Source organism: Emys orbicularis, chromosome 15 (genome assembly GCF_028017835.1).
Source record: "Emys orbicularis isolate rEmyOrb1 chromosome 15, rEmyOrb1.hap1, whole genome shotgun sequence".
Lineage (NCBI taxonomy): Eukaryota > Metazoa > Chordata > Testudines > Emydidae > Emys > Emys orbicularis.
In genome coordinates this window covers 9,698,438-9,842,616 of record NC_088697.1, presented here as the reverse complement: position 1 = coordinate 9,842,616, position 144,179 = coordinate 9,698,438, and the positions used below count along the sequence as shown (strand labels likewise).

At 49.3% G+C, this 144,179-nt stretch overlaps 3 non-coding genes and 1 pseudogene across 3 annotated transcripts; 2 read left to right on the top strand and 2 right to left on the bottom strand.

The window, feature by feature from the left end:
- Positions 1 to 7,589: 7,589 nt before the first annotated feature.
- Positions 7,590 to 7,661, bottom strand: TRNAC-GCA (transfer RNA cysteine (anticodon GCA)). Its single transcript has one exon. It is a non-coding gene; the product is annotated as a tRNA-Cys (tRNA).
- Positions 7,662 to 10,914: 3,253 nt separating this feature from the next.
- Positions 10,915 to 10,988, bottom strand: TRNAT-UGU (transfer RNA threonine (anticodon UGU)). Its single transcript has one exon. It is a non-coding gene; the product is annotated as a tRNA-Thr (tRNA).
- A 37,564-nt stretch (positions 10,989 to 48,552) lies between these two features.
- Positions 48,553 to 48,625, top strand: TRNAK-UUU (transfer RNA lysine (anticodon UUU)). The gene has a single exon. It is a non-coding gene; the product is annotated as a tRNA-Lys (tRNA).
- A 27,366-nt stretch (positions 48,626 to 75,991) lies between these two features.
- Positions 75,992 to 119,019, top strand: LOC135889548 (gastrula zinc finger protein XlCGF57.1-like; annotated as a pseudogene).
- Positions 119,020 to 144,179: the final 25,160 nt, after the last annotated feature.

The window sequence follows — 144,179 nt, the reverse complement described above, 5'->3', positions numbered from 1 at the left end:
ATGTAGTTGGTGGGTAGGTGGTCTGGTGCCAGAACTGGAATATGTGTGCCATCTATCCCACTCTGCAGTTAGGGAAGCCCATTTATGCAAAGCCATCGACAATGTTACACACGTTGCCCAGAGTCACGGCCTTTTGGAGAAGGATGCAATTAATGGCCCTGCACACTTTTGTCAACACGTGTCCAATGGTCGACTTTCCCACTCCAAACTAGTTAGTGACCAATTGGTAGCAGTCTGGAGTAGCCAGCTTCCACAGTGCAATTTCCATGTGCTTCTCCAATGGCAGGGCAGCTCTCATTGTCATGTCCTTCCACTGCATGGCTGGGGTGAGCTTATTACACTGTCCCATGAATGTGGCTTTCCTCCTCTGAAAGCTCTGCAGCCACTGCTCGTCATCCCAGATGTGCATCACGATGTGATCCCACCACTCGGTGGTTGTTTCCCAAGCCCAAAAGCGGTGTTCCACTGTGGTCAGCACCACCATGAATGCCACAAGCAATCTCGTGTTGTAGCTACTACGCGTGGTGAGATCAATGTCAAACTCCTCTTGCCTTTGTAGTTTAAGGAATAACTCCACTGCCACTCGTGATGTGTTAATAAGAGCAAGCAGCATATTGGTCAAGAGTGCGGGATCCAATCCTGCAGCCCGAAGAGGCAGAATGCGCAGTACACAAACCATTGAAAGATGGGTTTGTTAGTCTCTAAGGTGCCACAAGTACTCCTGTTATCATTGAAAGATGGCGCCAAATGCGGACGGAAGCACGGGAATTGCTTGGATGTGAAGCAATGCATCACAGGGCATTGGAACAGGACCCAGGATGCCCCGCGACCCCCTCCACCTTCCCACAACTCTTAGCGTCAGAAGAGGAAGAGATGCTCAGTGGGATACTGAGTGCACCGTTCCAAATACCACTGCAAGTGCTGCAAGTGTGAACACGCTATTGCGCAGGCAGCTGACAGTGTGAACACACAATAGCAGTTTCCCTTCAGTGCTCTCTGAGCCGCACTGTAACTCCTGGTGCAGTAACTCTGCCAGTGTAGACATAGCCTCAGAGAGACTGACTGCCAGGATCCCAGGACTGATCCCCTCTGGGGAATGAAGCACAACGGCGACAGGCTATGCAGCCTTCACTAGTCTCCCTGTATCTGAAAAGCCTGCTATCCCAAAGTGCTGGACCATCTATGCAATTACCTGGTTCCTAAACTGCAGCTACAGTTCCTATTCCAGGTGAATCCAAAGACCAAAAGGTGCAGAGATCCAACCCCTTATAATCTTAGAAACATTTTGTTCGTTTTTCTATTTTTTGTCTGTTTCTTTTTATGAAGTTGGAGACCTCCCGGCCCTTCTATTAGATTGGGGTGTAACCGTGTGGCTCAGTGGGTGTGAGTGTGTGAACGCCTCTGAAATCTACAAAGGGAAGATGCTAGGAAGAATAGTTCCCCAAATCTTAATAGCCTTAAAAACTCTGCCCTATGAAATGACTGAATGCATGCTCCTCACCTATGGAAGCATTGCAAGGAATTGAGCTGTCAGATACATATTGTTCAGCGAGAGCTGTTTGAACTTCTTTTACTAATGTCTCTATAAGTTCTCTGTGTGTTTTGGGGTGAGAGGGCAAAGAGAAGTATTAGCTACACAAGAGTGAAATCTAAGGAGAAGATTGTAATGAGCTTTGAGGTTGTAGGCTCAATGTAAGCAATAATTTGGTTTCGGTATTGAAATATTCAGCTGGCTAAATCTGGGTTGCACTGCCTGGGTAAAAAACTGTGATTGGGGTTTTGGCATCACTAAATATGCACCTGCCTTCTTGGGTTGCTCTTTTAGGATTTATAAGGGCTGATTTTCTGCTGTATTAATCTGATGGTTTGACTAAATTGATGACTTGATTCCAATGCAATATCCTTGTTAACTCATTAATTTACTGATTTGAACTGAACTTTATCACTGTATTGTTTAACCCTTAGCTGAGTGGCGTCTATAGTCATTTAGCCTAAGTGACGTGTGCCCTTGGATTTATTTGTTCATGTTAATAAAATACATACTGGGATGTTGAGTCATTTCTTTCAATAAGCAACAGGGGCTGGAACTTTTATTTGGAAATTTCCCTTTAATTCAATGTCCATTTTCTTCATTTCATACTCTTCTAAATTAAGGAATCTGCAGCAACAAAAACTGACCAAACCTTGGCTGCCCCATTCTGTGCCCATCCAGTAGGAGTATAGAACAAACACTTCCTGGAGCAGGTATTGTAACACTGGACTGTAAATACAGATGCATGTTCCCAAGGTTTGCTGTCTTTCTCAAATCATGGCATAAGGGTGACACCTACAGCTCTGTGTAATCATGCCTGGCAGGAAGGAGACACCTATGTGCATTCCCTTGGGAGGCAGGGGGATCTAGGGAACTCTGGACACTGGGGAATATTTACCCAGAGCTCAGGAGTAATCTACTCAGGGGTGATGCAGTAGAAAAGAGCTGGGTGCTGCTTTTCCCGCTTATTTCTCCTTGTCCCCTTTCAGTCTCTCCACTTTCCCGTTCTTCCCTCTCCCCCCACCCTCTGGCAGGGAGACTCGGTCACTTCCCTGCTCCCAGGGGCGCTCACTCTCCCGTAGCTGGATTGGCCCCTGCGAGTGCTAATAAGAGCGAGAGCCTGGGTGTGGGTCAGTCCCTGCAGTGGCTCTGGGACACACAGAGGCAGGAGAAGGAGCAGAGATGGGGCTAGTTCCCACCTCAGAAAGTCCCTGGCCTGGTGCATACAGCAGCTGCAGCCCGGGTTGGGCTTGAAGGAGCTGGAGCAGTGAGGAGCTGGTAGGAAGGAAGGCAGGAAAAACAAGGAAAAGAGCTGTGGGGAAGCTCCTGGAGGCGGAACTCTGTAAGGAACGAGACACTGCTGGTGTTGCTGCCTCCAGTGTGAGCTGGGAGCCAGGGCTGAGCTCTGGGCTGCTGCTGCGGCCCCAGTGGGGCTGGGCCAGGGACAGACTTTCACTGAAGCACTTTCTGTGCCCATCTGAGGTGGGGACTTTCTCCAGCTGGACCAGTCCCAGGCTCTGCCGCCCCCAGCCAAGAGCTGCAGGCACCAGGGGCCAGAGAGACCCCAGGGGGTCAGTGCTGGATGGGCAGGACAGAGATTCTGCCCAAAGGCTCTAGGAGCAGCTCATCTCGCAGCCCTTGGGGATCTGCTCCCGGGAAGGGAACGTGCCTGTGCAGGTCCTCGACTGTGATGGAGCCGCTTCCCTGACGCTGCCTCAGCTGTAGTGTGAGAAACTGCTATCTGTAGGAATTTCCTGTTTAGGGTGCACTGAGCATGCTCACATGAACTGAGCATGCTCAGTAACATCTGCTGAAACCACTTCCCTTCACCCTCCCCTTTCTTGGAATCAGATTCTGCGGGCTGCTATTTACAGAGGTTAAAAAGGAGCAAAGGGGGCAAATTGGAGGAGGAGGGTGGCCAGGATCTGAGGAGGGGGCGGAAATTGACTGGTCAGGGGGGTCAAGCAGCTGTAGGCAGGGTTAGGATGGGGGCAGAGGGGCAAAATCAGGGATGGGGGAAAGGAGCTGGGGTTAAGCCCAGGGGAAAGGCGCTGCCAGATGGTGACAGAGGGCAAAACCGTTGCACAGGCAGGGACGGAGGGATAACAGTTACCTTGGTGAACTGAGACACCAGTGTTTGCAAAAATAGGGAAGGGGGCAGAGCGGCTTTTTTATTTCCCCTCCCACAGACAAGTACCTCTCAGCATGGGCTTCCCAGGGCTGGGTTCTTAAAGACACAGTCATCTCTGTCTGATGTCACCTACTGAGGTGCTGTAGGAGACTTAATTCAGTGATATACTTCACAGAAACAAAGAATCCCTTATCAGTGTATCTGATGCATAGTCTCCTAGCAGTTCACAAATTTGTCTTATCTGCTGCTGGGATTCCCTGAATTCCCTGAATTACTCTTATCACTTCGTCATTTAGCTTTGTTATTGGGCAGATGCATGTCATTGTGCTATTTATTTTCTATTTTATTGTGATACTGCAGAGCCAGGGAGTAGTGGGAGAGTGGTCTTTTTGAGCGCCAGGACATGGGCAGGTGGTAGCGCGCACCACCCTCTGCTAAAAGCCCCTCCCCCAGCCTAGGGAGGAGCTACTAAACCCAGAACCTAACCAAGTTTGGGGGGCAATAAAGGCAATAACGGGAACAGGTGTGGGGGTCAAAGGCCCAAAACTAGGGAACCAGAAGGGGACACCGAGCAGAGAACCCCAGACAGTGCCCATTGCTCCTTGAAGGCATTGAGAGAGTCAGCGGACGCTGCCCAGAGGAACTCTGCCCAGATACGTGAATGGATAAAGGAACGAAAAACAGTCCCCCAGTTGCAGCGCCCCCGCCAACCTCCTCTCCCTGGTGCTACGAATGCCACCGTGGCCAGAAGGAGGTTGATGAGGTGCTCCCGTGACTTCGTGGGGCCTCAGATCGGGTGTGCGTAAATAAACAAGTGTGGGGGGAAAGTACAGCCAGAACCTCAATAAGAGGGTTGGGGACTCAGGGATGCAGAGTGTGGGAGGGGGCTCAGGGCAGGGGGTAGGGGTTCCAGAGGGGGTGCGCATTGCTGGGGGCTCAGGGCAGGGGGTTGGGGTGCAGGAGGGTGCAGCAGGGGGCTCAAGGCAGGGGTTAGGGGGCTCAGGGCAGGGGTCTGGTGTGGAGGGTGCAGGAGGGGTTTGGGATATGGGCTCTGGCCCAGCACCACATACCTCAAGTGGCTCCGGGGTGGCAGCGGTGCGTAGTGGGAGTAAGGCAGACTCTTTGCCTGCCCTGGCCCTGCGTCACTCCCAGAAGTGGCCAGATGTCTGGCAGCGGCTTCTGGGGGGGGGGGGCAGGCGGCTCCGCCACGTGCTGCCCTCGCCTGTGGATACCACCCCCGAAGCTTCCATTGGCCGCAGTTCCCCATTCCCAGCCAATGGGAGCTCTGGGAGGCGGTACCTGCAGGCGAGGCCAGTGCATGGAGCCCTCTGTCATCCGCTTCCCCCGCAGGGGCTGCATGCCCTGGGGCTGGCAATCCCATGGCCCAGATTGAAAGCCCTGATGGGTCTAGCCCACAGTTTGCCCTCCCCTAATCTATACACCCCCCTGAGACCCTGTCAACTCACTCCCCATCCCAAGTAAATCCCCTTCTGCTCCTTTCATGTAGATGCCAGGGATACTCCCTCATGCTGTGTCCCTGAGGTCTCAGGCAAACTCTCAGCTCCTGAAGCCTCTGCCACTCACCTAGCGCCCCATGGGTCAGTCCTAACCCTGGTTGTTGGAGCTGAGACAGTGCAGGAGCCTTCCCTAGGTCCACAGGCCTGCGGCTTTGGGAGACGGAGATTGACTGAGACATCCGAGTGTTGGAAACCATGTGGCCACCCTTTAAATCAGGGGCCTGTTCCAGCCCTGAAACTGAGCTGCCAGGATCCCCCACACCGAGCAGGGTGCCCCAAATTACAGCCTGCAAATAGGCATGTGAAACTAACTCCTGTTCTCCCTGCATCACAACTGGGGGTGGAAACACCCCTCCATTGCCATAGGGTGTGTGGGCCTCATGCACCGTGCAGCCATTCATGGAATGAGCCCTTCTATCAGCAGCCCTGTGCCAGGCACAACAGCCCCAAAGGGGCCATGCTGGGCTATTTACACCATCCCTGCAGATGTGCAGCATGTCCGATTGCAGCTGGGAGGTTTTGCTACCAGGGAAGTCAGGGCCTGGCTTCATTCTCTATCCAGCCCATGCTGCTATTTATACCAACAAACGCTGCATTGGTGGACAAGTGAAATGAATCCCAAAGCTCCCTTTCATCAGCCCTGGAAATTCATTTAAGCTTATGTTTGGCCGCAGAGAATTAAACAAATGTGTCTGTTAACAGAGGGGAGTCGAGTTCAACCCCTTGTCACCATCAATGTGCAAACCAGGACCCTGTTGCTTTGCGTTCCTGATGTTCTGGCTGCATTGTGTGGCCATTCAGTGTCAGTCCTTTTAAATAAATAATGTTTTTTTCATAGAAACCATATTTTCCTCATAGACACACATGAACAGATTGATCTACAAAGGGAAGGTGATTCTGAGGCAGTTCTGGAGGGAGAATGGAACATTTGCAGCATTACTAATTATTATATTACCGAGCGTTAATGTTACTGAATGGTATGTCTAACCCTGCAATTAGTTAGATGCAGAAACAACCAGCTCTATGGGTGGCAAATTTACAGAGACTCTGATGCTGATCATGAAATAGAAGCACCTTACCTTCAAACAGCTGCCATTTCAATACCTCTGGAAGTTACAGAAAAGAATGATCTGTGTTAAAGGAAAGTTGCCATTTCTTAGAGCCCCAATTTCTATTGTGTGTGTACAGGAAGGTTTGAATGTGTCACAGGTAGTTTGGTAAAGCTTAGCTATTTTATGTTTGTAACAGGTTCCTGCCCACCTCCGGCAGAGTTTTCAATCACATACTATGGCAACTTACCAAATGTCACACAAACTAGTCCATTCCTCCCCGTATTCAGTCTCTGACCAGAATGTTAGAATGAGGCAGAGAACTGGGAAACTATCACAATAGGAATAAATTAAAAGCTGGGATTAATCAAAGCTGGGATGCAGACACAGCCTATTGTACAGCTGGTGAGGTCACAGGGACACACTCCCGCTAGTGCTGGTTCTGAAATAACAGCAGAAGCAGATCGAAGGGAATGAGCTGATGTGGGAGCTATGGGCAGCTGCCCTGTCAGTGCATCACTCACCTGGGAGGTGTTACACAAAACACAGCACTTCCCCTCTGGAAGAGAAACACTTCCCCCCCACTGCCACCACTTCATTATACTAACCATGGGGCTGTTTGTCCTGCAGGACTTTGATCTCTCTGGGTGGTCCATGGTGATTCATAAAAGAGCCATTAGGGGAGCAGGAGTCATCCCAATGGAAATCTCTTCACTTCTTTCTCAGTGCCACCTTCTTAGCCCTGGCTTTGGGTGATTTGACGTTGACTCTCCGGTCTTAATTGTAGGTGGAATCTTGACCACCTTCTGTGGCTTGGCAGCTTAGAACTTTTGGGGGCTTGTCTCTGCCTTTTTGGTTCCCACTGCAGTCACCACATTCTGATGATTAAGCCTAGACATGGCCATGGTGGCCTTCCTGGGGATCTTGGCGGCTTTAGCCAGCTTCTTGGTGGGTATATTCCTGCTCAGAGCCACTGTCTTCTTCTCATGCCTTGTCCTGGGGGCCCAGCTGCTGGTTGAATGTGAAGGGGTCACGGTGCTGGTGACTTTAGCCTGCTTCAAGTTGCCTTTGCTTATCAGACTCCTGAACCCGAACTGGATGTGGTTCTTGTTCTACTGCATAGCATAGTCCCTGGAGAACAGGGATCTGCAAATGTACATTGTTTAATTTATGAAAACATAAACTAGACACAGAAGACTGGAATGATTTCAGCTGATGGACAGGTTTGCTATGTTTTTATGCATTTGGACAGCAAAATGTTGAGTGTTTACATTCATTTCAAGCATCCCCATATAGTGGAATTCATGAGCATAATGGAGAATATAAATGAAAATGTTTTCCTTTTTTTTTAAATGGTTATCAGAGGGCACTTGGATTTGAACCAAGGACCACTTGAGCTGCAGTCAAACACTCTGTCACTGAGCTATACCCCCATGGCAACAATGGGTTGAAGTTGTTATCTCCAGGACTTTGAAGGACAGACCCTGCTTCAGTGAGCTCCTTTTCTATTCTCAGACCACAGGTGGTTTTAAAACTGGGGTTCAATTAAACTTCATAAATGTGGTAAACGCCACAACTTGCACACCCACCATCATAGCTTCGCCCACTGACATAGCTACCACCTCCTGGGGAAGTGGATTAACTACACTGACAGGAAAACTCTCTCCCATCAGCATAGAGCAATTGTTTTCAAACTGTGGGTCAGGACCCCAAAGTGGGTTGTGACCCTGTTTTAATGGGGTTGCCAGGGCTGGCGTTAGATTTGTTGGGGCCTGGGGCTGAAGCCAAAAGTCTGATCCCCACCACCCAGGGATGAATCTCTCAAGCTCCAGTTTTGCCCTCCCCCCAGGGGGGCAGGGCTCAGGCTTCAGCTGTGGCTCCCTCCCCACCCAGTGTGGAGGGGCTTGGTGTTTGGTCCCCCTTCCCAGGGTTATGTAGTAAGGTTTTTTTTGGCAGAAGGGGGTTGCAGTGAAATTAAGTTTGAGAAACCCTGGCATAGAACATCTTCATTAACTGAGCTGCAGCAGCGAAGACTCAGCGTTTGAAATGTAGACTTGTCCTTAGCCTGAGAGTAAGATTAGACTTAGTTCCCTGTGGCACCATGTGGGCTCAGGCACTGAAAGTACAGCTATGAAGACACCAGCCTTCCCTAGTTGGCAAGAATCAAACCTCCACAGAAAGACCCCCATGGTTTCCTAGGCTAGATCCCTAAGCACTCAGCCACAACCACTTAATACAAGGGCTTTTCTACACTATGGTTCTGTTCTCATTGAATGGTCATTTCCAATTGTTTGCTCAGACCAGCTTACCCAGCACACTCACTGCTGTGCAGCTCTGTAAGCGTGGCCATGGCTGAACAGCAAGAATTCCTGCCCATTTCCCTTCTGGCTGGAGCATGGTTAGAGTGTGTTTGTGGTCAATGACATAGTTGTAGATTGTTCATTCCCAGCCTTGGCAATTCGGACAGTCCCTTTTCCTGTCATATCTCCAGCACATCAGTGATTCCAATAGCAGGGGCAGGTTTTCTCTGGGACACTGAGATTTTTCAGGGAGTTGGTGGCTCCTTTCTTTCCTCACTCTGGAGTAAACTCAGCTTTTTATTCCATCATTCATTTCACGGAACAACAACAGCCGCATGAAGAAAGAGGAGAGCGAATATCTCACTGTCAGGGCTGAAGGTGGCCACGTCCCCTCTGTCAGACCATTGCCATTGCAGGAGAGAAGGTTCCAATGGAATTGAACGCCCTGGCTCAGACTAGAGACACAGAAAGCTTGTGCTGTTCATGGATCTGTACAAAGAAAATTGTGTCTCTGTGTAAACCTGAGGAGGGAAACAAAATACCCACACGGTGACACAATGCCCTAAGGAATGAGGGTGAAGGAATCAGGCTGAGAAATGACTGAAGTGGACTCACCTGGGATTGAAATAACATTCGTTTCTGTCCAGTAGTGAGAAATGTGACATTAATTGAGATGCGGGGTTGAGACTTCTTTAGCTCCTTGTAAAAACTTGAACTTGATTTCCCAGAAGGGAGAAAGGGAAAGTCTGGGGCTGCCTTTAATCCCTGGCTGGTGTCTCCTGGGCAGTGGAAAACACCCCTTGTTTGGTGCTGTCAAGGGGATCGCGGAGAGCTCAGACGTCCCTCGCCTTAGATCAAAGGGGGATGTTGGATGGAATTTATCACACAACCCTCCCTGCTCCCCAAAGCCCCACGGGGAGAATCTAGAGAAGGGAGAGTCATTCCTCACCTGCACTCCCAGAAGAGCTGCTAGGACTCCTTCCTGCCAGCTACTCACCCCCTGGATTCATCCTCAGCTCCTGGGATCTTTCTGCTGCAAAGGCTCCAGAGTCCTGGGGTGAGGAGGGCGTCACTGCACAGTCTGAAATACAAGGGAGGATTCTGGAATTGAAGGAATGGGGGGGAAATGGAGAGGAAAGAAACAGAGAAAACGCCTCTTCTCTCTCTCCCCCCTCCCCCGCCCAGCAAGAAATGTTATCAATGGGGAAACTCCCCACCAGGACCGGCCTTAGGGAAAATGGCGCCCTGGGCAAAACTTGTATTTTGGCAAACCCCCATTGCCCCTGGCCCCTGTGGGCTTCCCACTCCCCCTAGATCCTGCACTCCCAAAGCTTGCACCTCCTTCACCCCAACCCCTGCCCCCTCACCCCTACACTGTGTCCCCTTTGCCCTTAACTCCTGCACTCCCCACCTGTGCCCCCAGCCACTGCCCCCCTCCTGCACCCATGTGGGGAAATTGACCTGTATGCATGGAGCAGCTGGCATTGCTGCCTGCTCCTCCCTGGAATGCTGCTTCTCTGTGCACCTCTAGGGAGCTGCGGGGGGGGGGGGGGGGATGGAGCAACATCAGAGCTCCCTGCATCCAGGGATCCACTTAACTCACCTGGGCTGGTCGGTCATTTTGGCAAAGTGGCCCCATCATGCTGCGTACCTAGGCAGAGTAGGTGTGTCTATGCAAACACGGTCTGTTCCTGAAATCTTTCCCCCAGCTCATCACTAGATGTGAGGGGGGAGCTCATTCAGACCCTGCGTACGCTTAGTATTTAAAAACTACATATTGGCCCTATCTCTGCTGGCCTTAGATTTCTCCTCCTGTCCTTTTCCTGACAGTTCAGATGAGGTGGCTGAGTCATTAAGATGATAGATGCTAATCCATTATTCTTTGTATGCATGGGTTCAAATCCCATCCTCACCAGACAGATTTAGTCTTCTCCCCTCCTTTATGAACAACCATCTTCCCCTTTGGTACAATGACAGACCAAACCATGTTGCCTCCTGCAAACAAAAACCTTCTCAGGAACTCAGACCCCCTGCTTTAAATGAAATATGTCTAAAGCCCAGATTTCTGAAAGAATTCTCTTGTTCTGTATTTCTTAGTTTTTATCTCAAAAGGTAACATCCTCATAATTTCCCCCCAAACACCGTGGGACAAGATTGCGGATATGGGACATTTAAAATACTATCTTACCCCAAAGATTGAGGATCAGCAGGATGGTCATCTGTGAGGGGACTGGACCCAAGCTTTCAGTAACTCTATTTTCAGTGCCTGTGAGTGTAATTTAAACCATGAAAACAGCCATACTGGGATAGACCAAAGGACCATCTAGCTCTGTATTTTGTCTTCTGACAGTAGCCAATACCAGGGGCCCTAAAAGGCCACTCAAGAAGGCACCACTGGGAGTTGAACCCAGGATCTGCTATTTACAAGACAGGTGCTTTAGCCAGCTAAGCCATGGTGCCTGCCTAGGGCTAAAGCACACTGTCTTCCCACAGCTGACTCCCCGCCATCCCCACCAGGGCCTGACAAGTGTTCCTTGTGTTAGGATTCTGCAAAGCAGAGGAGCAGGTGAAGTTTTACTTCCAAGATGTCTGAGGCCCCACCTGTACTCCACCATCACTCCCTTTTGGCCACTTACCTCCCCTGCTCTGCCTCTTTGGCTGAGGCCTGCTGGTCTGCCTTTCACTCGCTCCTCTCCTCCCCTGAGGCCTCCTCACCTGCTGCTCGTGCCTCTCCACCCTCTACCCCAAGGTCTGCCCACAACCCACATCTCTCTGCTCCCTCCCCGGAGACCCAGCCTACCCACCTCTTATTTCGTGCTGCTGTTGTTATTCCATGAAACATCAAGGATGGAATAAAAAGCTGAGTTTACTCCAGGGTGAGGAAAGAAAGGAGCCACCAACCCCCTGGCAAAGCTCAGTGACCCAGAGAAAACCTGCCCCCGGCTATTGCAATCACTGATGTGCTGGGGATATGACAGGAAAGGGATTGTCTGAATTGTCAAGGCAGGAAATGGACAACAATCTACAGCAACGTATTGGCCAGAAGCAGGGTTCTGGGTGGAAGGAAAAGAAGCAACGGTTAGTCCGAGTGCACTCCTTTCTGGCCGAGATGGTCTGCTGTGGTGGGCTGAGCTTGGGGTGCCATTGATGACTTGGGAGTGGGGGCAGGGGGCTGGCTGTGAGCAAATCGAATCCAGGAAGCCCCAGCCTGCCCCTCTGGGGGCCGAGTCTTTCTCTTCTCTCCTGTCTTGGGGAGCCCAGCCTTAAGGCTGCCCAGCATGTGCTGCAGCTCAAGCATTTTGCCTTCCTGTGTGGCCTGTGCTGGAGAGGACCCTGAACCCCTGTGGGGTACTGTTGGGGGGAAATCCCACCACAAATAATTCTAGCCAGAAGATCAACCCATTGGGTCGAATGGGGCAAGCTGGAGGCCTGGTGACAGTCCACGGGGCCAGCAGCTAAAGCCGTTTTCCCGCATGTGGGGGAGTTGGCTGCCGAGGTTCGCCCTTCTCGCTCCTTGTGCTGCTGCACCCTAAAATCCCTTTCGGCCGGCAAGATGTGCACGATGTGAGCAGGACATCCAAGGCCTATCACTTCCCTTTTTAAGCTTGTCCTTACTTTAATGTGCAAATGTTCTCTTCTATGTCTGTATCGAACACCAAAGTTTGTCTTTGTATTATCTGCTTCCATACTTATTCAGAACATTTATTATCTCATTATAAGTTCTGATGTTTCTTCTTTAAGTTTGACACAATACACAGGTTTAGTTTGCAGACATAAACTGCCTTCATAAACCTTGAAATTGCGATCCAAGAGAGGAAGCAATTCCACATATCTGTGATTCAATGCACCGACAGTGACACGCATTCAACATTTTTCAGGTTGTCGATTAGTTCATCACATGCCCATGGAGCAAAAACATTTGCAACTATTCCTTCACACTTTGTCTGTGCACATCAGCAGGAGCACTAAAGGCACTCACTATTCATTTCTGCTTGATAGTCCCTCTGTCTATAGATTGGAACCAAAAGCTTGAGCTGAAGTCTTGATATGAGGGTTCTTCTCATTTGACACTACCAAGACCAGAAGAGGGAGTTATAATCATGTAGTCCTGTATAACATGGGCCATTGAACATCCCCAGAATAACTCTTCGAGCAGATCTCTTAGCAAAACATCCAACCTCAATTTAAGAATTGTCAGTGATAGAGAATCTACCACGACCCTTGTAAATTATTCCAATGGTTAGTTACTCTCATGGTTAAAAATATACACCTTATCTCCAGTCTGAATAGGTCTAGCTTCAACTTCCAGCCATTGGATCATGTTGAACCTTTCTCTACTACATTGAGGAGCCCAGTATTAAATATTTGTTCCCTACGTAGATATTTATAGATTGGGATCAAGTCACCCCTTAACCTTCTTTGTCTTAAGCTAAATAGATTAGCTCCTTTAGTCTATCCCTACAAGTTGTGTTTTCTAAGCCTTTTCTCATTCAGCTAGATCATATCACTAGAACTGTCCCTGCTCTAGATGGGCAACTATTCTCCACACTTCTAGTGAAGTCTCTTCTGACAAGAGAGGGGGCATGTGTGTTAGGTTCATCAAGCATTACTGCTGGCTGCACAGGGAGAGAAGACCTCTGAATGAAGAAAACAAACTCTCCAGGCTATAGAATCTACGATCTGACTGGGCTGTGAGTGGGCGTCTACAAATGCATGTCTCATTGCTCTGCCGGGGTTTTGGACAGAAGCCAGAGTAGGATGATAGGCAAATATCCTGGAGGGCCTGTAGTGCACCCTTTAGTATACTAGAGTTTAGCATCCCGTTAATCAGCCACAAGGTGGCACTGTGTGTAAAATACCTCATTTAAATGAACTGGTAGAGCATTAAAAGATGTAATGCTGAACGCATCTGGTGTGTGTGTAAGCAAGCTCTGTAGCCAGTCCTTATTTAGTACAGAGGAACGTCATTACCTTCAACTCAGTGGCATTTCTCTGTCGGTGGTCGGGGCAATCACATGTGCTGATGCATTTTTTCTTGAATATAGTAGTCTATAATTTTCATTCACAGACAGTGCACAAAACAGAGATCAAACCTCACAGAGCATAAATGAAGGTACCTCTCACATTCGGCAGAATGTGCCATATTAGAGATGAGATTTGCACTTCTCATAGACAGACAATGACAGCTGGGAGGGGAATGTAACATTGACCAACCAGCTTTACACTCCCACACATTCTGGAACTTTGTCACTAGTGCCTGTCTGTGTAATTGAAACCACCCCACACCCGACTCCCTGTCAGCCCCCATCTATGCCTGACAAGTTCAGCTTGTGTTTGGATTCTATCAAGCAGAGCAGTGAGATCCAGCAAGCACTTTTGACTTCTTGCAAGGATTTTCTTTAAAAATGTGTGTGTGTGTGTGTGTGTGTGAGAGAGAGAGAGAGAGAGAGAGAGAGAGAGAGTATGTTTGTGAGTTGCAAATTTGGCACTAATATTACAGCACTAAAAACAGAAGAGACAAGGAATTTCATATTCAGCAGCATTTCCACCTGTGTGGGGACACCCCAATGAATTTATGATCCATCACATTAAGCACTCAGCCAAAATTACCTAACATCCTGCTTCTTCATGACCCTTCAGTTGAGTTCTCTATAGGAGGGAGCATCTAGGAATTGGTATTCCTGGCTGCAGGTTGGGTCTGGTTTCCCCCAGCCTTTGGGTCTGTGTAATAAATGATCCCAAGGGGAGCCATCTCCTAGAGCTTCCCCATGTCCCATGGATCTCAGGACAGTGAGAAACATGTAAGTTATCTGTAAGGTGAAAATTTATGTAAGACATGACAACATTTCTCCTTTATTTGCGGTAGAGGGAAGCCTCATAGTTCCTGTAAGGCCAAATATTGATATTTCTATGGATGTCTGCTTATACAGGGAAATTGACAGTTGATATTGATATCAGCAATTTCTGGGTATCATTTTTATAAAGATGTGCTCTTTAAAAGTCTATGAAAATTATCATATTCAGCAACACAGTATCTGCACATTTTTATAAATGTGCATGTAGAATGGTAATCAACTACTCTCTGAATTCACACATGGGCATGACCCTCCCCTCCTCTTGCCCTGTCCTCAGTTGGTCTGTGGCATTTAAGCCTTTCCTTAGAGCTGTCAGCAACAGCTGCCTCTGCTCTAGGGCCCAGAGGAGGAAAGGTGTGCTGGGCTCCAGCCGGGGATTCTCTCCCTCCTGCCTTTCCCTGACTAATAAACCTGGCCCTGGTACTGCTCCCCTTAAGTGCCATGCGGGCAGGAGGAAGAGCGTGGCAGCTGCAGGTACAAGGACCAAATTGTGGGGATCAGGTGAAGCAGCAAGAAACACAACCATCAGGTCAACCCGCAGGAATCTCTTGCCAGATTGTTAAATTCTAGGGCCCCAACCTATTGAACCAGCTAGACCAAAGCCCTAGCTCTAGTGGGCGTCACTCACACAGCAGGAAGGAAAAATCTCACTTTGGTGCACTTAGGAAGAAGGAAATCAAGCACATTGAGCTCCAAGGTTTTACAGCAAACCAACACAGCACCCAGAGGTCCCACTGGGATTTGAACTCAGATGGCAGGATTCAGAGTCCAGAAGGCTGACCATTACATCATTGGACCTGCAGTGGCTGTCATTTCAGGACTCCTGTGAGACCCTCAGCTGGTTGGTTTGCACTCTGCACTCATTGCTTCCCTCCAGCTGCTTCCTCTCTCGGGACTCTCTCTTCTCCTCCATCTCTCTTGCTCTCCTCCCCTAGACATTGAACCCAGCCCTTGTTGCTGCTGACACTAACTGGCAGAAGGGCCTATAAGTCCCCTGCCTGACGGCAGGCAAGTGCATGTCGTGGGCCATAAGCACCACAGGTTTTAACCCTGTTTGCTTCCTTCCCCATGTCTCTTACTTAGATTATATGGAAGTACACCTATGGCTGGGATATGAATTTGTGGGCACAGCATTGTGCACTGGGCTTCCAAGACAGCCTGTAATTCAGCAAGGGCTTTGCAGCTGGGCCTTGGCCTGGAGGCAATTTTCTCTCCACACAGCAGATGGGGGATGCACTGGGACCAGCTCCTGGCTCTTTTTTGTGAACTGGTTCCCCGTGAGAACACACCAGAGATCACTGCAATCTACATAGGTGACAACCACCTGGGAATAGTCTCCAGGCCCCAGCTGATTTGGAAAGTTAAACATGATATTGCACAACATAGAACTATGGGGCCAGGTCCCATAGAAAACAAAGAGAAGAGAAGAGAAGAGAAGAGAAGAGCAGGAGATGGGATAGAGAAAAGCAGCTGGAGAGAACCAGGAGTGCAGTGGACAGCAGGGGCAGCAGGTTTGTAGAAATTTTGGTGGTGCCCAGAATGACCAGAGCCCGTCCCCCCAAACTGCACACCCTATCTGCCTAAGGTTCTGGGAGGGACTTTGGGTGGGGGAAGGAGATCTGGGGTGCAGGAGGGGTGCCGGGTGCAGGCACTGGGAGGGAGTTTGGGTGCAGAAGGGGTGAGAGGTTGGGCTCTGGGAAGGAGTTTGGGTGGGGGAGGGGGTTTGGTGTGCAAGCTCTGGGATGGAGTTTGGGTGCTGGGTGTATGCTCTGGGCTGGGACAGGAGGTGCAGGGTGCAGGAGGGGGTGAGGGGTGCAGGCTCAAGGAGGGAGTTTGGGTGCACGCTGTGGGAGGGAGTTTGGCAGCAGGAGGGGGTGTTTGCGAAGGGGGTGGGGGTGCAGGCGCTCAGATGGAGATTGGGTGCTGGGAGCAGGCTCTGGGCTGGGACAGGGGGTGGGGGTGCAGGATATGGGACAGAGTTTGGGTGCAGGCTCTGGGTGGGGGCAAGTGGTGGGGATGTAGGAGGGTGAGGGGTGCAGGCTATGGGAGGGAGTTTGGGGGAAGGAGGGGGTGTGTGGGAAGGGTTGGGGTACAGCTCTGGGATTGAACTTGGGGACGGGAGGGGGTGCAGAGGGAGGAGGTGCAGGCTCTGGGAAGGAGATTTGGGGCTGGATGGGGTGTGTGGGAAGGGGTGGGGGTTCAGGCTCTGGGATGGAGTTTGGGTGCTGGGTGCAGGCTCTGGGCTGGTGCAGGGGTGCAGGATGGGGTGGGGGTGCAGGCTCTGGGCTGGGGGTGCAGGCTCTGGGAGGCAGTTTGGAGACAGGGGGTGCAGGCTCTGGGAGGGAGTTTGGGGATGTGGGGTGCAGGCTCTGGGAGGGAGTTTGGGTGCAGGCTCTGGGAAGGAGATTGGGTGCTGGGAGCAGGCTCTGGGGTGGGGCAGTGGTTCCGGCGGGGATGAGGGCTGAAGGCTCTCGCAGGGAGTTTGGGTGCAGGCTCTGGGCTGCGGGTGCAGTCCCTGGGAGGGAGTTTGGGGATGGGAGTGGGTGCGGAGGGAGGGAGTGCAGGCTCTGGGACAGAGTTTGGGTGCAGGCTCTGGGCTGGGAGTGTAGGAGGGGGTTAGGGGTGTAGGCTCTGGGAGGAAGTTTGTGTGCTGGGAGCAGGCTCTGGGCTGGGACGGGCTGGGGGTGCAGGAGGAGTGAGGAGCATGGATTCAGTCATTTCATAGGGCAGTTTTAAGGCTATTAAGATTTGGGGAACAATTTTTCCTAGCATCTTCCCTTTGTATATTTCAGAGGTATTCACACACTCACACCCACTGAGCCGCACAGTTACACCCCAATCTAATAGAAAGGCTGGAAGGTCTCCAACTTCATAAAAAGAAACCGAGAAAAAAATAGAAAAAGGAACAAAACATTTCTAAGATTATAAGGGGTTGGGTCTCTGCACCTCTCAGTCTTTGGAGTCACCTGGAGTAGGAACTGTAGCTGCAGTTTAGGAACCAGATACTGGCATAGATGCTCCAGCACTTCGGGCTAGCAGGCTTTTCAGGTACAGGGAAACTAGTGAAGGCTGCATAGCCTGTCGCCGTTGTGCTTCATTCCCCGGAGGGGATCAGTCCTGAGATCCTGGCAGTCAGTCTCTCTGAGGCTATATCTACACTGGCAGAGTTACAGTGCCGGGAGTTACAGTGCCGGGAGTTACAGCGCTGCTCAGAGAGCGCTGAAGGGAAACCACTATTGTGTGTTTACACTGTCAACTGCCTGCACAATAGCGTGTTCACACTTGCGGCACTTGCAGCGGTATTCCGAGCAGTGCACTCAGTATCCCACTGAGCATCTCTTCCTCTTATGCCGCTAAGAATTGTGGGAACGTGGAGGGGGTCACGGGGCATCCTGGGTCCTGTCCCAATGCCCCGTGATGCATTGCTTCGCATCCCAGCAATCCCTGTGCTTCCGTCCGCATTTGGCGCCATCTTTCAATGGTTTGTGTACTGCGCATTCTGCCTCTTCGGGCAGCAGGAATGGATCCCGCACTGTTGACCCATATGCTGCTCGCTCTTATTAACACATCACGAGTGGCAGAGTTATTCCTTATAGTACAAAGGCAAGAGGAGTTCAACACTGATCACACCACATGTAGTAGCTATGACACGAGATTGCTTATGGCATTCATGGAGGAGCTGACCACAGTGGAACGCTGCTTTTGTGCTCAGGAAACAAGCACTGAGTGGTGGGATCACATCGTCATGCACATCTGGGATGATGAGCAGTGGCTAGCAGAGCTTTTGGATGAGGAAAGCCACATTCATGGGACTCTGTGATGACCTTGCCCCAACCCTGCAGCGCAAGGACACGAGAATGAGAGCTGCCCAGTTATTGGAGAAGTGCGTGGCAACTGCAGTGTGGAAGCTGGCTACTCCAGACTGCTACCTATCGGTCACTAATCAGTTTGAGTTGGGAAAGTCGACCGTTGGACATGTGTTGACAAAAGTGTGCAGGGCCATTAATTACATCCTGCTCCGAAAGACTGTGGCTCTGGGCAACGTGTGAGACATTGTGGGTGGCTTTGCACAAAGGGCTTCCCTAACTGCGGAGGGGCGATAGATGGCACACATATTCCAATTCTGGCACCAGACCACCTAGTCACGGAGTACATTAATCAGAAGGAGTACTTCTCTATGGTTCTCCCGGCACTTGTGGATCACTGTGGGCATTTCACAGACTAATGCAGGCTGGCCTGGTAAGGTGCATCTTTCAGGACACTGGCCTGTTCAAGAAGCTGGAAGCAGAGACTTTCTTCCTGGACCAGAAGATCACCGTAGGGGAAGTCAAAATGCCCATTGTGATCCTGAGAGACCCTGCCTACCCCTTAGTGCCGTGGCTTATGAAGCCATACATGGGGCACCTTAACAGCAGCAAGGAGCGGTTCAACAACAGGCTGAGCAAGTGCAGAATGACTGAGTGTGCTTTTGGCTGTTTATTTGTGAAGGGAAGGGTAAAAGCTTCACTCAGGGCTGGACCACTGAGGCTCAGCACCTGGAGGCTGAATTTGAACAGCCAGAGACCAGGGCTATTAGAGGGGCACAGCGTGGGGCCATAAGGTTCAGGGATATCTTGAGGCAGCAATTTGAAGCTGGAATCCACTAATATTTGTTGCTATTTACAGCAGAACAGTGCTTGTAATGCTAGGAGGGGATTGTTATTGGTGCAGACAATGCACTATGAAGGTTTAAGAAAATTGCCTGTTGCTTTGTAGGGATCTGTTTGCTTTCAACTAATGGAATCAAGATTGTTTTCAAACCAAAACTATTATTTTATTAAAAAGCAACCACCTGAGGAGAGACAAACAAACAAAAACACATCAGCACCGAGGGGGGTGGGTAAAAGGTTACACATCTTGTCTCAAGTAATTTTCCTCTTAACAGAAGATTTATTTTAAAATTTATCAAAATAAATTCCATTTTAAATAGAAATAATTACAGTCCATATTGGGTCTCTCTTCTCGTACATGCCATCTCTCTCACATATTCCCCCACTTTAATTCTTTTGGAGTGAGGTTTTAATTTCAGGATTAGCCACCATTTCCCGAATCATATTGTAACACTGAAAGTTATCACAGAATCAGCCTGTTACACTAATTACACTAATTAACATCATGTTTAATTTCATTGTCCCTGGTAACAACTTATTCAAGGATTACAAAATACAAACTTATAGGGCAGTTTTCTCTTAATTCCCATTTCCAACCAGTTAGCTTTGTGTGAAGTCACACTCTACAATAACCTAGGAGCCTTCCATTTCTGTGAGTTCATTTCTCTCTAGGTCTTCTACCAGAAGTGTGGGTGGAAAGGGTCTCTCACTACGTGGGAAGGCTGCATCATGAGCAAACCCACCTGTATTTTATTTTCACACTTTCTAATCTTTCAAAGTAGCAGGAGGTGGAGAAGTGATACAAATGCATTAGATTCAAGAGTAAACTAAGAGAGCAAACCACAGACGCTGGACTCAGTATTCATATATCCTGCAGTCTGAACTTGGAATCTGATACATTCCCTTATTGGCTACAAATCATTTGCCCAGCATGGAAGTGCTTCTTGTCCAACAAGGCAGCCAAATTGGGACCCATAGGCATGGAATGGCTCTGAAGGAATCAGCTGAAAAAGACAGTTGTTCCCAATTTAATCATGGCATCCTTTAGGAGTGTGATCAATGCCACTTAATTAGTGAGCAGGGTTCTAAAAATAGTTTACAGGGCTACAGGTCACCATAGCTTCCATCTCTGGGGTGAAAATCAACCACTTGTACCTGCAATTTCTACCTGACTTCTTATCAAGTCTTTGACCTTACTTGAAGTAATTTTACACTTCTCTGGTGTAGAATAATTCACCAACCATACAACATATCAGTAGCGATAGTGAGGAATAACTCCCCCAAAATTTCCTTTTATTTCTTTAATCTGGTGGCACAGGTTTAAATTAGGGACTAAATTCAGGTGTGGCTTAGAATCCCTGTAAAACACCAAATGTCAGGTATCTATTAAAAATAATTATCTTTCTGCAGCTATATCATATTCAACATGGATTTCATTTTCTACACATTTGCAGCACCTCCCAGGGGTGAGATGAAGAGAAATGTCACTTCCATTTTTCCCATCCCTACCTAGATAGAGATTGCATTTCCCAAATAATAGGCAACATGCACCTGATTAGAAAGGAGATATCTTCAGGAGCGACCTCCTGCAGGGCCTGGGCCACAACTGCTTTGGGAGCCAAATGCATGGGTATTTTACTTAGTTCCAAGTCATTTACCAGGGAATCCTCTTCCCAGCCCTTTAGAAAAAATATTGACCTTACTAATTGAACAACAGAGGGATTGGGATGGTGATGAGGAATAAGGGAATCCCTCTGATGTACCCTATCTTCTTCTGTTGTTTCAGAGGGTGAAATGACATTTTTCCCTATCCCTGCCCTGTTCCTGCTCTTTGTTATAGTTCAATATATTTTAAGTGAGGAAAATGGTAGTAAAAACATCTGCTCTGCAGCACAACCTGGAGCAACATCAGAGCAACTGGGAATGAAACAATTTGTTCCCAAAGGGGGAACCTGATGACTAACAATTGCTTTCAAATGGGGGGGACAGTATAACCATGATGCTCAGGGTTAGTTTAGACTAGGAAAGGTGATGGAGTTTAGGTCAGCTCAAGGGGAAAGCTAATGCACCCACTGCACCTGCTCTACAACTATAATTGTCTTTTTACACCAAGATCACTAACTTGAGCAGCCAAGGCCATGTACAGTCCTAGTGGCTGTAAGGCACAGGTAGTTTTTGCCTCAGTGCAGCTTGTTGGGATCAAACCTCTCGCTCCCACCTGGAACCGATGAACATTCCTGACTAGAGGGACACACACTCCTTCGACTCAAAAGGAAAGGAGTTGATAGTAAAGATCACAGGACTGACCCCAAAGAAGGGTGAGCTGCAAAAAGCAGAAGCAGGCAACTCATCTGGGGGAGCTGAGAGACCACGCTGAAGATGGTGCAAAGATCACTCTGTGGGAATTAGCAAATGTGATTTTTTTTAAAAGAAAAATCTTTGGCCAGCCCTAGTCAAGGCATTTAATACAGTTCTCTCTCATGTGGATTTTCTGATGTCTGATAAGGGTTGAGCTCTGATTGAAACTTTTCCTGCACTCAGAGCATGTGTAGGGTTTCTCTCCTGTGTGGATTCTACGATGTTTGATCAGGTCAGAGCTCTGATAGAAGCTTTTCTCACATTCAGAGCATGTGTAGGGCGTGTCTCCTGTGTGGATTTTCTGATGTGAGGTGAGGGCTGAAGTATGAATGAAGCGTTTCCCACACTCAGAGCATCCATAAGGTTTCTCCCCTGTGTGGATTCTCCTATGTCTGATAAGGTTTGAGCTCTGATTGAAGCTTTTCCCACACTCAGAGCATGTGTAGGGTTTCTCTCCAGTGTGAGTTCTCCAATGTCTGATAAGGGTATAGCTCTGATTGAAGCTTTTCCCGCACTCAGAACATGTGTAGGGCATCTCTCCTCTGTGGATTCTTTGATGTGTGAAAAGGTCTGAGATCCCACTGAAGCTTTTCCCACACTCATGGCATGTGTAGCATCTGTTTTCCATGTTGATTCTCTCGCATGTAATAAGGTCTAAGTGGCTTCTCAAGTTTTCCTCTGGCATCTGCTGAGTCTCACAGGCTTTTGCTTTTTCTCGGCGTGCACAACTACCGGAAACATTCTCTATGGATCTTCCTGATAACATCCCATGTGGTTCTACTTGCTCAGCATCTTCCTGCTGGGATTTCTCCTCCTCATTCTCACTCACCATTCCATCACCTGATGGGAGAAAGAGTATCCAGACATAGATCACTCTCTGTGCCAGAGAGAAAGGAAATCTCAGAGACAGGAATCGAAAAAGGTGTGAACAAACCAAAATATGTGCGGGAGACATCAAACCTATGAGGAACTGATTTTCCCAAACCCTTCCCCAGAGGAGAGAGGAAGGGATCAGTTTTGGTCCACATCTCACCAGAACACTGAGGGGAAAGTGAAATTGGGGAGGGACCTGCCTCCAGTTGTCAGTCAGGATACGTGGGAAGGCATGAGTGACATCTGCCTAATGATTCCACATCTTCAGGGAACAATCCTGAACTTGGAGAGCTCACAGGGTCTTTGTAGGGCATCCCAAATGTTTCCTATATTCACAGACAGTATTTGAGTTGGTTTAACCAATTCCCTACCTGTGCAGGTAGCTGTCAGGTGCACTTCTTTCTCAGAGCCCTGGAGGTCTGGGACCCACAGCTCTTCCCCTCATTCCAACTGTTGTACTTAAAGTACTGCACAGGATCTTTTCAGGGGGGATAAGGCAAAGCGCCACATTTATTGGTAATACATGTATCAATCAACACTGTATCATATGCATATGATAGTAGATAAGGTTTTCACCCCTTACACTCATGCTCTCTCTTTCTCTCTCTCTCTCACACACACACACAAAAGCACAATCCATCTTCTTGTTGTTACCTAATAGTTGCTCCCTTTAACTTCACTGGCCAGGCAAGTTAGATGGGGGAGGGATGGAGCCGGGCTTCTGTCGATCCGGATAGATGTTCTGATGCTGACAAGACAAGACCCGGAATCCTCTGCAAGACACCTCACATTTATAGCAGCTTCCCTCTCATGCAAATCTATACCAGATTCAAAGTCTGTGTCAGCTGGTCGTCTGTGGCACCTCCTTCTAGGTGTTGTCTTAATGCTGCCACATTTATTTTCAAAGAGGGTGTTTTCAAAAGAAGGTGCTGGCTTCTAACTCCCAAGGCCATCAATATGTCTGATCTTCTTTAATGAGCCCACTTGACAAGTTTTATTGTTCTTGAGTCTGGCTTCCATCCCCTCACCTCCAGACAGCTGCAACATTTGGAGCTTGCCTTCCACGCCTTACTCATTCACACCTCATTCATTCAACAGGGCACTTCATTAAAAGGGGGGAAGATCTTATTCTACTCCTAGCAAAAAGTCATTTTTCTTCTACCTTAACTATCCTTAGGGCCTATAACATTATACCGAGGCTCAATACAAAGTTTCTATATAAGGATTCGATACAAAGTTCCCATATCAAAGTACTTGACATAAAGTTGCATGAAAACAGAGGTCACACATGGATAGACCCAATACAAGGTTATATGAAGAGTCATAATACAAAGTCATCTGAAAGTTATGCAAAGAGGCTTAATGCAGAGATTTATCTACACAGCTGCAAGATCACATCAGGTTTGGAAACTGGAAACCCTACTCCAGGCAAAGAAAACAAGGGAAATCAGTGGGATACTTGTCACAAAGAATATTCCATGGTTTTAACCCCAGCTCATTTTTAAGCAGTAACATCCCAAGATCAGCTTCCTTGGCTCAAAGTGGCAGGAGAGTTGTTATTATTGTAAATCATATTCATTACCTTAGTGCCTAAGGACCCACTAACAGTGGGTCCCCATTGTGCTAGGCAAAGTACAAAGACAAAATAGTAGATGGCCCATGCCGTGAAGAATTTACAATCTAAATAGACAAGACAGACACAGAATGGGGGAAGGGGTAGAACCCACTGTTAGAATATAGATATATTCAGGCCTGCCTGTAAAGGCCTATGCTTTAAGAATTTAGGTGTATTTTTATCACTTAGCTAGTTACAGGGGTATAAAAACAAAGAATCAAAATCTCAGTCCGCCTGTGTCTGGGCCTTCTCTCACTAGGATAGTCTGAGGCCTTGTTCTTAGGCTAAGGACTTTGGCTAAGCAGCAGGGGCAGCCATGAGCTGGGAAGCGTAGTGTCACATCCTCACCTCCCAAACCAGTCACACTGAAATAAGGTGCTATTGGGCTGTTAGGAAGACGATCCTGTCCCAATAGTGCCCATCACCACCAGATAAAGAAACAGATCTTAAGATGGTTAAAGAAAACTTAGTTTGATAGCATCCTCTCTGGCAAGAAATCACTTATCAATGGTTGTGACTGTGAAACCCTCATGTCTGTATTGTTTTGACTTTATGGCCACCACTTTTCTATTGCTAATCTATCTGGTTCTCTAACTGTTTCTGTCTGCTGTATAATTAATTTTGCTAGGTGTAAGTTAATTAGGGTAGAGGGATATAATTGGTTAGAGAATTATGTTACAATATGTTAGAATTGGTTAGTTAAATTTCAGTACAATGATTGGTTAAGGTATAGCTGAGAATATTACTATGTAAACTGGAGGGGGAAGGGAAATTGGAATCATTTTTGTTAATTGGGAGAACGGGGAACAGGGCCACAGGCAAGGCTCTGCGGCATCAGAGCTGGGAAGAGGGACACGGGTAAATGCTTTGCGGCGTCAGAGCTGGGAAGGAAACACTGGGGAACAGATTCTATCAGAGTATAGAGATAAGCCTGACTGGTGTGAAAGGCTTCGGAATATGCTTGCTTGGAAACTAACCCCAATAAACATTGCATTGTCTGCGCTTCAGACTTCTGGTCTTTTGCTGCTTGCTGTCTGCGTGACAAGAACTAGGGAAGTAGGAGGCCCTCTAACAAAATGGAGATGACCTGATAACTAAGAAGTAAGCCTTTAAGGAAGGTTTTAATACACTTTGGAACTGATCAGGGATTCCCATGAGGACTGATGAGGGGGCCATGGAAAATATGCATTTAGATCCTTTTCTTGTTTTATATCTTTTCCCCATGAGGCACACTGTCATGAATCCATAGGATCTGTGCAATGCCTGGGCTTTTAAACAGTCCTTGGGAAGCCTCTGGCTTCAACAATCCTATTTCAAACTGTGAGCTCTGCCAGCACATCCAGATGAACGACACTCCCGTTCAGAGACTGTTCCTCATTCAATGCACAGAGCAAGTTTTTGCTGTGACACTGGGCAGACTTTTAAAATATAGCAGGGTTTATTAATCAACTGAAACACAGCATTGGAAAGTCCTTAGATTAGCACAGGGAAGCAAAAAAGACAATATAGTCCATATTGGCCAATGGCCTTGAGCCATGCTGCTGTAGAAAACAGTTTAGTTTCCTTTTACTGTGCCATTTGTCTTCACTCCGGTAGAGCTCCCTGCATCTGCAAGCCCAGTTCTTCCTCTCCCAAAAACATAATGAGTCCATGTATGCTTCACTCAGCCAAGCTGAGATACACAGGTGACAATTATTCCCTTGTCTCTGTCGGGTATTCCATTGATGTAGGTTGGTCCCAGCCAGTCCTTAATGACACATTCATATCACCCCATAACAGCTACGTGATAAAACACCTCATGTCTCCTGCTCTTTATCATCATAGCAATACCAATCACAGAGGGAAATTGAGGTGTGTATTGGCATCATACAAGTATCACCAAAATTCCCACCTCTACCACACACACACTGCTCACAGCCCTTGGAGAGAAAGCAAAGCACAGGAACTGGATGTTAGTCCAGGGAAGACAGTGGAGGACAAGCTGCAATCTTCAAACCCTGGTAAAAAAGGAGAGGCATGTGGGTCCCTACCCATAGAGAGGGGCTGGCTAGAGGCCTGATAATGGAGAGGGAATTCCTTGAGCAGACCATGGAGGCAGGTCAAAGGCTAATCCAGAACTGTGACATCGCAAAAGCACATTTAGGGGAATTAGGAAATGTAGTGACTCAGGTGTAATGGGAGGGAGAATTAAACTCCCCCAGTGTATGGAAGAGGCTGGGGCATTAAACACTAAAATTCAGGAGCAACAGCCTCTAATTCTCCTGAAAAGAAGGACGTTTGGGGTGGGCTTTAGCAATTAGGTTGCTATGCAGTATCTCAGCAGTTGGACGCAGTCATAGATTGGAATTATTAATAAATAAGTGATGTAAATCATGAGTATTAATGCTTCATGCTTAATTATGGATGTCCCAAAGGCCACGTATGGGCTGGGGTAGCTATTGACATTCTTGTAATCAGAGTAAAGGAGCAGATAGGGTATATAGCCGTACTATTACCATAAGGAAGTGGATAAAATACCTCTCCTAGTTACCATTTTTTCATTTTGTTGAGTCCCCGAGACAGTGTAAAGTGAAGCAGGGCTCCCTTGCCCTTCGATCTTTGTTTCCAATGGTGTCTATAACTTGCAAGTATGCACAGTGGAAGACCCTCTTTACTATACCTATCTTAGTCTAATCCTTATGTGTAAATTAAATCAAATTTCTGTGTGTTTCACCAAATTTCATCTTCTCAATTAACTTTGGGTAGCCATGTACAAGGGCAAGTTGTACCCCAATATGTAATCTTATAGGTGTAAAAATAGTACAGACTACACTACCACCCTGTGACCTCATCAACAAAATGCCCATTTGTGCCTGGGTAGTGGCCCTGCTATGGGAGGGAGGAATGCAGCAAGGACTCAGGATTGGTGGTCATGGATGCTGTGCATAGAGATGGGGAGGTTATATGGGGAGGGGGGTAATGAGTGGGAGAGGGAGGTCAAGAGTTAAAATAATAATGTTTTGGGAAAAATGTATAATGAAGTGGAACTGAGCAGAAATAAAACTGGAGTGTAGCTCAAAAGCAACAAGGCTTGGGTAGGGATTCGGGGATAAAGTCTGGGATCCCCCACAGCTCTAGATCCCCAAATCTCTCCTCCTTCCCACTGACCCACCCAGCCCACTTCCTGGGTGCCCTTCCTCCACACTCCCCTCCCCTTCTTCCCATTACTCTCAGCCATCACCACCTCCCAGCATCTTGGTAGCTTCTTGTGTTCCCTCCTCCTCTCTCACTACCTCCTCCCTCCCTGCTGCTTCTTAGATCTAAATCTGCACACACCCTTCCCATGTCCTGGCACTCCAGAATTAGCTACTCCCCCATTCTCCTGCCTTCCCACGGCTCCGTTCTCCATTCTCCCGTGGGCTCCTGAATGGCAACATTATACGCTCTCCTATTAAAAGAGGAGCTCATCTGACTGTCACACAACTCATGCATGAGTCATACACCTATTTACTCAATTTAGAATTCTACAGCAGGCATATTTTCCTTTCAAAATGAGGAAAAGGCATGAAAGCTACCGTTATTAATGTAGTTATCCTATAAGGATACATTAAATGCAATTTTAAAATTGACAGCACCAAAAAGGCACATGTCCAAAAATTATTCTGGTGGGTGACAGATAAGGCAAAAAAATGGGTGCAAGGAAACTTGTCAACACTTGTATGATGAATAAAGGTATAAGGTTATTACTATTCAGGTTCTTTAGAGATCCCACAGCTTCTAATAACTGAGGGGACAGGACTCCTTACCCAGCAAGACCACCGTCTCATAGTTCTCCTCCATGATGTCTCTGTAGAGGGCTCTCTGAGTGGGGTCCAGCAGAGCCCCCTCTTCCCTGGCAAAATACCCAGCCACCTCCTCAAAGGTCACCGGCCCCTGAAAGAGCAAGAGTCCAACACTCAATACCTGCTGCCCCGTCACAGCCCCACCACTCATGGGGGAAAGGAGCCAATCAAATGGAAGCTCTGGGTGGCTCACAATCAGGAGTCCCACCCCCACCCCGCTCAGAGCATCCAGGAAACGCCAGTGTGAGGGGGGGAAATAGAGAGCTCCTTGTCTCTCCAGCAGATCCATCACACCCCTATTAGCCAGAGACTCATACAGGAGATGAAGGCCCTAGCAGGGTGCAGGCAGAGCTCCCTGGTAGAAAGCCCAACGCTGTTCTCATTGTGAAGAGCTGGACAGGGCCAGACTCAGTAGTGGGCAGACTACATGATGGTCCAGAGGGGCCTTGCTGAGGGGGTTCCTCTAGCAGGGGTGTCCTGTCTCTCCTCTCCCCACTTCTCTTCAGCTGTCTGCCGCTGCAACTGTTCCTGCAGCCCTGCCCCCTCCCCCCACTTGGAGCTGCCTCTGGCCAAGCTGCTCTCAGGAGCCTTGTGTGTGTGTGCAGGGGGGTTGCTGATGTCGGGGTGGCCCCACCCTCCTGCCTCTGTGCCCAGTCTCTGCTGAGCTGAGGTGGGGGGACAAGATTCTGTGCTGCTGCCTCTGGGTCAGGAGTGGGAGCTGCTGGCCGCTGCTGCTGTCTGCACGAGTCTTCAGACTAGTGAGTGCTGCTCTGCTTAAAGTGACAGCGTGCTGTGTCTCACACACACACACACTCTTTCACACTCCCCCAACACACACACACACACACACTCACCCCACAATACACACTTCAATTACTGTTATTACTTCTTTTTACTTCCTCTCAAAATGCGCAAAGTAGAGATATTCTCTGTAATTTTATTCTTTCACATTCGTGCAGTGCTGTTATTTTAGCTTTTTAACTGGTCTGTGCATTTCATAATTTTATTTCTGTCTTATGCTTAAATTCAGTTCTTTGAGTAATGAGTTCTAACCTGGCCTGGCTGGAGTAATTATCATTATTACTGTTATTGCCGTATTGTGCTTTGTCATTCAATATTTAAAATGGTACTATCAAATAATAGAATGTAAATTTTGCTTGCACTTACCTCAGCAATTAGGGCTCATTAAAAAAAAAATTAGCTAAACTCAAAACTTTAGACACTGCAGATGCAGATCACTTATCTTCAAATTGTATTTTTAGTTTGTGATGGAGTAGGGAGAGGGAGGATTGACCTGGGGATGTTGCGGGGGAGTTTTACTGGTACTGTCTGCATTGGTGATGGGATATCAGGGTGTAACTTCACTTGAGGGATGATAGCTGAGCATGTAACCTGAGCCCAGGACGGGGATGGGGCCAGGTGACACCTTCTGCCCAGGAAACTGGACAAAGGCTGGAGAAGGAGCCAGGGTGTGTGGCTGGAGGAGGTTTTTCAGTTTGGAGCTGTCTGGGAAATGGAGGGAGGCCAGAACCGGGTCTGGCTCCCTATCCCCCCAAGATGGACCTGATCAAGGGGTCCTGTTGTATGTACCTATAAGCTCTGTTTTGGACTGTGTTCCTGTCGTCTAATAAACCTTCTGTTTTACTGGCTGGCTGAGAGTCACAGTGAATCGCAGGAAGTGGGGGAGGTGCAGGGCCCTGTCTCCCCCAAACTTCACGATACAGTTATATCTGGAAAGTAACTTACAATTTCTATGAAAATAAATGCAGTTCCAAGTATGATACTAATAGCAATGATGGAGTCAAATGTTAGTGAGTCACATACATGATTGTGATCAGTAAACATAAATGCCAAAATAACTAGAAAAATAAATTCCCGTTCTTAATAAAAGAGAAAAAAACGTAATCACGTATATAAAATTAAGTAAATATGTTTTCAGTGGAGTGAAAAACAACTGACTAAAATAGAGGAGATAATGGCAGTAACACAGAGTGTGTCTGTTAAGTAAAATCTGCTTACTTTCTCTATTTTTATTTATCTCTACTAAAGACAGGGTGCAAAGTATCAAACTTGTGTTTCTGATACCTGCATCAAAGCTCCAGAACTGATACTTCAAGGTTTGGGATAGGGAATATCTTGCTATATTATCTCCTGATTGTTCTAAATTTACTTCTAAATTTAATATGTGGCTGTAATTGGAGTCAGTATATATTTATCTTTCTTTATATAACAATTAGATACAGTGCTCATCAATGAATTTCTAAGTTATTTTCTGCAAAAAACCCTACAGTTTTCAGGTGCCTCAGTAGCCCCTGGAATCACAGTTAAAGTTGCCCTCCTCCCCAAAATCTGAAACGGCCCCTGGTGAGCCAGGAGCAGCCACAGGGCTGCAGGATATCTGGGGCTCCAGCAAGATGCAGCCCTCGTATGAGAGCGCAAAGCCTGTCTTGAGCTGCAGGCAGAGCACCGGGCACCACGAGACACAGCAGCAGTGTAGAAGTAAGGGTGGGAATGGCAGCCAATGATTTTAGTTTACTGTTCATTCATTGTGTGGTGTTATAACTAACTAACACATTATGTCATATAGAATCATTGTATGCTAAATAGAGAATAGATTGATCGGTATGTAGCGAGAATAATCACGTATTAGGTATCTAAGTAAATAGGGTTGAAAACAAGGCCTGTAGGCTGAGACCTGCAAGGTTTTCGTGTAGCTATTTTAGGCCTTGGAGCTAAGAAATGCTGACATAAATAAATGACCGAGGAATAACCCGATACCCTAAGATTATGGGAAAAGAGGTACCAAGTGGTAACAGGGTGAAAAATTAGTTGGAAGATTAATTTTAAATAAAAAAAATCTGTAAAGGAACCTCTGTTTCCAAATGTGCCTTAACCACAGGATACAGGTTGTGCATCAATGCTAATGAGGTAAAATCAGAATCACATTATAAAAAGGGGGTGCCCAGAGAAGGAAAATTGAGCTCCCTATGGGAAATTCCAGCAGGAACCATCCCTCTACTGATGATCAATCCATGAGAGACTCATCAGACCCTAATACTATTGTTAAGGATGTGAGTAGAACTATAGTTGTAACTTTTGCATAGGTCTTTATAGAATTTCTATATGCTTGGGTAGTCATAACCTTAATTGTAACTTTAATAACACTTGTCAAACCGACTAGAGCTTGTACTTGTGAATGTCTGTGTGGTCACTACCCTTGGTCGTTCTGTGTTCCTAGGGACGATACATTTGAAGCAAGTAGCAGAGGCGACTTTCACTCTGTTAAGCTTGAAACTGTAGCCACCAGAGCCGAACCCACGGTGGTGTAACACAGCATTACTAAATTCACTTTAAATAAAATAAAAGGCTGCACAATCCACCACATACCAGGCCACCCTTACTTCTGCGCTGCTGCTGGCGGTGGCATTGCCTTCAGAGCTGGGCGCTCGGCCAGCAGCCGCTGCTATGAGACCGCCCTGCCAGTGCTTAATTTGTGCCAGGGCTGAGCTCTGGCACTTCTTTCAATACAAATTAAGCACTAGAGGGAAGCACCAGGGTCTGGATATGATGGTGGGGAGCCCGTGAGGGCCAGGGGGATGGGGGGCACCAAAATACAAGTTCACCCAAGGCGCCATTTTCTCTAAGGCCAGCCCTGGATCTGAATATGGAAGAGGGGCATATCCCCTAAGGCAGTGGATCTCAACTAGGTGTCTCTGGACCTCTGAGGGGCTGCGAGCAGGTTTCAGGGGGTCCTCCAAGTAGGGCCAGTGTTAGACTCGCTTGGGCCCAGGGCAGAAAGCTCAAACCTCACTGCCTGTGGCTGAAGCCTGGGGCCATGAGCCCTGCCACCAGTGGCTGAAGCCAAAGCTTGAACCATTAGCTTTGCGGGGGGCCCTGTCACATTGGGCCCCAGGCAATTGTCCTGGTTGCCACCCCCTAACACCAATCCTGGCTTTTATATGCAGAAAACCCATGCATATGCAGGGCCATTGAGTTTTTATAGCACGTTGAGGGTCCTTAGAAAGAAAAAGGTTAAGAACCCCTCACTGGTGGGTGCCCCCACTATATCTCATAGCAGCCACTGGTTAATCAGGTCAGGCTCCAGTACTGGGATTCTGGTCCATTTTCCTAGCCCCACCTAGGTGGGTTGTTTCCTGTTCCACAAATTAGGGCATTTCCACCTTCTAACATCATGGGTCTCTTCCTAGAATGTAAGCCTCATATTAAACAAGTCCCAACATATTTGCTGCACCCTGGCCTCCTCCCATTCTCCACCCTGTGAATTTTTTGGCAGACTCCAACCTCCAAACCAGACTGCCCAAACCTCCCACCTCCGGTGTATTTGCTGTCCCTCTCCCGCCAGCAGGAATCCACCAGCAACACCCCGCCCCATAATCCCTACCTGAACTGGCTCCACTGCAGCCATTTCCCTTTCCTGTCCCATGAGAGGATGGGATGAGATGGAGGAAAACATGGACGTCATCCTGCAGCCTGGCAGGGCGAGAAGGGCAACTGTGGAGGTTTCAGAACAGGCTTTAGTTAATTTAACATCACGATGCCCCCAGGATCTTTCCCTGCAGAGACACATCCTAGATTCTGCCATGCTGGGAAAATGCTTGATCTCTTTATTACAGGTAGACCTGGCCCCTCCTGCCAGGCTAAGCCCACAGAGAGATTTTTCAGCCTCCCCAGTAATAAAGTCTCTGAACAAAATGCTAGAAAGGAACAGAACCAAAGGGGCTGGGCAGGCTCCATAGGTGACACTGGCTCCTCCCTTTCCCTCCTGTTTGGCCATGCCCTGTTTCTGGCAGAGAACGGCCACCGCATCTCCACCCCAGGGGCAGCCATATCTGCGGGCTCCCCCAGACAGCACCTACTAACTACCACCCACTTTGGGGGAATGACACAGGACAGCAAATTCCCACCTAAACAAGGACAAATTGCTTCAGATCAAATGGGTCGGGTTAACATCCCAAATCTGAGGAGAATTTAAATGGCAATTTGAGAATTACAGAGAAAATAGGGCAAAATAAGAGAATAGAGAGTCAATTTTAGGGAAAACGAGGGAATCTCCTTGGATTTTATAGCCATATGTGGTAAGGGGAGAGAAAAGGGAAAGAACTAGAGAGAATTGTTTCAGTATTTGAGAGGGAAGTGGCACAAACAGGGAAAGGATGCAAGTATCTGACCCCCCAACTCTCACACCCTTCTCCCCCTGGACTTTCCTGGCTGCACAGAGAACGTTCAATCCCCCACGTGTCCCACTGCCCTTCCCCTCCCTGCAACTCCGGCTTCTCACCTCCTTTCCCTTCCCGGGCCCCATTCTCTGTCCCCACCTGAATCTCAGCGGTGCCTGGGGCAGATCCTGGCTGCAGCGGAGACCAGCAGCTCCGCTATCGCTCAGGCAGCTCCAGCGCTGCTGGCAGCACATGTACAACCAGGGAGCAGATCCCCAGGGGCTGCAACAGCTGCAGATCCCTGGGGCAGAGACTCACTTTCCTGCCCCTCCCCCGCACTTCCCCGGGGGCTCTCACTCACCTGGAGTCTCTAGGAGGCTGGTTCCCCCGGGAGAACGTCCCAGCTCGCCCGGCGTGGCAGGGAAGGAGCTTTAATGACGAGATCTCCCTAGCATAGACCCCGGGGATCAGCAACTGTTCGGCCCGGGCTCCTGGATCACACGAGGCAACAGCAGAGTCCGGTCTGTGCCAGAGCCCCGCCCCCAGGAGCTGCCTCGCCCCCGGTCTGTGCCAGAGCCCCGCCCCCAGGAGCTGCCTCGCCCCCAGTCTGTGCCAGAGCCCCGCCCCCAGTCTCTGGGTTTTGTTCTCCCGGCTCCTGCCTCCTTCTTCCCAGCACCCACCGCTCCCAGCTGCTCCCTTCCTGTGTCTTGCAAATACCACCCCGGGGCGGGGTGCAGCGCTTGCTGGGGCTGTCTCCAGTGGCTGAAGTTGCCTGTATCTCTGCCCACCTGGGCGGCGGGGAGAGGAGATGGGCCCAGAATTTGCAAGCAAAATTATGGGGCAGGGAAAGAAGGACTGCTTGGATGGGGGCGAGGGGGAGAAGGTTACCAGAGGGAGTCAGAAGAAGTTGGGCAGCAGAGTCTCAGGGAAATTGAGGGGAATCCCTGGGTGTCCCAGTGTTGGCCAGGGTTTGTACAGCACCTAGCGCAATCTGAGGTCCAATCTCAGTCATGGTCTGTGCAGAACCTGGGAGCCCCAATCTCTGTTTCCTGATCACAGGCACTGGAATGGAAAGAGGGAAAACCTCAGCACCTGAAGGGTTAATGCAGCCCTGTGTGCAATCCCCGCTGGGTGGCGCTGCTGCTCTCATAAGGGGTTGGCTTAGCGAGCTGCAGTAATAACAGTCCCATATGGTCCAGTGGCCAGAATTCCTGGTTTTCACCCTAGTAGCCTGGGTTCAATTCCCAGTGTGGGAATAGTGCAGAGCTTTTGCTCAGAGGGGAGGCAGGAAATGAAAGGAACGGGGAGGGATCCTGCCATCATGGGAGTTGGACAGTGTTAGGAGGGGATCCCAGAAGTGGGAGTGGGGGGCAGTGGTCTGGAGGGAGATGAGGGAAGGATCCCAGTAGCGTGGGAAGTGGGCAGTATGGAGAGCATGGGACTGGGAAGAGTGAATGTGTCCCTCTAAACTCATCCACTGCAGACCAGGCAGGCTTGGAAGAATTATGCATTTGTTGGTAAATGTCAATTTCTGTGTAAACATACAACCCAAGGGCAAAATATTTCCATCGATAATAATCCAAATGGACAGATGGGAAAAGTAAGAAACATGCTGCTTGAGAACTTATCCTATTCTAATCCTACAGTGTTCCCTTATGCTTTAGGTGCCACCATGTGGGCATTTCATATCCCTCCTCATTTTCACACAGAGAAACAATTTCCTTTGCATGGATCCATGAACAGCAAAATCTCCCTGTGTCTCTTGTCTGAGCCAGGGCATTCAATTCCATTGAGACCTTCTCTCCTGCAAAGGCAACAGTCAGACATAGGGGACTTGGCCACTTTCCCCCCTGGCAGTGAGATATTCACTCTCCTCTTTCTTTCTGCTGCTGTTATTATTCCATGAATCATCAAGGATGGAATAAAAATCTGAGTTTACTCCACAGTGAGGAAAGAAAGGAGCCACCAACTCCCCGAAAAATCTCAGTGCCCCAGAGAAAACCTGCCCCTGCTATTGGAATCACTGATGTGCTGGCGATGTGATGGGTAAAGTGACAGTCTGAATTGTCCAGGCAGGGAAGGAACAATCTACAGCAACGTCATCAACCAGAAACACACTCCGATCATGCTGCAGCCAGAAGGGAAATGGGCAGGGACTCTCGCTGTTCAGCCCTGGACACACTCACAGAGCTGCACTGCAGTCAGTGCGGTGTCTCACCATCCAAGGTGCCAAATGGAGCCAGTCTGGGCTTACTCTGAGGCAAGTCTCCATTCAAAATGCTGCAGTGGCGCAGCTGCACCGATGCTGCTGTAGCGCGTTAATGAAGATGCTCTAAGCGGATGGGAGAGAGCTGCCCCATCCGTGGAGTTCATCCACCTCCCTGAGAGGCGGTAGCTATGTCAGTGGGAGAAGCTATGGCGGTGGGTGTGCAAGCTGTGGTGTTTATCTGCATAGATAAAGTTTAATCAAACCCCATTTTCAAAACCACCCATGGTCTGGGAATGGAACAGGAGCTTGTTGAAGCAGGGTCTGTCCTTCGAGGTCCTTAAGATCACAGACTCTAGCACAGCTTTGTTATGGGGCTATAGCTCAGTGGTAGAGTGTTTGAACGCAGATCAAATTGTCCTTTGTTTAAATCCAAGTACCTCTTTAGTAAAGGAAAACATATTCATATCAATTTCCATTATGTTCAGGAGTTCCACTGAATGGGGATGCTTGAAAGGAATTTGAACACTCAACATTTTCCTGTGCAAATGAATAAAAACCCAGCTAACCTGTCTGTCAGCTGAAATCAGTTCCAGTCTTCTGTGTCTAGTTTATGTTTTCATCAATTAAACAAAGGTATATTATGAATGCACATTTGCAGATGCCTGTTCTCCAGGGGCTATGCTGTGTAGAAGAACAAGAACCACATCCAGCTGGGGGTCAGGACTCCGATGAGCAAAGACATCTTGGTGAGGGAAAGGTCACAAGCATCTTGGCTCCTTCACATTCAGGCAACATCTGGGCCCCCAGAACAAGGCATGAGAAGAAGCCAGTGGCTTTGAGAAGGGAAATAGCCACCTAGAAGCTGGCTAGAGCTGCCAGGATCCCCGGAAATGCCACCATCCCATGTCCAGGAATAGTCGTTAGAAGGTGGTGTCTGCAGCAGGACCAAAAAATGCAGGGAAAAGCCCTCAAAAGGTCTAAGATGCCAAGACCCAGACGGTGGTCAAGATCCCACCTAAAATCAAGAAGGGAGAGAAAAAGGCTAAAGCCGCATCCAAAGCAGCCAAAGCCAGGGCTAAGAAAATGGCACCGAGAAAGAAGTGAAGAGATTTCCATTGGGATGACTCCTGCTCCCCAAATGGCTCTTTAGGAATCACCATGGACTAGCCAGAGAGATCAAGGTCCCTCAGGACAAACAGCCCCATGGAAAGTACAGTGAGCTGGGGGGATTATTTCTCTTGCAGAGGGGAAGTGCTGTGTTTTGTGAAGCACCTCCCAGGTGAGTGATGCACTGGGAAGGCAGCTGCCCATAGCGCCTACATGGGCTCATTCTCTTTGATCTGCTTCTGCTGTTATTTCAGAGCCAGCACGAGCGGGAGTGTGTCCCTGTGACCTCACCAGCTGTACAATAGGCTGTGTCTCCCTCTCAGCTTTGATTAACACAAGTTTTTAATTGATTCTTATTGATACAGACTGGGCTACTTTGGGGCTAGTTTTTAAGAGACTCTGGCTATTAATGCAGTAGAAATCCGGCAACAAATATCTCAAATGGGAAGTTTGTGCAGTCATGTTTATTTGGCTGATTTTTCCCAGCCTGTTTCTACAAACCCCGTAATCCACCACCTCATTGCATTTTTCACTTCAGTGGGAAGTTTATTATCTTTTAGTGCTAGTTCTTGAGTTGAAACAATCCCACATCTACACACACACTGCTGGGGGTTGAAAGAATTTCACTTTTCAGATGTGGGATATGAACCCAAGCCTCTTACCAAAGACCGGAACACCCAAGTGAGGAGAAAATAAAGTTCTGTGTGTGGTGCAGTAGACCCCTCAGACACCACAACACTATGCTTTTAATACTCCTTGTTTTCTATAGTGTTATGAGCTGTTTGGGGGAGGGCAACATGACATATTTCTTTCAAATTCTAAGGCCCTTCTACAGCATAGTTCATTTTTATACACAATTACCCTGAGTGAAATTTGCAGGTTTCCTGGAGACCCTTGAGTGAGGTGTTGTAGGCTCACCACTGACTTATTATGTGAAGAAAAGATGTACACCAGGACTGAAGCAGAATCCAGACATTCAGCTTTATGAGAAAGTAATGGTGAACCTCAGACTCCTGCATTGTGAACCATGTAGTCAAGCACCCACAATCTGTGCCAGCTTTTTTTCAAAATAGCTCAGCACTCAGTGTGTTGAGACCTTTTGAAAATGTGGCTCTAGAGGTGGGTGCCAGTGCCAGATCTTGTGAAAATTCTGGCCGATATCCCTGGAAGTTCCCAGAACTATCAGAACTTTGAGCATTTGCTAGAAGCTAATGAGAAAAACTTCCTTCTGTTGAACTCAGGAGCAATTTTCTCCTTTATTTACAATTACAATGTTGTATTGTGAATCACAGGTTTAGGTTTCAACGTAATTAATTTTTGCTTTCTATGCAATGTGAAACAAACACACCTCTGGGGGCATTTGGACGGAGGGCTAGAAATAGAGGTGCCACTAACCCACAATTAAGAGGCTAACCATCCTTCTCTCCAGATGGTTAATTCCAAAGACTTGTCTATAAACCTGGGTGAAATGTTTTCTGGATGAATATTTTATGTACGGAAATATTTTGGTTTGACCAAAAATGTTTTGTTTTGTTTTGTTTCAACAAGAAAACTGAAAAAAAAATTCAACTGGGGTCTACCTGAATTATTATTATTATTTATTATTTTATTGGTTTGGCGAGATAGCAAGCAAAACAACAAATGATTTGCACAGTTCTGTTTGTACAAATGGTCCACAGTGGGAACATGCCTAATTTCTGCTCTGAGGCACTAGAAATGTTTGATTTGTTCCATATGTGTTGAAGAAAAGTGCCTTTTGCTGACCCAGAATTGAACCCAGGGCACAACTGCCAAAACACTGAATTTTAACCATTAGACTAGCAGGGATGTGACTATTTATCACTCATACTAGCCTTTTTCAGTCAACTTTCTCTAAAAAATTCGTTTTGGGTCAACCTGAAATATTAATGTTGTTATAATTTTGGTTTGGCTAGGTAGCAAGCAAAAAATTAAATTATTTGCACGGGTCTATTTATATAAAAAGGTATAAAGTCTGGGATTTAAGGTGCACAGTGGGAGCACGCCCTCATTTTCTATTAGTTACTGGACTGAGCTTTGATTTTCACACAGTCTCCAAACACCTTCCCAGCATCCTGAAATTTAAGTGAGTATCTGAAGGAACCACATAGATGATCAAAGCAACAGAGGGTCCTGTGGCACCTTTAAGACTAACAGAAGTATTGGGAGCATAAGCTTTCGTGGGTAAGAACCTCACTTCTTCAGATGCAAGTAATGGAAATCTCCAGAGGCAGGTATAAATCAGTGTGGAGATAACGAGGTTAGTTCAATCAGGGAGGGTGAGGTGCTCTGCTAGCAGTAGAGGTGTGAACACCAAGGGAGGAGAAACTGCTTCTGTAGTTGGATAGCCATTCACAGTCTTTGTTTAATCCTGATCTGATGGTGTCAAATTTGCAAATGAACTGGAGCTCAGCAGTTTCTCTTTGGAGTCTGGTCCTGAAGTTTTTTTGCTGTAAGATGGCTACCTTAACATCTGCTATTGTGTGGCCAGGGAGGTTAAAGTGTTCTCCTACAGGTTTTTGTATATTGCCATTCCTGATATCTGACTTGTGTCCATTTATCCTCTTGCGTAGTGACTGTCCAGTTTGGCCAATGTACATAGCAGAGGGGCATTGCTGGCACATGATGGCATATATAACATTGGTGGACGTGCAGGTGAATGAGCCAGTGATGTTGTAGCTGATCTGGTTAGGTCCTGTGATAGTGCTGCTGGTGTAGATATGTGGGCAGAGTTGGCATCGAGGTTTGTTGCATGGGTTGGTTCCTGAGTTAGAGTTGTTATGGTGCGGTGCGTGGTTGCTGGTGAGAATATGCTTAAGGTTGGCAGGTTGTCTGTGGGCGAGGACAGGCCTGCCTCCCAAGGTCTGTGAAAGTGAGGGGTCATTGTCCAGGATGGGTTGTAGATCACTGATGATGCGTTGGAGAGGTTTAAGCTGAGGGCTGTAGGTGATGGCCAGTGGAGTTCTGTTGGTTTCTTTTTTGGGCCTGTCTTGTAGCAGGAGGCTTCTGGGTACACGTCTGGCTCTGTTGATTTGTTCCTTTATTTCCTTGTGTGGGTATCGTAGTTTTGAGAATGCTTGGTGAAGATCTTGTAGGTGTTGGTCTCTGTCTGAGGGGTTGGAGCAGATGCGGTTGTACCTCAGTGCTTGGCTGTAAACGATGGATCGTGTGGTGTGTCCGGGGTGGAAGCTGGAGGCATGAAGGTAGGCATAGCGGTCGGTGGGTTTTCGGTATAGGGTGGTGTTAACGTGGCCATTGCTTATTTGTACTGTGGTGTCCAGGAAGTGGACCTCCCGTGTAGATTGGTCCAGGCTGAGGTTGATGGTGGGGTGGAAGCTGTTGAAATCATGGTGGAATTCTTCCAGGGTCTCCTTCCCATGGGTCCAGATGATGAAGATGTCATCAATGTAGCGTAGGTAGAGAAGGGGCGTGAGTGGACGAGAGCTGAGGAAGCGTTGTTCCAGGTCAGCCATAAAGATGTTGGCATATTGTGGGGCCATGCGGGTGCCCATAGCGGTGCCACTGGTCTGGAGGTATAATTTGTCACCAAATTTGAAATAATTGTGCGTGAGGATAAAGTCACAGAGCTCGGCAATAAGTTGTGCTGTGTCATCATCAGGGATACTGTTCCTGACAGCTTGTATTCCATCTGTGTGTGGGATGTTTGTGTAGAGAGCCTCTACATCCATGGTGGCTAGGATGGTGTTTTCTGGGAGGTCACCAATGCATTGTAGTTTTCTCAGGAAATCTGTGGTGTCACGGAGATAGCTGGGAGTGCTGGTGGCGTAGGGTCTGAGTAGGGAGTCCACATATCCAGACAGTCCTTCAGTGAGAGTGCCAATGCCCGAGATGATGGGGCGTCCAGGATTTCCAGGTTTGTGGATCTTGGGTAGTAGATAGAAGAACCCCGGTCGGGGCTCTAAGGGTATGTTGATTTGTTCCTGTGTTAGTGTAGGGAGTGTCCTGAGTAGATGGTGCAGTTTCTTAGTGTATTCCTCAGTGGGATCTGAGGAAAGTGGCCTGTAGAATTTGGTATTGGAGAGTTGTCTGGCGGCCTCCTTCTGGTAGTCAGACCTGTTCATGATGACAACAGCACCTCCTTTATCAGCCTCTTTGATGATAATGTCAGGGTGGTTTCTGAGGCTGTGGATGGCATTGCGTTCTGCACGACTTAGGTTATGAGGCAAGCGATGTTGTTTTTCCACAATTTCTGCCTGTGCACGTCGGCGGAAGCATTCTATGTATAGGTCCAGACTGTCATTTCGACCCTCAGGAGGAGTCCATGTGGAGTTCTTCTTCCTGTGTTGTTGGTGGGAGGGTATCTGTGTATCAGTGCGCTGTTCAGTGTTATCTTGAAAGTATTCTCTGAGTCGGAGGCGGCGAAAGTAGGCTTCCAGATCACCGCAGAACTGTATCATGTTCGTGGGGGTGCTGGGGCAAAAAGAGAGTCCCCGAGATAGGACAGACTCCTCTGCTGGGTTGAGTGTGTAGCTGGATAAATTGACGATATTGCTGGGTGAGTTAGGGGTACCCCTGTTGTGGCCCCATGTGCCAGGTAGGATTTTAGACAGCTTACGGTCCTTTTTCCTTTGTAGAGAGGTGAAGTGTGTAATGTAGATCTCCTGTCTTATTTTAGTAAAGTCCATTTGTGTGGAGGGTTGGTTATTTATGAAAGTCTCCAGGTTGGAGAGCTCTTTCTTGATGTTTATCTGTTTGCTGTATAGGATGCTGATCAGGTGGTTCCTCAGTTTCTTTGATAGTGTATGGCATAATCTCTCACTGTGGTCTGTGCAGTATGTAGATAGCAATGGATTTTTCACCTTCAGTCCATTTGGTATGATGTCCATCCGTTTGCATTTGGAAAGGAAGATGATATCTGTCTGTATTTGTGCAAGTTTCTTCATGAGGTTGATAGATTTCCATTCCATACGGCTAAATGCAGTGCCTTGCATGGTGTCAAGTATCAGAGGGGTAGCCGTGTTAGTCTGAATCTGTAAAAAGCAACAGAGGGTCCTGTGGCACCTTTAAGACTAACAGAAGTATTGGGAGCATAAGCTTTCGTGGGTAAGAACCTCACTTCTTCAGATGCAAGTAATGGAAATCTCCAGAGGCAGGTATAAATCAGTGTGGAGATAACGAGGTTAGTTCAATCAGGGAGGGTGAGGTGCTCTGCTAGCAGTAGAGGTGTGAACACCAAGGGAGGAGAAACTGCTTCTGTAGTTGGATAGCCATTCACAGTCTTTGTTTAATCCTGATCTGATGGTGTCAAATTTGCAAATGAACTGGAGCTCAGCAGTTTCTCTTTGGAGTCTGGTCCTGAAGTTTTTTTGCTGTAAGATGGCTACCTTAACATCTGCTATTGTGTGGCCAGGGAGGTTAAAGTGTTCTCCTACAGGTTTTTGTATATTGCCATTCCTGATATCTGACTTGTGTCCATTTATCCTCTTGCGTAGTGACTGTCCAGTTTGGCCAATGTACATAGCAGAGGGGCATTGCTGGCACATGATGGCATATATAACATTGGTGGACGTGCAGGTGAATGAGCCAGTGATGTTGTAGCTGATCTGGTTAGGTCCTGTGATAGTGCTGCTGGTGTAGATATGTGGGCAGAGTTGGCATCGAGGTTTGTTGCATGGGTTGGTTCCTGAGTTAGAGTTGTTATGGTGCGGTGCGTGGTTGCTGGTGAGAATATGCTTAAGGTTGGCAGGTTGTCTGTGGGCGAGGACAGGCCTGCCTCCCAAGGTCTGTGAAAGTGAGGGGTCATTGTCCAGGATGGGTTGTAGATCACTGATGATGCGTTGGAGAGGTTTAAGCTGAGGGCTGTAGGTGATGGCCAGTGGAGTTCTGTTGGTTTCTTTTTTGGGCCTGTCTTGTAGCAGGAGGCTTCTGGGTACACGTCTGGCTCTGTTGATTTGTTCCTTTATTTCCTTGTGTGGGTATCGTAGTTTTGAGAATGCTTGGTGAAGATCTTGTAGGTGTTGGTCTCTGTCTGAGGGGTTGGAGCAGATGCGGTTGTACCTCAGTGCTTGGCTGTAAACGATGGATCGTGTGGTGTGTCCGGGGTGGAAGCTGGAGGCATGAAGGTAGGCATAGCGGTCGGTGGGTTTTCGGTATAGGGTGGTGTTAACGTGGCCATTGCTTATTTGTACTGTGGTGTCCAGGAAGTGGACCTCCCGTGTAGATTGGTCCAGGCTGAGGTTGATGGTGGGGTGGAAGCTGTTGAAATCATGGTGGAATTCTTCCAGGGTCTCCTTCCCATGGGTCCAGATGATGAAGATGTCATCAATGTAGCGTAGGTAGAGAAGGGGCGTGAGTGGACGAGAGCTGAGGAAGCGTTGTTCCAGGTCAGCCATAAAGATGTTGGCATATTGTGGGGCCATGCGGGTGCCCATAGCGGTGCCACTGGTCTGGAGGTATAATTTGTCACCAAATTTGAAATAATTGTGCGTGAGGATAAAGTCACAGAGCTCGGCAATAAGTTGTGCTGTGTCATCATCAGGGATACTGTTCCTGACAGCTTGTATTCCATCTGTGTGTGGGATGTTTGTGTAGAGAGCCTCTACATCCATGGTGGCTAGGATGGTGTTTTCTGGGAGGTCACCAATGCATTGTAGTTTTCTCAGGAAATCTGTGGTGTCACGGAGATAGCTGGGAGTGCTGGTGGCGTAGGGTCTGAGTAGGGAGTCCACATATCCAGACAGTCCTTCAGTGAGAGTGCCAATGCCCGAGATGATGGGGCGTCCAGGATTTCCAGGTTTGTGGATCTTGGGTAGTAGATAGAAGAACCCCGGTCGGGGCTCTAAGGGTATGTTGATTTGTTCCTGTGTTAGTGTAGGGAGTGTCCTGAGTAGATGGTGCAGTTTCTTAGTGTATTCCTCAGTGGGATCTGAGGAAAGTGGCCTGTAGAATTTGGTATTGGAGAGTTGTCTGGCGGCCTCCTTCTGGTAGTCAGACCTGTTCATGATGACAACAGCACCTCCTTTATCAGCCTCTTTGATGATAATGTCAGGGTGGTTTCTGAGGCTGTGGATGGCATTGCGTTCTGCACGACTTAGGTTATGAGGCAAGCGATGTTGTTTTTCCACAATTTCTGCCTGTGCACGTCGGCGGAAGCATTCTATGTATAGGTCCAGACTGTCATTTCGACCCTCAGGAGGAGTCCATGTGGAGTTCTTCTTCCTGTGTTGTTGGTGGGAGGGTATCTGTGTATCAGTGCGCTGTTCAGTGTTATCTTGAAAGTATTCTCTGAGTCGGAGGCGGCGAAAGTAGGCTTCCAGATCACCGCAGAACTGTATCATGTTCGTGGGGGTGCTGGGGCAAAAAGAGAGTCCCCGAGATAGGACAGACTCCTCTGCTGGGTTGAGTGTGTAGCTGGATAAATTGACGATATTGCTGGGTGAGTTAGGGGTACCCCTGTTGTGGCCCCATGTGCCAGGTAGGATTTTAGACAGCTTACGGTCCTTTTTCCTTTGTAGAGAGGTGAAGTGTGTAATGTAGATCTCCTGTCTTATTTTAGTAAAGTCCATTTGTGTGGAGGGTTGGTTATTTATGTAAGTCTCCAGGTTGGAGAGCTCTTTCTTGATGTTTATCTGTTTGCTGTATAGGATGCTGATCAGGTGGTTCCTCAGTTTCTTTGATAGTGTATGGCATAATCTCTCACTGTGGTCTGTGCAGTATGTAGATAGCAATGGATTTTTCACCTTCAGTCCATTTGGTATGATGTCCATCCGTTTGCATTTGGAAAGGAAGATGATATCTGTCTGTATTTGTGCAAGTTTCTTCATGAGGTTGATAGATTTCCATTCCATACGGCTAAATGCAGTGCCTTGCATGGTGTCAAGTATCAGAGGGGTAGCCGTGTTAGTCTGAATCTGTAAAAAGCAACAGAGGGTCCTGTGGCACCTTTAAGACTAACAGAAGTATTGGGAGCATAAGCTTTCGTGGGTAAGAACCTCACTTCTTCAGATGCAAGTAATGGAAATCTCCAGAGGCAGGTATAAATCAGTGTGGAGATAACGAGGTTAGTTCAATCAGGGAGGGTGAGGTGCTCTGCTAGCAGTAGAGGTGTGAACACCAAGGGAGGAGAAACTGCTTCTGTAGTTGGATAGCCATTCACAGTCTTTGTTTAATCCTGATCTGATGGTGTCAAATTTGCAAATGAACTGGAGCTCAGCAGTTTCTCTTTGGAGTCTGGTCCTGAAGTTTTTTTGCTGTAAGATGGCTACCTTAACATCTGCTATTGTGTGGCCAGGGAGGTTAAAGTGTTCTCCTACAGGTTTTTGTATATTGCCATTCCTGATATCTGACTTGTGTCCATTTATCCTCTTGCGTAGTGACTGTCCAGTTTGGCCAATGTACATAGCAGAGGGGCATTGCTGGCACATGATGGCATATATAACATTGGTGGACGTGCAGGTGAATGAGCCAGTGATGTTGTAGCTGATCTGGTTAGGTCCTGTGATAGTGCTGCTGGTGTAGATATGTGGGCAGAGTTGGCATCGAGGTTTGTTGCATGGGTTGGTTCCTGAGTTAGAGTTGTTATGGTGCGGTGCGTGGTTGCTGGTGAGAATATGCTTAAGGTTGGCAGGTTGTCTGTGGGCGAGGACAGGCCTGCCTCCCAAGGTCTGTGAAAGTGAGGGGTCATTGTCCAGGATGGGTTGTAGATCACTGATGATGCGTTGGAGAGGTTTAAGCTGAGGGCTGTAGGTGATGGCCAGTGGAGTTCTGTTGGTTTCTTTTTTGGGCCTGTCTTGTAGCAGGAGGCTTCTGGGTACACGTCTGGCTCTGTTGATTTGTTCCTTTATTTCCTTGTGTGGGTATCGTAGTTTTGAGAATGCTTGGTGAAGATCTTGTAGGTGTTGGTCTCTGTCTGAGGGGTTGGAGCAGATGCGGTTGTACCTCAGTGCTTGGCTGTAAACGATGGATCGTGTGGTGTGTCCGGGGTGGAAGCTGGAGGCATGAAGGTAGGCATAGCGGTCGGTGGGTTTTCGGTATAGGGTGGTGTTAACGTGGCCATTGCTTATTTGTACTGTGGTGTCCAGGAAGTGGACCTCCCGTGTAGATTGGTCCAGGCTGAGGTTGATGGTGGGGTGGAAGCTGTTGAAATCATGGTGGAATTCTTCCAGGGTCTCCTTCCCATGGGTCCAGATGATGAAGGTGAAAAATCCATTGCTATCTACATACTGCACAGACCACAGTGAGAGATTATGCCATACACTATCAAAGAAACTGAGGAACCACCTGATCAGCATCCTATACAGCAAACAGATAAACATCAAGAAAGAGCTCTCCAACCTGGAGACTTTCATAAATAACCAACCCTCCACACAAATGGACTTTACTAAAATAAGACAGGAGATCTACATTACACACTTCACCTCTCTACAAAGGAAAAAGGACCGTAAGCTGTCTAAAATCCTACCTGGCACATGGGGCCACAACAGGGGTACCCCTAACTCACCCAGCAATATCGTCAATTTATCCAGCTACACACTCAACCCAGCAGAGGAGTCTGTCCTATCTCGGGGACTCTCTTTTTGCCCCAGCACCCCCACGAACATGATACAGTTCTGCGGTGATCTGGAAGCCTACTTTCGCCGCCTCCGACTCAGAGAATACTTTCAAGATAACACTGAACAGCGCACTGATACACAGATACCCTCCCACCAACAACACAGGAAGAAGAACTCCACATGGACTCCTCCTGAGGGTCGAAATGACAGTCTGGACCTATACATAGAATGCTTCCGCCGACGTGCACAGGCAGAAATTGTGGAAAAACAACATCGCTTGCCTCATAACCTAAGTCGTGCAGAACGCAATGCCATCCACAGCCTCAGAAACCACCCTGACATTATCATCAAAGAGGCTGATAAAGGAGGTGCTGTTGTCATCATGAACAGGTCTGACTACCAGAAGGAGGCCGCCAGACAACTCTCCAATACCAAATTCTACAGGCCACTTTCCTCAGATCCCACTGAGGAATACACTAAGAAACTGCACCATCTACTCAGGACACTCCCTACACTAACACAGGAACAAATCAACATACCCTTAGAGCCCCGACCGGGGTTCTTCTATCTACTACCCAAGATCCACAAACCTGGAAATCCTGGACGCCCCATCATCTCGGGCATTGGCACTCTCACTGAAGGACTGTCTGGATATGTGGACTCCCTACTCAGACCCTACGCCACCAGCACTCCCAGCTATCTCCGTGACACCACAGATTTCCTGAGAAAACTACAATGCATTGGTGACCTCCCAGAAAACACCATCCTAGCCACCATGGATGTAGAGGCTCTCTACACAAACATCCCACACACAGATGGAATACAAGCTGTCAGGAACAGTATCCCTGATGATGACACAGCACAACTTATTGCCGAGCTCTGTGACTTTATCCTCACGCACAATTATTTCAAATTTGGTGACAAATTATACCTCCAGACCAGTGGCACCGCTATGGGCACCCGCATGGCCCCACAATATGCCAACATCTTTATGGCTGACCTGGAACAACGCTTCCTCAGCTCTCGTCCACTCACGCCCCTTCTCTACCTACGCTACATTGATGACATCTTCATCATCTGGACCCATGGGAAGGAGACCCTGGAAGAATTCCACCATGATTTCAACAGCTTCCACCCCACCATCAACCTCAGCCTGGACCAATCTACACGGGAGGTCCACTTCCTGGACACCACAGTACAAATAAGCAATGGCCACGTTAACACCACCCTATACCGAAAACCCACCGACCGCTATGCCTACCTTCATGCCTCCAGCTTCCACCCCGGACACACCACACGATCCATCGTTTACAGCCAAGCACTGAGGTACAACCGCATCTGCTCCAACCCCTCAGACAGAGACCAACACCTACAAGATCTTCACCAAGCATTCTCAAAACTACGATACCCACACAAGGAAATAAAGGAACAAATCAACAGAGCCAGACGTGTACCCAGAAGCCTCCTGCTACAAGACAGGCCCAAAAAAGAAACCAACAGAACTCCACTGGCCATCACCTACAGCCCTCAGCTTAAACCTCTCCAACGCATCATCAGTGATCTACAACCCATCCTGGACAATGACCCCTCACTTTCACAGACCTTGGGAGGCAGGCCTGTCCTCGCCCACAGACAACCTGCCAACCTTAAGCATATTCTCACCAGCAACCACGCACCGCACCATAACAACTCTAACTCAGGAACCAACCCATGCAACAAACCTCGATGCCAACTCTGCCCACATATCTACACCAGCAGCACTATCACAGGACCTAACCAGATCAGCTACAACATCACTGGCTCATTCACCTGCACGTCCACCAATGTTATATATGCCATCATGTGCCAGCAATGCCCCTCTGCTATGTACATTGGCCAAACTGGACAGTCACTACGCAAGAGGATAAATGGACACAAGTCAGATATCAGGAATGGCAATATACAAAAACCTGTAGGAGAACACTTTAACCTCCCTGGCCACACAATAGCAGATGTTAAGGTAGCCATCTTACAGCAAAAAAACTTCAGGACCAGACTCCAAAGAGAAACTGCTGAGCTCCAGTTCATTTGCAAATTTGACACCATCAGATCAGGATTAAACAAAGACTGTGAATGGCTATCCAACTACAGAAGCAGTTTCTCCTCCCTTGGTGTTCACACCTCTACTGCTAGCAGAGCACCTCACCCTCCCTGATTGAACTAACCTCGTTATCTCCACACTGATTTATACCTGCCTCTGGAGATTTCCATTACTTGCATCTGAAGAAGTGAGGTTCTTACCCACGAAAGCTTATGCTCCCAATACTTCTGTTAGTCTTAAAGGTGCCACAGGACCCTCTGTTGCTTTTTACAGATTCAGACTAACACGGCTACCCCTCTGATAGATGATCAAGGTACTGCTGGTGTTCTAGAAGGGAGGTAGAGAAGAAGAAAGCTCACTCCACAGTGACACTAATGAGCATGGATAGTCAATGATCTTTGTATGTAATTACTTAGTCAATTGTGAACCTTCCTATATTTATCCCTTTGAAATGATGTACATTTGACTTTATATCCCAGTGTGCCATGGATTTCTACAGGTTGCATTAGCCAATCCAACCATTTGGGACTTGCAGATGGGTATCTCTCTATTGTGCCTGATTCTTGTACAGCTATAAAAGGCTGGTAGATGCAGATACGTCCCCCTCTTCTTAACCAGCACTAATACCAGGCCAGGCTAGGGTTGGAAAGAGAGAGAAAGAGAGCAGCAGGTTTCCCCTATTGTTTCATGATCTCTTTTTCTGACCAGTTTCTCCTATGCACCAATTTGCTCTTTTTTTTTTTCTCATGAGCCTGGCTAGCTCAGCTGGTAGAGCATCAAACTTTTAATCTGAGGGTCCAGGGTTCAAGTCCCTGGTCAGGTGATGAATTATTTATCAGGATCTTAGATATCTGTCTCTTTGATGTTACTCTTTTTCTTCTTCAGGATTTTGCCTTTCCTAAGAAGGGCCTTTTGCAAGTGTGATTGAAGGGGCAACTACCTGACATCCTCTCTCTCCTCGCAGGCTGGAAGAATAAAGGTCTCTGGGCATATAGCATATCCCCCCCTGCACGCACGCACGCACGCACGCACGCACGCACACACACACACCCTCTATTCTCAGTGCCCCTCACTCCCAACCCACAGTCTCTCCTAGGTATACTGCTCCTCACTCCCAACCAGAGTCTATTCCTCTTCACCCTTCTCCTCTGTCCCAACCCACAGCCCCCTCCTATTCCCAGTGCCCCTCAATCCCAACCCACAGCCCCCTCCTCCTTACGCTGCTCCTCAATCCCAACCCACGGCTTGCTCCTTCCCTCCAGCAGCAGGTGCTTCAGACCCCCTAAGGAAGCTTTTCTTGCAAGGTTTCATGTGTGAGTGTGCATGTGGATTTTACAGTATGTTGGAAATTTCTATATTCATAGATTCATAGATTCTAGGACTGGAAGGGACCTCAAGAGGTCATCGAGTCCAGTCCCCTGCCCGCATGGCAGGACCAAATACTGTCTAGAGCATCCCGGATAGACATTTATCTAACCTACTCTTAAATATCTCCAGAGATGGAGATTCCACAACCTCTCTAGGCAATTTATTCCAGTGTTTAACCACCCTGACAGTTAGGAACTTTTTCCTAATGTACAACCTAAACCTCCCTTGCTGCAGTTTAAGACCATTGCTTCTTGTTCTATCCTTAGAGGCTAAGGTGAACAAGTTTTCTCCCTCCTCCTTATGACACCCTTTTAGATACCTGAAAACTGCTATCATGTCCCCTCTCAGTCTTCTCTTTTCCAAACTAAACAAACCCAATTCTTTCAGCCTTCCTTCATAGGTCATGTTCTCAAGACTTTTAATCATTCTTCTTGCTCTTCTCTGGACCCTCTCCAATTTCTCTACATCTTTTTTGAAATGCGGTGCCCAGAACTGGACACAATACTCCAACTGAGGCCTAACCAGCGCAGAGTAGAGCGGAAGAATGACTTCTCGTGTCTTGCTCACAACACACCTGTTAATACATCCCAGAATCATGTTTGCTTTTTTTGCAACAGCATCACACTGTTGACTCATATTTAGCTTGTGGTCCACTATAACCCCTAGATCCCTTTCTGCTGTACTCCTTCCCAGACAGTCTCTTCCCATTCTGTATGTGTGAATTAAATATGTAAGCAGGATTTGAATGAGCTCTCCCCAGACGTCTAATGATGAGCTGTGGAAAAGGACTTCTGGAGCTGATTCATTTGCATGGGACCACCCACCCTGTCTAGGTGCTCAGTGTGATGGGATTCCTTGCTGAAATGATCACTTTTGGCTGGTGTTGGATTCCCAGTCTCCTTGTTATTGGGGCAGGAGTAATAAAGTGTTGTTATCCTTGTTGTGTGAATCGAGGGCAGAAGAACTGTGCTTGGAATACCCCAATTGAGGGACTCCCCAAGAACTGCTGGGTGCAAGTCCTGGGCCTGATGTGAAGTAAACGTAGTGGTGACTCTGCCTGCCTAGACTTTTCAGTAGAAAAAATCAGACACAGCACTATGTCTGGTGAAGGAGATACATGTGTTGTTTGACTATTTTTCTCATTTTAAATGTACTTGATCATTTCCATGGGAAAAATATTTGTACAAGACCATGATAAAAGGAAGAAACTGTGAAAATACCCATGGGAGAGACGGGGTTTCTGAGAGCCGGGGTAGAGATGGAGATTTTCATGAAATGGGGACAGGCCAAAAGTAGGGCCTTTACTGGAGCAAAGGGGAAGGTTTTTTGTGCAGTTCCATGTTAACCAGCCTCACACCCTGTAGTCCCTAATGCCCCACCCTACCTGCAACAAGTGACCTAGAGCCTCCCCACTGGCAAAGCCACCTGTGACTCCTGAGACAGCCCCACTGGCCTGGCCCTTCTCACCACTGCAAAATTGCAGATCCCCCAGCACTCTCTCTCCTATCTGGATCTCCTGGCAATCAGATGTCTCTGCAGAATTACTGTGGTTACTCTCCCGGGTGTCTGTTCAAGGACAGCTACTGGCTGCTCCTGAGAATGTAGATGAGAAATGACTCATTCTTCTCTAGATTCTCTCCTGTGGGCTCTGAGAAGTAGGATAGAGCATGTATGATAAAGTCCATGCTACATCTCAGCCCTGATATGTCAGCAGTTGCCTGCTATCCCCTGGCAGCTGCAAAGGATGTTTCCCACCATCCAGGAGACACCAGACTTGGACCAAAGGCAACTTCAGGCTTCTCCTCTCTCCCTTCTTGGAATCAAGTTCATGTTTTTACCAAGAGTTAAAACAGCCCAAACCCCCAGAATCTGGATTAATGTCACAAGTTTGCAATCTCTCCCAGAAAGACAATTTTTTAAACCCCAGATGAGTGGAGTTAAATTGGTTCTCAGCCTGAGTCTTTGCTCTTAATCCTGAGGATATTGTCCCACCAAGGGGCCATTTCTCACCTCTCTTTTAAAATGAAGCACAATTTTCTTTGCACAGACACAGGAACAGCAAGATCTTTCTCTGTCCCTTGTGCTAAGCAGGATGTCAAATTCCATGGAACCTTCCTCTTCTGCAATGGAGACAATGGACAAGCAGGGGGCCCTGGGCACATCCAGCCGTGGCAGTGAGATGTTCCCTCCCCTTTTTCTTTATGCTGCTGTCGTTATTTCATGGAATGTGTGGGATGGGGGAAAAGGCTGATTTCACTTCAGGTTGAGGGAGAAGAACTCTGAAAATCTCAGGGCCTCAGGGAAAACCCAACCTCTGCTACCAGGAACACTGAGGTGCTGGAGATCTGCATGGGAAAGGGACTGTCTAAATTGTCAAGGTGGGGAATGAATAACTATCTACAACTAGATCCACCTCATTAACCACTGACCGAGGCTAATCATGCTGCAGCCAGAAGGGAAACTGGGAGTAATTCTTTCCTGTACAGCCATGGAAACAGTGACCCAATTGCACCGCAATGAATATGCTGGGGAAAGCTGGACTTTACCGGCAGGTGGAAATAGCAGATCCTAGAAACACCTGGAGCTTCCCACCCCACTTTTGCCACCAGGGTCAGGTGTTGAGCTACTCACAGCACCCCCCACCACCATTACCTTCCAGCAGGGGATTGCAGCACCCCCCACCCAATGCAGGGGAGAGGGCTGATTGTATCTCTGCACCCTGAGTCCAAGGCATGCACTCTCTCTGCCCCACGCATAGAATCTGGCCCTGCTTCAAAGTTACCCCTATGAACCAGTAGTCTACACGAGAGCATGATTGGCCCTCAGAGAATGGGAATTGGCACCAATGAGCTTTTGTCACACATGCACTGAACTATACAGTCACACCCTGATATAACAGAAAGGCCAGCACAAAAGAGAGGGAAAGGAACAATAAGATACTAAAATGACAATGGTTGGAACTCTTCATTTCTCCCTGTCTTTGGATTGATGGGCACTAAGAGCTGTAGCTACAGTTGAGGAACCAGGTGATTGGACAGCTGGCTCAGCCATCCATACTAGCAGCTTTCTCATATACAGGTAGATGGGTCAAAATTGGAATTGATATCATGACTTGATTCCCATAGGGGATCAATCTTTCTAAGGGTATGTCTACACTACGAAATTAGGTCAAATTTATAGAAGTCAGTTGTTTAGAAATCATTTTTATAAGGTCGATTGCATGTGTCCCCACACAAAATGCTCTAAGTGCATTAAGTCGGTGGACTGCGTCCACAGTTTCGAGGCTAGCGTCGACTTCCGGAGCGTTGCACTGTGGTAGCTATCCCACAGTTCCCGCAGTCTCTGCCACCCATTGGAATTCTGGGTTGAGATCCCAATGCCTGATGGGTCAAAAACAGTGTCGCGGGTGATTCTGGGTACATGTCGTCAGGATCCACCCTCCCTCCCTTCCTGCCGTGAAAGCAACGGCAATCGTTTCATGACTTTTTTCAGCCTAGATGCCATAGCACTGGGATCATGGAGCCTGCTCAGATCACCGCGGCAATTATGAGCACTTTAAACACCATGCGCATTATCCTGGAGTATATGCAGAACCTGCCAAGGCAAAACCAGGCGAGGAGGTGACGGCAGCGCGGCGCCGAGAGTGATGAGGTAATAGACATGGACATAGACCTCTCACAAAGTATGGGCCCCAGCAATGTGCAAATCATGGTGTTAATGGGGCAGGTTCATGCCGTGGAACGCTGATTCTGGGCCAGGGAAACAAGCTGAGACTGGTGGGACCGCATAGTGTTGCAGGTGTGGGACGATTCCCAGTGGCTGCGAAACTTTCGCATGCGTAAGGGCACTTTCATGGAACTTTGTGACTTGCTTTCCCCTGCCCTGAAGCGCCAGAATACCAAGATGAGAGCAGCCCTCACAGTTGAGAAGCGAGTGGTGATAGCCCTGTGGAAGCTTGCAATGCCAGACAGCTACCGGTCAGTCGGGAATCAATTTGGAGTGGGTAAATCTACTGTGGGGGCTGCTGTGATCCAAGTAGCCAACGCAATCAAAGAGCTACTGGTATCAAGGGTAGTGACTCTGGGAAACGTCCAGGTCATAGTGGATGGCTTTGCTGCAATAGGATTCCCTGACTGTGGTGGGGCGATAGATGGAACCCATATCCCTATCTTGGCACCAGAGCACCAGGGTACCCAGTACATAAACTGCAAGGGGTACTTTTCAATGGTGCTGCAAGCACTGGTGGATCACAAGGGACGTTTCACTAACATGAACGTGGGATGGCCGGGAAAGGTACATGATGCTCGCATCTTCAGGAACTCTGGTCTGTTTCAAAAGCTGCAGGAAGGGACTTTCTTCCCAGACCAGAAAATAACCATTGGGGATGTTGAAATGCCTATAATTATCTTTGGGGACCCAGCCTACCCCTTGCTCCCATGGCTCATGAAGCCATACACAGGCAGCCTGGACAGTAGTCAGGACCTGTTCAACTATAGGCTGAGCAAGTGCAGAATGGTGGTAGAATGTGCATTTGGACGTTTAAAAGTGCGCTGGCGCAGTTTAGTGACTCTGATAGACCTCAGCGAAACCAATATTCCCATTGTTATTACTGCTTGCTGTGCGCTCCACAATATCTGTGAGAGTAAAGGGAAGACATTTATGGCAGAGTCGGAGGTTGAGACAAATCGCCTGGCTGCTGATTACACGCAGCCAGACAATAGGGCGGTTAGAAGAGCACAGCAGGGCACGGTGTGCATCAGAGAAGCTTTGAAAACCAGTTTCATCACTGGCCAGTCTACGGTGTGAAAGTTCTGTTTGTTTCTTCCTTGATGAGCCCCCCCCCCCCCCCCGGTTCACTCTACTTCCCTGTAAGCTAACCACCATCCCCTCCCCCCTTCGATCACCACTTGCAGAGGCAATGAAGTCATTGTTACTTCACCTTCATGCATTCTTTATTAATTCATCACACACATAGGGGGATAACTGCCAAGGTAGCCCAGGAGGGGTGGAGAAGGAGGGAAGCGCCGGGTGGAGTGGGGGAGGAGGAGGTAAGGACAAGGACACACTGCACTTTAAAACTTATTGAAGGCCAGCCTTCTGTTGCTTGGGCAATCCTCTGGGGTGGAGTGGCTGGGTGGCCTGAGACCCCCCCACCATGTCCTTGGGCATCTGGGTGAGGAGGCAATGGAACTTGGGGAGGAGGGCTGTTGGTTACACAGGGGCTGTAGAGGCAGTCTGTGCTCCTGCTGCCTTTCCTGAAGCTCAACCATACGCTGGAGCATATCAGCCAGAGCATCGACTCTTGCCTTCTGTCAGCAAGCTGACGCCACCTATCCTCTTCAGTCTGTCACTTGCTCTCTTCAGCCCGCCACCTCTCCTCGTGTTCATATTGTGCTTTCCTGCACTCTGACATTGTCTGCCTCCACGCATTCTGCTGTGCTCTGTCAGCGTGGGAGGACATCTGGAGCTCCGAGAACATGTCAGCCCGAGTGCGCCTTTTTTGCCTTCTAATCTTCACTAGCCTCTGCGAAGGAGAAACATTTGCAGCTGGTGGAGGAGAAGGGAGAGGTGGTAGTTAAAAGGACACATTTTAGAGAACAATGGGTACACTCTTTCACGTTAAATCTTGCTGGTCACATTACACAGCACATGTGCTTTTGTTACAAGGTCGCATTTTTCCTCTTATATTGAGGGCCTGCTGGTTTGGTGCGAGAGATCACTCACACAGTGCCAGGCAACAAAATTCGGCTTGCAGGCAGCCATGGTAAGCCACAGTCTTTTGGCTTATTTAACCTTCTTAACATGTGGGAATGGTTTCAAACAGCAGCGTCTTCATTTCCCATACCAAGCGGCCGTTGGGTTGGCCATTTAAAATGGGTTTGCAATTTAAAATGAGGGGCTGCGGTTTCCAGGTTAACGTGCAGCACAAACTCAACTAACCCCCGCTCCCCCAATTCTCTGGGATGATCACTAACAGCGGGGAACATTTCTGTTCAGCAGAGCAGGAACGGGCACCTCTGAATGTCCCCTTAATAAAATCACCCCATCTCAACCAGGTGACCGTGAATGGTATCACTCTCCTGAGGATAACAATGAGAGATAAGGAATGGATGTTGTCTGCATGCCAGCAAACACCGGGACCATACGCTGCCATGCTTTGTTATGCAATGATTCCAGACTACGTGCTACTGGCCTGGCATGGTAAAGTGTCCTATCATGGCAGACGGGATAAGGCAGCCCTCCCCAGAAACCTTTTGCAAAGGCTTTGGGAGTACATGAAGGAGAGCTTTCTGGAGATGTCCCTGGAGGATTTCCGCTCCATCCCCAAACATGTTAACAGACTTTTCCAGTAGCTGTACTGGCCGCGATTGCCAGGGCAAATTAATCATTAAACACGCTTGCTTTTAAACCATGTGTAATATTTACAAAGGTACACTCACCAGAGGTGCCTTGTGTGCCCTCAAGGTCTGGGAGCACGCCTTGGGTGGGTTCAGGGGTTACTGGTTCCAGGTCCAGGGTGAAAAACATATCCTGGCTGTTGGGGAAACCGGTTTCTCCACTTCCTTGCTGTGAGCTATCTTCAATGTCTTCATCATTATCTTCCTTGTCCCCAAAACCCGCTTCCGTGTTTCGTGATTCTCCATTGACTGAGTCAAAGCACACGGTTGGGGTAGTGGTGGCTGCACCCCCTAGCATGGCATGCAGCTCAGCGTAGAAGCGGCATGTCTGCGGCTCTGCCCCGGACCTTCCGTTTGCCTCTCTGGCTTTGTGGTAGGCTTGCCTTGGCTCCTTCATTTTAACGCCAAAACATTAGAAAAAGTCTCAAAGGGCATGAAGGACAGAGGCCATAACAGTTTGGCATCCATAGGGAAGGAATGTCCTATGAAGCTCTCTCACTTCGGATCCAAACGGGGAAAGATGATTGCTCTCAATCTAACCCTGGCATCCTTTGGAACTGTAATCAGACACACTGAAGTAGGAAGTGGAGATGTACAAACAATTTTCCTTGGGTCGTTGGTCACCATAGCTTCCTTTACTGGGGTGGAAAGCAAGAATTGGGGGTGTACTCTTTTGGGGAGGGAGAGCTCAGTGGTTTGAGCATTAGCCTGCTAAACCCAGGATTGTCAGTTCAATCCTTGAGGGGGTCATTTAGGGAATCTCAAGCAAAAATCTGTCTGGGAATTGGTCCTGCTTTAAGCAGAGGGTTGGACTAGATGACCTCCTGAGGTCCCTTCCAACCCTGATATTCTATGAAACACTAGTTCTTTCCAAATCTTTGGCCTTGGTTAGGGTAAATTTACAGTTCTATGAAGTAGAATCCTTTACAAAACCACTCCAAACCTCAGCAGAGTTAGTGAGGAATGGCTTCTCAAAACATGCCCAGCTTTTTTTAACTTGGTGGCACAGTTCCAGTCACGGGACTGGATACAGGCCTGGATCAGAATCCCTGTTAGTTACCAGAGCTGGAGTTTCTATTAAAAAATAGCTATGTTTCTGCAGCTATTAGAATTCCAGCACTGATTTAATTTTATACGTATTTTTAGCCCCTACAAAGGATAAATTCAACAACCCCCCCACTTCTATTTCCTCAACATCTGTGTCACAAAGGGCAGCATTTCCCATACCACAGGATTAGCTAGGAGAGATCTTCTGTAGGGCCTGGGTTACAAATGCTTTGGGAACCAAATACATGGAGATTTTGCCTAGTTCAAAACCACTTACCGTGGAATTCTCTCCCCAGATCATCAGAGACAATATTGACTTCAACAATTGAACGACACTGTGATCATATACACTTCCTTCAGTTAGTTGGGGTTCTGCTGTTGTTCACCATTTCCGAGTGGAGATTTAAAATCACTGCTGTTTGTTTGTTAGCATGTCCAGTAAATTGGAGAGTTCTCTCCCGTTGACAGAACTGCACTTGATCGTTCCCCATATCATCATGGAGGGATGGGGAAAAAAGCAAAGCTGAAGTGAGAAATGGTGACTTTAGCAAATGGTCATTTGTCTTAAGTTCTCCAATAAATCTGAGCTACATTCTATCAAAGTGAACTAATATCCAACTGGATGACAAAAGAGCCTTCAGGAAAGATAGAAACCCACATCACAGAGAGACAGAATATATGACAATGGAAGTGTCAAGTGAAATTCCAGAGCAGGTTACATCTGATTATTCAGAATCAGGACAAGACATTCTCCCATCACATTCTCCTCTGATCCATTCGAACCTGCTTCACTCACCACTGTTTCAATAGTCAGTTATGTTATTTACAATATTTTTAGTATCCTAGCATCCAAATAATGGGGGACAGAACAGCCACATTGTCAGAAGTGGCTTTACCAATAGATGGAACCTGGGATTTAAACTCCAAATGATCACACTGTGTTTGGAATCTATTTGAATTCCCCGTCCAGGTCTTTGACACTTTCATCTCCAGTCAGAGTGACTCTGGTATAGGATTAAAGAAGTCAAAGCATTAACTCCAAACACAGACAGCTGAGAACTCTTCATCACGTGACACTTTCAGAAGTGGAGGGATAGAATGTGATAAAGATAAACTCTGCACATCTCAGACAAAAGGTAACAGTTCTGCAATGATGAGTAAGGAGGGAATCTGAGTCAGCCCATCTCCTTCCAGTGTCACAGAGGCTGAATTAACACTTCTTTTCCTGCCCCTGCGCCTCTTCATTTAAATACAATTTGAAAAGTTCCCAATATAACGGCTCTTCAGCACAACCCAGAGCAACATAAGAACAACAGGCAATGATACAATCTGTATCACTGGTGACTCTCTGGACAATGATGCTGCCTTTGGCGGGACACAACAGAGTATCAATTCAGGACAAATTGCTTGGAGCAGGGCAGTTACAGCCCAAGGGTGGGTTTCCTGTATTATTAAGGCACACCAAACCAGCCAAACAGAGAAGACTTTGGTCTCAACCCACTGGCTAACCATAAGTTATACAAGTAATTTCCTTAGACACTCCAGTTTCCCAGTATCACCACCAGTGCCACTCGTTATGGGGATGAATGGTTATGAAAACCAATACCCCAGTAAAAGAAAAAAGGTTCTCCCGATCCAAAAGGACCAAGGACCAAGCCCCAAACCCAGGTCAATATACAAATCAGATACTATGCACAAATCACACTGTTGCCAATCCTTTAGAATCTAAAATCTAAAGGTTTATTCATAAAAAGAAAAAAATATATAGATGAGAGCTAGAATTGGTTAAATGGAATCAATTACATACAGTAATAGCAAACTTCTTGGTTCAGATTATAGCAGTGATGGAATAAACTGCAGGTTCAAATCAAGTCTCTGGAGTACATCCACAGCTGGGATGGGTCACTCAGTCCTTTGTTCAGAGATTCAGTTTGTAGCAAAGTCCCTCCATGGGCAAGAAGCAGGATTAAACATGAGATGGAGGAGATGCAGCAGTCTTTTATAGTCTCTTGCCATGTGGCCTCTGCTTTCTTTGTTCCAAAAACAAGCTATCCAGCACATGGCATGGAAAAACCTTAGAGTTCTATCCATAGGCATGTCCCTGCATGCCTTGCTGAGTCACAAGGTGTATCTGCCTTCTCTCAATGGGTCAGTTGTATAGCAGATGGTCCTTAATGGGCCATCAAGGAGGCAAGGCAGTGCTGATGACAAATTGTCTGGGGTGTCACCCAGAAGCATAGCACAAGCTTGAAATACACACAGTATAGAGCAAATACTTATAACTTTAAATACAGAAATGATACATGCATAGAGATAGCATAACCATAACCAGCAAATCAAAACCTTGTCTCAGACACCTTATTTGACTCACTTTATACAAGATTTGGTGCCACTATAGGTGCAACAATGATCTATACCAGCGGTGTCCAATACGTTCGCCACTAGCCACATGTGGCTAATAGGCTATTGAATTGTGGCTAATGCATGTGGCTTTTTTATAATGTGGCTAATAAAAATTCAAAACCACAAGTGGGGCTAGCAGTGTGGCTAGCATCGAATTTCTATTGGACACTACAGATCTATACAGTCCCAGTTCATATAAATAATGTCACATTCTAACAATAACTTTGAAACAGGAGGAATGGTATTAATATGATGCTCCCTGGTTCCCGATAGGAAGGGCACACTCGAATTAGAGACCTATTTGTCCACCTCAAAACAGGGAGAACTGCAAAAGGCAAAAATGGGCCAATCAACTGGACAAACTGAGGGATAACGGTACTGCAAACAGTCAAACAGCTTTAAAAGTTACTATGTGGGAATCAGGAAAAGTATTAAAGAAAAGAAAAAATGGTAACCCTAGAGGTTTTTATGGTGTTGATCTCCCTTGCAGATTCTCTGATCCCTAACATGGACTGAGTGCCAAGAGAAGGTATTCCCACACTCAGTGCATTCTCTGATGTTGAAAAAGACCTGATCTTTGAGTGAAGCTTTTTCCACACTCACTGTATTCATAGGGCCTCTACCCTCTGTGGATTCTCTGATGCCTAATAATGGATGATCTGTGAGTGAAGTTTTTCCCACACTCACTGCATTCATAAGGTCTCACACCAGTGTGGATATTCTGATGTTCAGAAAGGACTGATTTGTGAGTAAAGTTTTTCCCACACTCACTGCATTCATAGGGCTTCTCCCCTGTGTGAATTCTCTGATGCGTAATAAGGTGTGAGCTGTGAGTGAAGCTTTTCCCACACTCACTGCATTCATAGGGCCTCTCCCCTGTGTGGATTCTCTGATGTTCAGAAAGCACTGATCTGTGAGTGAAGCTTTTCCCACACTCACTGCATTCATAGGGCTTCTCCCCTGTGTGGATTCTCTGATGTTGAAAAAGACCTGATCTTTGAGTGAAGCGTTTTCCACACTCACTGCATTCATAGAGCCTCTGCCCTGTGTGGATTCTCTGATGTTCAGAAAGGTCTGATCTTTGAGTGAAGCTTTTCCCACACTCACTGCATTCATAGGGCCTCTCCCCTGTGTGGATTATCTGATGCCGAATAAGGTGTGATCTCCGAGTGAAGCTTTTCCCACACTCACTGCATTCATAGGGCCTCTCCCCTGTGTGGATTCTCTGATGCCTAATAAGCTGTGATCTGGGATTGAAGTTTTTCCCACACTCACTGCATTCATAGAGCCGCTTCCCTGTGTGGATTCTCTGATGACTAATAAGGGCTGAATAGTCACGTAAGTTTTTCCCACACTCAGTGAATGTATTTTTTCTCTTTCCCCTGAGGATTTCTTGCTGTGTTGTGGTTTCCTTAAGGTCCTTCTGAGTTCCTGGACAGGAAATACATTTACCCACTTTCTCTCCTGGCAGGCTTCCTTGTTCTCTTTCTGGTCTGTGCTGAATCTCACAGGATTTTCCCAGCTCATGACTCCTGGACACATTCCTTTCCGATCTTTGCGATAATTCTCTGTGTTTATCCACTTGCTCAACATTTTCCTGATGAGAATTTTGCTCCTCAGTCTCACATATCATTGCATCACCTGCTGTGATAGAGATAGAAACCTCAACCAGGGATGGAAAGGGGAAGAGCAAAATAAAACAAGTGCTGGAGAGAGGTCAAATAAAGATCAGAAACTGAACTCCCCCAAACCCTTCCCCCAAATAGGAGAGAGGAGGGGATCAACTCGGCCTTCACATCCCATCCAAATTCACAGGGGGAGAAGGGGAAGCTACTGCCTGGTGTCTGCTAGGATCTACAGGAAGTCATAAGCTATATTTACCCTGAGGATCCGACCCCTGCTAGGGACAATAATGAACTGAGAGAGCTTCCAAGGGCTTCGTAGGGCATCCCAGATGTTTCCTTCAGGCACTTACAGATTCTGAGTTGGTTTAATGTTTCCTCACCTGTGCAGGGAGCTCTCAGGATCTCTCTTGCCTCTGAACGCTGGAGATCTGGGACCCATGACTCTTCCCCTTGTTCCAGCTGGGAGCTCACATCAGGTTTGGAAACTGGAAACCCTGCTCAGATGAAAGAAAACAAAGGAGTTCAGTTGTTTTCATAAGATTTGGTTATAAAAAACATTCTATTAATTTATCTTCAGTACTTAGTGTGACCTGGTGTGCCTGCGGTAGTCCTCACTGAAAATGCCAAGGTCAGGGCAGGCTGAAAAAGGGAGAGCAGATGCTCCAAAAGCTAGTTGTTAACACTAAAGTTAAACTCACCTACCAGTCACAAACTGTACTTCTGATCCCCCACACTACTATTGAGAAGCTGAAAAAAGAAATCACACAGCCCCCTTTATTGCATTCCACTTCTGAATCCCAATCAGCACCTAGGTACAATACAGTTAGAGGTTATTTAAAAACTCTTCTCACAAACAAAGTGTTCTTCGGACCCCAAAGGGTCAGCCACATTACTGGGTCACTATAGGTTTGGACCTTACCCCAAATACCTTGCTGCCAGCTAATCCTTTTGTGACGTTGTTGACAGACTCTGTAACCATGTAAATCACTGTTGCAACCACTGTTATAGATTTGCAGCAAAAATTGTACAAAGGCTGGCATTTGAGGTGTGTAGGCCAAGGTTATGGTTTGGTGGTTATGATTATGCTATCTGTATGTGTGTATCGTTTTTGTAGTTGAAGTTATGAATATTGGCTCTATACTGTCTGTATTGCAAAATTATGCTGTGCTTCTGGGTGACATCCCACACGAGTTGGTATCAGCTCTGCCTAGCCTGCTTGATGAACCAAGAACTTTGCCATTACTGTATGGAATTTATTCCATTTAAACAATTCTAGCTCTTTTTCCTTTAATGAATAAACCTTTAGGTTTCAGATTCTAAAAGATTGGCAACAGCATGATTTGTGGGTAAGATCTGATTTGTATATTGACCTTTGTCTGGGGCTTGGTCCTTTGGGATCAGAAGAACCTTTTTCTTTTACTGGGGTATTGGTTTTCATAACCATTTGTCCCCATAGCGAGTGGCACTGGTGGTGATACTGGGAAACTGGAGTGTCTAAGAGAATTGCTTGCATGACTTGTGATTAGCCAGTGTGGTAAAATCGAAGTCCTCTCTGTTTGGCTGGTTTGGTTTGCCTTAGAGGTGGAAAACCCCCAGCCTTGGGCTGTAACCGCCCCGCTTGAAGCAATTTGTCCTGAATTGGCACTCTCAGTTGGGTCCCACCAGAATCAGCATTGTTACACCTTTAGCATCAAAACTAAAGGTTTATTATAAAGGAAAGATAGAAAGAAAAAGGGAGTTGTTAAATTGGAAAGCAGTCATATACATTCCAAAATCTATATATCGGGTTCTTAGCGGTATTGGTGAGTTGCTGGCTTGAAAGTCCATCTGGAACCCATCCACAGTTTGGATGGGTCATCCAGTCCTTTGTTCAAGGCTTCAGTTTGTAGAGAAGTTGCTCCAGAGGTAGGAAGAGGGATTGAAGACAAAATGGAGATGATGCAGCTGCCCTGTATATTCCTTTTGCCATGTGGCTTCTACTTCCTGTGTCCCAAACACAAGCTTCACAGCACAGGGCATGGAAAAGCCTTGGAGTTCTCAGTGCACAGGCATACCCCTGCATGTCTTCCTGACTCAATAGGTGTATCCCCTTGATCACGGGAGGGCAAACTACGGCCACGGGCCACATCCGGCCCGCAGGACGGTCCTGCCCGGTCCCTGAGCTCCCGGCCGGGGAGGCTAGCTCCCCTTCTTGCTGTTCCCCCTTCCCTGCAGCCATGCCACTGTGCAGGTAGTGCTCTGGGGGGCGCTGCGCGCTCCTGTGGGGCAGCGTGTCTGGCTCCACGTGGGCCACACGGCTGCCAGACATGCTGCTCTGAGCAGCATGGTAAGAGGCCGGGGGGGTTGGATAAGGGGCAGGGAGTCCCAGGGGGCAGTCAGGGGACGGGGCGGTTGGATGGGGCTGAGGTTCGGGGGGGGTGTCAGGGGACAGGGAACGTGGGGGTTGGATAGGCGTGGGAGTGCCGAGGGTCCGTCAGGGGCTGGGTGGGTGGATAGGGGGCGGGGTCCTGGGAGGGCAGTTAGGGTGGTTGGTCTCGGGAGGGGGCGGTCAGGGGACAAGGAGCAGGGGGGGTGGGAATTCGGAGGGGGCGGGGCCAAGCTGTTTTGGGAGCCTTCCCTACCTGGCCCTCCATACAGTTTTGCAACCCCAATGTGGCCCTTGGGCCAAAAAGTTAGCCCACCCCTGCCCTTGATCCTTTCCATGGGCTCATTGTACAGCTGATGACCCTGAATGGGCCATCAAACAGCCTAGGCAGTGCTGACGCCAATATGTCTGGGGGTGTCACCCAGAAACGCTGCACAAGTCTAGAAATATAGATATTTAGAGTATATCTATAACTCACAATAGAAAGGTGATACAAACATACAAACAAAATTATCATACTTGGAAAACCATAACATTTTACATGGCATATCTAGCACGATTCATTGTAATTTTATCTCATTGGTATTAATAATAAAAATATAAAGTGCCTCAATTCCATACAGTGTCACACTTTGTAAACCAGTGAATTCCCAGGACCAGCTCCCCAGGTCCTTGAAGATGCAAAACACTCTGCTAATGAGGGATTGAAATACCCCCATATCTGCTGGGAACACCCACAGTGTGTCAGTCTGTGCCCCATGTTGACCCTTCAAGAAAATTATGACCAATTTTGTACACGGTATAGCTTGTGAGGTATTTGAAAACACAATCTACTGAATATTATCCTCCTGTTACAATGTGTAGCAACACTGTATGTAAAGTGATGAGATTTTACTGTATGATATTACTGTAAAAGTTACAATTCTGGGGAACACCCACAGACCAGTTCCTCAGAGACAGCAAGGCAAACAGCTGGTCAAATAGCCATTCTCTGGAGGGGGAAGGTGTGAAGAAGACATTTACATTCCTTCATAGGGACCACTGGAAGCTCATATCTACAACAGACAGCCTATCACCATGACTCAGCTGAGAACTGAAGTTGTTTCTAGTACAAAGGACTGAGTTATAAAAAGAGGTGAGGAAAATGCTTGAGACTCTCTCTCCCCTTTCCCTCTGCTCATGAGAATTCCTGAAGAACTGAACTTGGGTAGCAGGGGCGGGTTAGGAGGAGTCCTGGCTGAAAGGAAAGCCAGCCTGTCTCAGCACATGGTGAGAGAAACATTAGCTTTGAATCTGTTTAAGCTTGTTAAGTTAAACATTAGTTTGTGTTTTATCTTGCATTTCTTTTGTAAACAATTCTGACTTGAATGCCTCATTACCCATAGTCACTTAACTACCAAAAAAAAAAAAAAAAAAAGATTTTAACAATCTTGTTTTATTGTTCTATCTAATCAGTGTGTTTGGATGAAAGTGTGTTGGAAACTCCATTTGGGATAACAAGGCTGGTGCATGTCATTTTCCACTCATTAAATGACAGACTTCATATGAGCTTGCGTTGTTCAGTAGTGTGCTGGACGGTGCAAGATGAACATTTCTGGGGGAAGTCTGGGACCAGAGAATTTTCTGGGGTTCTCCTGTGGGGTACTGTAATTCGTGAGTGGCTGACTAGCGGCCCACAGTACTGTGTAGCTGGGAGCGAGTTACATGCTGGAGACTCTGTGTTAACTGCCCAGGAGTGGCTGCTCTCACAGTAAAGCAGTGGAAAAGGCACCTCAGCCTGGGGAACTGAGGGGACAGAGCTGTTCAACAGTCCAGATTATACTGTGGTTAATGTCACTGACACTCAATTTCAAAAGAGGTTCCTAAAACACCGAGAAACTAAATCTGTGTCCCAGAAATCCAAGTCTCCAGAGAGAGGGCAAGTCTCCCTGGCACTGCTTCTTGCTGACAAAGGTCCAGAGACAATGAGAGAGTCTTGGAGAAGCTGGGAACATTAAGCATCGGCTGGGGGGGGTTCAGTGGAGAAAGGGAACAGGAAGGGATATTACTGAATGCAGGATCTCAGCAGTACTAGATGTCAGGATAACACATAGTGCAGCCCATTGGAAAACATAATCCCAAGTATACATATAAAATGATGGGGTCTAAATTAGCTGGTTCCACTCAAGAGAGGGATCTTGGACTCACTGTGGATAGTTCTTAGAAAACATCCACTCAGTGTGTAGCGGCAGTCAAAAAGCGAACAGAATATTGGGAATCATTAAGAAAGGGATAGATAAGAAGACAGAAAATACCCTATTGCCTCTATATGAATCCATTGTATGCCCATATCTCAAATACTGCATGCAGATCTGGTCGCCCCATCTCAAAGAAGATATCATGGAATTGAAAAGGGTTTAGAAAAGGGCAAAAAAAAAAATGATTAGGGGTATGGAACAGCTTCTGTATGAGGAGAGATTAAAAAGACTGGGACTTTTCAGCTTGGAAAAGAGATGGGGGGGGGTGAGGAGAGAGGTCTATAAAATCATGACTGACGTGGAGAAAATAAATAAGCAAGTGTGACAAAGTTCCTCCTCTATCTTGGTGGATCCTGCGCTTATTGGTGGATTTTCTTGCCTCAGAGATTCACAATGTGGGTTGGGGAACAGCCCAGAGACCTTCCCCTCTGGAAGAACCCACAGTCCAGGTCAATTGGGAGGTTTGGGGGGAACCCGGGCCCGCCCTCTACTCCGGGTTCCAACCCAGGGCCCTGTGGACTGCAGCTGTCTATAGTGCCTCCTGTAACAGCTGCATGACAGCTACAACTCCCTGGGCTACTTCCCCATGGCCTCCTCCAAACACCTTCCTTATTCTCACCACAGGACCTTTCTCCTGGTGTCTGATAACGCTTGTGCTCCTCAGTCCTCCAGCAGCACACCCTCTCACTCTCAGCTCCTTGCGCCTCTTGCTCCCAGCTCCTCACACTCGCACCACAAACTGAAGTGAGCTCCTTTTTAAAACCCAGGTGCCGTGATTAGCCTGCCTTAATTGAGTCTAGCAGCTTCTTCTTAATTGACTCCAGGTGTCCTAATTAGCCTGCCTGCCTTAACTGGTTCTAGCAGGTTCCTGATTACTCTAGTGCAGCCCCTGCTCTGGTCACTCAGGGAACAGAAAACTACTCATTCAGTGACCAGTATATTTGCCCTCTACCAGACTCCTGTACCCCACTGGTCTGGGTCGGTCACAGAAGTTATTTACTTCTTCTCATAACACAAGGACTAGGAATCACACAAAAAAATGTATAGGCAGCAGGTATAAAACAAACAAAAGGAAGTGTTTCTTCACACAATGCACAGTCAACTTGTGGAACTCTTTGCCAGAGGAGGTTGTGAAGGCTAAGACTATAACAGGGTTCAAAAAAAGAACATGATGAATTCATGGAGGATAGGCCCATCAATGGCCATTAGCCAGGAAGGGCAGGGAAGATGTCGGTAGCCTCTTCTTGCTAGAAGCTGGCAAAGCATGACAGGTGATGGATCATTTGATGATTACATGTTGTGTTCTTCCCTCTGGAGCACCTGGCATTGGCCACCGTCTGAAGACCGTATACAGGGCTGGATGGACCTTTGGACAGACCCAGTGTGCCTGTTTTTATGTACTAGGGAATCGAGTGAGTCCAGTGTAATGGGAGGGAGTAGGAAAATCTCTGGGTGTGGAGAACACTGGGAAATTAGAAGCTATAATTCAGGAACAACAGACTCTAATTAATTTGGAAAAGCAGAATATGAAAAATAAGTATCGGGGTCTTGTGACTTCGGGAATGAGGGACAAAAAATTCCAAGGAGCCTGCAGAGAAGAGAGATTGTGGCTATTTCACATGGTGATGGGGGAGCAAGACTCTCCATGTCTCAAGAAGTTTCATTACCAACCTAAACCATTTTCACATGCTAGTGTGAAATGCAGAGCAGTGAGGAGTTGTGTCGTCTGTAATCCTGGGTGAGATTCAATGTTCTGCTGCTGGAGCTCCCTTGTCTGGATACTCCCAGCCAGCATTCAAGGACACACTGAGTGTCTGTGTGATAATTAACCCTGGACCAGCAGCTCTGACTCTAGCAACTTGTTTGTTACACCCCAAGCACATTCTGGTTTGGGTGGAGTAGGCTCAGGGTTTGAGAGAAGGGCAGGGGTAGGAAGCTTCTGTTCGTTATGCTGGACCTAACCCCCCGTTTGACTTGAGCAAAGAGATATTTGACACTGTGTGACACTGCTCCTGTGCTCTGTTCCCAAAGTGCTCTGCAGCAGGGGAGGGGCCCTGGCAGTGTGTGTGTCACTGGCATATTGGGGTGATGCTGAAAGAGGACAGAGTAGAGGTGGTATTGTGGAGGTGGCATGAACCTTAACTCTTCATTTCCCCTTCCAAGAACTGAGGGGACAGGAGTCCTTACCCAGCGAGGTCACCTTCTCATAGTTCTCCTGCATGACGTCCCTGTAGAGAGCTCTCTGAGCGGGGTCCAGCAGAGCCCACTCTTCCCCAGTGAAATACACAGACACCTCCTCAAAGGTCACCAGCCCCTGAAATAGCAAGAGTCCAACACTCAGTACCTGCTGCCCCACTCACACTCCAAACCAAATGGAAGCTCTGGTAGATCACAGTCAACAGAGTCCCACCCCCAGCCCGCTCAGAGCATCCTGGAAACACCAGGTTAAGGGGATGAAGAGAGAGCCCCTTGTCTCTCCCAGCAGATCCATCACACAGCTACTAGCCACAGACTGATACAGGGGATGGAGCCCGTAGCAGGGTCCAGGGAGAGTTCGGTGGAAGGAAGCCCAACACCCTCCTCATTATGAGAAGCTGCATTATTTTAGCCCCATGAAGGTGGGTTATTTTCTGTTGAACAAATTAGAGCATTTCCACCTCCTAACCTCATGGGTCTGTTCCTAGAATCTAGGCCACTTATTAAACAACTCCCAGCAGGTTTGCCACACCCTGTCCTCCTCCCTTTCCCACCCTGTGAATTTCCTGCCCCGCTCCAACCTCAAACCAGACTGTGCAAACCTTCCCATCTCTGGTGTACTTCGTGTCCCTCTCCCTCCAGTAAGAACCCACCAGCAACCCCCACAATAATCCCTACCTGAACTTGCTCCACTGCAGCCATTTTCCTCCCTTGTCCCATGGGAGGATGGGATGAGCTGGAGCTAAACAGGGACATCATTCTGCAGCCTGGGAGGGAGAGAAGGGTAATTGTGGGGGTTTCAGAACAGCCTTTAGTTCATTTCACATCACGATCCTCCCAGGCCCTTTCCCTGCAGACAGACATCCTAGAGTCTGCCATGCTGGGAAAATGCTTTATCTCTTTATTAGAGTGTAGACCTGGCCCCTACTGCCAGGCTAAGCCAACAGAGAGATTTTTAACCTTCCTTCTCCCTCCATCCCATAACAAAGTCTCTGAACACAATGCTAGAAAAGAGCTGAACCAAAGGACTCACTGTTGGGGATTCTCTTGGACACTGACCTCACAGCAGGAGGAATATGGAGTGAGAAACTGGCTTTTCCTCTGTCTGATCTTTTTCTTGTTCACTGGAAAGTGATTCTGCCCAGGGATCATAGACCCATAGAATATCAGGGTTGGAAGAGACCTCAGGAGATCACCTAGTCCAACCCCCTGCTCAAAACAGGGCCAATCCCCAATTTTTTGCCCCAAATGGCCCCCTGAAGGATTGAACCCACAACGCTGGGTTTAGGAGGCCAATGCTCAAACCACTGAGCTATCCCTCCCCCACATGCGTCAATACATGTGTCTGGGTGGATTAGAGAGCAGGAAATCTCTCTCCCTCCACTGATTTCTATCACTGCCCCTTTCAGTCTCTCCTTCCCCTGTCCTCTCTCCCTGCCCCTCTAGCTGCGAAAGTCCCATTCCTTGGTTATTTGCTCTCCCATGGCGGAATTTTCTCCTGGCAATTGCTAATGAGAGGAGAAATGACGGGGGGCTGTTTGTGCAGAGTCACTTTCATGCCAGTCCCCAGCACTTTCCCTGATAAGAGGGAATTTTATATTGCTAGTTGGAAAAAGGGGGACTGTTTGACTGGATTTTATACCACTGCCCAATTCATAAACATAAAGTGATAGTTCCCTTCCCCTGCCACCATGCACATGGGCAGCAGGGAGCCCTTTGAGGAGCTGCTTGAAGAGGGTAAGGGAGAAGGAGGGGGAGCTGGAAGGGTCCCTGGCTGAGGGAAGGGGCAGCAGTCGGGGATGGGCAGGTGATTGCTGTGGGCAACTGTGTTGGTAATTAGGGGGCAACAAGTGGGATTGAGAAACCAAGGTCTGGGCAGTCCCCATGGGGGACAGGTGCTCCTCCCTTCCCCACCCTGGCAGAGAACGGGAATCTCATCCCATCCCCATTCCAGGGACAGCCATGTTTTGGGGAATGACTCAGGGCAGCAATTTCCCACCTAAACAAGGACAAATCGCTGCAGATAAAATGGGTGGGAAAATCCCCCACATCAGAGAGATTTTAAATTGACATTTGAGACTCATGGAGAGAACAGGGAGAAATCAGGAGACATGAGAGAGCTGATCATTTGAGGGGAAAGGGGGAAATCTCCCCAGATTTTATAGTCACGTGTGAGATACCGAGAGAGAAAAGGGGAAGAACTGGAGAGAATTTGTATCAGGGCGTGAGAGGCAAGAGGCACAAACTGGGAAAGGATCCAATTAACTCACATCCGTTCCTTCCCCTGCCCGCCACTTCTCCCCGGGGAATTTCCTGGCTGCACAGAGACAGTTCAACCCTCCCCCGCCGGGGTCTCTCACTCACCAGCGGGTTTATCTCTGTCTGAGGGGTTGGAGCAAATGCGGTTGTATCTTAGAGCTTGGCTGTAGACAATGGATCGAATGGTGTGTCCTGGATGGAAGCTGGAGGCGTGTACGTAAGTATAGCGGTCAGTAGGTTTTCGGTATAGGGTGGCGTTTATGTGACCATCGTTTATGAGCACAGTAGTGTCCAGGAAGTGGATCTCTTGTGTGGACTGGTCCAAGCTGAGGTTGATGGTGGGATGGAAATTGTTGAAATTATGGTGGAATTCCTCAAGGGCTTCTTTTCCATGGGTCCAGATGATGATGTCATCAATGTAGCATAAGTAGAGAAGGGACATAAGGGGACGAGAGCTAAGGAAGCGTTGTTCTAAGTCAGCCATGAAAATGTTGGCATACTGTGGGGCCATGCGGGTGCCCATAGCAGTGCCGCTGACTTGAACGTATATATTGTCTCCAAATGTGAAATAGTTGTGGGTGAGGACATGCCTCCAGCTTCCATCCAGGACACACCACTCGATCCATTGTCTACAGCCAAGCTCTAAAATACAACCGCATTTGCTCCAATCCCTCAGACAGAGACAAACACCTACAAGATCTCTATCAAGCATTCTTAAAACTACAATACTCACCTGCTGAAGTGAAAAAACAGATTGACAGAACCAGAAGAGTACCCAGAAGTCACCTACTACAGGACAGGCCCAACCAAGAAAATAACAGGATGCCACTAGCCGTCAGTTTCAGCCCCCAACTAAAACCTCTCCAGCGCATCATCAAAGATTTACAACCTATCCTGAAAGACAATCCCTCACTCTCACAGATCTTGGGAGACAGACCAGTCCTCGCTTACAGACAGCCCCCTAACCTGAAGCAAATACTCACCAGCAACCACACACCACACAACAAAAATACTAATCCAGGAACCTATCCTTGCAACAAAGCCCGATGCCAACTCTGTCCACATATCTATTCAAGTGACACCATCACTGGACCTAATCACATCAGCCACGCCATCAGGGGCTCTTTCACCTGCACATCTACCAATGTGATATATGCCATCATGTGCCAGCAATGCCCCTCTGCCATGTACATTCGCCAAACCGGACAGTCTCTACGCAAAAGAATAAACAGACACAATTCTGACATCAGGAATCATAACACTCAAAAACCAGTAGGAGAACACTTCAACCTCTCTGGCCACTCAGTAACAGACCTGAAGGTTGCAATTTTGCAACAGAAAGACTTCAAAAACAGACTCCAACGAGAAACTGCTGAGCTTGAATTGATTTGCAAATTAGATACCATTAACTCTGGCTTGAATAGCGACTGGGAATGGCTGAGTCATTACACTACTTGAATCTATTTCCTGATGATAACTATCCTTAACCTCTTGTCAACTGTCTGTAATTGACCATCTTGATTATCACTACAAACGTTTTTTTTCCTGCTGATAATAGGTCATCTTAATTAATTAGCCTCTTAGAGCTGGTATGGCATCTTCTTTGTATGTGTGTGTGTATATATATATATATATATATACACACACACACACTCTCTTATTACATGTTCCATTCTATGCATCCAATGAAGTGGGCTGTAGCCCACGAAAGCTTATGCCCAAATAAATTTGTTAGTCTCTAAGGTGCCACAAGTACCCCTGTTCTTTTTACGGATACAGACTAACATGGCTGCTACTCTGAAACCTGTCTCTATAATCCCAACTATACATATAAAATGATGGGGTCTAAATTAGCTGGTTCCACTCAAGAGAGGGATCTTGGACTCACTGTGGATAGTTCTTAGAAAACATCCACTCAATGTGTAGCGGCAGTCAAAAAGCAAACAGAATGTTGGGAATCATTAAGAAAGGGATAGATAAGAAGACAGAAAATATCCTATTGCCTCTATATGAATCCATTGTATGCCCATATCTCAAATACTGCATGCAGATGTGGTCACCCCATCTCCATGGAATTGAAAAGGGTTTAGAAAAGGGCAAAAAAAATGAGTACGGATATGGAACAGCTTCTGTATGAGGAGAGATTAAAAAAACTGGGACTTTTCAGCTTGGAAAAGAGATGAAGGGGGGTGAGGAGAGAGGTCGATAAAAGCATGACTGACATGGAGAAAGTAAATAAGGAAGTTGTTTACTTCTTCTCATAACACAAGGACTAGGAATCACACACAAAAAATTGTATAGGCAGCAGGTATAAAATAAACAAAAGGAAGTGTTACTTCACACAACTCACAGTCAACCTGGGGAACTCTTTGCCAGAGGAGGTTGTGAAGGCCAAGACTATAACAGGGTTCAAAAAAAGAACATGATGAATTCATGGAGGATAGGTCCATCAATGGCCATTAGCCAGGAAGGGCAGGGAAGATGTCGGTAGCCTCTTCTTGCTAGAAGCTGGCAAAGCATGACAGGTGATGGATCATTTGATGATTACATGTTGTGTTCATTCCCTCTGGAGCACCTGGCATTGGCCACCGTCTAAAGACCGTATACAGGGCTGGATGGACCTTTGGACAGACCCAGTGTGCCTGTTTTTATGTACTAGGGAATCGAGTGAGTCCAGTGTAATGGGAGGGAGTAGGAAAATCTCTGGGTGTGGAGAACACTGGGAAATTAGAAGCTATAATTCAGGGGCAACAGACTCTAATTAATCTGGAAAAGCAAAATGTGAAAAATAAGAATCGGGGTCTTGTGACTTTGGGAATCAGGGACTCAAAAATCCAAGGAGCCTGCAGAGAAGAGAGATTGTGGCTATTTCACATGGTGATGGGGGAGCAAGACTCTCCATGTCTCAAGAAGTTTCATTACCAACCTAAACCATTTTCACATGCTAGTGTGAAATGCAGAGCAGTGAGGAGTTGTGTCGTCTGTAATCCTGGGTGAGATTCAATGTTCTGCTGCTGGAGCTCCCTTGTCTGGATACTCCCAGCAAGCATTCAAGGACACACTGAGTGTCTGTGTGATAATTAACCCTGGACCAGCAGCTCTGACTCTAGCAACTTGTTTGTTACACCCCAAGCACATTCTGGTTTGGGTGGAGTAGGCTCAGGGTTTGAGAGAAGGGCAGGGGTAGGAAGCTTCTGTTTGTTATGCTGGACCTAACCCCCCGTTTTACTTGAGCAAAGAGATATTTGACACGGTGTGATACTGCTCCTGTGCTCTGTTCCCAAAGTGCTCTGCAGCAGGGGAGGGTCTCTGGCAGTGTGTGTGTCACTGGCATATTGGGGTGATGCTGAAAGAGGACAGAGTAGAGGTGGTATTGTGGAGGTGGCATGAACCTTAACTCTTCATTTCCCCTTCCAAGAACTGAGGGGACAGGAGTCCTTACCCAGCGAGGTCACCTTCTCATAGTTCTCTTGCATGACGTCCCTGTAGAGAGCTCTCTGAGCGGGGTCCAGCAGAGCCCACTCTTCCCCAGTGAAATACACAGACACCTCCTCAAAGGTCACCACCCCCTGAAATAGCAAGAGTCCAACACTCAATACCTGCTGCCCCACTCACACTCCAAACCAAATGGAAGCTCTGGTAGATCGCAGTCAACAGAGTCCCACCCCCAGCCGGCTCAGAGCATCCTGGAAACACCAGGTTAAGGGGATGAAGAGAGAGCCCCTTGTCTCTCCCAGCAGATCCATCACACAGCTACTAGCCACAGACTGATACAGGGGATGGAGCCCGTAGCAGGGTCCAGTCAGAGTTCGGTGGAAGGAAGCCCAACACCCTCCTCATTGTGAGAAGCTGCATTATTTTAGCCCCATGAAGGTGGGTTATTTTCTGTTGAACAAATCAGAGCATTTCCACCTCCTAACCTCATGGGTCTGTTCCTAGAATCTAGGCCACTTATTAAACAACTCCCAGCAGGTTTGCCACACCCTGTCCTCCTCCCTCTCCCACCCTGTGAATTTCCTGCCCCGCTCCAACCTCCAAACCAGACTGTGCAAACCTTCCCATCTCTGGTGTATTTGGTGTCCCTCTCCCTCCAGTAGGAACCCACCAGCAACCCCCCAATAATCCCTACCTGAACTTGCTCCACTGCAGCCATTTTTATCCCCTGTCCCATGGGAGGATGGGATGAGCTGGAGCGAAGCAGGGATGTCATTCTGCAGCCTGGGAGGTGAGAAGGGTAATTGTGGGGGTTTCAGAACAGACTTTAGTTCATTTCACATCACGATCCTCCCAGGCCCTTTCCCTGCAGACAGACATCCTAGAGTCTGCCATGCTGGGAAAATGCTTTATCTCTTTATTACAGTGTAGACCTGGCCCCTACTGCCAGGCTAAGCCAACAGAGAGATTTTTAACCTTCCTTCTCCCTCCATCCCATAACAAAGTCTCTGAACACAATGCTAGAAAAGAGCTGAACCAAAGGACTCACTGTGGGGGATTCTCTTGGACACTGACCTCACAGCAGCAGAAATATGGAGTGAGAAACTGGCTTTTCCTCTGTCTGATCCTTGTTTTGTTCACTGGAAAGTGATTCTGCCCAGGGATCATAGAATATTAGGGTTGGAGGGACCTCAGGAGGTCTCCTAGTCCAACCCCCTGCTCAAAACAGGGCCAATCCTCAATTTTTTTGCCCTAATTGGCCTCCTGAAGGATTGAGCCCACAACCCTAGGTTTAGTAGGCCAATGCTCAAACCACTGAGCTATCCCTCCCCCCCATACTTCAATACATGTGTCTGGGTGGATTAGAGAGCAGGAAATCTCTCTCCCTCCACTGATTTCTATCACTGCCCCTTTCAGTCTCTCCTTCCCCTGTCCTCTCTCCCTGCCCCTCTGGCTGCAAAAGTCCCATTCCTTGGTTATTTGCTCTCCCATGGCTGAATTTTCTCCTGGCAATTGCTAATGAGAGGAGAAATGAGGGGGGCTGTTTGTGCAGAGTCACTTTCATGCCAGTCCCCAGCACTTTCCCTGATAAGAGGGAGCTTTATATTGCTAGTTGGAAAAGGGGGACTGTTTGACTGGATTTTATACCACTGCCCAATACATAAACAGAAAGTGATAGTTCCCTTCCCCTGCCACCATGCACATGGGCAGCAGGGAGCCCTTTGAGGAGCTGCTTGAAGAGGGTAAGGGAGAAGGAGGGGGAGCTGGAAGGGTCCCTGGGTGAGGGAAGGGGCAGCAGTCGGGGATGGGCAGGTGATTGCTGGGGGCAACTGTGTTGGTAATTAGGGGGCAACAAGTGGGATTAGGAAACTGGGGTCTGGGCAGTCTCCATGGGGGACAGGTGCTCCTCCCTTCCCCGCCCTGGCAGAGAACGGGCATCTCATCCCATCCCCAGCCAGGGGCAGCCATGTTTTAGGGAATGACTCGGGGCAACAATTTCCCACCTAGACAAGGACAAATCGCTGCAGATAAAATGGGTGGGAAAATCCCCCTCATTGGAGAAGATTTTAAATTGACATTTGAGAATTATGGAGAGAACAGGGGGAAGTCGGGGGAGACGAGAAGTGATCATTTGTGGGGAAAGGGGGGAATCTCCCCGGATTTTATAGCCACGTGTGAGATACTGAGAGAGGAAAGGGGAAGAACTGGAGAGAATTTGTATCAGGGTGTGAGAGGCAAGTGACACAAACAGGGACCGGCTCCAGTTAACTTCCCCCCCGCCCGCCACTTCTCCCCTGGGGATTTCCTGGCTGCACAGAGACAGTTCAATACCCCCCCCCCCCCCCAACTCCGGCTTCTCCCCTCCCTGCCCGACACCCCCCCCCCCCCCCAATCCCAGCGCGGCCGGGGGCAGATCCTGCTGCAGCTCCACTGGGGCTGAGGCAGCTCCGAGGCTTCTCCCAGGTTCCCCGGGACACAGAATCACTTTCCTGCCCGGCCCCAGCGTCCCCCCGGGGTCTCTCACTCACCGGGGGAATCCGGCCCGGGGGCTGGTGCGGGCAGACCCCGGGGCTGCCCAGGGGGCGGGTCCCAGCTGGAGAAAGCCCCCCCCCCCGGCCGGGCACGGAGGGATTAATGCCGGGCTCCCCCCGAACAGACCCGGGGAGCAGCAACAGCTGCTCAGCCCGGGGTCCCGGGTTACACGGAGGCAGCAGCTTTGTTCTCCCGTCCGCACGGAGCATGCGCAATTTCAGTTTACCTGGATGGAAAGGGCAGAAGCACCCCCCGATGCAGTCTGGGAGATGTAGTTCCTGACGCTACAGGGAGCGGAAGTGACGTTGAGCGAGGGGCGGACAAGCCGGGCTCCGAACGCCTGTAGGACGCTGCCGTTCTGCCCGGCTCGTGCGGGGCCGTTGGAGCCTCTCCCGGGCCGGAGAAGAGGTTTGTGTCTCCCGGCTCTGGGCATGCGCAGAGGCAGCGCTCACTCGCTGCTGCTCCCTGGCGCTGCGGGGCCGGGCGGAGCAGGAGGGTCTGTGCCGGGGAGACCTTCGTTAACCCCCCCGTGCCCGGCCCGGGCCCTGCTCCCGCCGGAGCCGCCCCGGGCTCTGCCCGCCCCGCTGCGGAGCTGCAGCCGCCAGGTACCGGAGCGAGTCCCGGGGGCGGGGTCGGGCGGTGACTCTGCCCCAGTGTCCGTGGGGGGGACCCGGCATCTCGCAGCGCCGGGATCTGCTCCCTGGGGCCGCGCCCGCGGGGGGCTCGGAGCTGCTGTCCCAACAGGAGCCCAACGCCCCCGGCCCGGCCAGGCTCTGCCCTGGGGCCCCATGGGGGGGGTCCTGGGGGGAGGGGACCGGCCCCCACTGGGGTCCCTGCGTGGGGCCGGGCGGGGGCTGCCGGGAGACCTGGGAAAGGGGCGGATGGAAAATGTCTGTGCAGCCCGGACATGGCCGGGGGGGGGGGAGAAGAGCAGGTGACCCCCGAGGAGCGGGGAGAGAAAGGGGGGGGCTGAGATCCCCTCGGATTTACCGCTGCCCCCTCCCGTGGGGACCCCCCCCATCCTCTCCCGCCCTGCCCCCTTTCTCCCTAGAGAGCAACATCCAGGGTGACCCCCCCTTCCCTCAAATCCCTGAGAAGGTCTCTGTTCTCCTCCCCCGATTGTGCCCCATTTTCTCTCCACTTCGCCAGTGTCCAGTTCCAATCTCAGGTTTGGGGTGTTTCCCCCCATTTTTACCTGCAGTGATTTGTCCTTGTTCAGGTGGGAAATCGTTCCCCTGAGTGATTTCTGAACTGGGAAGAGGGTGAATGGGCAGAGGCTGGCAGAGCCCTGAGACAGGGATACGGCTGGGGGTGGGGGGGCCACTCTCTGCTGGCAACAGGGCATGGAAAGGCCCAGGAAGGGAAGGGAGGAGCAAGAGTCTCTCATGGATACTGCCCAGCCCCAGGTTTCCCAGTCCCAGCTACTTCCCCCTCCCGCACCCTACTCAACCCAGCAGCCCCCCCCCCCCCTGCCATCACCTCCTAGTCTCATTCCCAGACCCCACTGCCAGCCCCTCCCCACAGCCAGTGAACTTTTGGCTCCATCCCCTTTCCCATGTGAGAGCATCACCCAGGGCTCTGCTAACCATGTGAATGTGAGACAAGAAGAATCCATCCCATTCTGTTGTTGATTGAATATCGCAGTATAATCCCCTCAAATTTCCCCTCTTTTTTCTTGATCTGTTGAATGGTGACAGAAAATCTCCCCAGGTGTTGGTGTTTCTCTCTTATATTGGCAAATATTTAGTGTGTGCCCCATTTTCTCCTCAGTTCTGAAATACTGATATCAAATTCTTGAAAGTCTTCCCGCTTTTCTCTCCAGGTGTCTGACTGAGATCAGGGCTCTTATTGTACTGACCGTGGCTCAGGCCTTGCCTGAGATCAGGTCCCCCAGTGTGCTGGGCACTGCACAACCCCTGACCGAGTTTGGGGCACTCGTTGTGCCAGGAACTGCACAGACCCCTACAGAGAGCAGGGACCTTGTTGTGCCGGGTGCTACAGTGACCCTGACTGAGCTCTGGGCCCCTGTTGTGCCAGGCCCTGCATCAACACAAAGTGAAATCAGGCTCCCATTGTGCCAGGTGCTGCAGAGACGGCAAACAAAATCAGGGACCTTGTTGTTCCTGGAGCTGCAGAGACCCCAACAGAGGTCAGACCCCACTGTGTGTCTAACTGCAGTGTAGACATGGCCACTGTGACAGAGAGTCCTTGCCACAAAAAGCTCAAAGGCTAAATAGGCCAATGGTGGGAGGCGACTCTCCATTTTACAGATGGGGAAACTGAAGCTCAAAGAGCTGAAGTAATTTGCTCAAGTTTGCATGGAGAATTTGGGGCAAAACTGGGAACTGAACCCAGATTGTTTGAATTCTTGCCTCTCCCCTTAACCCCAAGCCCAGCTTGTGTGTGTACAGCATTGTTTTGGTCAGAGTGTTTGTATTGCATTGGCTTCCAAGGGAGGTTGTGGAATTTCCTTCATTCGAGGTTTTTAAGACCAGGTTAGAGGTACACCAGTCTGGGAATGTTTAGGGATACTTCATCCTGCCTCAACACATGAGGCTTGAGTAGACGTCCTCTCAAGATCCCTTCCAGGCCTACATTGAAATAATTCTCTTTTGTGCTGTGTCGTGTTCTACGCTGAGCTGTTTTACATGGTGCCATTTGAAACTCTGATGCACCATGTTGTGTTGCAGTTTTATGGTGCATTGTTTTGCCTCAGCTTGTTTGGTGCCTGTGTTGTGTTGGTTTGAATTGAGCTATTTTCCATTGTGTACTTTTGTCCTATGATGTCGTAGTTTGCATTGTGTTTTCTTTGTATTGTCATTTTATGCTGTGGAGTGTAGGTTGTGTGTTTTTTTGTTTGTTTGTTTGTTTTTTCTTTCTGAATTGCCTGACATTATGTTGTGGTGGGTTTTATTCTGTATGTTGTGTTTTATACGTATATATTTCATAGCATCATAGAAATGTAGTGCTGGACAGGACCTCAAGATGTCATCAAGTCCAGCTCTCTCTGCCGAGGCAGGACCAAGTATATGTAGATTATCTCTGACAAAGGTTTGTCCTACCTGTTCTTAAAAGCTTCCAGGGAAAGAGACTCCACAGTCACCCTTGTAAGACTATTCCAGAGCTGAACTACCTTGCTCTGGTGACACCCACACAGATTTCAGTGGTGAGTGGCTCTGGAGAGAGGAGACCCCAGTGAGTGGGCAGCTGGGTAAAGAGACTAAAGTTGGGAGGAGAAACTTTGACGTGTCCAAGGTCACCCAGGCTGTCCGTGACAGAGCTAGAAATAGATCCCAGTTCTAGTGCCACCGTACTGCGGCTTTGGGAACTGAAGGTCTCTGCCACCCTGGTGTTTTAGAGTGGTAGCCGTGTTAGTCTGTATCATGCATGGAGTGGAAAATACAGTAGGCAGAATATATATACACAGTACATGAAAAGATGGGAGTTGCCTTACCAAGTGGAGGGTCAGTTCTAACGAGGCAATTTAATTAAAGTGGAAGTGAGCTATTATCAGCAGGAGGAAAAATCTCTTTTGTAGTGGTAATCAGGGTGGCCCATTTCAAACAGTTGACAAGAAGGTGTGAGTAACAAAAGGGGGAAATTGGCATGGGGAAATTTAGTTTTTAGTTTTTGTAGTGACCCATCCACTCCCAGTCTTTATTGAGGCCTAATTTGATGGTGTCCAGTTTGCAAATTAATTCCAGTTCTCCGGTTTCTCGTTGGAGTCTGGTTTTGAAGGTTTTTTTTGTTGAAGAATTGCCAGTTTTAAGTCTGTTATTGAGTGTCTAGGGCAGTGGTCCCCAACGCATTTATGTGCACCCGCCTAGTGCCCAGCAGGGGAGAGAAGCCGGGGCCTGCTGGGGACAGAGTACTCCGGTGCTACAGGCACCGGTGTTCTCTGTCCTCGCGGCTTCTCTCCGGCTTCTCTCTTCTGTCTGGATTTATATATTATGTAATATTAAGTATGATGTTGTTGCCATCACAGAGTGCCCGAGGACAGCAACAGCGGGGTTCGTTGCCCGGTGTGCTTCACACCAATAAACATACCAAGGGGAGAAGCAAACAAAGTTTATTTGGGATCCCAAAGCGGTGCTAGGAGACAGGCACGTCTCAGGTCAAGCACACCAACAGAAACAGTTTTTTTTTTTTTTATACATTTTGCAGTTAAGCCTTACCCCCCCCTTCCCCTCCCTTCCTCCCCCTCTACCCCTCCCTTCCCTGGTAACAGTTACTAAGCAAATAACGATTACATTTAAGCAGTTAAGTCATTCTTGGCAGCTATAAGCCTAGCTTGTTAGTAACTTCTTTAAACCGTTATCTTGTCCTTTTTCCCTTTGAACTGTTTTTTTCCCCTTCAGCCAGAAACATGAAGGCCTCATTATTACCACTTGATACCGGGGTTGCACACAGATAACTGGTTGCTTACATATTCCAATTGCACCTGGCTTTTGAGGTTGATTAGAGTTTAAACATGGAAGGATAGAGTTTGGTTCATATAGGCCTAGTGCAGGAAGGCTTCACTGACACTTACTGGCCTTCCACCCTCCCGAGTTACCCAGGGTGATGCCTAGTGACGTCAACAACTCCCTCCTTTGAGAATACTCAACAAGCCTTTGGCTGAGTTTTCTCATATTCTGTGGACAAGATATGATTGAGTGCTATGAAGCTGGGTTTTTTAATGAGAGGGTATGCCGGGATTTTTGGGGAACGGGGGGCACAAAGCTTACGGAGGAGCATCTTAAAACAAGCAATCAGGAGGAAGGTGACCAGGCACAGTACCACACCGGTGAGGAGGAGACGCACAAGGCCACCCCCCAGTCCTCCTAGGTCGGGCAACCAACTCCAAAGGGAATCGAAACCCGTGGGTTCCCTTTCCTGGGCCTTCCACTGCTTGAAAGCCTGTTCGGCCGACAGGACGTGCTTGTTAATGTCCTGTGAGTTTTCTGGGACATAAGTACAACATTTATTTCCAATAAGGGCACACACCCTGCCCTGGGAGGCTAAAACATAATTGAAGGCCTGTCTGTTTTGCAGGGACAGCAACCGGAGCTGGTATAGCTTTGAGTTAAGGCTTTTTTTTTTATGGCTAAGGTCTTATTGGTATACTTGGTGAGAAACACAGAGAGCCTACGATAAAATTGGGTTAGCCGTCCCACCCCATAGGATGGGAGGAGGATTATACCCAACCTGTTTTCTTCCTTAATGGGCTTTGAGGCAGCATACAAAGATTTACTCTGCCTGGGGCGGCCAGGGGTTGTCCCTTAATGCATACTGGGATTCAATGGTACAGTTTTGTGACAAGGGGGTACCCGAGGTATTTTTTCCCCTACTGAACCATTCCCAACAGATATCTGACCAATTTTGGGGAACTACCCTTCAGGGTAACCCTGCTGCGTGGTGCGGGACTTGGGAGCATACCCAGCAGTTAGAGAGGTTAAACTCTTGGGCAAAGCAAACCTTCAAAGACTCATATGTGTTTGTTTCCAAGTTAGTAGGGATTCCTTTCCATCCCACATGTGCCTGGGGGAAACGGGAGGTAACGAGAGGAGTGTCCCTATGGCAAAGAGTACCACTGTGGCAGACCCTGGACCTGAACTCATGCTGGGCAGGTGACCCTAGGGCCTAACAATTACAATTCCCCAAATACCCACAAAATAACAATTACCAATAGTAGGCAGATTAAAAACAAAAAGGACCAGGCCACCAGGTTAGGCCGGCCCTATGAGAGTAAACACAACCACGCGTAGAGTTTTCGCGGGGAGTGCGCTGCGACTGTCCAAAGAGACCACAGGGCATTCCCAGCAGGCCTTATTGTCTTTTGAATAACAGTTTAAGTCCCAGGTCATTGCTGGTAGTCCTTTTTCGTAGTCTGGACGGTCCACCGTTCAGGAGCGGGCACTGCCTTCAGACGGGAGTGATGAATCCAGTCCTTGTGTTCCTTGACCTTTGCTGCTGTGTGGGAGACCAGCAGGACGGTGTGGGGTCCCTTCCACTTTTCTTGGAGAGGCTCGTCCTTCCAGGTCCGAACGAGAACGGAATCGCCTGGCTGCAAGGAGTGGACAGGGGCATCCAGCGGGAGAGGCTGCAAATCTCTGGTATACCTGTGGAGAGAACAGAGAACAGCAGACAGAGAGCACATATACTGAGATAAAAAGCCACACCCCATTTCCCATTCCCCTGCCAGAACCGGTGTACCGTTCATAGGCCATGCCCTTCCAAACATAATTTCGAAGGGACTGAGCCCTAACTTGCCCTTTGGGAGAGCGCGAATGCGGAGCAAAACAAGGGGTAAGGCATCAGGCCACTTAAGGGAAGCCTCTTGGAAGACCTTTGAGAGGTGCCGCTTAAGTGTCTTATTTGTGCGTTCCACTACTCCACTGGCCTGCGGTCGCCATGGAGTGTGGAGTTTCCAGGGGATCTGCAGGGCATCCGATATCTTTTGAATGACTTGGGATGTAGAAGTGTGTTCCGTTGTCAGATTTCATCCACTGCGGGAGTCCGAAGCGAGGAATGATCTTGACAAATTTAAGAGCCACCGTTTTGGCAGTGTTGTTACGACATGGGAAGGCTTCAGGCCATCCGCTGAATCGATCCACCAAGACGAGAAGGTATCTGAATCCTTGGGTCCGGGAGAACTCAGTAAAGTCTATTTGCCAAACCAGCCCTGGGCCTGGGGTAGGTTCCAGAGTGGCTGGTGGCACTGACACTCCTGGTTGAGGGTTGTTCTTTTGGCAGACTAGACATTCAGCCTGTACCTGGGAGGCCAGGGGTCTAAGTCCAGAGGTTAGAAAATATTTATTCATAAGCTGGGTAAGAGCCTCCCTGCCAGCGTATAATTCTTTGTTTTTTTATCAGGGTCAGTTTTTAATGTCTTTTGTAGTCAGGAATTCCTGGACTTTGTGGTTTTAATGAAGCAAGTGTTCCTTTTTCTCTTTTCCTGAAACAGTGTATTTCAGCATTATACAGGGGAGAGGTTACTAGCACATCACCCTGTAATGGTTTTGCTTCTTTTAGAAAAATCCAAAGGCACAGTAAGTCTGTCAGTGGACAAGGGAGAGGTTACTAGCACTTCACCGTGTCTTTTTACAGTGAGAACCATGGGTCCAGGTGGGCAGTCCTTGGCACTTCACAGCGGTGTTGGTGGTTAACAGGACTTGGAAAGGGCCTTTCCAGTGTGGAGCCAAAGCAGTTTTTCGTTGATGGACTTTACGTAGACTCAGTCTCCTTGTTTCAATGAATGGCAGGGCTGCTAGGGTCTTCGGTTAGCACTTCTTTTATGTGTGAAAAAAGAAACCTAACACATTTTATTAATGCCTGGCAGTGTTTTGCAGATCTCATAGTTGCTTGGGCATATTCAGGCCCCCCTTTTCTTGGTTGTCAGCCAAGTCTTAGCTGTGAACAATGTTCTTGGATGGGGCCAGCGTCTTATCTTTGGACTGAGCTTGCTAGCTATATATTTTTTTTAGTTAACTTGTTGTTTTTTTTGTTTTTTGCTTTTTTGTGTGGCTTTTTTTAACTTACAAAGGAAACTTCCACTTTTCACTTATACACCTTTTTTTAACAATGAACACATACACATTGCTATTATACACTCTTTCAGTAAAATAACTTTTATACAGAGCTTTGGAGCAACAAACCAGGACGAGCACACCCACTTTTGAGGAGTCCAACAAAGTTCAGGAGGCTCACAGTGGCTTTAAGGCAAGGGGGTGAGACCCACAGCGGCAATTAACAAGTCATCCACATATTGCAGGAGGAGGACCCTGTCCTCATTGTCCCACTCCTCCAAGTCTCTGGCCAGGGCCTGGCCGAAAAGAGTGGGGGAATTTTTAAATCCCTGGGCCAGCACTGTCCAGCAAAGCTGCTTTTTAACCCTCCTTTTGTCCTCCCACTGGCTCCACTCTGGGGCTTGCATGGCTGAGGGCTCAATTGCAAGGGTCATTATCCAGGCATTCTCTGGGGGTAAGGTGAGGGTTATTTCATCTTGGGTGAAATGCAGGGTGGCACCTAAGCGACAAAGCAGGTCCCGTCCCAGTAGAGGCGTTGGACAATCGGGGAGGTAAACCAGTTTGTGAAATAGAGTTCTGTTTCCCAAAGCACATTCCGCTGGGGCATACACTGGGCACTTGGTTCCTTTCCCTGTGGCACCCACCACAGTGAGGGACTCTGACACAGGCAGCTGCAGGGGTTGGTTTACGGCGGTTTGTGCAGCTCCAGAGTCTATTAAAAAGTCTATGTTCGAATCTCCCACCCGCATTTTTACTCGGGGTTTCGGGGGCAGGATAGTCCGTCTCCCCTGACACCCCTATTCTTGATCCTCCGCTGCCATCATAGGGGTACCTTCCCTTTCGGGGCACTCATTTTTCCAATGTCCCTCCTTCCGGCATATGGCACACTGGTTGCGACCCAGACGCCTTTCCTGTGAGCCAGGGCGCCCACGCCCACATCCTCTCATTCCCCAGCCCCTTCCACCTTTCTGGAATTTTTCCCTCCCACCGGCCTGTACTGCTGCAACCATCATTTTCGCTTGCCTCTTTTTCTTTTCTTTAGACACAACCTGATTACGCTCCACCTCAGACAGCAGGGTCCGCATAAGGACATTACAATCATCCCAGTCAGGCTTACAGCTAGCCAGGCACCCTTCAAAGACCAAGATAAACTTGCTTGGGTTCGTAGAGAATTCCCCTGCCTGTGCCTTAAAGGCTGCTAGGTCCACCGGGTTAAAAGGCACATGGGTGTAAACCTGCATAGTAGTGGCCTGATTCCTATCTGAGCCATGTCTGGACACCACTGTCTCAGTGATCAACGGATAAAATTCCACCGAGGGGGCAATCTCTGGGACCTGAGACACCTTGTCTTTATATGGTGGGGGTGTGATAGCCGAAGGGGACACCGGACCTGCCATTACAGCTGTGGGGGGTGGGGGGGGGGGGTTCTGGGGACTAACAGTAGCTACTACCGAACCTGTCGGAGTCAAATTACACTTTTGCAAAATATCTGACCTATTTTTTAGCAACATAAACATCTGTACATACATGTATTCATTCCATTTACCCGTTTGCTGACAAAACAGAAGTAATTGAAGGATCGTGTTATAATTAAGTGATTCTTCTGGTGGCCACCTTTCCTGGTCCTCTAGCTGATATTGAGGCCAGTCTACTGTACAGAATCTTTTTAATTTACTTTTAATTAACAGATTCGATCCAAACACTTTCCAGTTCACCAGAATGCATTCCAAGGGTGTACACCTTGCCTTGCCTGCAGTACTCTGTCCCTGCCCCATATTCTAGGGAGACTCTGGGCGTCCCCAGGTCAAAACAGGTAGACACTGGGCGTCCCCAGGTCAAGACAGATAAAGTCCCCACTGGACTGTTCCTACCTTATCCACGGGACCGGTTCCCCACCGTTGCCCGCAGCTGCTTCTCCACTGCTCGAGCGCGTTGCACCGTTGTGCCCTCTGGGGTCGACCAAACCACGTCTTCGCTGAGGCCCCCGGTAAAGTCACCGGTGCGCGCTGGGCGTCAGGCGTCGCCGCAATCTGTTGACCTCCGAGAGGGGTCCGGGCAAGGCTAAATTTCAGCCTCGAGCCCCACGTTGGGCGCCAAAACAGTTGCCAGCACAGAGTGCCCGAGGACAGCGACAGCGGGGTTCGTTGCCCGGTGTGCTTCGCGCCAATAAACACACCAAGGGGAGAAGCAAACAAAGTTTATTTGGGATCCCAAAGCGGTGCTAGGAGACAGGCACGTCTCAGATCAAGCACACCAACAGAAACAGTTTTTTCTTCTTTTATACATTTTGCAGTTAAGCCTCACCCCCCCTTCCTCCTCCTCTACCCCTCCCTTCCCTGGTAACAGTTACTAAGCAAATAACGATTACATTTAAGCAGTTAAGTCATTCTTGGCAGCTATAAGCCTAGCTTGTTAGTAACTTCTTTAAATCGTTATCTTGTCCTTTTTCCCTTTGAACTGTTATTTTCCCTTCAGCCAGAAACATGCAGGCCTCATTATTACCACTTGATACCGAGGTTGCACACAGATAACTGGTTGCTTACATATTCCAATTGCACCTGGCTTTTAAGGTTAATTAGAGTTTAAATATGGAAGAATAAAGTTTGGTTCATATAGGCCTAGTGCAGGAAGGCTTCATTGACACTTACTGGCCTTCCACCCTCCCGAGTTACCTAGGGTGATGCCTAGTGACGTCAACAATGTTTTTCGTATTATTTAATGTACAAATACAAAATAAGCCTTGAAAAATTGTTGGCGCCCGCCACGCTCTTCTGAAAACATGAATGTGCTACAGGCCACAAAAAGGTTGGGGACCACTGGTCTAGGGAGATTGAAGTGTTCTCCGACTGGTTTTTGAATGTTATAATTCTTGACATCTGATTTGTGTCCAATTATTCTTTTGCATAGAGACTGTCCAGTTGGGCCAATGTACATGACAGAGGGGCATTGCTGGCACATGATGGCATATATCACATTCGTTTTAGGCACTGGTGCAAAACCTTAGTATAGACAGAATTTACACTAGTGCACTCTGATTGGCACTGGTGCAGCCTGTCCCTGTTTGAAGGCTTGGTGGGCGGGACAGTCACCTCACTGAGGCCTGGGGCTGGCTGACCAGTGCAGCTGGTAACGGAGGGGCAGCAGTGAGTGCTGGAGGTATGAGCCAGGAGCACAGCCCCACAGGACTGGACACTGACTTCTCCTGACCCAGGACACCCACCCCCAGCTGTGTGCAGGGACTGCAGCTGAGCTGCCCTGCCAAGACAGCCTGTGCATCCATGGACAAACCCCCTCTTCCTGCAGCCTAATACAATGGGGTCTGGGGACCTCTCCAAGCTGCGGGTGACGGGGCTCTGGTGTTACCGGGGTCTGTTCCTGGCTCTGTCACTGACCTGCTTGGTGACCTTGGGGAAGTCACAGCCCCTCTCTGTTTTCCTCTTACCCATTGTCTATTTGGATTGTGATCTCTTTGGGGCAAGGACTGTCCCTCTCTGTCTGTGCAGTGCCCAGCACAATGGGGTGCTGATCTCAGTCAGGTTCTCTGCCATGCGCAGCACGATGGGGCCCTGATCTCCATCAGTGTCTGTGCAACGCAAGGCACAGTTCATAGACTCACAGACTTTAAGGCCAGAAGGGACCATCATGATCATCTAGTCTGACCTCCTGCCCATTGCAGGCCACAGAACCTTCCTCACCCACTCCTGTAATAGACCCCTAAGCTCTGTCTGGGTTAATGAAGTCCTCAAATCATTATTTAAAATTCCAAAAAAATCCACCATTTACACTAGTTTAGACCTGCAATGACCATGCCATGCCCCATGCTGCAGAGGAAGGCAAAAAACAAAAAAAAATACCCCAGGGTCTCTGCCAATCTGAGTCTGGGCAAAATCCCTTCCCATCCCCAGATATGGCAATCAATTAGACCCTGAGCATGTGGGCAAGAACCAGCAGCCAGACCCCTGGGAAAGAATTCTCTGTAGTAACTCAGAGCCCTCCCCATGTAGTGTCCCATCACCGGCCTTTGGAGATATTTGCTGCTAGCAGTTGCAGATCGACTACATGCCATTGTAGGCAGTCCCATCATACCAATCCCTCCATAAAGGTATCGAGCTCAGTCATGAAGCCAGTTCGTTTTTTTGCCCCCACTTCTTCCCTTAGGAGGCTGTTCCAAAACTTCACTCTGATGGTTAGAAACCTTCGCCTAATTTCAAGCCAAAACTTATTGATGGCCAATATCCATTTGTTCTAGGGCCAAAATTGGTGCTTAACCTAAATAACTCCTCTCCTTCCCTGGTGTTTATTCTTCTGATGTATTTCTAGAGAGCGATCATATCTCCCCTCAGCCTTCTTTTGGTTAGGCTAAACAAGCCCAGCTCTTTGAGTCTCCCCTCATAAAGCAGATTTTCCATTCGTCGGATCATCCTAGTGCAGGGGTGAGCAACCTTTATGGACCGAGGACCACATCTGGGTGGGGAAATAGTATGCAGGGCAGGGGGTTGGGGTGTGGGAGGGGGTGTGGTGTGCAGGGAGGGGCTCAGAGCAAGGGATTGGGGCAGAGGAGTGGTGCGGGGTGTATGGGGGGCTCAGGGAAGAGGGTTGGGGTGCCAGAGGGGTGCAGGGTGCAGCAGGAGGCTCAGGGCAGGGAGTTGGGGGCGGGGTACAGGAGGGGTTCGGGCTCCAGCCTCGCTTACCTCAAGTGGCTCCGGGGTGGCAGCAGTGCTCACCGGGGCCAGGGCTGGCTCCCTGCACACCTGCCCTGTCCCCCAGCCCCGCACCGCTCAAGGAAGCGCTGCAGCCCCTGGGGGAAGTGGGGGCGGAGGGCTCCGCATGCGCTGCCCTTGCCTTGCCTCGCCTCCAGGTACCTCTTCCAAAGCTCCCATTGGCCGTGATTCCCCGTTCCTGGCCAATGGGAGCTGCGGGGGGCGGTGCCTGGAGGTAAGGGCAATGCATGGAGCCCTCTGCCCCCCCGCCCGGGGGCCGCAGGGATGCGGTGGCGCTGCAGGCCATAGTTTGCCCACCCCCCTCCTAGTAGCCCTTCTCTGCATGTGTTCCACTTTCAGTTCATCCTTCTAAGGCCAGGTCTACACTAACCCCCCCACTTCGGACTAAGGTACGCAAATTCAGCTACGTTAATAACGTAGCTGAATTCGAAGTACCTTAGTCCGAAGTTACCGCGGTCCAGACGCGGCAGGAAGGCTCCCCCGTCGATGCTGCGTACTCCGCTCGCCGAGCTGGAGTACCAGCGTCGAAGGCGAGCACTTCCGGGATCGATCCGGGGCACTTCCGGGATCGATCCGGGATCGATTTATCGCGTCTTAACCAGACGCGATAAATCGAACTCAGAAAGCCGATTGCTTACATCCGGACCCGGATGTAAGTGAAGACGTACCCTTAAACATGGGATACCAGAATAGCCCACAGTATTTCAGATGAGGCCTCATTGGTGCCTTATAACAGTACTAACATATTGCTTATTGCAAAAATTCTTGCACTATTAATTTTCATCCCATTTCTATTACTCTAGCTTTCAAGGTCATACAGATCTTCTTGTATGATATTCCTGTCCTCCTCCATATTGGCAATCCCTCCCAGCTTTGTGTCACACTCCCACTTTTTGTGCCAAGGTCACTAATAAAAATGTTGAATAAGATTGGTCCCAAGACTGATCTCTGAGGAACTCCACTAGTAACTTCCCTCCAGCCTGACAACTCTCACCGTTCAATATGACCCCTTGTAGTCTCCCCTTTAACCAATTCCTTATCGACCATTCAGTTCTCATATTAATCCCCATCTTGTCCAATTTAACGAATAGTTTCCCATGTGAAACTGTATCAAATGCCTTACTGACATCCAGATAGATTAGAGCTATTGCATTTCCTTTGTCCAAAAAATTAGTTACCTTCTCATGGAAGGAGATCAGATTTCTCTGGCATAATCTACCTTTTGTAACACCATGTTTTATTTATTTATAGTGCTGAAGGCTGGAAGGAACTGTTAGCAATAGGCCGAGAATGGTCATGTGGAGGTGGGGGAGGGGATGGCAAACAGTGTGGAGGTGGGGGAGGGGAGGGGATGTTGGAGGTGTATCTGGGATTGCGTTTTGTAGGAGTCCATGTCTCTGCTCTCTGTGGCCGTGGTGCCTTCCGTACCAAAGCAGCATGTCAGCAGAGCAGACACACACCCCATAGCTCCGTCTGGAACACGCAGCATTCACTGCCAGACAGGCTGGGCAATTTTTCAGGGACCCAGCTTGATATGCCTGGCTGGAGTGGGTTCAGTTGGACGAGGGTCTGGGGCTCTGATAGTTTGGGATTTTCCTTTTTGCATAGTCAGTTCTTTCCCTTTATTGTTTTACCCCCACCTATGCCCGATGTCACTCTCTTCTTAACTTGCTTTGGTTATTTCACTTCCACCTTTTAAATGGGATCTAATAATTGCAAAGCTGAATGAAAGATAAAACAAACAGAACCATTTGAATTTTGGCACATAGATGGTAGATCTACCTAGTGACGGTCTGCTGTATTGACCTGGTTATCTGACATCAGAAAATGCTATAAAGAGCCAAAAGCGCTTTTTAGGGTGAAGGGGCTCATTAGGTGTTTGCTCTCTAGGGAGCATGTCACCGGCCAGGGCTTGCAGTCTTTCAGGAGTAGTGCGCTGGACTGTATTTAGTCATCTCAAAAGAAAAGGTTAAGACTGCTGTTTCACAATATCCAGTGAAATCTTGCAAACGATTATACAAATAGACTCTAATGCTATTAAAACGACGTATTAATACTGATTCAAAACTGAAATTAAAATTAGGAGATAAACACATGAGAAATGAACTGACACCTAATTTCTATTTCTTAATGCCTGAAATTTTGACATTCATTCACACCATCAGCACAGAGTCACAGTCAACTTGTGGAACTCCTTGCTTGAGGAGGTTGTGAAGACTAGGACTATAACAGCATTTAAAAGAGAACTGGATAAATTCATGGAGGTTAAGTCCATTAATGGCTATTAGCCAGGATGGGTAAGGAATAGTGTCCCTAGCCTCTGTTTGTCAGAGGGTGGAGATGGATGGCACTTGATCATTACCTGTTAGGTTCACTCCCTCTGGGGCACCTGGCATTGGCCACTGTAGGTAGACAGGATACTGGGCTAGATGGACCTTTGGTCTGACCCAGTACGGCCGTTCTTATGTAAAGTTGAGTTTGATTTAAGGATATTTACACTGTATATTTTCCATGTGACGTTGACAATTTGTGTTTGAACAGTTATAAAGATTTGGCTTTTTGAATCTCAACATTTACTGTAATTAAATAATCATTGTCTGATGACCCCCATAACTTCCCACAGCTCTGAACATTGAAATTATAAACATTGAAAAAAGGGTTTAAAAATAAATATCAGTATCAACAATTGAAATTAAAAAAAAAAAATAGACAAAATGAATTTTGCCAAACCCACTTAACAGCAATCACAATATGCTAGGGGATGGAAATTCAAAGCTAAGGCACCAACCTTAACTCTGCCCTGTAGTGACACCAGGCAATCGCCATAGGGCAACAAATAAGGCATTTTACTGTATAAAGTCCCAGATTAGATTATATTGATTTGTAAAGACATGAGAACTTTCTCTCAGGGTATCAACTTCACTGGGTTGTTTCTTTTATTGGCAGTTCCCAGAAGTCAATAGATAAATAACATTCTCTCAGTTGTGAAGTGGCTGTTTCAGATTTCTGGGGAGTGTCTATAATTTTGCACTAGGGGTCAGGTCCTTGGGGAGACGGAACCTTGGTTTCATTTTAACTTGTGCATGCTCAGCAGCTTCTGGAATTTGGTCCAAAGTATTTATGTATTTCCCTGGCCTGTTGTTAAAAGTGCTGCTATAGAAAGTGGGGAGGGGCAGGAACTCACTGCAGGATCAGTAGCTGAGTCCCTTAGATATTTATAGCTCATCAGAAGAAGGACGGGAATTGGTGAGTGCCTGGGGATTTCATAATAAACACACAAATATCATCGTTCCTAATTAATTTTCATCTTCTAATTCCCATAACCCACTAATTATCCCTGGCTGTCCCGGGAGTCTGGGGATTGAGTACTAGTAACCTCCTTTGGCCAGTGTGGAACTAAAGGCACAAGGATCTCTCAGTGGCTGGCTCAAAGTCACCCAAAGTGAAATTCACTTCACTGGATAAATCCCTTGTTGCTGGGCTCTGCAGAGGGGTGGGGAGGTGAATTCCATCCCCCATTCCTGGGCATGGACCTCCGCTCGTCCCCACAATCCTCACCCCACTCTCAGACACTACCCCAACCTTCCCCTGCAGTGATGGACCCACTTGATGCTGCCAGAGCCATCTGCCATGGGACCTAGAGGGGGCAGAGGCCCAGCTTCAGAACTGCTACCACAGCCCTAATGCTGTGCTGGAGTTGCCCTGGCTTTCCAGTCTGCAGATGGGTCTAGCTGTCTAGGGACCCAGCCTGTGCACCCACCCCACACACACTTCCTCACAACACACATCCCAGGATTGGGAAAGACCATCTGGGGCTGGCTGCAGTCTCCCCTTGCTGCTGTGAGAGGAATGGGGTGGTCCCTCATACAGGACACAAACATACCCAGGGGCAGAAGGGAAATGTAGTTTCTTCCAGGGGCTTGAAAATGTTTGGTTTAGAGTCCTGAGCTCTGTCTTCCTGTTTGTCTCCTTCTGCCACTTTGAGATCTCTTGGAGAGACAAGGTGGGTGAGGTAATTTCTTTTAGAAACAATTAAAATCCCTCTTTGATATCCTGGGACCAACATGGCTACAACAACTCTTTTCCCTTTGTATCCCCTCCCACTCTCACCTCCCCCCTCTACTGAGACTGTTCCATGTGATGGGAAGATAAGGGTTCAGTCCTGTCAGTCACTGGATTGGGTCTCACCAGCACTGATGGGAGTGTAGCCTGTGTACATTAATGACGGCAGCAACTCTGGGACTCGACACGTAGGGAGAAGAGATGGGAGTGAGCAGGTTATGTTTGTGCCGGGTGTGAGTTACTCATGTGGGAATTCTGCGCCATTGCGTACACACAGAATTCCCGTCCAGTGCAGAATTTTTTTTTTTTTTTTTTTGGTATGAAGAAAATAAATTCTGCCCGAGAAGTGCTGCAATTCTGCCTTTCACCCACCCTGTGGCACTAGAGCAGCCAGCAGGGTTCAACTTGGTGGGAAATTGTTGCCCCGAACTATACCCCAAATGGGAAGAGAGTTAATGGGTGCAACTTGGGAGAGTCCTCAGACACAGCTAGGTGTGCGGTGGGGACAAGGTGATCATTCTCTACTCGCAACAGGGTGTGGAAGGGGCACAGGAGGAGGAGGAAGTGTCCCTTGTGGAGACTGCACAGTCCCAGCCGCTTCTGCCCCCACCATACCCCCAAACCTCTTCACCCTTCCAACTCTGAGCTGACAGTCTTCCCTCACTGCCACCCCTTCCCGACTGGCAGAGAACCTCTAAGCTCTATCCCCTTCTCTTTGCTTCTGAAAGTTGCCTTGCCCAGGGCTTTGCTGCCTGTGTGAATGGAGAGGACAACTTTCTCAAATGACCTTCAGGACAGGTACTGAGTTCACTGCAGTGCCCCTTGTCCCCTCTCCATTTCCCTTCTTGGTGTGCTCTCTGGGACACTGTCCCACTTCCTGCTCTGCCAGCCACCCCATATCTACTCCATGTGCCAGGCTGCTGGCAGCCCCCCGTGAGAGGCCATCCAGCCTATCAAACTGGTGCCAGACTGCTGGGCCTCACGCTTTCTGGGGTGCAGCTCAGAGTCTAATTTCCCCCTGCCCCAGGAGTGCTACAGGGGCATGTCGTTCTAGTGTGTCAGGGCTCAACCCTCTGGCTGAGGCCTCGGGGCACCTTCTTCCTCTCTCGGGGTACCAGGTGAAACAGCAAAAGAACCGACTATTGGCAAACAAGGGTAAATAAAGTAATGAAAGAAAAGAAGCGAGGGGAGGGGGGGACTGTGGACAGATCCCATGAGGATATGGGCCCCTTTTACCTCTGGGAGCATCTCAGTCCCCTTCAAAGTTTACTGGGTCTCCAGTGGAAGTTTCAGCCTGCTCCCCCTTTGAGCTCCGGCTATCCCCACCCTCCCTCAATGAAGGCCAGAGCCCCGAATGGTGCCAGCCCTCTCTTTGGGGCTGGAGATGCTCCACAGACAGTTCCCTTCCCACAGTGGCCCCCCTCTGAGTAGAGCAGGTCTCTTCTGTTAACTCCGTTCCAGTCCTGGCATGGTTTGCAGGTGTGGAGGGGCTGGGCCAGTCCAGACTAAAGCAGCAGTTTAACTACTTCTGTGCCAGCGTAGGGTTTATATAGCCCTTCACAGGCACCCAGGCCCAGGGAATGGCCCCCTATCAGCCCCATGCCTGATGTGGTGGGGTGACGCGCTGGCAGCATTGCCCTTGAAGGTGCTGCTCCCACTCCCTCCCCTCCCCCTTTACTGCCACCACAATGCCTGTCACCTTCACTTCCTGAGCGGTGACCCCCAGAAGGTGTGTTTTGTTATTCCTTTCACTACCCCCCAGGATCTGTTGTGCACCCTCTGTCATTCACCTCTGTCTGAGGAGACAAGGTGGGTCATGGGGCGCGGGTGATGCTATGCTGGAGATCCATCATCACTGAAGGAGTGGCAGCCTTGACCCTCCTAGAAGGTTGCCGGGATGCTGACGTGCACTGGCGGAGAACTGGGGCTTGACTGAGTCCATGGACCATTTGGCCCACACTGTGTCACTGTAAAGCCTGCTTTGCATTGCTGCCAATTGCTGCTGGTGGCATTGTGCCCGTAAGTCTCTGTAACGCTGTCTTCAGTGACTCGAGAGCATGAGCACCAGCCTCAGGCAGACTGGTAAGAAGCAGGGAACAAACCCCAAATTGGTTGTGGGGTCTATATGTAGATTTCACCAACCAAGTATCCAGTGTAAATGCTTCAGGCACTGTAACAGCATTAACATGGGATCACTGACAGTCCCCTTGGGTCATCCCATATATATCACCACGCAGGTGAGCTCACCTTTGTGACAGATGGTCCCGTACACCAGGGGTTCTCAACCTTTTTCTTTCTGAGGCCCCCCAACATGCTATAAAAACTCCATGGCCCATGTGGGCCACAATAACTGGTTTTCTGCATACAAAATCCAGGGCTGGCGTTAGGGGGTAGCAAGCAGGGCAACTGCCTGGGGCCCCATGCCACAGGGGCCCCCACAAAGCTACATTGCTTAGGCTTTGGCTTCAGCCCCTGGTGGTGGGGCTCAGGGCCCTGGACTTCAGCCCCATGCGCTGGGACTTCAGCTTTCTGCCCTGGGCCTCAGCGAATCTCATGCTGGCCTTCCTTGGCAGCCCACCTGGTAACTGCTCGTGGCCCCCCAGGGGGCCCCAGACCCCTGGTTGAGAACCACTGCCTTACACAGGGCCGGCTCCAGGCACCAGCTGAGCAAGCTGGTGCTTGGGGCGGCAGATTGTTGGAGGCGGCATTCTGCCCAATCGTAGGGTGGCACGGCTGCTTTTTTTTTTCTTGTTCCGCTCCGGCTGCCCTGTAGGGGGCGGCGGCGCGGAGAACCAGAGCGCCCTGCAGGGCAGTCCGGAGTGGAGCCCTCGCGGCAGGAGGCGGCGCAGCGGGAGGGGCCGCGTGGCAGCGCCCCTGCTGTAGACCTGGCCACCCCCTTCTCTCTCTCTCCTGCCCGCTCCCTCCCCCTCCCGCTCCCCCCCAGCCGGTTCCCCTGCACCCGCACTCCGGCCGCGCTGCAGGTGTTTTTTTTTTTTTTTGCTTTGCCGTTCTGGCCGCCCCGTTTTTTGTTTGCTTGGGGCGGCCAAAAAGCCAGAGCCGGCCCTGGCCTTACACCACAAATCACAGCAACGTTCAGGTTACTGCCAGTCCCAAAGAACCAGTCACTTCCTTAGGTGAATTGAATCTTAGATCTCCCAACAAAGACAACACTTGTGGCCAGTCCTGAAATAACCTGTATTAAGATTTATTTAAAAGGAAACGAGAATTGTTTAAAAAATTAAAGCAGGTTAAAGCAGATGCAGACAAATTACAGTCTTGAATTTCAAAAGGTAATACAAGTTTCTATAATAAGCAAGCCCTACATGTTCTTTAGGACTAACCCTGGCTAAGCAGCTGGGGGATCTCTTGCTTCTGCCTAGAAACTTTGCCCCCCCGAGTCCAAGCAGCATACAGCTAATCAGTTAGTTCTGTATGGGGTTTTTTATCCCCTTCCTGCCATGTGCTCTGAGCTGCAAGCTCAGCTAATGGGAGGTCAAGAGCACAACAACAGTCTTTTGTCATCTTTAACATCCCATAATAGTCTATCTGGTGTTGATGGACCTTTCCTGCCAGGCAGGGTGTAATGCATTCTGTTGCCAATCAGTACTTCACCTAGGTAAAGTCTCTATCCTGTCTGGTGATTTACATAGCCACAGAGGCTCACAATGAAACTAGTCAGATATTAACCCAGACAGCAACTCAATAAAGCATTCAATAAAGTCTAAACACATTCTTATAATTCTAATACCTGTTTTAACAATACTAACACAGGTGAGCCAGACTGATTCTAGCTATGCATCTGTCCATGTTCAATTAAGACATGGGGGCTTTTGCAAGAGATAACACTTCATCTGCCAGTGTCACAGGCAGGATGGGCAGGGATGGTGTCTTTAGCCTCTGTGTGCCAGAAGCTGGGAATGGGTGACAGGGGATGGATCACTTGATGATTCCCTGTTCTGTTCTTTCCCTCTGAAGCACTTGGCATTGGCCACTGAGCTAGATGGACCATTGGTCTGACGCAGTGGGCCCTTCTTATGTTCACGGGTTCTGTCAGGATATCTACTCATTTGGACTCACTGGGGAGCCACAGAAAGAAACAAGGTGCTGAGGCAAGGAGGCCCAGTCTCAGAGCCCCAGGGGTCACGCTTGCCAAAAGCTAAAACTAGGCCGAGCCCATGAAAGGGGGCACTCCCAGGAGAGACTGTATAAAGGCTGGAACATAAAACAACTTAGTAAACCTGAGACAGCTGCCTTGGGGACAATGACCGTGAGAATCCCCCAAAGTGACTCCTTTGATTCTGCTCTTCTTTGGCCTTTGGTTTATAGAATCATAGAACTGGAAGGACCTCGAGAGGTCATCTAGTCCAGTCCCCTGCACTCAAGGCAGGACTATGTATTATCTAGACCATCCCTGCAGGTGTTTGTCCAACCTGCTCTTAAAAATCTCCAATGATGGACATTCCGCAACTTCCCTAGGCAATTTATTTCGGTGCTTAACCACTCTGACAGTTAGGAAGTTTTTCTTAATGTCCAACCTAAACCACCCTTGCTGCAATTTAAGCCCATTGCTTCTTGTCCTATCCTCAGAGGTTAAGAAGAACAATTTTTCTCATGCATCTTTGTAACAACTTTTTATGTACTTGAAAACCGTGATCATGTCCCCTCTCAGGCTTCTCTTCTCCAGACTAAACAAACACAATGTTTTCAATCTTCCCTCATAGGTCATTGTGAGGGCTCACGCCCCTCGTTGTAGGGCAACACGGCCTAGTGGCTGAAGTCCATAGGCTTGTCCCTGGTTACAGGGCCGCACGGCCTAGCGGCCAGAGTCCATAGAATTGCCCCTGGTTACTGGGCGGCACGGCCTAGTGGCCAGAGTCCATAGAATTGCCCCTGGTTACACCGCCATAGGGCCTTGCCACTGGCTCAGCGGGGAGATCCTACCAAAACACGCTGAGGCTTACCGGGGGCAAGGTACCAGTCCATCACCCGCCCGGGTAGCTTCCTACCGTCTTGAGAGTTGGGATCGCCCACGAATTTCCAGGTTCTCCGTGGGGGGCTTCGTGCTGGCCAGGGGAAGCTTCAGTTCCCAGCAACGTCAAGGGTGGGGGGCTAGTCCTCCACAGGAGCTTCCCAGTTAGGTCCTTCCTCTGTGGCCGCCAGCCCAGACTGAGCTGAGTTCCCTCCTTTTATACTCCCAGAGCATTTGGAGCATGCCCAGTACGAGCGGGGCGGGACTTCCGCCTCCAGAGCTACTGGTCTGATGCTGCAGGGGCTAGTGCAGGACGGGGCTGCCCCGTTACAGTCATGTTTTCTAGACCTTTAATCATTTTTGTTGCTCTTCTCTGGACTTTCTCCAATTTGTCCACATCTTTCCTGAAATGTGGCGTCCAAAACTGGACACACTGCTCCAGTTGAGACCTAATCAGCGCGGAGAAGAGCGGAAGAATTACTTCTCGTGTCTTGCTTACAATACTCCTGCTAATACAGCCCAGAATGATACTTGCTTTTTTTGCAAGAGTGTAACACTGTTGATTCATATTTAGCTTGTATTCCACTATGACCCCCAGATCCCTTTCTGCAGTACTCCTTCCTAGACAGTCATTTCCCATTTTGTATGTGTGCAACTGATTCTTCCTTCCTAAGTGAAGTACTTTGGATTTGTCCTTATTGAATTTCATGCTATATACTTCAGATCATTTCTCCAGTTTGTCCAGATCATTTTGAATTTCAATTCTATCCTCCAAAGCACTTGCAACCCCTCCCAGCTTGGTATCGCCCACAAACTTTATAAGTGTAATAGAGAGACTCTGCTACTGGGAGGGTTTCACCATGTCTCATAGGGTTACACCCTGGTGGGAGGGGGCTAGGCCTGTACTGGAATAAGGTCACTCTGTGCCTCACACTGTGGCAGAACCTAGAATCTCCATTAGCGGGGGAAAATCCTGGGGGGAATCGACATGTGGAATGGACAAAAACCCCGTCTGAATTCTCTCACATTGCCCTTCTCGCCCTGGCAGGCTACAGATTAACGTCCACGTTTTGCTCCAGATCATCCCATCCTCCCAGGGGGAAGGAAATGGCTTCAATGGAGCTGTCTCAGGTAAGGGATTATCAGGGAGCTGGTGGTGGATTCTGCTTGGAGGGAGAGGAGCAGTAAATGCATAGGAGGGTGGGAGCTGCTAGAGGTGGTGGGAGGCCGCAAATATCTCGGGTGGAGAAAGGGAGGGGACAGGATGTGAAAAACCTGCTGAGGCTTGTGTAATATAGGGTGTGATGGGTTGTCTCCCCGGGGTGCAGTCCGGGGGGCTTCTGGGAACTGCTGTGCCCTCTAACCCTCAAGCTGGGCTGGCCCTTTTCACACTGCTTTGCTGGAGATTTAGCCTTGTTATCACTCAACAGGACAGCAGATGGCGCCATGCATCCAACTAAGCTACCTGAGTGCTTTACCTAAGCCACTCAAGGACAGATAGAAGACAACAGCCAATTTCCCAGCGATAAGTGGCAGCAAATAGATCAAAGAAGATTACTTAGCAAATAACCAAAAACTCAAACCAAGCCTAACATACTAGATCGGGGTCGGCAACGTACGGCACGCGTGCCAAACATGGCACGCAAGCCGATTTTGAGTGGCACACTGCCTGCCCAGTGAGAGGAGGAGGAGGGGCTGGAAAGCGCCACGCTGGGGGAAGAAGCGGGGGAGGAGGGAAGCTTGGCTGCCGCAGGACCAAGCTTCTGCCTCCTGCCCTGGCAGGGGAGAGCGGTGGGGGGGAGTCCCAGCCCCCCGCCCCACTCAGCCTCCCCGCCCACCGCTCTCCCCTGCGGGGGCAGGAGGCAGAAGGTTGGTCCTGCGACAGCCAAGCTTCCCCCCCCCCCGGCTTCTTCCCACAGCTTGGTGCATTCCGGCCCCTCCTCCTCCCCCTCCCTCTCCCTGCCGGCGATGGTCTTTGCGAGGGGGAGGGGGAGCAGAGCAGAGCCGAGCGGCAGCATGCTCGCTGCTCCGTAGGGGATACAGCGAGAGGTAGGGATGGAGCCTGGGGGAAGGGGGTGGAACAGGGCATATCCCTCCCAGCCCTCTGCCGTGAGCCGCTCAGGGCAGGGGGCTGGGAACACCCCCACGAGCTGAGCACCCCAGCCCTCTGTCCTGCACCTCCACACACACCCCAGCCCTGTGCCCTGACCTTGAGTCGCCCCCAACACCCAGCCTTCTGCCCTGCACCACACACACACACCCCAGCCCTCTGCCCTGACCTCGAGTCGCCCCCAACATCCAGCCTTCTGCCCTGCACCTCCACACACCCCCAGCCCTCTGCCCGGACCTCAAGTCACCCCCAATACCCAGCCTTCTGCCCTGCACCCCCCCCACACACCCCAACCCTCTACCCTGACCTCGAGTCACCCCCAACACCCAGCCTTCTGCCCTGCACCTCCACACACCCCCAGCCCTCTGCCCTGACCTCGAGTCGCCCCCAACACCCAGCCTTCTGCCCTGCACCTCCACACACCCCCAGCCCTCTGCCCTGACCTCGAGTCGCCCCCAACACCCAACCTTCTGCCCTGCACCTCCACACACACCCAGCCCTCTGCCCTGACCTCGAGTCCCCCCCAACACCCAGCCTTCTGCCCTGTACCCCCACACACCCCCAGCCCTCTGCCCTTACCCCTGAACCCCCCCCACCCGCCAGCCTTCTGCCCTGACCCCTGAATCCCCCCACACCCTCGGCCTTCTGCCCTGAACCCCCCACATCCCCACTGCCCTCTGCCCTGACCTCTGAACCCCCCCACACACCCAGCCTTCTGCCCTGCACCCTCTGCCCTGACCCCTGAACCCCCCCCCCCAGGTCTGGGATCCCGGCCACAGGCCCTGCTCAGCCCGCTGCAGGCCTAGGTGAACAGAACCCCAGGCTGGAAGCGGGCTGAGCAGGCTGGCGGCGTAAGATCAGCATTTTAATTTAATTTTAAATGAAGCTTCTTAAACATTTTGAAAACCTTGTTTACTTTACATACAACAATAGTTTATTTATATAATATAGACTTAGAGAGAGACACCTTCTAAAAAACGTTAACATGTATTACCGGCACGCGAAACCGTAAATTAAAGTGAATAAATGAAGACAGCACACCACTTCTGAAAGGTTGCCTACCCCTAGGGTGACCAGACGTCCCGATTTTATCGGGACTGTCCCGATATTTGCTTCTTTGTCCCGCGTCCCGACCAATGTTTGGTCGGGACACTGGACAAAAAAGAAATTTTGCCCTCCGCTCTGGCGCTCGTGCCCCCCCGCCCCGGCTCCGCCCTCTCCTTCCCCCATTGGCTCCCTCCCCAAATCCCCGCCCTGGCCCCGCCTCTTCCCCAACCACGCAGCATTCCTCCTCCCTCCCAGACTTGCAGCATGGCGTCGCAAGCCTGGAGGGACGGGGTGGCGGCGGTGCCTGGATCCTGGAGCTGGTGAGTCAGCTCCGGCACCCGGGCACCGGGCGGGCAAAGGGGGGCTGGCAAGGGAGGGAGACGGGGGGCTCAGCTGTGAACCCCCCCGCCGCGCCAGAGGGCTTCTGCCCGGGTTGCTGCACCCGGGGCCGGGAGCGCAGCCTGGAGGCTGCTCCAGCCCTGCAGCCCGCGGGGCAGCGTGGTGGGTCTGGTCGGGGGCAGCGCGGAGCGGGCAGGGGCCAGGTGGGCGGCGCGGGGGCGTGGGCCGAATCCCCGCTGCTGCCAGGGAGCCCCGCGCCTCTCCCTCCCGCTTGCGGCTGCAACTCCTTCCCGGCAGGACGCGCCCCCCGGCCTGCCCCGCGCACATGCGGCGCGCGTCCAGCTGCTCCTTCCTGGCGGGAGGGAGACTAGGCGCGGGGGACGCGCGCCGCATGTGACCGGGGCAGCGGGAGGCGCGTCCTGCCGGGAAGGAGTCACAGCCGCGAGCGGGAAGGAGAGGCGCGGGGCTCCCTGGCAGCAGCGGGGATTCGGCCCCTGCCGCCCACCCGGCTCCTGCCCGCTCCGCGCTGCCCCCGCCCGGACCCACCGCGCCCCGCATATGCCCGTGGCGGGCCGGGGGGGCGGGAGGCTCCGCTGGGAGGGCAGCGCGCGGGGCCGGGGCCTGCTAATGCCCCAGGCCCCTTAAACTCTTTTTTTTTTTTTTTTTGCTCCGCCCCTCCCCCCCCCCCTTTTTTTTTGCCTCGCCCCTCCCCCCCCCCCCTTTTTTTTTTTGCTCCGCCCCCGTCCCGATATTTTATACTACTTATCTGGTCACCCTACCTACCCCTGTACTAGAAGGATAGAATTTGAATTAGCAGTTTCTCACCCTGACTGATGATAGAAGCAGTCCACCAAGTTTCCATACACAAGCTAGAAATCCCTTCACCCTGGGACCAACACTTCCCCCAGTTCAGTCTTTGTTCCACAGGTGCTTCCAGGAGTTCTCTTGTCTGGGGAATGAGGCCAAGAGATGATGACACACCCCACCTTCTGTAGCTTTTCCATATAGCAGGAACCCTTTGTTCTAAACTAAGTTCCCAGTCCAGTTTGTGGAAAAATACAGGTACCAAAATGGAGTTCATTGTCATGTGGTCTGGTCACATTCCCTAGAGTGCCCTGCTGAGTCATAGTAGCCATGACTCATAGGCTGACTGAAACATTCACAGGAAGGCTAAGCTCTTCCATGGTCCATTATCTTTGTTGATGAGCTATCAGCACTGTCTGGCTTCTTCATTGTTGTATCTGAAAGGCTCGTTGTGGGTGTTACCCAGAGTAAACACATTTGAAATACAGATACAGAGTCAATATCCATAACTTCAGATACAAACATGATCCATGCACACAGGTAGGATAATCATATTCAGCAAATCATAACTTTTCCAGTGACACCACACATGACTCATCTTGTACAAAATGCCTTATAATTATGTCCTAATCATATTATAATCCTACCACCTTGCTGAATATGGGGTGTAGTGTCAGATAGGTCCTAATTTCAAGGCACAGGAGTTGGGAATGGAACTTCCCCTCTTTGTGGAACAGGAAATAAGCCTCCAGCCAGGACTGGGAAAACTTCCTAGACTCCCAGTGCTGGAACCTGAATCTACTGACACTTCTTTAGTTACCACCACCCCCAATCTTTGTGGCAACTGCAAACTTTATCAGTGATGATTTTATATTTTCTTCTAGGTCATTGATAAGAATGTTAAATAGCTCAGAGCCAAGAACCATTCCTTACAGGAACCCCCTAGAAATAAATTCACTCAACCATGGTTCCCTATTTACAATCCCAGTTTTTAATCTATTTAAGTATGCCGTGTGTATTTTGTATCTTTCTAGTCAAAATATTGTGCTGAACCAACTCATATGCCTTACAGAAGTCTAGGTATATTATATCAGTACTATTAGCTGCAACCAAACTTTTTATCTCATCCAATAAGGATATCCAGTTAGTTTGATAGGATCTATTGTGTCTAAACCTTTTTAGTGGGTACTAATTATATTACCCTCCTTTAATTCTTTATTAATGAAATCCAGTATTGGCTGCTCCATTCTCTTGCCCAGTATCGATTTCAGACTAACACTCTTGTAATTAGCTGCGTCATCTTTTATACTTTTTAAATATTGGCACAGCATTAGCTTTATTCCAGTCTTATGGAATTTCCCAGTGTTCCAAGTCCTAATTAAAATCAACATTAACAGTCCACCACGCTCCTCCACCAGGTCTTTCAAAACTCTAGTTATCTGGACCCAGTGATTTAACACATCTAACTTTAATAGCTGCTGTTAAACGTCCTCGTGAGTTATTGTTGGAATGGAAAGACTGTCGGCGTCAACATCTTATGATATGAGTTACATCATCTGTTTTTCTCCAAATCCAGGAGAGAAATATTTATTGAACACCTCTTCTGCATTATTTTTGATAATTCTGCCATTTCCATCTAGAAATTTACCACTACCATTGTTAGGATTAATATTGTACTTACTCTACTTTTTAAAACTTCCTTCTTATTTTCATTGGTTGATCATTGATTTCTGATAGCTTCCCTTACCAACTTTCTACAATTCTGACTTTCTAACTTATATTCTTTACTACTGACTTCCCCTTTCTTCCATATATTTTATTTGGAAAGTGTTGGGATTCCTACCAGGGAGCTACCAGCAGGGTCCAGAGACAGCCCCATCTCCTATATTAAGCTCTAGCTAGAAGGTATGTGATAAATGTGATGACCCAGCCTCTGTCTGTCAGCTGGGAGACACAAAGGTTCTCTCTTTCTACCCTCTGATGCCTCCTGGCTGCTCTAAGGAAGGTGGGGTGGGACTCTGTTAACATGTGCCTCCCGGAGCTTCCATTTACCTGGTGCTGCTGTTCTGTGAATAGTGGGGTTGTGAGTGGGGCAGCAGGTACCGAGTGTTGGACTCTTTCTCTTTCAGGGGCCAGTGACTTTCGAGGAGGTGGCTGTGTATTTCACCAAGGAGGAATGGGCTCTGCTAGACCCTGTTCAGAGAGCCCTCTACAGGGATGTCATGCAGGAGAACTATGAAACGGTGGTCTTGCTGGGTAAGGAGTCCTGTCCCCTCAGTTATTAGAAGCTGTGGGGTCTCTAAATAACCTGAGTAGTAATAACTTTATACCTTTATTCATCATACAAGTTTCCTTGCCCCCCCTTTTTTGCTTTATCTCCCATACACTAGTATCATTTTTGGACATGTGCCTTTTTGGTGCCGTCAGTCATTTTAAAATTGCATTGAATGTATCCTTATTGGCTACATTAGTAACTACATTAATAACTGTAGCTTTCATGCCTTTTCCTCATTTTTAATAGGAAAATATGCTGACTGTAGAATTCTAAATTAAGTAAATAGGTGTATGATTCATGCATGTCTTGTGTGACAGTCAGATGAGCTCCTCTTTTGATAGAAGATGCATCTGAAGAAGTGAAGTTTTTTACCCATGAAAGCTGATGCCCAAATAAATCTGTTAGTCTTTAAGGTGCCACCATTGGACTCCTTGTTGTTTTTGATAGGAGAGCGTATAATGTTGCCATTCAGGACCCCATGGGTGAAGGGAGAACAGAGCCGTGGGAGGGGAGGAGAAGGGGGGAGTAGATAATTCTGGGGTGCCAGGACATGGGGATGGTGTGTGCAGGGTTAGAGCTAAGAAGCAGCAGGGAGGGAGGAGGTAGTGAGAGACCAGGAGGGAACACAAGAAGCTACCAAGGTGCCGGGAGGTGGGCCCAGCTGAGAGTAATGGGATGAAGGGGAGAGGAGTGTGTAGGAAGGGCACCCAGGAAGTGGGCTGCGTGGGTCAGTGGGAGGGAGGAGAGGTTTGGGGATCTAGAGCTGTGGGGGATCCCAGACCTTTAACCCCGAATCCCTACCCAAGCTTTAGAGCTTACACTCCAGTTTTATTTCTGTTCAGTTTCGCTTCATTCTACATTTCCCCCCCAAAATATTATTATTTTAACTCTTGACCTCTCTCTCCCACTCTTTACCCCTGGCCCCATATAACCTCCCCATCTCTATGCACAGCGACCCTGGCCACCAATCCGGAGTCCTTGCTGCATTCCTCCCTCCCATAGAAGGGCCCCTGCCCAGGCACAAATGGGCACTTTGTTGGTGATGTCACAGGGTGGTAGTGTAGCCTGTACAATTTTTATACCTATAAGATTACATATTGGGGTACAACTTGCCCTTGTACATGGTTACTCAAAGTTAATTGAGGAGATGAAATTTGGTGAAAGACACAGAAATTTGATTTAATACAGACAGTTATAATTGAAATCATAGGCAAGGATCAATACATGTAATGATTAGACTTCGATAAGTATAGTAAAGAGGGTCTTGCACTGTGCATACTTACAAGTTATAGACACCATTGGAAACAAAGATCGAGGGGCAAGGGAGACCATCAGAAGGGAGGCCCTGCTTCAGATTACACTGTCTCAGGCCTGGTCTACACTACGAGTTTAGGTCGAATTTAGCAGCGTTAAATCGAATTAAGCCTGGACACGTCCACACGACGAAGCCCTTTTTTCGACTTAAAGGGCCCTTTGAACCGTTTTCTTTACTCCACCTCCAACGAGGGGATTAGCGCTGAAATCGGACTTTCCGGGTCGGATTTGGGGAGTGTGGACGGAATTCGATGGTATTGGCCTCCGGGAGCTATCCCAGAGTGCTTCATTGTGACCGCTCTGGACAGCACTCTCAACTCAGATGCACTGACCAGGTAGACAGGAAAAGCCCCGCGAACTTTTGAATTTCATTTCCTGTTTGCCCAGCGTGGAGAGCACAGGTGACCACACATTGCTCATCAGCACAGGTAACCATGGAGTCCCAGGATCGCAAAAGAGCTCCAGCATGGACCGAACGGGAGGTACGGGATCTGCTCGCCATATGGGGAGACGAATCAGTGCTAGCTGAACTCCGTAGCAGTAAACGAAATGGCAAAATATTAGAAAAAGTCTCAAAGGCCATGAAGGACAGAGGCCATAACAGGGACGCACAGCAGTGCCACGTGAAAATTAAGGAGCTAAGGCAAGCCTACCACAAAGCCAGACAGGCAAACGGAAGGTCTGGGGCAGAGCCGCAGACATGCTGCTTCTACGCGGAGCTGCATGCCATGCTAGGGGGTGCAGCCACCACTACCCCAACCGTGTGCTTTGACTCCATCAATGGAGAAGCACGCAACAGGGAAGCGGGTTCGGGGTACGAGGAAGATGATGATGAAGATAATGAAGATAGCTCACAGCAAGGAAGCGGAGAAACCGGTTTCCCCAACAGCCAGGATATGTTTATCACCCTGGACCTGGAACCAGTAACCCTCGAACTCACCCAAGGCATGCTCCCAGACCCTGAGGGTGCACAAGGGACCTCTGGTGAGTGTACCTTTGTAAATATTACACATGATTTAACAGCAAGCGTGTTTAATGATTAATGATTAATTTGCCCTGGCAATCGCGGCCAGTACAGCTACTGGAAAAGTCTGTTAACGTGTATGGGGATGGAGCGGAAATCCTCCAGGGACATCTCCAGAAAGCTCTCCTTCATGTACTCCCAAAGCCTTTGCAAAAGGTTTCTGGGGAGGGCTGCCTTATCCCGTCCACCATGGTAGGACACTTTACCACGCCAGGCCAGTAGCACGTAGTCTGGAATCATTGCATAACAAAGCATGGCAGCGTATGGTCTCGGTGTTTGCTGGCATGCAGACAACATCCATTCCTTATCTCTCTTTGTTATCCTCAGGAGAATGATATCATTCACGGTCACCTGGTTGAAATGGGGTGATTTTATTAAGGGGACATTGAGATGTGCCCGTTCCTGCTCGGCTGAACAGAAATATTCCCTGCTGTTAGCCACGCGGTGGGGGGGAGGGGTGAAGTGATCATCCCAGAGAATTGGGTGTGGGGGGGGAGGGGGGTTAGTTGGGTTTGTGCTGCATGTTAACCCGGAAACCGCAGCCCCTCCTTTTACATTGCAAACCCATTTTAAATGGCCAACCCAACGGGTGTTTGGTATGGGAAATGGGGGCGCTGCTGTTTGAAACCATTCCCACATGTTATGAAGGTTAAAAAAGCAAAAAGACTGTGGCTTACCATGGCTGCCTGCAAGCCGAATTCTGTTGCCGGGCACTGCGTGAGTGATCTCTCACACCAAACCGGAAGGCCCTCAATATAAGAGGAAAAATGCGGCCTTGTAACGAAAGCACATGTGCTGTGTAATGTGACCAGCAAAATTTAACGTGAAAGAGTGTACCCATTGTTCTCTAAAATGTGTCTTTTTTAACCACCTCTCCCTTCTCCTCCACTTGGTGCAAATGTTTCTCATTCACAGAGGCTAGTGAAGATTAGAAGGAGAAAACGGCAGACTCGGGATGGTATGTTCTCTGAGCTCCAGATGTCCTCCCACGCTGACAGAGCACAGCAGAATGCGTGGAGGCAGTGAATGTCAGAGTGCAGAAAAGCACAATATGAATGAGAGGAGAGGTGGCAGGCTGAATCGCGGGCTGAAGAGAGCAACTGGCGGGCTGAAGAGGATAAGTGGCGTCAGCTTGCTGACAGAAGGCAAGAGTTGATGGTCCGGCAGAGACCGCCGCTACAGCCCCTGTGTAACCAACAGCCCTCCTCCCCAAGTTCCATAGCCTCCTCACCAGACGCCCAAGAACACGGTGGGGAGGCCTCTGGCCACCCAGCCACTCCACCCCAGATGATTGCCCAAGCATGAGAAGGCTGGCCTTCAATAAGAGTTAAAGTTTTAAAGTTTTAAACTGCTGTGTCCCCTTGTCCTTCACTCCTCCCCCACCCCTCCCAGGCTACCTTGGCAGTTATCCCCCTAGTTGTGTGATGAATTAATAAAGAATGCATGAATGTGAAGTAACAATGACTTTATTGCCTCTGCAAGCTGTGATCAAAGGGGGGAGGGGAGGGTGGTTAGCTTACAGGGAAGTAGAGTGAACGGGGGGTGGGGGGGCGGTTCATCAAGGAGAAACAAACAGAGGTTTCACACCGTAGGCTGGCCAGTCACAAAACTGGTTTTCAAAGCTTCTCTGATGCGCACCGCGCCTTGCTTTACTCTTCTAACCGCCCTGGTGTCTGGCTGTGCGTAATCAGCGGCCAGGCGATTTGCCTCAACCTCCCACCCCGCCATAAATGTCTCCCCCTTACTCTCACAGATATTGTGGAGCGCACAGCAAGCAGCAATAACAATGGGGATATTGGTTTCGCTGAGGTCTATCCGAATCAGTAAGCTGCGCCAGCGCGCTTTTAAACGTCCAAATGCACATTCCACCACCATTCGGCACTTGCTCAGCCTGTAGTTCAACAGGTCCTGACTACTGTCCAGGCTGCCTGTTTACGGCTTCATGAGCCATGGCATTAAGGGGTAGGCTGGGTCCCCAAGGATAACGATAGGCATTTCAACATCCCCAACGGTTATTTTCTGGTCCAGGAAGAAAGTCCCTTCCTCCAGCTTTCGAAACAGACCAGAGTGCCTGAAGACACGAGCATCATGTACCTTTCCCGGCCATCCCATGTTGATGTTAGTGAAACGTCCTTTGTGATCCACCAGGGCTTGCAGCAGCATTGAGAAGTACCCTTTTCGGTTTATGTACTCGGTGGCTTGGTGCTCCGGTGACAAGATAGGGATATGGGTTCCGTCTATCGCCCTATCACAGTTTGGGAATCCCATTGCAGCAAAGCCATCCACTATGACCTGCACATTTCCCAGAGTCACTACCCTTGATATCAGCAGGTCTTTGATTGCGTTGGCTACTTGCATCACAGCAGCCCACACAGTAGATTTGCCCACCCCAAATTGATTCCCGACTCACCGGTAGCTGTCTGGCGTTGCAAGCTTCGACAGGGCTATCGCCACTCGCTTCTCAACTGTGAGGGCTGCTGTCATCCTGGTATTCTGGCGCTTCAGGGCAGGGGAAATCAAGTCACAAAGTTCCATGAAAGTGCCCTTACGCATGCGAAAGTTTCGCAGCCACTGGGAATCGTCCCACACCTGCAACACGATGTGGTCCCACCAGTCTGTGCTTGTTTCCCTGGCCCAGAGTCGGCGTTCCACGGCATGAACCTGCCCCAGTAACACCATGATTTGCACATTGCTGGGGCCCGTACTTTGTGAGAGGTCTATGTCCATGTCAATTTCCTCATCACTCTCGTCGCCGCGCTGCAATCGCCTCCTTGCCTGGTTTTGCTTTGGCATGTTCTGGCTCTGTATATACTCCAGGACATTGCGCGTGGTGTTCATAGTGCTCATAATTGCCGTGGTGATCTGAGCGTGCTCCATGATCCCAATGCTATGGCGTCTGGGCTGAAAAAAGGCGCGAAACTATTGTCTGACGGAGGGAGGGAGGGGCGAGTGATGACATGGCTTACAGGGAATTAAAATCAACAAAGGTGGCTGTGCATCAGGGAGAAACACAAACAACTGTCACACAGAATGGCCCCCCCAAAGATTGAACTCAAAACCCTGGGTTTAGCAGGCCGTTGATTTCACGGAGGGAGGGAGAAGCAAATGAATACAGAACAAATCTGGTCCATCTATCTTTTACATCTTAGTCTGACAGCAGACAGTGCAGCATGACTGATAGCCATCGGCATCTTCTGGGTGCTTGGCAGGAGATGCTGCATTACGATTGCTCACCATCATCGCCAAGACGGTGCAATAGGACTGCTGGCAGGACTTAGTCTCCAGGAGACAAAACATGTCTGCCCAGGCGCCTCTGTCCGAACTCACTGAGGAGTACGACGATGATGGATACCAATCGTAATACACCATCTACTGCCAAAAGGCAAGGAGCTGCTGCTGTGTAGCAATGCAGTACCACGTCTGCCGGCACCCAGATGACATATGGTGACGCTGAGCTGAGCTGAGCGGGCTCCATGCTTGCCATGGTATGTCGTCTGCACAGGTAACCCAGGAAAAAAGGCACGAAAAGATTGTCTGCAGTTGCTCTCACCGGGGGGGGCGGGAGGGGGCGCCTGACGACATGTACCCAGAATCCCCCGTGACACTGTTTTTGCCTCATCAGGCATTGGGATCTCAACCCAGAATTCCAATGGGCGGCAGAGATTGCGGGAACTGTGGGATAGCTACCCACAGTGCAACGCTCCGGAAGTCGACGCTAGCCTCGGTACTGTGGACGCGGTCCGCCCACTTAATGCACTTAGAGCATTTTATGTGGGGACACACACAATTGACTGTATAAAAACAATTTCTATAAAACCGGCTTCTATAAATTCGACCTAATTTCGTATTGTAGACATACCCTCAGGGACCCGACAAAATGAAAAAATGGTCACTAGGAGACGTATTTTATCCACTTTATTATGGTAATAGGATGGCTATATACCATATCTGCTCCTTTACTCTGATTACAATAATGTCAATAGCTGCCCCAACCCATATGTGGCCTTTGGGAAGTCCATAATTAAGCATCAAGCATTAATACTCATGATTTACATCACTTATTTATTAATAATTCCAATATATGAATGCGTCCAACTGCTGAGATACTGCATAGCAACCTAATTGCTAAAGCCCGCCCCTTCTTTCAGAATCCTGTGGCGTATTGCACCTGTTTGTGGTTACTCATTAGTCTCTCAAAATGAGGGTGCAAAATATCTGACCTGGGGTTCTCTCCTTAGGCCTATTCAGGTAAATCCCAGACTTCAGCATAACTACTCCCACAAAGCCTCAACCTAATAGAAGGCCCTTAACTGTAGCAAGCTTAGGCTATGTTTATAGTACCACAGTCAGTCGACCTATGCTGCGCAATTCCAGCTACATGAATAAAGTAGCTGGAGTCAGCGTACCTTAGGTCGAGTTACCACAGGGTGTATGCTGCAGGGGGCTGACTTATTTTACTCTTCTCATCTGGGTAGAGTACAGGGGTTGACTGGAGAGTGATCTGCAGTCGATTTAGCGGGTGTTTACTACACCCACTAAATCGACCACGGGTGGATTGATCTCAGAGCATCGATCCCGGCTGTAGTGTAGACCTGCCCTTAATAACCCATTTATTTATGATCACCTCCTTGCCCCTCCACGCGTGTTCCAAGCTAATAAGCAATACTCTGATAATGACATTTTACCTCTAGCGAGTATAAAATTGCCCTCAAGACATGGTGGTCATAGATGATAAAATCAGGTCAGGGTCAACAGGAGTGAGAGTTTGGAGAGTCTTGTCCCCCCTCGCCCCATCTGCAGCAGCCACAAGCTGTTTTCCTCCAGGCTCCTTGGATCTCTGAGCCTGTTCCTCCTGAGGTTGCATGGCCCAGTTCTTGTTTCTTACATTCTCCTTTTCTGGAAGAATTAGAGGCTGTTGCTCCTGAATTTTAGTGTTTAATTCCCCAGCCTTCTCCACACACTGGGGGAGTTTAATTCTCCCTCCCATTACACCTGAGTCACTACATTTCCTAATGCCCCAAAATGTGCTTTTGTGATGTCACAGTTCTGGGGTAGCTAAGCCTTTGTCCTGCCTCCATGGTCTGCTCAAGCAATGCCCTCTCAGGTATCAGGCCTCTAGCCAGCCCCTCTCTCTGGGTGGGGACCCACATGTCTCTCCTTTTTGACCAGGTTTGAGGATTGCAGCTTGTCCTCCACTGTGTTCACTGGACTAACGTCTAGTTCCTGTGCTTTGCTCTCTCTCCAAGGGCTGTGAGCAGTGTGTGTGTGTGATAGAGGTGGGAATTTTGGTGATACCTGTATGATGCCAATACACACCTCAGTTTCCCTCTGTGATTGGTATTGCTATGATCATAATGAGCAGGAGACATGAGGTGTTTTGTCATGTATCTGTCATGGGGTGATATGAATGGGTCATTAAGGACTGGCTGGGGCCAATCTACATCAATGGAATACCCGACAAGACAAGGGAATAATTGTCACCTGTCCACGGAGGATCTCCCCTTGGCTGAGTGAAGCATACATGGACTCGTTATGTTTTTGGGAGCAGGAAGAACTGGGCTCGCAGACGCAGGGAGCTCTACTGGAGTGAAGACAAATGAACAGTCACAGTGAAAGGAAACCAAAGCGTTTTCTACAGCAGCATGGCTCAAGGGCATTGGCCAGTATGGAATATATTGTCTTTTTTGCTTCCCTGTGCTAATCTAAGGACTTTCCAGTGCTGTGTTTTAGTTGATAAACCCTGCTATGTTTTAAAAGTCTGCCCAGTGTCACAGCAAAAACTTGCTCTGTTCATTGACTGAGGAACAGTCTCTGAACAGGAGTGTCGTTCAGCTGGACCTGCTGACAGAGCTCACAGTTTGAAATAATAGCGTTGAAGCCAGACGCTCAGTCTCAGATGTTGAAGCTACATGGCCTATCCTTGTGGAAGAGTGGGACCCCTTGGGGGTCTAGTGCACTCAAGGGGCACCTCCCAAGGACTGTTTAAAAGCCAGGGCATTGCACAGATCGTATGGATCCGTGACAGTGTCAGTGTGCCTTATGGGAAAAGATATAAAACAAGAAAAGCATCTAAATTCGTATTTACCATCGTCCCCTCATCAGTCCTCATGGAAATCCCTGATCATTTCCAAAGTGTATTAAAGCCTTCCTTAAAAGCTTACCTCTTGGTTATCAGGTCATGGCAGTTTGTAGTCCCAAAAGACCCCCTCAGTCAGCTCAAACTCAGCTGTTTCTCCCCAAAAAGTCTGTCTTCTTCAGTCTCCTGAAAGAGGTTAAATCAGTCCCTGCCCCTTTGTTCATGGGGCAAAGCTTCAAAAGATGGAGATCTGCATAACCAGCTTTAGGATCTGGCATTCATCACCCCTTAGTGACACCAGATTGCACAGGAAACCCATCCCTCAGCCCTCCCTGGTATTATCTGGCCCATCTCAGCATCATAGTCTGTGAAGTATTCATGTTTCAAGGGCTGGCTCAAATATACAGATAACAGTCATAACTAGGGCCAGTGTTTGCTGGCAATGAAAACAGAGTAATTGACAAACATGAGCAATATATTATCCTTTACAGCCTGAAAATGCATTGGGGGGAGGCAACAGGAGCCAGCTGTGTGGGGGAGTTGGGGCCTAGACATTGGGCATTGAGAGCCTAGAGCCAGCTGTGTGCTGGGGAGACGGGGCATTAACCAGCTGTGTGCAGGGGAGATAGCAGGGGAGAGGTGCTGTGGACGCAGCCGAGAGCTGGTGCGAGCGCCGTCCGCTCCTCAGCATGATGAGGGAGCCCGACGTCCCACTGCCAAGGGCCCCGCCTACCCAGGGGAAGCTCCACGGTAGTTTTGCTGAGCCCAGACTTGTATGAGGAGGGAAGAAATTGGCAGCAAGTCTCAACCACAGCCAGCCTCTGCCCTGCGCCCTGGGGAGGAGTCAGGTGTCTGGGCAGAAATCTGGAGGGTTGTGACCCTGCATGCCCCACCCACCCTCGGATCAGAAATTCCAGATATGAAGGGTGATTCCAGAAAATAAGAGTAATGTCGGGGGGAAAAATGCAGTTATAGCGGCAATTTCCAGAAAACACTGGCCCTAGTCATAACCTTAAATACGATAGTCTCAAGATGTATGCCTGTGTTCATCAGATCTGTCACTCTGCCTTCACATAGTTCACTCTGCTGGTGGGTTCTACCCCTTCCCCCATTCTGTGTCTGTCTTGTCTATTTAGATTGTAAATTCTTCAGGGCATGAGCCATCTACTATTCTCTGTTTGTACTTTGCCTAGCACAATGGGGACCCACTATTAGTTGGTCCTTGGGCACTAAGGTAATGCATATGATTATTAATAATAATAACTCTTCTGACACTTTGAGCCAAGGAAGATGGCCTTGGGATGTTACTGCTGAAAAATGAGTTGGGGTTAAAACCATGGAATATTCTTTGGGACAAGTATCCCACAAATTCCACTGACCTCCCTTGTTTTCTTTGCCTGCAGTAGGGTTTCCAGTTTCCAAACCTGATCTGATCTCACAGCTGGAACGAGGGGAAGAGCCGTGGGTCCCAGACCTCCAGGGCTCTGAGAAAAAAGTGCTCCCGAGAGCTGCCTGCACAGGTGAGGAATTGGTTAAACCAAGTCAAAAACTGTCCGTGAATACAGGAAACATTTGGGATGCCCTACAAAGACCTTGTGAGCTCTCCAAGGTCAAGATTGTTCCCTGCAGATGTGGAATCATTAGGCAGATGTCACTCATGGCTTCCCCCTTAACGTGACTGACAACTGGCAGCAGATCCCTCCCCGATCTCGCTTTCCCCTGATAGCTATGGTGCAATGAGGACCCAGAACTGATCCCTTCCTCTCTCTCCTCTGGGGAAAGGTTTGGGGATAATCAGCTCCTGATAGGTTTGATCACTCCCACACATATTTTGGTTTTTTCATCCCTTTTTCCATTCCCCTCTCTGAGATTTCCTTTCTCTCCGGTGCAGGGAGTGACCTATGTTTGGATTCTCTCTGTCTCCTATCAGGTGTTGGGATGGTGAGTGAGAACGAGGAGAAACCCCAGCAGGAAGATGCTGAGCAAGTAGAATCCCAGGGGATGTTATCAGGAAGATTGAAAGGGAATGATTCCAGGAGTTGTGCACTCCCAGAAAAAGCAAAAGCCTGTGAGACTCAGCACAGGCCAGCAGAAAACTTCAGTAGCCACTCAGACCTTATTACACGCGAGAGAATCAACTTGGAAGAGCCACACTACACATGTCATGAGTGCGGGAAAAGCTTCAATCAGAGCTCTGCCCTTCTCACACATCAGAGAATCCACATGGGTGAGAAACCTTACGGATGCTCTGAGTTTGGGAAAAGCTTCAATCAGAGCTCAAGCCGCCTTATACAACAGAAAATCCACACAGGAGAAAAGCCCTACACATGCTCTGAGTGTGGGAAAAGCTTCACTCGGAGCTCACACCTTATTGTACATGAGAAAATCCACACAGGAGAGAAACCCTACACATGCTCTGAGTGTGGGAAAAGCTTCGCTTATAGTTCACACCTTACCACACATCAGAGAATCCACATGGGTGAGAAACCTTATGGATGCTCTGAGTGTGGGAAAAACTTCAATCAGAGCTCAAGCCTTATTAAACATCAGAAAATCCACATGAGGGAGAACTATAATAAATGCCTTGACTAGGGCTGGCCAAAGATTTTTTTTTTTAAAATCACATTTGCTAATTCCCACATAGTGATCTTTGCACAATCTTCACTGTGGTCTCTCAGCTCCCACAGATGAGTTGCCTTCTTCTGCCTTTTGCAGCTCACCCTTCTTTGGGGTCAGTCCTGTGATCTTTTCTATCAACTCTTTTCCTTTTGAGTTGTAGGAGCATGTGTCCCTCCTGCTAGGAATGTTCATCAGCTCCATGTGGGAGAGAGAGGAAAATATGCTGCCTGTAGAATTCTAAATTGAGTAAATATGTGTATGACTCATGCATGGCTTGTGTGACAGTCAAATGAGCTCTTTTGATAGAGCTTACAATGTTGCCATTCAGGACCCCCCGGGTGAAGGGAGAACAGAGCTGTGGGAGGAGAGGAGATAATTCTGGGGTGTCAGGATATGGGGAGGATGTTTGCAGGGTTAGAACTAAGAACCAGCAGGGAGGGATGAGGTAGTGAGAGATGAGGAGAGAATACAAGAAGCTGCCAGGGTACCGGGAAGTGGTGACATCTGAGAGTAATGGGTACAAGGGGAGGGGAGTGTGGAGGAAAGGCACCCAGAAAGTGGGCTGGGTAGGTCAGTGGGAGGGAGGAGAGGTTTGGGGATCTAGAGCTGTGGGGGATCCCAGACCTTTAACCTCGAATCCCTACCGAAGCCTTGTTGCGTTAGAGCTTACACTCCAGTTCTATTTCTGTTCAGTTTCACTTCATTATACATTTTCCCCCAAATATTATTATTTTAACTCTCGACCTCCCTCTCCCACTCATTACCCCCTCCCCATATAACCTCCCCATCTCTATGCACAGCCACCCTGGCCACCGATCCTGAGTCCTTGCTGCATTCCTCCCTGCCATAGCAGGGCCCCTACCTGGGAAGAAATGGGCACTTTGTTGATGATGTCAAAGAGTGGTAGTGTAGCCTGTACAATTTTTACACCTATAAGATTACGTATTCCGAAGCCCTTCACACCAGTCTGGCTTATCTCTATACGCCAATACAGTCTGTTCCCCAGTGTTCCCTTCCCAGCTCTGATGCCACAAAGCATTTACCCCGTGTCCCCCTTCCCAGCTCTGATGCCACAGAGCCTTGCCTGTATCCCTATTCCCGTTCCCCCCCTTAACAAACATTCAACATTGGTGGGGCCTCATCTGGAGTACTGTGTCCAGTTTTGAGCCCAACACTACAAGAAGGATGTGGAAAAATTGGAAAGCGTCCAGCGGAGGGCAACAAAAATGGTTAGGGGACTGGAACACATGACGTCTGAGGAGAGGCTAAGGGAACTGGGATTATTTAGTCTGCAGAAGAGACGAATGAGGGGGGATTTGATAGCTGCTTTCAACTACCTGAAGGGGGGTTCCAAAGAGGATGGATCTAGACTGTTCTCAGTGGTAGCAGATGACAGAACAAGGAGTAATGGTCTCAGGTTGCAGTGGGGGAGGTTTAGGTTGGATATTAGGAAAAACTTTTTCACTAGGAGGGTGGTGAAGCACTGGAATGGGTTACCTAGGGAAGTGGTGGAATCTCCTTCCTTAGAGGTTTTTAAGGGTAGGCTTGATGAAGTCCTGGCTGGGATGATTTAGTTGGGTATTGGTCCTGCTTTGAGCAGGGGGTTGGACTAGATGACCTCCTGAGGTCCCTTCCAACCCTGATATTCTAGTATTCCAATTTCCTTTCCCCCCTCCTGTTTGACCCCGTTTATAGAGTAATATTCTCAGCTATGCCTTAACCAATCATTGTACTGAAATTTAACTAACCAATCCTAACATATTATAACATAATTCTCTAACCAATTGTATCCCACTACCCTAATTAACTTACACCTAGCAAAATTAATTATACAGCAGAGAGAAACAATTAGAGAACCAGACTGATTAAAAATGAAAAGTGGTGGTCATAAAGATAAAACAATACAGAAATGAGTGTTTCACAACAACAACCATTGATAAGTGCTTTCTTGCCAGACAGGATGCTATCAAACTAAGTTGTCTTTAACCATCTTAAGATCTGTTTCTTTATCTGGTGGTAATGGGCGCTATACGAAGAGGATCATCTTCCTAACAGCCCAATACCACCTTATTTCAGTGTGACTGGTTTGGGATGTGAGGATGTGACCCTTCGCTTCCCAGTTTATGGCTGCCCCTGCTGCTTAGCCAAAGGCCTTAGCCTAAGAACAAGGCCTCAGATACTCCTAGGGAGAGAAGGCCCATACACAGGCAGACTGTGATTTTGATTCTTTGTTTTTTATACCCCTGTAACTAGCTAAGTGATAAAAATACACCTAAGTTCTTAAAGCATAGGCCTTTACAGGCAGGCCTGAATATATCTATATTCTAACAGTGGGTTCTACCCCTTCCCCCATTCTGTGTCTGTCTTGTCTATTTAGATTGTAAATTCTTCAGGGCATGGACCATCTACTATTCTTTGTACTTTGCCTAGCACAATGGGGACCCACTGTTAGTTGGTCCTTAGGCACTAAGGTAATAAATATGATTTATAATAATAATAACTCTCCTGCCACTTTGAGCCAAGGAAGATTGCCTTGGTATTTTACTGTTTAAAAATGAGCTGGGGTTAAAACCATGGAATATTCTTTGGGACAAGTATCCCACAAATTCCATGGACCTCCCTTGTTTTCTTTGCCTGCAGTAGGGTTTCCAATTTCCAAACCTGATGTGATCTCGCAGCTGGAACGAGAGGAAGAGCCATGGGTCCCAGACCTCCAGGGCTCTGAGAAAGAAGTGCTCCCGAGAGCTGCCTGCACAGGTGAGGAATTGGTTAAACCAACTCAACAACTGTTTGGGAATGCAGGAAACATTTGGGATGCCCTACGAAGACCAGGTGAGCTCTCCAAGTTCAGGATTTTTCCCTGCAGATGTGGAATCATTATGGCAGATGTCACTCATGGCTTCCCTCCTATTCTGACTGACAACTGGCAGCAGATCCCTCCCTGATCTCACTTTCCCCTGAGTGTTCTGGTGAGATGCAGACCAAAACTGATTCCTTCCTCTCTCCTCTGTGGAAGGGTTTGGGGAAAATCAGCTCCTGATAGGTTTGATCTCTCCCACACATATTTCGGTTTGTTCATCCCTTTTTCCATTCCTCTTTCTGAGATTTCCTTTCTTTCTGGTGCAGGGAGTGACCTATGTCTGGATTCTCTCTGTCTCCCATCAGGTGATGGGATGGTGAGTGAGAATGAGGAGGAGAAACCCCAGCAGGAAGATGCTGAGCAAGTAGAACCATATGGAACATTATCAGGAAGATGCAAAGGGAATGTTTCCGGGTGTTGTGCACTCCGAGAAAAAGCAAAAGCCTGTGAGACTCCGGAGAGGCCAGAGGAAAACTTTAGTAGCCACTCAGACCTTATAACACGTGACAGAGTCAACTTGGAAGAGACACACTACACATGCCATGAATGCAGGAAAAGCTTCAGTCGGAACTCTGCCCTTATCAGGCATCAGAGAATCCACACAGGAGAGAAGCCCTACACATGCTCTGAGTGTGGGAAAAGCTTCAATCGGAGCTCTGCCCTTATCAAACATCAGACAATCCACATAGGAGAGCTGCCCTACACATGCTCTGAGTGCAGGAAAAGCTTCAAACAGAGCTCACACCTTATCAGGCATTGTAGAATCCACACAGGAGAGAAGCCATACACATGCTCTGAATGTGGGAAAAGCTTCAGTGAGCGCTCACACCTTATCAGACATTGTAGAATCCACACAGGTGAGAGGCCCTACACATGCTCTGAGTGTGGGAAAAGCTTCAATGAGCGCTCACACCTTATCACACATTGTAGAATCCACATAGGTGAGATGCCCTACACATGCTCTGAGTGCGGGAAAAACTTCAGTCGGCGCTCACACCTTATCAGACATCAGAGAATCCACACAGGAGAGTTGCCCTACATATGTGCTGAGTGCGGGAGAAGCTTCAATCAGCGCTCAAACCTTATGACACATCAGCGAATCCACACAGGTGAGACAATGTACAGGTGCTCTGAGTGCAGGAAAAGCTTCAAACAGAGCTCACACCTTATCAGGCATTTTAGAATCCACACAGGAGAGAAGCCATACACATGCTCTGAATGTGGGAAAAGCTTCAATGAGCGCTCACACCTTATCAGACATTGTAGAATCCACACAGGTGAGATGCCCTACACATGCTCTGAGTGCGGGAAAAACTTCAGTCGGAGCTCAGACCTGATTATACATTGGAGAATCCACACAGAAGAGATGCCCTACACATGCTCTTAGTGTGGGAAAAGCTTTAGTCAGCACTCACAACTTATCTCACATTGTAGAATCCACACAGGAGAGACGCCCTTCACATGCTCTGAGTGTGGGAAAAGCTTCAATCGGAGCTCTGACCTGATTATACATTGGAGAATCCACACGGGTGAGAAACCTTATGGATGCTGTGAGTGTGGGAAAAGCTTCAAAAAGAGCTCACACCTTATTAGACATCAAGAAATCCATATGAGAGAACTGTAACACATGCCTTGATTAGGGCTGGGCAAAGATTTAAAAAAAAAAAATAAACACATTTGCTAATTCTCACATAGTGTTCTGTGCACCATCTTCACCGTGGTCTCTCAGCTCCACCAGATGAGTTGCTTGCTTCTGCCTTTTGCAGCTCACCCTTCTTTGGGGTCAGTCCTGTGATCTTTTCGATCAACTCCTTTCCTTTTGAGTCGTAGGAGTGTGTGTCCCTCCAGCCAGGAATGTTCATCTGCTCCAGGTTGGAGAGAGAGGTTTGATCCCAACAAGGTACACTGAGGCAAAAACTACCTGTGCCTTACATCCACTAGGACTGTACATGGCGTTGGCTGCTCAAGTTAGTGATCTTGGTCTAAAAAGACAATTATAGTTGTAGAGCAGATGCAGCCCAGGTGCAGTGGTTGGCATTAGCTTTCCCCTTGACCTGACCTAAACTCCATCACTTTTCCTAGTCTAAACGAACCCTGAGCGTCACAATTATACTGTTCCCCCATTTCAAAGCAATTCTTAGTCATCAAGTTCCCCCTTCTGGAACAAATTGTTTCATTCCCAGTTGCTCTGATGTTGCTTCAGGTTGTGCTGGAGAGCAGATATTTTTACTACCATTTTCCTCACTTAAAATATATTGAACTATAAGAAAGAGCAGGAACAGGGCAGGGATAGGGGAAAATGTCATTTCACCCTCTGTAACAACAGAAGAAGATAGGATAAGTCAGAGGGATTCCCTTATTTCCCATCACCATCCCAATCCCCCTGTTGTTCAATTGGCTAGGTCAATATTTTTTCTAAAGGGCTGGGAAGAGTATTCCCTAGTAAATGATTTGTAACTAAGCAAAATACCCATGCATTTGGCTCCTAAAGCAGTTGTGGCCCATGCCCTGCAGGAGGTCGCTCCTGAAGATATCTCCTTCCTAATCAGATGCATGTTGCCTATTATTTGGGAAATGCAATCCCTATCTAGGTAGGGATGGGAAAAATGGAAGTGACATTTCTCTTCAGCTCACCCCTGGGAGATGCTGCAAATGTGTAGGAAATGAAATCCATGTTGAATATGATATAGCTGCAGAAAGATACCCCGTTTTAATAGACACCTGACATTTGGTGTCTTACAGGGATTCTAAGCAGCACCTGAATTTAGTCCCTAATTTAAATCTGTGCCACCAGATTAAAGACATAAAAGGGCATAATTGGGGGAGTTATACCTCACTATCGCTACTGATATGTTGTGTGGTTGGTGAAGAATTCTACTCCAGAGAAGTGTAAAATTACTCCAAGTAAGGTCAAAAATTTGACAAGAACTCAGGTAGAAATTGCAGGAACTAGTGATTGATTTTCACCCCAGAGATGGAAGCTATGGTGACCTATGGCCCAGGTAAACTATTTTTAGAACCCTGCTGCCTTGTTAAGTGGCATTGGTCACACTCCTAAAGTATGCCATGATTAAATTGGGCACAACTGTCTTTTATCATCTGGATCCAAAGTTTCATGAAGCACAGAGAGAAACAGCTGATTCCTTCATAGCCATTCCATGCCTATGGGTCCCAATCTGGCTGCCTTGTTGGACAAGAAGCACTTCCATGCTGTGCAAATGATAGTAGCCAGTGAGGGAATGTATCAGATTCCAAGTTCAGACTGCAGGATACATGAATGCTAAGTCCAGAGTCTCTGGTTTGGTCTCTTAGATTTGCTATTAAGTCTAATGCATTTGTATCACTTCTCCTCCTGTTCCTACTTCGAAGGATTAGAAAGTGTGAACATAGAGCACAGGTGGTTTTTCTCATGATGGAGCCTTCCCATGTAGTGTGAGACCACTTCCACCCACACTTCTGGGAGAAGACCCAGGGAGAAATGAACTCTCAGAAATGGAAGGCTCCTAGGTTATTGTAGAATGTGACTTCTCATAAAGCTGACTGGGTGGAAATGGGAATTAAGAGAAAACTGCCCTATCGGTTTATATTTTGTAATAGTTGAATAAGTTGTTACCAGCAACAATGAAATTAAACATGAAGTTAATTAGTGTCACGGAAGAGGTTGATGATGTGATAACTTTCAGTGTTACAATATAATTCAGGTTTTCTTCTAGTTCTTTCCCTGCCGCCTCCTACTACATAGGAAATAGTGGCTAATCCTGAAATTAAAACCTCACTCCAAAAGAATTAGAGTGGGGGAACATGTGAGAGAAATAGCCTGTATGAGAATAGAGACCCAGTATAGACTAATTATTTCTATTTAAAATGGAATTTATTTTGATAAATTTTAAATCTTCTGTTAGGAGGTAAATTATCTGAGACAAGATTTGGAACCTTTTACCCAGCTGTGGTAACAGCCACAGAGTTCTCCAGGTCTCTTGTTTGCAAAGCAAACATGTCACATCAGGCAGCAGATGTCAAAATCTGATGGATGTGTGATGGTAGTTTTTCTGGGTTGTTTTTTTGGTTTGGTTTGGTTTTTTAATGTAATTTAAATTTTGCAACCAGTTATTTTTATAGGTGCTGAGGCCCCTTTTCCTTTTGAGCACAGCTCTGGAAACCTCCCCAAAACTGGCCTTGTGTTTCTTTCATGTTTGATATCTTTGGGGTTCACACATCCACACTACATGCGGTTCACAGCAACAGATACTTTGAGAAACCTGTTGGGTTAAGCGGGTATTTTCCAAATTGACATTGGCCCAAAGTCTGCCTCAATTCAGCTGGATTGGGATACATCTGTATCAAAGAAGTGGTTCACACCTGATTTGTCCAGAGACCTCGGGGGAGGTGTGTTAAGATAGGGTAAGTAGGAATCAACAACAATAAAGTTAAAGGTAAGGGTGACAGACCTTCACCTTGTAGGTCAACAAGCCTGTTCTGTTCATTCCCTCTGACGCCTCTGGCACTGGTCACTCTCAGGCAGCACACTGGGCTAGATGGACCATTGGTCTGACCCAGTATGACCAGTCTTGAATTCTTATGTAAGCCATCTACAGCCTTGTCTACACTGGCAAGTTTCTGCTCAGGAAAACGGCTTTCTGCGCTGTAACTCCCGAGGTGTACACACTGCCAAGCCACTTACTGCACAGAAACTGAGCAGTTGCAGCGCTGTAAAAAGCCCACCCCGACGAGAGGTGTACAGCTTCCTGCACCAGGGCTACAGCACTGTGGTGCCAGTTTAGACACCCTGGTCAATTACAGCGCTGCGATTGGCCTCCATGAGGTGTCCCACAATCCCTGTTCTCGCCTCTCTGGTCATCAGTTTGAATTCTACTGCACTGCCCTCAGGTGACCAACCATGAACCCCACACCTTAAATTCCTTGGGAATTTTGAAAATCCCCTTCCTGTTTGCTCTGTGATGCGTGCAGCAGTCTCAGCACATCTTTCCAGGTGACCATGCCTGCTCCACACACCAGGCAATCCCCCACTTGGAGCAATGTTGAGCTGCTGGATCTCATCAGCATTTGGGAAGAGAAGGCTGTCTACTCCCAGCTGTGCTCCAGCTGTAGGAATTATGATACCTATGGACAGATTTCATGATGCATGAGAGAAAGGGGCCATGACTGGGACACACTGCAATGCAGGGTCAAAGTGAAGGAGCTGTGGAATACCTATTCCATGGCACGGGAGGCAAACCGCTGCTACGGTGCTGCACCCATGAGCTCCCGGTTCTATAAAGCACTGGATGTGATACTCGCTGGTGACCCCACCTCCACTGCGAAGGCCACTGTGGATACTTCGGTGGCTCACATGCCAGTCGAGAGTGGACCAAGCCAGGAGGAGGAGATCTTGGATGAGGATGTGGAGGCAGAGGGAGACCCAGAGGCAGAGAATGAGTCAGAGGTCAGAGATGCATGCAGCCAGGAGTTCTTCTCTACCCCGGAGGAGGCTAGCCAGTCATAGCTGTCGGAGCTTGGCGAAGCGCAAACAGGAGAGGAGGCCCCTGGTAAGTGGCTTCGATTTTGGGAATCACTGAAGTGAGTTCTTGGGGGCAGGAGGGTTGCAGAAAGCAGGCTCATGTCGGTATGATGTGCGTACCACTACATGCCTAGTCTGAGTGGCGGAACAGGGTGATGATTGACTCCCTCACTTCATGGGAATCTGCGCCAGAGACCTCCACGAAACTCTCATGGAGATACAGAGCAATCTGATGCCGCAGGTTCTTTGGCAGAGCTGCTGTGTTTCTTGCCCCATTAAGGGTAACTTTTCTGCACTACTCTGCCGTCACAGGAGGGGCGGGGGGGGAGCATTGCTGCACACAGGCGAGCCACATAAGGGCCAGGGCGGACACCACAGTCTTGGAGAAGACCCTCCTGTGACGGGTTGGATCACAGAAACCCCCTTGGGAGCTGCCACCCAACGTGCAAAGACTACCCTTGCTTCTGTTTTCCCTGCCAGCTCAGGATTCCAGCACCCTGTCTTGCTGAGCCAGACACTCCAGTCTGCTCTGACAAAGACTCAGGGTCTGAATCACTTGTCCCAAAGCTGCAAGTTTACCTGAAAACCAGCTCACAGGAGTGTGCTTGTCTTTAGCACTCAGATGCCCAACTCCCAATGGGGTCTAAACCCAGATAAATCCGTTTTACCCTGCATAAAGTTTATGCAGGGCAAACTCATAAATTGTTCGCCCTCTATAACACTGATAGAGAGATATGCACAGTTGTTTGCTCCCCCAGGTATTAATACATACTCTGAGTAAATTACTAAATAAAAAGTGATTTTATTAAATACAGACAGTAGGATTTAAGTGGTTCAAAGTAGTAACAGACAGAACAAAGTAAGTCACAAGCAAAATAAAATAAAATGCGCAAATCTATGCCTAATCAAACTAAATACAGATAATCTCACCCTCAGAGATGCTTCAGTAAGTTTTTCTCAGACTGGACACCTTCCAGGCCTGGGCACAATTCTTTCCCCTGGTACAGCTTTTGTTCCAGCTTAGGTGTTATCTAGGGGATTCTCCATGATGGCTCCTTTTCCACTCTGTTCTCTTCCACCCCTTTATATATCTTTTGCATAAGGCGGGAACCCTTTGTCTCTCTCAGTTTCCACCCCCCCTCACTGGAAAAGCACCAGGTTAAAGATGGATTCCAGTTCAGGTGACATGATCACATGTCACTGCAAGACTCCATTACTCACTTGCCAGCACGCACATATACAGGGAGACTCACAGGTAAACAGCCATCTGCAGACAATGGGAGTCATCAAGATTCCAAACCATCATTAATGGCCCACACTTTACATAATTACAATAGGCCCTCAGAGTTACATTTTATATTTCTAGTTTTAGATACAAGAGTGGTACATTTCTACAAATAGGATGATCACACTCAGTAGATTATAAGCTTTGTAATGATACCTTACAAGAGACCTTTTGCATGAAGCATATCCCAGTTACATTATACTCACTTATATTTTTATAAAACCATATAGACTGGAACAGGGTGATGATTGACTCCCTCACTTCATGGGAATCTGCGCCAGAGACCTCCACGAAACTCTCATGGAGATACAGAGCAATCTGATGCCGCAGGTTCTTTGGCAGAGCTGCTGTGTTTCTTGCCCCATTAAGGGTAACTTTTCTGCACTACTCTGCCGTCACAGGAGGGGCGGGGGGGGAGCATTGCTGCACACAGGCGAGCCACATAAGGGCCAGGGCGGACACCACAGTCTTGGAGAAGACCCTCCCTTGATTCCCTGCTCACCCTCAGCAGCGAGATATCTTCCATAATGAACACAGCTTGTGGAAAATATGGGCACAGAAATGATTATAAGCTCCCCCCCCCCCCCCCCACAGTGCTGTCTCTCCCCAAGAGCCACGTGCCCAGTGTACAGTACGGTCCTGGAACAGTGATTTCCCCTGCCCCTGCTGTTACCATTTTGGGAGTCTTGTACTTGCTTGGCGTCAGCCAGTTAGTGATAGGTATGTGAATAGTGGCTGTGTTTTAAATCACTGCATCAGTGGTCTGTGTTTTGCAAACAATACTGCTTCTGTAAAATGTTGCATTTTGGCTTCACAGATATGCCCTTGGAATCCCAGCCTCCCTCTTTGTTATCACTGGCTGAATGGCTGTGCAGAATTAGAAAGCGGCCATGAAGAACTAAAAAGAACTTTCTGCATGAGGTCATGATGCACTCCACGGACGAAAAACAAGAATTGAAGGAGTGGCCAGACAGTGAGAAGAGGGACCGAAAGGAGAGCGCGGTGTGCCAGAACGAAGCCATGGAGTGGCTCTTAAACGTTATGGAGTGCCAAGCAGACACGCTGCAGGCGCTACTAGCACTGCAAACCAAGCAGCTCCGCGACCACCCTCCCCTTCATCTGCTGTCGCAAAACTCTTTCCCATTCACCCTCCAGACAGTGCCAACACACTCTTAGCAACCTCCTGGTTCCAGTGTGTACCCACTGCATTCCATTACTGCCCCAGCACAGTTTAGCCCTGCGGACGCCCAGTACCCAGTGCACTCAACACCCGTCCCGCTGTAGTTTATTCCTGCTGAAGTACAGTACCTGCTGCACTGTACTCCAAAGGATAAGATTGCATATGATACCTGGACATACACAAATCTTTAACCCTCCCTGGACCCCACCTCCTCATGGGACCCTCCCTTCCCCCATCCCCCACAGTGCTGATGTGTTTTTTTGTTTTTGTTTTTCTCTCCTCAGGTGGTTGCTTTTTAATAAAAGAATAGTTTTGGTTTGAAAGCAATCTTTATTCCATTAATGGAAAGCAAACACAGCTTTGCAAAGAAACACGCAATTCCCTTAAACCTTTATAGTGCATGGTCTGCACCAATCGCAATCACCTCTTAGCATTACAAGCACTGCACTCCCGAGCATAGCAACAAATATTAGTGGCTTTCAGCTTCAAATTGCTGCTTCGAGGCATCCCTGATCCTTATGGCCCCACGCTTCACCCCTCTAATAGTGCTGGTCTCTGGCTGTTCAAATTCAGCCTCCTGGTGCTGAGCCTCAGCCGTCCAGCCCTGAGTGAAGCTTTCACCCTTCCCTTCACAGATATTATGGGGCGTACAGCATGCGGCTATAAGCGTAGGAATATTGTCATCGTCCAGGTCCAGCCTTCCACATAGGCAGTGCCAGCGGGTCTTTAAATGGCCAAAGCACACTCAACAGTCATTCTGGACTTGCTCAGCCTGTTGTTGAACCGCTCCTTGCTGCTGTCAAGATGCCCCTTGTATGGCTTCATAAGCCACGGCATTAAGGGGTAAGCAGGGTCTCCCAGGATCACAATGGGCATTTCGACTTCCCCTACAGTGATCTTCTGGTCAGGGAAGAAAGTCCCTGCTTTCAGCTTCCGGAATAGGCCAGTGTTCTGAAAGATGCATGTGTCATGCCCCTTACTGGATCAGTCTGCGTTAATGTCCGTGAAACACCCACGGTCATCCACAAGTGCCTGGAGAACCATAGAAAAATACCCCTTGTGATTAATGTACTCAGTGGCTTGGTAGTCAGGTGCCAGAATTGGAATATGCGTGCCATCTATCCCCCTCTGCAGTTAGGGAAGCCCATTTGTGCAAAGCCATCCACAATGTCACACACGTTGCCCAGAGTCTGTCTTTCAGAGCAGGATGCAATTAATGGCCCTGCACACTTGTCAACACGCGTCTAATGGTCGACTTTCCCACTCCAAACAGGTTAGAGACCGATTGGTAGCAGTGTGGCATAGCCAGCTTCCACAGTGCAATTGCCAAGTGGTTCTCCAACGCAGCTCTCATTCTTGTGTCCTTGCACCACAGGGCTGGGGCGAGCTCATCACACAGTCCCATGAATGTGGCTTTCCTCATCCAAAAGCTCTGCAGCCACTGTTCGTCATCCCAGACGTGCATCACGATGTGATCCCACCACTCGGTGCTTGTTTCCCGAGCCCAAAAGCGGCGTTCCACTGTGGTCAGCACCTCCGTGAATGCCACAAGCAATCTTGTGTTGTAGCTACTACACATGGTGAAATCAATGTCGAACTCCTCTTGCCTTTGTAATTTAAGGAATAACTCCACTGCCACTCGTGACGTGTTAGTAAGTGCGGGATCCATTCCTACAGACCGAATAGGCAGAGCGTGCAGTACACAAATCATTGAAAGATGGCATCAAATGCGGATGGAAGCACAGGGATTGCTGAGATGCAAAGCAGTGCATCACGGGGCATTCACAGAGGTGCTGACCACAGTGGAATGTCGCTTTTGGGCTCAGGAAACACCTCCCTCCAGCTTCCCACAACTCCACCTTCCCACAACTCGAACCGCCCTCCACCTTCCCACAACTCTTAGCGGCAGAAGAGAAAGAGGTGCTCAGTGTGATAGCTGCCCAGAGTGCACCGCTCCGAGTACTGCTGTAAGTGCCGCAAGTGTGAACACGCTATTGCGCAGGCAGCTGACAGTGTGAACACATAATAGCAGTTTCCCTTCAGCGCTCTCTGAGCCGCACTGTAACTCCCGGCGCTGTAACTGCCAGTGGAGACATAGCCTCAGAGAGACTGACTGCCAGGATCCCAGGACTGATCCTCTCTGGGGAATGAAGCACAACGGCGACAGGCTATGCAGCCTTTACAAGCCTCCTGTACCCGCAAAGCCTGCTAGCCCATAGTGCTGGACCATCTGTGCCATTACCTGGTTCCTAAACTGCAGCTACAGTTCCTACTCCGGGTGAATCCAAAGACCAAGAGGTGCAGAGATCCAACCCCTTATAATCTTATTAACGTTTTGTTCCTTTTTCTATTTTGTGTCTGTTTCTTTTTATGAACTTGGAGACCTCCCAGCCTTTCTATTAGATTGGGGTGTAACAGTGCGGCTTGGTGTGTGTGCATGAACACCTCTGAAATCTACAAGGGGAAGATGCTCGGAAGAATAGTTCCCCAAATCTTAATAACCTTAAAACTCTGCGCTATGAAATGCCTGAACGCACGCTCCTCACCTATGGAAGCATTGCAAGGAATTGAGCTCTCAGATATGTATTGTTCAGTGAGAGCTGTTTGAACTTCTTTTACTAATGTCTTTCTAAGGTCTGTATGTGTTTTGGGGCGAGAGGACAGGAGAAGTATTAGCTACACAATAGTGAAATCTAAGGAGAAAACTAATTGGCTTTGAGGTTGTAGACTAAATGTAAGCAATAATTTGGTTTTGGTATTGAAATATTCAGCTGGGTAAATCTGGGTTGCACTGCCTGGGTATAAATCTCTGATTGGGGTTTTGGCATCACTAAATATGCACCTGACTTCTTGGGTTGATCTTTTAGGATTTGTAAGGGTTGATTTTCTGCTGTATTAATCTGATGGTGTGACTAAATTGACGACTTGATTCCAATGCAATATCCTTGTTAACTCATTGATTTACTGATTTGACCTGAACTTTATCACTGTATTGTTTAACCCTTAGCTGAGTGGTGTCTATAGTCATTTAGCCTTAGTGATGTGTGCTCTTGGATTTATTTGTTCGTGTTAATAAAACATGTAACTGGGATCTTGAGTCATTTCTTTCAATAAGCAACTGGGGCTGGAACTTTTATTTGTATATTTCCCTTTAATTCAATCTCCATTTTCTTCATTTCATACTCTTCTAAGTTAAGGAATGTGCAGCAACAAATACTGACACAAACCTGTTGCTGCCCCATTCTGTGCCCATCCAGCAGGAGTAGAGAACAAACACCTCCTGGAGCAGGGATTGTCACACTGGACTGTATATACAGACGCATGTTCCCAAGGTTTGCTGTCTTTCTCAAATCATGGTACCTACACCTCCTTGTAATCACGCCTGGCAGGAAGGAGACACCTATGTGCATTCCCTTGGGAGGCAGGGGGATCTGGGAGACCCTGGACACGGGGGATATTTACCCAGAGCTCAGGATCAATCTACTCAGGGGTGATGCAGGAGAAAAGAGCTGGGCTCTGCTTTCCCCAATTATTTCTCCTTATCCCCTTTCGGTCTTTCTCTCCTCTTGCCCCTTCTTCCCCCTCCCCCCACCCTCTGGCAGGGAGACTTGGTCACTTCCCTGCTCCCATGGGGCGCTCACTCTCCTGTAGCTGGATCAGCCCCTGCGAGTGCTAATAGGAGCGAGAGCCTGGGTGTGGGACAGTCCCTGCTGTGGCTCTGGGACACACAGAGGCAGGAGGAGGAGCAAAGATGGGGCTAGTTCCCAGCTCAGAAAGTCCCTGGCCCGGTGAGTGCGGCAGCTGCAGCCCAGGTTGGGCTTGAAGGAGCCAGGAAGGGGCTGGAGCAGTGGGGAGCAGGTGGCTGGTAGGAAGGAAAGCAGGAAAAGAGCCATGGGTCAGATCCCGGAGACAGGGCTCTGTAAGGTACAAGACACTGCTGGTGCTGCTGCCTCCAGTGTGCACTGCGAGCCGGGGCTGAGCTCCGGGCTGCTGCTGCGGCCCCAGCGGGGTTGGGCCTGGGACAGATTTTCACTGAAGCACTTTCTGTGCCCATCCAAGGTGGGGACTTTCTCCAGCTGGACCCAGTCCCAGGCTCTGCTGCCCCTGGCCTGGAGCTGCAGGCACCAGGGGCCAGAGAGCCCCCGGGGCCAGTGCTGGGTGGGCAGGACAGAGGCTCCGGGAGCAGCAGGTCTCACAGCCCCTGGGGATCTGCTCCCGGGCGGGGAACGCACCTGGGCAGGACCTGGACAGTGATGGAGCCGCTGCCCTCACGCTGCCTCAGGTGCTCTTCTTCGACTCCTGCTCTCTCCTTAGCTCGGCCCCACTCTGGCCCAGGTAGTTCCAGCTCACATGGAGAATGGGACCCCCTGGCCTGCTGACTCCCTCATCAGACTGCCTGCCCTCTCTGTCAGGGTGAGCTGGAGCTTTGGCCTCTCTCCCTTGCCCCTGGGGACTGTCAGTCTCAGGGTCCTGATTTCCCATTGACCCTTCCCCTTTCTTTTGGTACTGGGAACTAGCCAACCAAAAAAATCCACTAAGTTTTAGTAAGAGGCCAACAATCCCCTTACACAAGCCTGCCTCGTGAGGGTCACAGATGTCCAGAGAAAACAGCACAAGCTGGTTCCATGGTGTAACGGTCAGCACTTAGGACTGAATCCTGCAATCAGAATTCAAATAGCAGTGGGACCTCATCTTTGTTTGCGGCAAAGCCCTGGTGCTCAAAGTGCTCACCTTCCCTGGCTCCAGTTGTGAAAGAGCGAGTCTTTTCCCTCCTGCTGGGTGACTCACGCCCATTGGAGCCAGGTCTTCGGTCGGGATGGCGTGACAGGATGGTGGCAGTGGGTTCGGCCTCTAGAACTTGCCACCCTGGCTACCGATGCCAGCAGTCCTGCGGTTTGACCGGATGGTTGGGATTCTCGCTGCTTCACCTGATGCCCACACTTTGGCCCTTGTGCTTTCTACCACACTTTTCCTCCTGCCCACATGGACAGGAGTGCCAGGGCCAGGCTTCATAGTCTGGGATAGGCAGGAGGGCGAAGAGTCGCAGGCTGGAGCCCAGCACACCTTTCCTCCTCTGGGCACCTAGAGCAGAGGCGGCTGGTGCTGACAGCTCCAAGGGAAGGCTTAAAAGCCACAGAGTAACCAAGGGCGAGGAGGACCAGGCCTATGCATGGCCAGCTGACCGCCACAAAGACACCCAGCCTGCTCCCTGCCATGCCAAACACCCGCTGAAGGCAATCCGCAGACCAGCATGCAGAGCGTCTGCTGATGCTCTGTGGCCAACATCAGAATGTTGTAGGAAAGCAGGGCCAGCCCCCCTGGTGGGGTCTCTGACCGTTCTCACTCAAGGTGCTCAGTTTGGCAGTGGGACAGGAGATTTTTCCCCAAGAGACTTTTCCCCAGCTGGCAAGAAGCAGAGAAACACCCAGGCTCCCAAGGCGCTATTTAGCAAGCCCCCTCAAGCACAGGGACAGGTGCACGTTTGGAAGAGGGAAACTGCTCTACACTCTAGCCCAGGGCCGGCTTTAGGCCGATTCCACCGATTCCCCAGAATTGGGCCCCGCCCCTAAGAGGGCCCCGCGCAGATCGGGCAGTGTCCCTGCCTGAAGCAAAGCTCTGTGGCTCTCCCAGAAGCAGCAGCTGTTGCTGCTAGGCAGGGAGAGACGCTGGCCGGCAGAGGCAGTGGGGGCTGTTGCAGGTCATGAGGGGGGAGGGGGGGGAAAGGCACATGTGCTTTGCAGCCTTCCCCTCCCCTCCCCTCCCCTGGCACTCACCTGGAGGAGACACCGAGGGGGCTTCCGGTCCGGTGGGAGACAAGAATCTGCAGTGTGGACCTCACTCACCTGAGCAGCTGCTGGGGCTTCGGTCGGTCGGTGAGTGTTTGACCCCATGATTCCCCATAGGTTTGTAATATTGGGTTGGTTTTGTGGTTTTCGGTGGTGTTGCTGTTTGAGGGTGAGTTTGTGCCTGCCTGTGTCTGTTTCAAAACTAAACTCGGGATCATGTAACCCAGGAAGAAAGCCCCGAGCCGGTACTTAGTGCTGTGAATTCCAGGTGAGAGAGAGCGAGGGGGGTTTGGACGAGGAAATCAAATACATCAAGAGGGGAGAATGCGAAAGGTCTGCAACAGGCAGGCTGAGACTTTTATCTCTCCCCCTGCCCCCCGAGAGAGGGGAAACTGAGGCACGGAGTGATCTGATTCCCTTCCCCAAATTATTTTGCAAAGGAGGGGGACGGGGGCTCCTATCCAAACTTGTTTCCTTCCCATCAACTCTGCTTCCCCTGCTGCAAGACCACTGTAGGGGCTGAATATTTCCATTAAACTCTGGCTCCTTCGTTTGCCCTGCAACAATAAAATAGACCGGCTTTGGGGAGAGGAATATCCCCCCCCCAAAGCTGTGTGGACATTGTTTTTTTTTGGGGGGGGGGGCACGATAATATTCCCAAACACCCAGCTCAGCTTTCTAGCCATCCAGCAGCTCTAGGGCAGGGAAGGAAGGTGCTCTTGGTGCAGAGTGGTCGCAAAACGGGTGAATTTAGCGAGGTGGGGTCCGGTTGAAATCCCGCCCGATGCAGCCACACAGAATCGCTGGTGGCGCTAGGAGAGGCCAGGAGTGGAAGCAGGTGGCCTGGGGGTGGGGGGACATTTGCCCTCATCCTGGGCTCTGGGATGGACTAGGCTGGGTGGGTGGTGGGTTCAGTCTAGTCTTCTAGCCTATTGCTCTCACTGGGGCTTGTGGTTTTCATCTGCCTCCACTGAAAAGATCAAACAAGCCCAGTAGAAAAGGGGGGTGAGAGAGGCGGGAAGGGGTTTGTAAGGGGTTAAAGTGACCCATCAACGAAAGAGTAAAACCAGAGTTTGACTGGGTTTCCCCCCAGCCACCACTCCTGCAAACACTGGGCAAGGGGCAGCCCCATCCCGCACCAAGGCTATGAGGGGCAGCAGGGGAGGAAGGAAGCCACATGTGATGGCAGTCCCCTCCCCCCCAGCACCCACCACCCCCTCTCTGTCCCAGAGCCTGCACCCACCCCTCCGCACTCCCTCCCAGAGCCTGCACCCTCCACCCATCCTGCACCCCACCCCGTGCCCCAGCCCGGAGCCTGCACCCAGCACCCAAACTCTGTCCCACTCAGCCCTGGGCAACGCTCTCCTTAGTCTGGCTCCCAGCCCCTCTCCAAGGGTTGCAGCTGTCTGGAAGTGCCTGCCTTCCACACCTTCCTCATTCACACCTCATTCATCCAACAGGTCAATTGATTACAAAGTGGGGGGAAGATCTTATTTTACTTCTAGCAAAAAGACATTTTTCGTTTACCTTAATTATACTACCTTAGGGGCCCGCTATAACATTACCAAGGTTCAATACAAAGTCATATAAAAGTTATACAAAAATGCATAATGCAGCGATTTATCTACAACTGCACTGATTGACTGCTGTGTGCAGTAATATAGTGACCCCTGGGTCTTTGAATGAGGCTTTATACTTGGGGGTGGCGAGCGGGTGGGCAAGCGGTGGGTGGGCAAAGGGGCAAGCAGTGAGCCAGCAGGGGTTCTAGGGGCGGGCATGGGGGTTTCTGGTAGGGGAGGGAGAAGGTGAAAGGAGGCAAGTGGTGGGTGGGGGACTAACTAGGAGGGACGCAGCAAGCCAGTGGGGGGCTAGGGGGTGAAGAGGGGTGTGATGGTGGGGCGGAGCGGGGAGGGGTCGGGTCCTATTTTACTGCTGTGATCTGGTCACCCTATGTGTGCCGTTTCTTCCGCCCCCCCCCCAACCTTCCTTTTCGGCCCATAGCTGTTTCGGCGGGGCGGCGCTGGGGAAGCAGGGTTTGTTTCCGCGGGCCGGGAGGTGCTGCGGGGGAGGAGGGCACAATTTTATATTAATAAGGAAATATTTTATAAATTTTAATAAAATAAACATTATTGAAGAAAATCAGTTGTACAACTATCAAAACATGAATTATTTTCCTAATATGAAAGTGAAAATCAGCTAATTAATATAGGACGCAATGTATGTAATATATAATTTTGTTATTATTTATATAGTCATGGAAAGTAAATAATACCTGGAAGAAATGAAAGGGTTCTTTTTAAGTGGCTTTTTTTTTAGTCATCCCTACTGGGACCCCGTCGAAACTGTTCGAATTGGGCCCCGCACTTCCTAAAGCTGGCCCTGCTCTAGCTCAGGCAGCCGCCCATGTTCTTTGGTAAGTCAGGAATGGCAAAGGCTAGACTGGAAGACCTGGGGCTCGCGCCTTTGTGATGTCCTACCCCCAACTCCTTCCTGGGGCTCTAGCTGAAGCCAGAGCATTGGCCTGAGTGGCCAAGAAGAGAGCAGGACTTTCAGTACAAAGGGAAAAGTACACAAACACAACCATGAAGGATCTCGAACCCTCAATCGCCTGATCCAAAGTCAGGTGGCTTATCCATTAGACCACATGGTCACATGAAAAAAGCCTCTCCAAGCACTTCTTCAGAAAAGGCGGACACTGTGTTTCTCTGGTCATCTACTGAGAGGGCAGAGACACTCTGGGCACAAGATGTCGAGTTGCCAGCGAGATGTGAGACTTATATTGTGGGGGGGATAGCTCAGTGGTTTGAGCATTGGCCTGCTAAACCCCAAGTTGTGAGTTCAATCCTTGAAGGGGCCACTTAGGGATCTGGGGCAAAATCAGTACTTGGTCCTGCTAGTGAAGGCAGGGGGGTGGACTTGATGACTTTTCAGGGTCCCTTCCAGTTCTAGGAGATAGGATATTTATTTATTTTAATTCTATGGAGCCAGGTGCATGCAGGACTTTGGCAGAGAGGCTTAAGCATGGGGGATCGGGGTGCAGCAGACGGGCCAGCTATCCAGGTGCAGAGATTTAGTCGCACTGAGGCCCAGGAGGGAGGAGGAGGAGGAATCCTGCTGATGGGCAGTGGCTGTGGAAAAAAGAGGAAGGGTTCCTGGGACTTTCCCACCCCCTCTCTTTTACCTGCCTGCTTGCTCTTGTGGTGGAAGGGGCAGATGTTCTCAGGAAGCCTGTTTTGTTAGTTCCCTCTGGGGCACCTGGCATTGGCCACTGTCAGAGGACAGGATACTGGGCTAGATGGACCTTTGGTCTGACCCAGTCTGGCCGTTCTTATGGGGTTTGCCAAGGTCACCTATGGATCTTCTCTTTGTGTCTCTGAATTCTCTACAGGGCTGCATAAGCTGCAGCAAGTTTCTGGTGTTGGGTTTGATCTTGAGAAACATGATTGTTGGTGAGGCAGGGATCAAAGGGTCTCACGCCTGACAGCCAGCAGACGTGCAGGTCATGGACAATGAGCCCAGAACAACTGGTAAATGTGGTGCATAAATGAGCCCAAACTAGAAGGTCTCTTGTTGGCCTCAAAAGGTAGTTGCTCAAAGGGAGCCATCTGGTGTGATGAAAAGTGTGACCCACGTATGGACTCGACTAACTTGGGGAGTCCTTGCACTGGGGGGGTTGGGAGGGTTAATATGTGGTTGGGAGAACTCCACATCCATAAAATCTCACCCCTGGGTTTGTAATGTCAGACTCCAGCAAACAAGTCCCTCTATGTATGAAGGGAGGGGCTGTGAGGAGAAGGGGCTATGAAGGGGAGGGTCCAGAGGGGTGTCATTGTGAGGCGGAAGGGCTGTGAGGGGGAAGGTACATGGGGGTGTCAGTGTGAGGGGAGGGGCTGTGAGGGGGAGGGATATGGGGTGTCAGTGTGAGGGGGAGGGGCTTTAAGGGGGAGGGCTATGGAGTGTCTCTGTGAGGGGGAGGGGCTGTGAAGATATGGTCACCTCCAGGCAGCAGGAGCCCCCTGAGATGGGGGTTGAACTGCCCCTCCCCCCAGGTGCTTTGGGGGGGCCCTAGGGCCCAGCATGGAGCTGCTGTCCCTGCAGGGTCCCTGGGAGTCACAAAGGGGTGATGTGAGGTTACTGCCCTGTCTGTCCTGGGGTGGGGGCCTGGAGCCCCCGGAACAGCCCTGTGGGGAATTCACGGTCTGTGGAGAAGCACGTCTAGGACTGGGGATTCCCAGCTGCATTACAGCGGCAGGAAGGAGAAGAGAGAGTTAAAGCTTTAGGAAAGTCTGGGTGCGCTGGATGTGAAGGAGGGTGCCCAGCTCTCAGTCTGCAGAACGGCCAACCCCGAACATTCAAAAACCCTGAATCAGGCTCACCAAAAATCACGAGATTGGCTTTGAAACCAGGAGATTCTGTAAAAATAATAGATTTGGGGATCTTTTTTATTTGCCTTCTGCTTGATGAGCCTTTAGGACGCACTGGGGTCCCATTTTGAAGCTTTCTCCACAGCCACAAGGGCTAGAAACGTCCTGTGTCTTTAAGAGCGAAGGCTGCAATCATCACATCTCCACTTGACTCTAGGAGCTGGGGCTTTATGGAAAAACAATAACTCTCACAAGACTCATGGCAAAATTATGGGAGTTGGCAGCACTGAGTCGGATTGCGTCTTTATTCTCCGGGATTCCCTGGAGCCGGGGTTCCCGACCTTTTTCTTTCTGTGGCCCCCACCCAACATGGTATAAAAGCTCCACAGCCCACCTGTGCCACAACAACTGCTTTTCTGCACGTCCAGTAGATTAAAAGCTGGAACTGTCATTAGGGGGTAGCCAGCCGAGCAATTGCACAGGGCCCCACAGCACAGGGGCCTCCATGAAGTTAAGTTGCTCCGGCTTTGGCTTCAACCCCGAGCGGTGGGACTCAGATTTCAGCTTTCTGCCCTGAGCCCCAGCGAGTCTAACGCCGGCCCTGCTTTCTGGGTTATTTTGGTGAGGCCCCCTGAGACCTGCTCACTGCCCTGCTCAACCAGGGACCCCTAGTTGAGAACCACTGCCTGGGAGCTCTGTTTAGAAGAAGGGAGCAAAGCTGCTGCCTTTCCTGATGGCTGAACTCAGGCCCTGAGAGTGGGCTATCCAGGCACTGCCAGCGACACCAGGAGAGCTCCCCGAGCAGCTGCCTGGCCTGAGGGATGGTCTAAGCCTGCAGGGCCACAGGAGGCAATGAAGCAGCTGGGTCAGGCTGGGCACCTTGATTCCCAGAGAACGGCCCGGGCTCCCGGCTCAGCAGCAAAGAATAATTTCTCCCCCATTCCCCAATAAATCAGCCTGGAGCTAAGTGCAGAGCTGGGGGTTTCTCCTTTCACTCCTCCTGGGTAATGTGGGAGTCCCGGACGTGTTTCTAGCAGAGCATTTGGAACTGAACCAGCCTTTCATTACAGAACACTGAAGTTCAGATGATATCTTTATTTACAGTTTTTTATAATATGATATAATCCTTCAATCCTAGTGTCACCATCGATAACATGGCTGGTTCAGCCTGGTGGGATACCAAGGGTAAAACTAACCAGCTCTTCAAATCCAAGAGCATGGAGATAAATCACCTCTCAGAGTCAATGCAGGGTGATCAATAGGCAGTCCTTGAAAAGCGGCCAAATCGCTTTTCAAGGACACCCGAACACTAGTAGGGAGAGGAAATACAAACAGGGAAGAGGGGAGAAACCCCACTGAACATGCATTGCACCTAGCGACGTCAGCAGAACAGATTATCGGCTACACAACCCAAGAAAGGGATCAGATCAATCGGCTCCAGCCCAGAGCCTGCCCCCCCCCCGCACCCCGAGCCCCTGCCCCAGCCCGGTGACAGTGGGCGAGGGGGGGAGCGAGCGATGGCGGGAGCGGGGCGGGGCCGCGGGGAAGGGGCGGGGCAGATCCTGGGCTGAGCTGAAGGTCAGAAAGTGACCTCGTGGGTAAGAAGCTGCAGACCCTGAACGGCGACAACTCACAGATCTGTCCTGTCCCTCGGCTCATCGGAGCGACGCCCCCGGGACGGGACGTTCCCCGGCCCCGCGGCCCCAGGCTGCCCTGGGTGGGGCTGGTGCCCGGCAGCTCCGTCCCGGCCCCCCCGCTGCTGGTGCCCCCGGCCCGGGGGGGGGGGGTGAAGCCCTTTCACTCCGCGCTGCCTCTGCCCTGTGCCCCCCGCCCGGCTCCCACCCACCTTTAAGGAACAAACCTCTATACTAACGGCTGCAATATCCACTGGGGTGAGAAAAAACTCCGTCATCTCCTTGCTGCCCAGCCTGATACTGCTGAGAGTTTAGACTGTGCTTCTATAAAGGGAACATTGAGCGGAAGTTTAATAGAGCATTTACCGGAGCAACTTAACTTCCGCTCACTGTTCCCGGTGGGACTCTAATAGACCGCTTACCGGGGGAACTTGAGTCCCACTGGGAACAGCGAGCAGAAGTTAAGTTGCCCCGGTAAGCGCTCTATTAGAGTCCCACCGGAAACAGTGAGTGGAAGTTAAGTTCCCTGCTGTTCTATAACTGATGGGGTGGGGGGGCAGCAGGGACTAGGGGCACTGAGAATGGGGGTGCCTGACAGGAGTTGGCCTGTGGGGTTCCCTGCTGCAGCTCCGCAGGCTGGAGTCTGCACCTCCTGTGACACGCAAGGGCTGGTGCAGAGCGTGGCAGGGCAGGGAGACGACATCTCCTCTAATGGCGGGGCCCTTTCACAGCAAGGGCGACACCTCCCCGCGGTACCACAGACCCCACCTGCTCCTCCTGCTTTCTCCTGACAACAGCACCACCCTTCCCAGCACCGCCTCATGGCAACTTCTGCTTCCCGACTCGCACCGGAAATGGGAAGTCCGGGCCAGGCCTGGCAGGGGCTGTCAGGAAATGGAGGCAGGAGACACGACCTCCCATGGTGCCGCGGGGCCCACCCTGGCTGGTGGGAGGTGGAGGCAGCAGACACTACCACTCCATTGTTGCCACAGGGCCCGCCCTGGCTGGTTGGAGATGGGGGCAACGGACACTACACCACTCCTAGGGTTACCATACGTCCATATTTCCCGTACACGTCCGGCTTTTTGGTTCTTAAATCACCTTCCGGGAGGAATTTCCAAAAAGCCGAACATGTCCGGGAAAATAGGGAGGGGCATGATAAGCCTAGAGTTACCTGCAGGAGCTGCCTGTCTGGGATGCTCACCCGGCCCCGGCTAAACTTGTAACCCGCTTCCCCCCGCTGTGTGTGGGGGCGCTGTGGCTTTGATGGGCTCTGGCCGGCCAGGAAGTGATGTCATTCCTCTTCCGGCCCGGGGCGCGGCGCTGTGGGAGCGGGAGCCAAGCGGGCCCTGTTGCTGTGCTGCTCCCCTGGCCCTGGGGCTCCCGAGCTGCTCTGCTGGGCTGCTCCGTGCGCTGTTGCCCCGAGCCACTCTCCCCGTGAGTACCCGCCACCCTGCCCACAGCCAACCCCACACACACCCTGCCCAGCCTCCAGCCAGCCAGCCCCACACACCCCCTGCCCTGCCTCCAGCCAGCCCCGCACCCCCTGCCCTGCCTCCAGCCAGCCCCACACAGACCCTGCCCTGCCTCCAGCCAGCCCCACCAGTGGCGTAGCCAGCTTCTAAGAGGAGGGGGAGCAAACATAAAAAAGGCACCCCCCCGTGGCTCCTCCTCTGGCCATGCCCCCTTGGCTCCTCCTCCGGCCGCTCCGCACCCCGCCCTTGGCTCCTCCTCCGGCCTCACCACACCTCCCCCGTATGGCTCCTCTGGCCCTGCCGTGCCACCCCCGTGGCCCCCCGCCTCGCTCCTCCGGCCGCGGTTGCCAGCCACCGTGCTGCGTCCCCCCTCGCTCCTCCAGCCCCACTGTGTCACCCAGAGGTGGCTGCATCTTAGCACCAAGACACCAGTGGTCACTGCTCCAGTGGAGATGGTACACACAGGCCACTGCCCTACGTGGCCACCAGAGGTCACAGACTGTGCACTGTCTTAGGGTATGTCTACACTACAGGATTAATTCGAATTTATATAATTCGAATTTAGGAAACCGATTTTGTAAATTCGAATGTATTCGGCCACACTAGGCACCATTAATTCGGTGGTGTGCGTCCAAGCTACCATAGTAGCATCGATTTCCAGAGCGTTGCATTGTGGGTAGCTTTTACATAGCTATCCCATAGTTCCCGCAGTCTCCACCCCCCTTGGAATTCTGGGTTGAGACCCCAGTGCATGATGGGGCAAAAAACATTGTCGCAGGTAGTTCTGGGTACAGCCTCCCCCTCCCTCACTGAAAGCAACGGCAGACAACCATTTCGCGCCTTTTTTCCTGAGTGAACTCTGCAGACTCCATTCTGCATCAAGCATGGATCCCGTTGTGCTCCAGAACGCAGTCTTGAACATTATAAACACCTCGCGCTTTCTCGTGGAGTTTATGCTTACACAGGACCAGAAAAAAGAGGCGAGGAGGAGGAGAAGGCGGCGATTGCAGCGCAGCGACCAGCGTGATGAGGACATGGACACGGACACAGAATTCTCTGAGACCGCGGGCCCCGGTGCTTTGGAGATTATGATGTTAATGGGCCAGGTTATAGGCTTTGAACGCCGATTCTGGGCCCGGGAAACAAGCACAGACTGGTGGGACCGCATAGTGTTGCAGGTGTGGGACGATTCCCAGTGGCTGAGAAACTTTCGCATGCGTAAGGGCACTTTCATGGAACTTTGTGACTTGCTTTCCCCTGCCCTGAAGCGCCAGAATACCAAGATGAGAGCAGCCCTCACAGTTGAGAAGCGAGTGGCGATAGCCCTGTGGAAGCTTGCAACGCCAGACAGCTACCGGTCAGTCGGGAATCAATTTGGAGTGGGCAAATCTACTGTGGGGGCTGCTGTGATGCAAGTAGCCAAAGCAATCACGGAGGTGCTGCTACGAAAGGTAGTGACTCTGGGAAATGTGCAGGTCATAGTGGATGGCTTTGCTGCAATGGGATTCCCTAACTGTGGTGGGGCAATAGATGGAACCCATATTCCTATCTTGGCACCGGAGCACCAGGGTACCCAGTACATAAACCGCAAGGGGTACTTCTCAATGGTGCTGCAAGCACTTGTGGATCACAAGGGACGTTTCACCAACATCCATGTGGGCTGGCCGGGAAGGGTTCATGACGCTCGCGTCTTCAGGAACACCAATCTGTTTAAACGGCTGCAGCAAGGGACTTACTTTCCGGACCAGAAAATAACCGTGGGGGATGTTGAAATGCCAATTGTTATTCTTGGGGACCCAGCCTACCCCTTAATGCCATGGCTCATGAAGCCATACACAGGCAGCCTGGACAGGAGTCAGGAGTTGTTCAACTACAGGCTGAGCAAGTGCAGAATGGTGGTAGAATGTGCATTTGGCCGTTTAAAAGGTCGCTGGCGATCCTTATTGACTCGCTCAGACCTCAGCCAAACCAATATCCCCATTGTTATTACTGCTTGCTGTGTGCTTCACAATCTCTGTGAGAGCAAGGGGGAGACCTTTATGGCAGGGTGGGAGGCTGAGGCAAATCGCCTGGCTGCTGATTACTCGCAGCCAGACACCAGGGCGATTAGAAGAGCACACGATGAAGCGCTGCGCATTAGGGAAGCTTTGAAAACCAGTTTCATGACTGGCCAGGCTACAGTGTGAAATTTATGTTTGTTTATCCTTCCTGAAAACCCGCCCCCTTTATTGACTCATTCTCTGTAAGGAACCCACCCTCCCCCTTCCCCCAGCTTGCTTTCAAAGGAAATAAAGTCACCATTGTTTAAAAATCATTTATTCTTTATGAATTGATTATAAAAAGAGGGAGAGAACCTGAGTGGGGTTTGGGAGGAGGATCAGCGGGAAGGAAAAGCCCAGTAAAAAAAGGTTAAGAAAATGGCAGCCTTTTGCTTGGGCTGTCCACTGGGGTGGAATGGGAGGGTGTACGGAGCCTCCCCCCCCGTGTTCTTACACATCTGGGTGTGGAGGCTATGGAAAATGGTGAGGAGGTAGGGGGGTTATACAGGGGCTGTAGCGGCACAGAACCTGAGTGGGGTTTGGGAGGAGGATCTGCGGGAAGGAAAAGCCCAGTAAAAAAAGGTTAAAAAAATGGCAGCCTTTTGCTTGGGCTGTCCACTGGGGTGGAATGGGAGGGTGTACGGAGCCTCCCCCCCCGTGTTCTTACACATCTGGGTGTGGAGGCTATGGAAAATGGTGAGGAGGTAGGGGGGTTATACAGGGGCTGTAGCGGCACAGAACCTGAGTGGGGTTTGGGAGGAGGATCTGCGGGAAGGAAAAGCCCAGTAAAAAAAGGTTAAAAAAATGGCAGCCTTTTGCTTGGGCTGTCCACTGGGGTGGAATGGGAGGGTGTACGGAGCCTCCCCCCCCGTGTTCTTACACGTCTGGGTGTGGAGGCTATGGAACATGGTGAGGAGGTAGGGGGGTTATACAGGGGCTGTAGCGGCACTCTGTTCTCCAGCAGCCGTTCCTGAAGCTCCACCAGACGCCGGAGCATGTCTGTTTGCTCACGCAGCAGCCCCAGCGTTGCTTCCCGACTCCTCTGATCTTCCTGCCGCCTCCTCTCCTCACGTTGGTCCCTTCTGTCCTCACGTTGGTCCCTCATGTCCTCACGTTGGTCCCTCATGTCCTCACGTTGGTCCCTCCTGTCCTCACGGTCACTGGCTTCTTTCCTATACTTGCAAACCGTCTCCTTCCACTCATTCAGATGAGCTCTTTCATTCCTGGTGGATTGCATGATTTCGGAAAACATCTCTTCTCTCGTTTTTTTTTTACGACGCCTTATCTGGGATAGCCTTCGGGAAGGAGGAGGGAGGCTTGAAACATTTGCACCTGCTGGAGGGAGTGAAAAAAGGAGAGAATTTTTTTAAAAGATACATTTTTCAGAACAATGCTTATACTCTTTCACGGTGTATACTATTCACATTACATAGCACATGTGATTTCTGTGCAAGGTCGCATTTTGCCTCTTAATATTGAGTGCCTGTGGCTTTGCTGCTAGAGATCACAGACGCAGGTCGGGGCAACAGAATTCACCTTGCATGCTGCCATGGTAAGCCACTGTCTTTAGGCTTCTGCGCCCTGCTTTCCCACATACCAAGCAAAGCCCGTTGTGCTGCAGTTTTCCTGTTAGCTTGTTTTCTGCTGCTGAAGGTTAACACCCCCCCCCCCCATCCAATTCTCTGGGATGAGTGCTTTATCCCTCCCCCCACCGCGTGGCTGGTATCAGGGAAGATCCCTGCAGGAACCAAACTAACACCCCCCCCCCCACCCGCCATGAATTCTCTGGGATGAGTGCTTTATCCCTCCCCCCACCGCGTGGCTGGTATCAGGGAAGATCCCTGCAGGAACCAAACTAACACCCCCCCCCCCACCCGCCATGAATTCTCTGGGATGAGTGCTTTATCCCTCCCCCCACCGCGTGGCTGGTATCAGGGAAGATCCCTGCAGGAACCAAACTAACACCCCCCCCCCACCCGCCATGAATTCTCTGGGATGAGTGCTTTATCCCTCCCCCCACCGCGTGGCTGGTATCAGGGAAGATCCCTGCAGGAACCAAACTAACACCCCCCCCCCCCCCACCCGCCATGAATTCTCTGGGATGAGTGCTTTATCCCTCCCCCCACCGCGTGGCTGGTATCAGGGAAGATCCCTGCAGGAACCAAACTAACACCCCCCCCCCCCCACCCGCCATGAATTCTCTGGGATGAGTGCTTTATCCCTCCCCCCACCGCCTGGCTGGTATCAGGGAAGATCCCTGCTAGCAAAACGCGAAAAGCTCTGGGCCAATCCTCCCCCCCCCTTGCACTTGGCTAAATGCAGGGAAGGATTTCTTTTCAGCCACAGGCAAACAGCCCAGTAGGAACGGCCACCTCAGTCCCCTTAATTAAATTCCCTTATTTCAACCAGGTTACCCTAAGCGATATCACTCTCCTGAGGATTACACAGCAAGATAAAGAACGGATGTTGCTTGAATGCCAGCAAACACCGGGACCATATGCTGCCAGGCTCTGTCAGGCAATGATACCAGATTACTTGCTACTAGCATGGCGTGGTCAAGTGTCCTACCATGGAGGACGGAATAAGGCTGCACTGCCCAGAAACCTTGTGGCAAGGCTTTTGGAGTACCTCCAGGAGAGCTTCATGGAGATGTCCCTGGAGGATTTCCGCTCCATCCCCAGACATGTTAACAGACTTTTCCAGTAGCTGTACTGGCTGCGAATGCATCCCAAGTGCTCAGGGCAAATTAATCATTAAAAATGCTTGCTTTTAAACCATGTTTTATATTTTAAAAGGTAAACTCACCTGAGGTCCCTTCCATGGGGTCATGGTCTTGGGTGCTGGCTTGGGAGGCTTGGGAGGGTACTTCAGTCAGGGTGAGAAACAGTTCCTGGCTGTTGGGGAGAACGGAGAGCTGGGTGCTCTCTGCCAGCTCGTCCTCCTCCTCCTCCTCTTCCCCTTCCGCGGAATCATCAGGTGTCCCTGATGAGATTATCCCCAGCTCGGAATCCACAGTCAGAGGTGGGGTAGTGGTGGCGGCCCCCCCTAGAAATGCATTTAGCTCAGCGTAGAAGCGGCATGTCCGCGGCTCTGACCCGGAGCGACCGTTTGCCTCCTTTGCTTTTTGATAGGCTTGTCTGAGCTCCTTGACTTTCACGCGGCACTGATCTGTGTCCCTATTGTGGCCTCTCTCCATCATGCCCTTGGAAATTTTTTCATAAGTTTTGGCATTTCGTCTTTTCGAACGCAGTTCAGCTAGCACTGAATCCTCTCCCCATATAGAGATCAAATCCAGTACCTCCTGTACGGTCCATGCTGGTGCTCTTTTTCGATTATCAGCCTGCATGGTTACCTGTGCTGATGAGCTCTCTGTGGTCACCTGTGCTCTCCACGCTGTGCAAACAGGAAATGAAATTCAAATGTTCCCGGGGCTTTTCCTGTCCACCTGGCCAGTGCATGCGAGTTCAGATTGCTGGCCAGAGCGGTCACAATGGTGCACTGTG